This window comes from Zosterops lateralis, assembly GCF_965231275.1.
Source record: "Zosterops lateralis genome assembly, chromosome: 2".
In the NCBI taxonomy this organism is placed as follows: domain Eukaryota; kingdom Metazoa; phylum Chordata; class Aves; order Passeriformes; family Zosteropidae; genus Zosterops; species Zosterops lateralis.
This window is the reverse complement of record NC_139763.1, coordinates 71,635,145-71,757,040: the sequence shown is the minus strand read 5'-3', so window position 1 is coordinate 71,757,040 and position 121,896 is coordinate 71,635,145. Positions and strand designations below refer to the sequence as shown.

The 121,896-nt window shown below is 40.8% G+C and overlaps 1 protein-coding gene and 1 long non-coding RNA gene across 6 annotated transcripts in view; both read right to left on the bottom strand.

Moving 5' to 3' along the window:
* Window positions 1–2,360: 2,360 nt before the first annotated feature.
* SPATA13 (spermatogenesis associated 13) lies at window positions 2,361–74,393 on the bottom strand. Of its 5 annotated transcripts, none has more exons than XM_083854911.1 (13): window positions 74,159–74,393; window positions 45,165–46,961; window positions 32,049–32,411; window positions 28,743–28,887; window positions 19,947–20,083; window positions 19,187–19,366; window positions 17,968–18,153; window positions 15,735–15,914; window positions 14,868–15,100; window positions 12,335–12,464; window positions 11,414–11,786; window positions 7,552–7,626; window positions 2,361–6,329 (listed from the first exon to the last, which is right to left on the bottom strand). In XM_083854911.1, the coding sequence occupies exons 2-13, from the start codon at window positions 46,800–46,802 to the stop codon at window positions 6,148–6,150; spliced, it is 3,822 nt and encodes a 1,273-aa protein (XP_083711037.1). In that variant the 5' UTR covers window positions 46,803–46,961; window positions 74,159–74,393; the 3' UTR covers window positions 2,361–6,147. The 5 variants fall into 5 exon arrangements, with proteins under 5 accessions (XP_083711037.1, XP_083711038.1, XP_083711036.1 ...); XM_083854912.1 differs by lacking the exon at window positions 74,159–74,393 and adding an exon at window positions 60,316–60,565; XM_083854910.1 differs by lacking the exon at window positions 74,159–74,393 and adding an exon at window positions 59,692–59,818.
* Window positions 74,394–117,895: 43,502 nt separating this feature from the next.
* Window positions 117,896–121,896, bottom strand: part of LOC310906012 — a 4,319-nt gene continuing 318 nt past the window's right edge. Inside the window, exons 2-3 of the long non-coding RNA XR_014589326.1 lie at window positions 119,383–119,530; window positions 117,896–118,530 (exon numbers count right to left, since the gene is read on the bottom strand). This is a non-coding gene — a long non-coding RNA (uncharacterized lncRNA). The remainder of the gene's footprint in view (window positions 118,531–119,382; window positions 119,531–121,896) is intronic.

Sequence of the window (121,896 nt, the reverse complement as noted above, 5' to 3'; positions counted from 1 at the left end):
GTGTCTTGTCTCATCAGAGAATAATGATTTGAAAATAATTACACAGGAGCTAGAGTTCATCATTTGTTCTTAAAAAACATTGCATCTGAAAGGCAGGAGATGAAGTGGGTTTTAGATTGATTGCTGTGCTAATTACCTTTGTTAGGAGATGAATATGACAGCAATGACCATGATGGTTAATTAGATATACCTGACCTTATTAGCAGAGCAGTTTCTAGACTTTTTCAGTAAGTCAGTATCTCTGAAGTCTTATAAGGTGTGCTTATAGGAAGGGGCCATGGTGAACCTGGGGCTCCCCCTTTCTTCTTGAGCTGTTTTAGCTTTCCTGAAAAAAAATCCCCAGGAGCAACAGTTGATAAATCCTACATCACCTTGTGTTTTTAAAAAAAGTCAGCCCTTGAAGAGCAGTGGTACTCCTTCCTCTGCTGACCTCTGCCCTCTCAGACCTGCCCTTCTGAACTTCACTGACTTAATTCCAGTGATGTGGATGGACACCTTCTAACCTCTACTTGTCTGCAGAGTGGTTTGGCTGCCATTGCAGTGTCCCACTCTGAATGCTTAAAACATTAAAATGACTCAGATAAATGCTGTCCAGGTGTCAATCACACACCCCCACACACCCCAAGACGCACAATGGAAATGTAGGATGTAGTGGTGTAATGTAAACAGAGGGAAGGTGTGATGGATGCAGGTCACTTGCTGTAGATGTCAGCAGAGACATTTGGGGATGCCACATGGAGTGTTACAAAGGAGGTGTAGGTGTAAACACACGTACACACACACACACGTGTCTGTTTTTAAAAACCAGAGCCTAAATACCTAATAGTGGCAGTAGGTGAGTTCTCAGTCCCAGGCACTGAACAAGCTCTGATTGCAGTGAACTAAACAGACTTAACAAAAAAAGTGTTCTGCTGACAGTTAATAGAGTTCTGTCATATTCTCACAATTATATATCCTCTAGATAGAGTAAGTAGATTTTGTAAAGCATTTAGAAACACATTTATTTGTGTAAGGAGTATTTGTGTGCTTTCCTTACAAGCTACATGGTGTGCTGTTTTTCACTGCTGAGTTTTTCATTTCTCCTTTGATTCTGGAACATGAAAAGGCCTGAGTCTTTGTCTCTGTTACTAAGCACAGATCATCATGCAGCCTTTGGAAAAATCCTAAACAAACAACAACAACAAAAAAATAAATCTAAGACAAGCACTGCTATTTCTGTGCAAAGTAAAAGCTCCATCTGATGGATCAGCTCTCAAGGAACTTAAAAGCTGATGGCACAGAACAATCTATAGGATTTAGCCTGACTGCCCAAGCATGAAATGAAATGCACAAATGAGCTCAGCCTGGCCAGATGAACCACAGGGTCCTTAGAAAGCCTATTGATTGCTACACCCTACTCCAGTGTTTGCTTAGGGTATGTTTTTATGTCATCCAATCTATCTCATCAAGTGCTCAAACTGTGCCTTTCACTTTAATGTTGGAGCACTCAGCACACATCCCACCGCAACAGCAGCCACATTGGGAGGCAGAAACTATCATCTTTGAGACGAACCAAAAAACATAAGAGCCTAGATATTGAAAAGAGAGGTAAAGAAATAGCAAACCAACTACAATGCTAGGATTTGAACTCATCAAAACATTTCTGACGAAAAGATTTCAGCAAAGTATGTTATTTTGTTAAAGCTGGTGTGTTCTCAGCAAAACACAATTTTTGACACAGCCTGGAGCAGGAAGGACACAGGCACACCTTTCAGGCATGGCCCTCTGCCCTGTTAGAATAATGAGATACAAAAAACTTCCCTGAATCAGAGAAGTTGAATCCCCAGCTGCATTGTCCATTGCTCTGTCAAGCAGGCAGGTAAGCCTGTTCACATATATGTGCAGAACATACCTTTTGGGTGAACCCCTTTAAATGGTTTTGCTTTTGTTCCAACAAAAATAAAATCTAATCTTCCTTACCCACGGTGCAGTACTTAAGTCACCATCCTCTGTTAGCAGGAGCTTTACTAGACAGAAGCTGCACCTGTATGTATGCCAAGGGGTACTGTGTGAACCCTCTGCCAGGACAAGGTAAAGCACAGTAATCACAGGATGAGATAGCAACAAGTATGGCTTTGCCGGAACAAGAAAGACTTCAACACCAGAACCAGGCATTGTTAAAATGAACTTGTGCTGGGAAGTACTGAAGCTGTTACTGGGAAAGCAAGAGAGGATGGTGTGACTTTTTCTTTAAAATACTAGAAGAAATATGACAGCTGATACATTTTTACATCACAAAGGAAGTTTTGTAGACAATAAAATAAACCACAACAATTTTAAAACTGCACAAATAAAGTTTTGTAAGACACAGATGAGAACTTCAGCTTTGTGTATTATTTAATTCAAATGTACAATAAGAGAAAAATAATAGGAATGTAAGTTTACTTATTTCCAGAAAATAGATTCATTTGACAAACAACATTTGAAGAGTAAATAAACCTTGCAATGCAGTTACTCCAGAACAAATGCACATCAAGCTACTGCAGTTCTATACATTGGACTTAAGCTGTCAACAGCCAATTCCTCTGCTCTGCAGCCAGGACACTTCATTTACAACATGTGTAACAGCACACACACGGGGTGAGATGCACAAAGCAATGTACGGAAGGTACAATGTTACAAAACACTTACCAAAATAAAATATATATGCAAGTTATCCAAGTTATCCCTAGTATTTACAACAAAGAGTTTTAAATTAGAGATCGTTCAGAAGGCATCTCCTACATACAAATGCCACACATATAGAAAAAAAAGAGAAAGGCAGTCAGAAAAAGGTACTGGGTTAGTTATGGCTAAAGACCTTTGGCTCCAAAATTCTGATATAATTATTTCCAAAAGACAACTAAAATGTGGAACATTTGAGAAGTCTGTCTTTGAACTCAGTTTTTACACTGACCACTAAAATTCAATGTGAAATTTAGCATGGCAAGAGCCACTTGTAAAACAATCTTATTATTTTATAGATCAAATGCTCTGAGTTGGATGCAATTATGGTTTGGCATTTTCCTAACTCAGTGGGAACACATTTGAGGACAGTTATATTTTACTGCATCTCATGCAAAAAATCTGAGGTTATCTGCTCAGCAGGCCATCAGGAAGGCTCTGGCTGGGCTTTGTCAAAATGAGGCACAAATATTCTTAGTAGTGGCCCTAGAATTTTTTATAGTAACTTAAAGCATGCAAGTGAAAAAGAACAGATGTTGCCATCACAGCTTTCTGATGATACATATATAAGTTTTGTCACCAGAAGGAGAATCGGGGCAAGAATTGCTAGAATTCAAACTTCTACATTTTAGTTGCAAATCCTTCCCACAGATGCTAAAGTGAGGCTAACTCCCAAGTAAATACTTGTCTAAATTGTTGAATAATTGTGTGTTTCCACTTCACTAGAATTTAAAAGACTATGGCATAGTATAAATTTGGCCTGTCTTACTATATTCAATCTTAAATCTGTTGCAAGGTCATATTGCAAAGAAAGACAGCATTACTAAACAACCGTGTCTGCATGAAGGGTACAATATATAAAACAGTCCTGAGTTATCTGCACCATTAAATATTTTCTTTTTAGCTCTTTGAAATTCACTTCTTGAGAAAAAAACATACGCAAACATTTCTGTTCATTTTTAGGGCTAAGGCACCAGCACTAATACATGGGAAGAACCTTCATGGGCACTGACATGTCAGAAGAAAGATCCCCTAACCTTTTTTTTTTCCAGCACCCCACAGAACCAAGTGCTGGAAGGAAGCAGGTTTCAGCAAAGACACATATGTAAGTGTGGATCTCATAATGTCTTCAGGTCCAGCTGGCAAAGTTTCTGGGTGAGCACTGCAATTCATCTTCAGCCTTTTTTTGCACTTGGAATAAGTCTTTCAAAATGTGATTATGAAAAACATCATCTTCACTCGCACCATACATGCATCTTGTTGGTTTACAGGCCTGAATGTGGCAAGTACCCACAAAAATGGGTATGTAAGAAACATTAAAGGCTTACTCATTTGAGGGGAAGGGCATGCATCCATGCCTGCATTTGGAAGTCTGCTCTTTGTGTTTAAATTGAGCATTTAGAATTATCTATTTTAAAAATCTGAGCAGCAGTGGCTGGCTTAAACATCAAGAGAAATATACAAGCAGCTTTTTTCACTGACTTCCCTGTGCATTTTCTTTCAGCTGGATCATTACAAATGTCAGTGTACACTTCCAGTTCTTAACTAGTTTAGGTCACCTCCCACTGCTATGGGAAAGCACAAGCAATGAAGTTCACTATGCAGGGCACAATTTGGCTGAGCATACCAGGCTTTGCCTTATTGCTGAGCTATATACACAAGGCATTTGAAATGTACTGTTGTCAAAAGATGTAATTTAAAATCAAAACCACAAACCTGGGCTCTGCAGAAATGGCCACAAAGTTATGAAATCACAAAACCTAATTAACTAGTGGGCTTCACAACACTGATGATAAGTAAAAATATGGAGGTAACAATAGTAGTAGAAACAAATACATCTTTAAAATAAGGCTTTTTTACACTGTTGTTAAAATGCCTGGCATTTAGCCCCTTGTTTGTTTTTCATATATTACAGATCCATGACAAAGCTGATTGTGCCCACTGTCAAAGAATAGCCTTGGATCTATCCTAATCATCAGGTAATGCCCCTAATCAGCAGCATAGGATAAAGTATTATAAAGACATTCATAGCAAATCTTCTCTGAAACATACTGAGTCTTTGTTTCCTTCCATATTCCCAGCAGTCTTGTCATCCTTGATGAGAGCGAGCAAGCAGAAATTATCAGTGCTACAAATATCAGGATCCTCTTTCTTTCGGGTGGCTTTTAAAAAGGTATTCTCCCAGATCAACTTCATGCATGAATTGAAGCAATGCAAATCATGGATTGCACATGCTGGCCAGAGCTGACCTTAATCAAGTCAGGTTTTTCCCCTTCCAATGGGGACCGATGACACCAAGACAAAAATCCATCTCTGGTCCACACGATTTCTTTGTCCCTTCCAGTAAGGATTTCTCTTTCTTTTTGAAGAAGTTACTGGTCAAAACCCATTGTCAATTGACTATGTACAAGAAGCATGGATCCAGACCGTTTCAATATATTTACATTACTATTTATTCATTTTCAAAGTCCAACTATATGAATAAAAAGCATGAGACCTATGTAACATAGCCAGCAGTAACCATGTACTGTCTCAACTCTGATTTTGTACATTCACATTATCTCCGTGAGAAAATAAAAATGTATTTTTTACACAGAGAAACAAGAATATTGAAAATACAAAGAAGAGTCTCCCAGGTGAAGAAATGCATGAAAAAGTGATATAAAAGCTCTACACTGAAGAGCATACATGCATGCAATATACTGCCCTGACTGAAATGAATCAATCTGAGATGCCCTGGGCTGCTCTTGTTTCCACTTGTGTGCAATAAATGCACATATCTTTACAGTCCATTTCACACTCTGTTCATGTTTTTATAGGACAGAATAAAATTTCCCTGTTCCAATCTGGAATATGGTAAGGCCTTGCGGGATGTTCTCCTGCCATTTGGCAATATAATAGAAAAAAGACAGGAAGGATTAGGGTCAACTAAATTCTGCAATAGCTGGTTAATTACATGGGGCATCTCCACCTGATTTTAATCTGTGCTCAGTGCTCCAGAAGGAAGGAGAAAATTCTCCTAAGACTCCTCGCTGATACACCCCTAAGGAAAAATTCCTCCTTATCCAAAATTTGGCCATCAGCATAAGGTTACGAAAAATGAAATGTTACAATGACCTGCATGATTCCATCACTACTTCAACACAACTAAGAAAAAGACATCAAATACTGCTGTTTCTGAGTAACAGCAAATTGTCTTGTCAGAAGAGAGACTGCTCTTCATAAGCAATGCTGATGCTTGGCAACATAGACTTCAGAGCAGCCCTGACAAACTTCTTTCTTGTCCAAGACGACGGCTGCATTCCTGGCTCAAGGGAACCCAAGGTTCTGCCTCCGAAACGGGAGATGTGCTGAGCTCAAGTAAGCTTGACTGTGTCTCCAAGGTCCTCCTCTGGAGTGAGTCTCCCTCCCTCTGTGCTGATGTCCTTCCTGGTCCTTGGCCCCTCACTTTTTAAAGGGAGTGAGCTTGTTGAAGGTATGCCAGAAGAGGGATGGCTTCCTCTTGGGTTCTGCCAGGGCAAAGACCTGCTGCTGTGGGACACTGGTAGGCACCGTGATGTGTCGCTGGTGAAGGGGATGCAGAGTTTGGTGTGGAGGAGGCATAGGGCACCCATTATAGCTCACACCTGCAGAAAAACAGTTGGAGAAAGCACCTGAGTCAGCCAGGGAAATGTAAGCACAGAGCCAGGGGACATGATGAATTTTGCCGTGATGTTGAATGGCAGAACTGCTATGGGGCACCTTTCCTGATATTTTAATTGCTGCATTGATTTGGCTTAAGAAGACAACAGTACCAGTAAAGATAATATTACAGAATTACCAAAAACAAGCAGCAGTTTCACACGGCTGGACTATATTGTTTGCACAAGGAAATCTTGATATTTCAAAGGAATGACTTCAAACAGCAGATACTAGTACATCAATCCACTCTCAGAGTAAGGCTGGGTAAAATACTGCTACCAACAAGAACATTGCATTTTACATTTGAAATGTATTTTTCTGGGTTAATTTTCTTAAGACTTTGAGCTTTGTGCATTCTGTACAGAATCTCCTAATCACAAACTTTAGCCACTCCCCTGAAAGTCCAGACAGGTTCTAGTGGTATCTATTGATCGATAAAGAGAAAATGCTTTAAGAATATTAATCCCAGGGAACAGAAGACAACCTAACATCAACTCCTTCACTCCTAAACTCAGACTTAAATCTTGTTCCACTTTTCTCTCAGCACACTACAGATTTACCCAAATTTGACTTTAAGATGCAAAAGGGCAAAATCTGTTGTGATTTGCTTCTCTTGTGATTATTTTCTGAGAGAGGAAATGAATAAAAAAGCCATTTCCTGATAAACAAGCTTCTGGTCCATCCTTCCTTCTAAAGGGATGCCAGAAGAAGCCATTTTGACTATAACTGTAAATAATATAGCAATGTGGCTTGCAAAAAGAACTTTAGAGCATTTTAAAGAAGGCATAGAATTGGTAAAGAAGAACAAGCTCTTTGAGTAAAAGCAAAGGAAGGAATTGTAACACTCATTTCAAATTTAACCTGTGCATCCAATTCCTCACAAGCTTAAAAATAAACAGCTTGCTTTATCTCTTGAGTTTCTTCTCTAATATACAGAATACTGACTTGTCTGTTTGAAGAAGCTCAGGAAGCTGATTTAGTAGACAGTTTACAGAGAGATTGGAATTTAATATTAAAATACAGGTTAATTGCAATTATTTGGTTCCATATAAATGACAAAAAATGTTTTTCAAAGACTGAGGAATTCAGCCACAGCCAGACTGTGCTATTTCCAATGAAAAGATCAATGGAACACAGTAAGAAGGTAACATAATCCTGAACACTCACCTTTAATTTTTCCTTGCCTTGACTTACGGGCATTCTGCATGGCTTGTTTCTTCTGGTTTTCTGAGATTTCCATACCTACATTAAAGTGTAAATTAGGGCACTAGTACAAAATTACAATATCTAATACTTGATTACATTAAATTAAAACAAGTAAGTAAACAACTTAAACAATTTTTAATAAATCTCAGTAGCAATACACCTGCAATTTTTAGAAGTATGTTTTATATTGTCATATAAACTTTAAGAGGGTTTTTCACAGGGATAATGATAGATAAGTCCAGCTATTGAAATATGAAAAAAAAAAAAAGTGTTAATTAACATTTCTGAAACCTATAAGTCATCAAATAATAGATCACAAATGCAGAATCCTTTTATTTTTCACTCACTCTGAGCTAACCTGAGTAACAAATTTGAGTCACTGCTATTGCAGTAGTACAAATTTGGGTATTTTTCCCTTTACTCAGGGCAGAATAGCACAAAATCTGGCAGAAGTTGAAGCAGGCTGTGATGTGGTTTTGGCTGCATCATTCTGGGGCTGGATCCCTCACTCTGGTTCCTCATGCACCTGCTCATGTAACTGTGTAACTTACATTAAGCATGTGGGTAACCCCAGGCTATTTATTTATTATCATGGGACAGGTGTACAGCTGTGGGGAGTACAGAGGTGACGGACATCGGCTAGAAGGTGACACCAGGGACTGGCGTTGTCTGGAGCCCAGGTAGAAGCACTCCAGTTTCCTCTCCCTGTGCACAGCACAGCTGAGATACATGGAAATGTCACATTTGCACAAGGTGACAACAGGGTGCACATGCTGTTTCATTTCATGCTGTGCATAAGGCTGCACTCATCTCACACACAGGCATAGAAAGAGTACAGAAGCTGTGGTTCAAAGCTAGAATGAAGTGTCTGCTTTGGTTCCATTTTGCATCTTCCCTCACTTCTCTATACTTTTAAAACTCCTTTTGTTTTCTAACCTGAACTTATGAAGAAGTTATCACAAATCAGTCTATTAACTTAAAACATTCATACTTTTTGGGTAGAGAAGTTTATTTTATTCTGCAGGGTGGGTTCGTTTTTGTTTTTTTTTTTTTTACAGAAACAAGGAAACGGATTTTAAAAAATAGAAGAAATATCATCAAGAGAGATCAGACCACTTTCTTAGGGTTATTATTAGTGGTTTGGAAGAAGGATTTTCTGGCTATGGCCTTTTCTCTCATATATTCATAAAAGCTAAGAAAAGCTAGATATGGTTTGGGACACAATGACTCACACTGAAGTGTCTTTGAAAATAGAAGTAAAATGCCATTTGCAGTTCTGAATTGAAAGAGTATTATTTGTTTCTGAGTGGTCAGATTAGAGGCTTTGTGTGTAGTCCAGCAAGATAGCTTACAAAATCAACAAGACAAATTTAAACCTGAGGTTGAGAATAGTGGCATTTTTCCATTGGTTTTGGCTAAAGGAAATGTTCAATTATGCCAAAAAAAGAAGAAATTTTAGAAAAGAAACAGTCTTCTGGTTAATGGAGAAAACATCCAAGCCACTGTGACTCACAAAACCAGACAGGCATTAGCTATTACAACTCAACTATCTTTCCTCTGGTTTATCATACCTGTCCCAAACCAGGAAATCAGAATAGTGAGTTGCAACACTTGAAAAGCAACTGTACAGAAGGTTGGATGTTACATGGGCAGAAAAGACTGCATGTCTGCATAAAGACTATGTGCCATTATCAAGCATACAATTTCTCTTTTAACTGGGTTTGGTTTTTTGGGTTTTTTTCACTGTACTGCACTGTGCCTGAAGAGCATCAAGCACAATGGACCCTCCTTGTGCAGTTCTTGCATTCAGCAACCATGGGAATTTGTGATCCAGCCCCAAAATAAGGGTTAGTGCTATTATGACAAATCTCACTGCCAGTGCCACCACTGTTGAATGGTTACTCTTTTGAATCTCTTATGTTGATTTTCATGAGGTCCCAGCAGATAGTTTAGGGCTGTAGCTGCTACACCTTTGCAGTTTCCTCATGCTTGGGGATTTCTGCAGCAGTGTCCACTTATTCCTCATATCCACTTATGAGGAATGTAACACCAAGACAGACCTGTGGCTGCCCAGGGAGAGCCTCAGCGGCTTCCTGACAGACAGCACTTAACTTGCCCAACACATGCTCCCAGTGTTCCATAAAGTAATCACCCAGGAAGAGGTGCAGAGTTCAAGAATGCTTTTTCTTAAAAAGGATGGAGATGGAAGTGTTCACTTGTTCACTTTTTATCTTCTTTATCTCAATCCTGCTCACAAAAGTGCAGGACCTGTGTTTTACTCAGTAGCATCTTTTCATGTTGCTGTATTATGGTTCTTATTGTATACTGGAATGGAGTCATTCTGTAACTTTGTTGTAAGAGGGACTGTGTGGACAATTATGATCAGATCCTCAGCATTGCCCTATGATCATCTTCACCTTTTTGTAATATCCATTATTTTAGAGTTTTGTTAAGGTGAATTAGGGAAGGCAGCAGCCTCCCATCCCTGTGAGCACAAGGTTCCATATAGGCATGAAAGCTGTCAGCATTGTGCCCAACAACACCAACATGTCACACTGTGACATTCAGCACTGGAAAAAAGGTTTGGAAAGTCTGAAAGAAATTTAGCTGTGACTCCTTCATTGTTTATTCTAGACTCAGAATGACTGAGATTAATTGGAAGAGTTGGTGCAATGCAGAAGGGTTAAAACTGATTTTAAAAAGAGAATGAATTGGCAAACTTTTAAGTACTTTCTTCTGGTAATGGGCTATCTAAAACACATATGGAAAAGACCTTATTTTCATCATACTTACAACAGTATCAAAGAAGAGAAAGGCACCAAGATCAAAAGGATTACATTTGTAATGTAAGGGTTATTCCTGTCTTCCTATTATTCTGATCAGGTGTTTTACAGGATCATGGAATAAGATTTGGAATCTTGTTTATGTTTAGTAATTTCTGAATTGTATCATCCATCTCACTCACTTCCAGTGTTAACCTGATGTCAATCCAAAGCCTTAGCCTCAGGAGTGTTATTGAAAAGGAGAAGTTCTCATGCAGCCAACATACAGAGATGCACTAATATGACTTTTTAGAAATACCAGAAAGTGTTTTATTGTTTTTAATTAGTGTTGCTGCTTTCTTTGTGTAAGTTTTGCCAGTGAGATTTTGCTGGAGCATTTGTCACCGATCTTAAAGGAAGCATGAAATGATGCAAAACCAAAAAAGCAATCCTAACTATATATTGACAAAGACACACTATCCTTATAGTATCCCACAGGCTGCAGATCTAAAACTGTTCCTAGGATTTACTACCTTTTTTCCTGCTCACTTAAGGTTTGGCTTCATTTCTCTGTGCACTGCCCAGTGGTGCTATTGCTGGGTCTGTAGTTTACGACACCATACAACTGCAGGGACCTCCCAGACACAGGAGATGCCACTATATGACACAGACAGTAGAAACCTACAATTATTGCTGCTTGGCTCTGTAAAAAAAGTGTCCTTTATAAACAGATATTTTTGACCGAAGGTTCATACAAAAGTGCTAGGATTTTAGATGGAATTTTATTATTGATTAGTTCTTGTGAATTGCATCTTGTCATATCTCATCTCTCATTCTGCTCCATAATGTACCAGAATCATATGGGTGACGCTGCCTGCCCTGGACCTTTGGCCCATAGTGACAGGGCAAACACACCTCAATAGGCTCCACTTAGACAGCTAAACATCACGTCAGGTAAGAAAGGGACACCAGCTCAAGAAGACAGAGTGCACAGCTGTACAAAACAAAGAACTGCAAAACCAAGTTTGTTTTAACCACTGTTTAGAAATTGTTCCACTCACCCATTTCCTTGTCTTCTCGAACCCTTCTCCTTTCACTTTCACACGCTTCCATCCATCTCTTTTTATCCTCCTGTTTTTTTGCACAGAACAAATGAATCTCTTCTGTTGTTCTGTTTATTATCTTAAAAGCATTCTTGACATTGATGTTAAAATCTTTGTCTTTGCCATCTTCAGCGTCCACAATTTCCATCTCGTCCATGTCAATACGATCCTTGTAATACAAGATGTCCCTTCTCAGCAAGTCCTTCTTACAGAAGACAAGCTGATGGTCAAAAAGGAAGAAAGTCCTCTGTTGGCTTTTGCCTTGTTTTGATATTTTGGTCAGTTCTCCTGAGTGGATCAGTTCTGAGCTTCTGGCTAGCACATCTGGTCCCTAAGAAGGCAGATATATAGAGATATGTAGTAAGTAAATAATATTTTAAGAACTCACTGTGTGTCTAACCAATCTCACTATATAATTAAGTCTAAAGTTTACTCACTTTTCTTGTATTTTTATTATTAGATTTGAAAATGTCACACAACGTAAATAATATCATAGAGATTAATTCAATCAATGTGGTTCTGCTCTACTTTATTTCTGCATAAACAGCGGCAAACATCTAAGTCAGTGAAACAGGTTCCTGTTCTTACAGAACTACCAAAATTCCAAATGAGATTCAACAGGCTTAGCATTTTTAAAACCTCCATTTTGTCATCTCAACTCAAAGGCAAGTGTCCACATGCTGCTCTTCCTGAACTATAAACAAGGTTAATCAGTAACAGAAACATTGCAAATGAAATAACTGGACTTTTAACTGAGCAATGACCACTTGAAAAATAGGCACCATAAACAACCACCTACACAGAAAAACCTATTCTGCAGGGGACATCAAGTATTGTACACAGTACCTTTGCCCAGGAAAGGCACTGGCTGACACTCACCTCCCAGTCTACGATAGAGACTTGCCAACGTGCAATCTTGTCTATGCTTTCTAGTCTTCGTTTTCGCTCGTTGATCAGGCATGCCACATTTTTCATGGCCTCATATGCAGCTTTTATGTTGCTATAATCACTGGGAAATGAAAACACATTTCAAGGATCACTTATACCATGGACACAATGCAATCACAAACCACAGAAGTGATGCAACCACATTGCTTGCAGTACTAGCCCATGCTGTCCACTTCTCCCCATACTCAGGTACTTAAATAAGAGAAACCTGATTCTCACTATTCCATACCCCACACAGTAGCCTGTACAATTCAGTACTGCTGTACATCCAGGAGCTAATGATTAGATTGGTGGGAGGAGGCAGAGGAGATAGATTAATGAATTGTAACACTGTCTCTACTGAAAACAATGGCAGAACTCCCACTGACTTCAGTGATAGCTGTATTTCACCAGAGGACTGTGTTTTAAAGCAAGATTTTAGTGGCATTTTTTGGGGAAGGGCATTCTTTTAATCATGTTTAACCACTATATTTTCTCCTGCTTGTTCCCAATGACCACGTCAATGAACACAAATGGAGAACGCTAGGTGGACAGGAAAAAAAATCAAAAGCAACCCCACAAGGGGTGAGAGAGGAGCACAAGAACAGGGTCACTGGAGAGAGGAATTAAAGGAGACAATATGAAGAAAGCATCCCATTTCCACAGGACAAATGTGTAAGTGCCATGATGGCCACCTTCCTCTTCCTGCTTTGGAACTAATGCAATCAACTCAGGCCAATCTTCCTGTCCTTCTTCCAGTGGTCTGCTCCCCCTCTTCTTTCCTGAGGTCCCAACATGCCTATGAATCTCCCCAAGCTTACAGGCAGGCTTTTTTTTTCTCCTCTGAATAGCATCCATCACTCATTCACCTTCCTCAAATGGAGGGACTCAGAAGACAGAAGGGAAGAGACACACTTCTTGCCTAAGGAGTCCCAGCAAAGAAGCTGCTTCTCCTCTTTTATTAGAATACCTCTTGCAGCAAAGGAAGCCAGAGGCAGAAAACAGCACAGACCAGAAATAAATCCTGGATTAGCCTTGCTGTCCTTTTTATCTGTTTCTGTCTCAATTCCAATTATCATCGGCTACTGCTGATGGATGCGCTTCCCTTCCGAATGTGTACATTCTCTCCTCTCTTTATTTATATCTGTGGAAACTCTATTCTGCCACACTGAATACAGAAAGTGAGGTTAACAATAACAGGATCCTTCTAACATCACAGGGATATGTCCCACAGGGTGACCACATGATATCCATACTGCTACTCTTGCCCTTCCTTATCTCAGTTCCTTTTTTCTCTGTAGGTGAGTATTTATTCCACACTTGCTACACAACTTGTGGCCTTCACAGCATACTGCTCATATTGGAACTTCAATTCTTTTACAAAAACAAAATGCTACCAAAACCCCAGCTGGCTGGAGCTTTCCCAAGGCTCTGTGTGGGTGCAGGTCTGCCTGTTTGTGGCAATCTCTGGACAGTGGGGACTTCTCTGTGCTTGAAGGCATATCTGGATGCTGTGCCACACAAAAGGAAAACAGGTACTAGGGTGGAAGGTGGCAAGACCTCCCTGTCACTTTATCTGCAGGTTTAATAGCTCACAGAATAACCTTTCTGAAAGTAGTAGCAGTGAAAGAGAAACCCTTGTTAGTAATTGGTATTGCAGCACTTCCCAGGTAGTCACAGAACTGAACAGAAGCATTTCATATCTTAACGGCAGTATGCACCTCCTATTTTGCCCTTAGCAAAATATCCACTGGTCTCCAAGGGGAGTTTCCTCAAAGTTAAAGTACTGACTTTGGCAAAGAAAGTATTGCCTCAGGCTTCATTTGGACTTTGCACAGGGGTCACAATGGAATATTTTCTTGCAATTATGCAAAATAAAAAGACGGACCCTTATAGATAAAATCTTAATTTGGTCAAAAATTTAATCAGGACAGGGGCATACCAGAAAGGCTAATAATCTGCAACTTCAATTTTTATTTATGCCAGCTGAAAATCTAATATCTAGACTTTACTGCAAACTAAGGTAATGTTTATTACCAAGTTTCTAAAACAAATTACCTCCAAACTTGCTCAGGTTGTGTTTTTTTTCTAAGACACTCTTTACATTTCCTTACATCTACAACTTTTATGAGCCTTCCCCTCTTCTTCTTTGGATTTCCTTCTCCTTGATTTCTTTTGACACATTGGCCTTTTTTCCCCACTCTGAATTACACATCCCTCCCTGCATCCTATTTAAACACCATCTTCTTTTCCTTCTCTCTCTTTGACTTTTCCTCATTGTGTCTTGCATCCTCTCAGTCCCCTGTGCTGCACCTTCAATACTGTTTTTGTGACTGACTGTGATGGTTCCAAGATGCCCTGTTTATTGTGGTCCATGACAGTTTTGTTCCTGATCTCAAATGCTTCAGTGTTGTTGTGTCACCCAGAAAAGCTGAGCAATTAGGTGTTACTACTATTACAGAATTTGCTATTTTAGTTCTCTCACCTGTGCTCCTGGGTGGTGTATTTGAGCAATTCTGCAAGCTGCAGAGGATATTTGCAGATTTTCTGAACAGGTGTGAGAAGAAAACCATCAATGGCAATGTCAATCATCTGCTGAAGCAATCGACAGGCCTCAAAGAAGTGCCGGTATTTGCCCTGCTTCATCAGCTTGGAGAGTTCAATGCAGGCACTGGGATGATTGTTACAATACTCTGAATAAATAGCAAAGCCTTCTTGCTATTAAAAAAAAAAAAAGTTACAACTTTAGTGAAGCATTTGTCTGTAAAGGAGAAAAGCTATTTTTGTAGTATCTATTATATATAATTAGATTAAATAATCCATTTTCTTGCTTCCAGGCTGATCAGCCTTGAAAGTATGCAAAAATCTACTTTGTAGCTGTCAAAACTATGTACCCTTCTTTGTCAGAACACAGAAATAAAGGTCTCTTCCTGAGTCAGGATAATTAAACTCACTTTAAGAAGTATTTTTCTGTGGGGAAGACAGCTATAGGCTTAGCAAGTCTCTATCAAGAACTGACAGCTTATCTCCCCACTATCTACCTGCCTTAATGTCTTTAGGAAGTTTTTGCATGCTGAATATGAGATCACTGCAAATAATCCAGCTCATCTGTGATCATTACAATTTTGACAAGGAACCTTAAAACTGTTTGCAAAATTACGTGATTGCTAAAGATGAGGAGAAATCTAAAACAAATATTTAATTAATTGCAAGTTGCTTTACAGTCTAAAAATGCTGCCAGTTTAGTATTTAAGAAACACTTGTTAGTAGAATCGCCTCCTAATATAGTAACTTGGCTTTTTATTATCATATTTTCTTAATTTCATAAATAAAATCAACTTTTTCAACCTACATGTTGAAGAAAACATGACCCAATTTCACTTAGATGAGGTTCCTCTTTGTTGTACTGTTTCTCAAGATCCTTCAGAAACTTCCTTTGGAACTTGTAAATATCTTCGATATTTCCAAAAATGGTGCTTAACTGAGCTGTGGTGAACATTCCTGTATGTTTGCGACACTGCCGAATGTAACCCTGAAATGAAATAAAAAACACTCCTTAGTCTGAGGATGTCAGACAGGTCCTACCCTGAACAAAATCATCTGAGCTGGCAAGAATCCTGTGGTCTCTAGGCAAGGAAGTGGTTTCCCAGCCAAACACACACAGAAGCACAAATTCAGATTTGCACCTGAGATGTTCACATATGGATATTGGGGTCCAGCCCCTGTCTCGGGGTACCCCAAATGAAGCAGGGAACCTCTCGAGTGTAAAGCCCACTCTCATCTCCCTGTTATGAATTCACTGCAGGGACTGAAGCTCCAGGAACAGCTGCTGTGCTCACAGTCTCACAGCAGTTTTGGCACCAGGGTTCAGAGAGTGCAAAGGTTAACTGATGTGGCAGGGGCTATCTGCCAGGCTTCTCCACTTGGCTGCTGTCAGGCAGGGCTCCTGCAAACAGCTTTGGGAGCAGACAGCTGAAATAGCCTTGCAGTTGCTCTGGTGAGGTTTACCAGGAAGCAACACCGGCTATTGCTGGCACTGTTAGGAATATTCCTGTCTCCACAGCCATCTGCTCTGAGAGCTGTGCAGTGGCTACGCTGCAAGCCAGTTACCGCATTTCCTGCTGCACCAACAGGGAAAGCTAATTCCTGTGCGGCTCCTGTAATGTGGACTGCAGACACTTCTTGAATGTAAAACATGTTTTATGGGTATTCTCTAGCTTCATGATCCTGGCTACAACCAGCCTGAGTGAATCATTCTAGGGCTGAGCTTGCAAATTTGGGTTACTATCTGTGTAGCTTTTCTGGCTTAGTCCTACATGAATGTATTTTCGGCCTTATGTCCTACTTGCACCACCCTACAGATTCACTCTGAGGACAGAGTAGCGACAATCTCTACCTCACATGCTGAGCATTGCCCATTGCTTTTCTTCTTGGAAAATGTGTGCTTGCTCTCTTGTACTAAACTCAGAGGCTTGCCAGATATTAAAAACCAGGTATAGGATATACATATTAGAGAAAAATAATTAATTAATATATGCCTAAGCCTTAACAGGTCAGTAAAATATGAGAGTCATGTCCTAGAACTCAGCTAACCATGGGAGCAGCACAGTAGAGCATACAAATTCTTCCCTGTTCTTTCTAGCTTAAGTAAATAATGAATATGAATGACAAAACTTCCATTTAATGTTTTAAAATTAGCCAGTTAGTAGCCAATTTTTGTCCTTTCTCTCCTTTTTTTCTCTCTTCAAGATGCATCAAAAAGGCCTGATCCAAAAAAAATTTAAAAAAATCAAAACCTACTGCTGTCTTGTCTACTTTGCTGTGAATGAAATAATCTAATGGGAAGTGGTGGACTAAGGGATGACAGCATGACAAATACAAGGACAGACCTAGCACACTATGGCCACAAAGAGTATTTTTGTAGGTTGCTTAGAACCATTCCAGATGCAAACCACAAAGTCAAATACAGGTCAAATGCATCACAACTCACATCAGAAGAGGCAAACTTCAGTGAAAAGTATTAAGAAGCTTCTTGCCCATATGTGAGCCTCCAATAAATATTGAGAAAAATAACCAATAAAACCACCCCCATTTTATGGTTCAAACAAGCAAGGTAGATCTAAAACACACATAGATTTCTTCATAACTCCTAAGGATCCAGTAAAAACCTTCTCACTTGAGAAAACAGGGGAAAAAACCACTTAGTAAATACTCTTTCCAAGTTACTTCCAAGAAGTTTTGTCACTGAACTGTAAATTATTTTACTATAGTTACTCAAAGTTTTCTATACAGAGGCAAAAAGCTCTAAATAAACTAGACTTCCTTCTCTCATTTATTATGGAAATAGCAGTCAGAGAGGCATTTTTTCGCTATCAAAAATGCAATTTTTTTTTAAAAGAGAGGAAGCAATGGCTCATGGCAGTCATCATGAGGAAAAGCCGTAAGAGGAAACGAAGAACCTGACTGACAGCATCAGAATCACAATTGGGAGTATTTTGATATGAGAAACCGCTGGAGTTCTCAACTTATATGGAATAAATTGTTCTCATTAGGTCAGCAGAACGTCCTCAGTTTAAAGCATGTACCTCACAGATGTCCTTGAGATGCTTGATATAGACTCGTTCCGTTTTCATAATTTCCTGTATAACGTTGGTTCTCATCTGATCCCTGTTTTCAGCTATTTTCTGGCGATGCTTGCTAATATCTGAATCTTGTTCTTCATCCTGGATATTACTACAATTTTCTGGCACTTCTTCCTGATTAACTCGCAGCTGCAGCCAGAACAAACAAAGCAATTAAAGTGAAGTAGAAAGTTTTACAAAATGTGGTAAAACAGTTACAAACTTCTTATACCTAAGAGAAGAGTGGATCCAGATGTGTTCTCATTCTCATCTTACTGAGGGGGCTTCACAACAGGAGTTATCTCACTGTACACACTGCACACTCAAAGTGTTGAGATTTCTGTCTGGATAAATACATGACTTTCTATTTGAGAGAGTATTTGAGAGAGACCATGTTGTACTGTCCATGTACTCTTCAGAGTTCAGCTTTTTTCTGACCCTTACTGATAGTTAATGTGCTTGGCCACGATAGCATTGGGGTAAAAATTACAAAGCAGACACTCAACCACTTTTAAATAGTTTTCCTATCATCTGTATGATGTAGCAGCACCTCCTTTTTTGACTTCTGTCTGATTGCCCATGTTGTCTAGAGATGTAGGAAGGGGAAAGGGAGGAACCACCTCCTGCACTTTGTGTATGTAGTACTTCAAGCAGTATGTCCCATGTCTCACCGCAGGTTCTCAAAAGGTAGTTCAAAAACATACTTCAATTTTTACCATCTGAGAGTTGTACTGTCATAAATCTGGGTGAGTTCTGTCTGCGGAGTTCAGACTGTGAACCAGATTTCTACACAATGTCATTGATAATAAATTAAGCCCTATTTTACCAAGAAATCCCTGCAGCACAGCTCTCCCCAACCCTTATGAGAACTGTTGTATTCTCACTGTATACACTGATGACTTTCTGGTTGAGCTTTCTGCTTTTGTAATCTCTGTTTGAGAAATTCCTTTGGTTATAAAGGGACCAAATGAAGAAGACAAAGTAAAAGTTGTCAGAGAAGCTAAGGGATCTTAGGGTGTGATTCTCTACTACTTTTTCCCTTGTGAACTCCTTAGGGGTTACACCACTGATGTTCAGCTATAAACATGCTGAGGATCAGGTATGAAATGTAATGCCATGACAACTGTTGCACTCTGCCAGGAATCTTGCAATGGTGCAAAAGCAAGAAGCAAAAGTTACTCACCCTGACAAAGCTAGCTGGAAACCAGGCTTCCTTGTCCTCATTTCTTCCCCACCACCAGTCTTTGTTGGAAGCTTCTAGAACTCTAATGACATCTCCAGCTTTGAAGCCCAGCTCTTGATCATCCATAGTGACATGGTCCCAGAGAGCCTCTGCATAGACGACGGTGCCATCGCTTATCAGCTTAGATAGGAAGAAAATGAGATTGTGAAGAATAGAAGATAAACTATGAAGTGTTTATAAACTATAAAGAGATCAAAGATCAACATAGCTCACTAGGTTGCCTACTATTGCTCCTGTTACAAGATAAAACTAAAATTTCAGATTTTCAGAAATCTATGCATATATTCATTAGTGATAACAATTAGAATCCTGCTCCAGAGCAGTTACACAGGGTAACAGTTACAGTCTGTGATGGTTTAAAACCCAGAGGGAAAACTAAACCCACTCAAACTGTACCCTTTCACCTACTCCCTTCCTCTAGTGAAGGAAACAGTAGGAGAGGTTATAGAAGGAATCACAATTTACTGAAAAACTGCAATAACTACAACAATACTAGCAAAGAGTGTAAGTAAAAAGAAAGTTTTACCCATAAAAAGGTATTTACCACTGAGCAAACAAAAATGTCTCCCAAAGAAACTAGCTACTGCCATTGACTCTTTTATGACTATGAAATCTCAGAGCGTGGAAAACATCCCTCTGCATCCCCTGTCCCTGCCCTCCCTGGCCCATCATTCCAGCAAGGCAAAGCCCAGGACATTACCTCATTAATTGCTAGCTGCTCCCCTCCAGGCTGCAGGTACCTGGGAGCAGCTTGGCAGAGCTCCTCATAGCTGTAATCTTCCTCACTGCCATTGTCATCCACTAAGGCTGAAGATTCAGTCCCACCATCTGCAGCAACTAAAACAAAAGTGCAACAGCTGTTTGCTTCATCATTTTTATGATTCAAAGAAAGACAACAATGCAATAGGAATTGCTGAGAAATTGCCTTTGTTGTCATGAATAAAACAATAACAGCAGAAGTGGAGGGCAGCAGAGCTCTCAGGAAAACCACCTTTCCGTCATTAAATATGTTTTACTCTTCTTCAGAATTTTCTCATTTAGCAGCTGACAAAACCAAGAAACTTTTGTACACAAAAAAAAAAAAAAAAACGGAACTACAGCAATTCCTTATTTATTTTTTACGAGAGGAAACCTTAAATGACCTGTATCAGAAGGAAGGCCCTGATACCATTTCCCAGGCAGCAGATGAGAGAGCCCCAGCAGCCCCCAGCAGTGGGGACACTGTCATCCCCAGGCCAGATGCCCTCACACTGTCACATCCCCTCCAGGGACATAAGGACCCAATGGTTCTGTGCCCACCCAGCTGTGAGAGGGGTGGGCAGCCTGCCTGCAGCCCCAGCTCTGCACAGGCTCCTGCCACCTCTCCCATGCACTGGGGAGGTGCTGGCAGCAGCAAGGCTCAAGGGGACAGGGAATCCAGACTGGGCACAGTGGAATGGCCTTATAAAAACAACTGTTCTAATTGTGCCAAATCCCAACAATTTCTTGGTTTGACAATTGTACGTTTTCTGACCAAAGAGGCAGTTTTGTATAGAAAGAGAGGTCAGGACTAAAATGAGCTTCATCTTATTACACAGCCACATAACCCAGGAGAAACACCGTTACTGTATAAAACTGTAAAATCCATTTGGGGTACACCACTGGGTGATAGATCCTTTTGGCAATCACCTCCACAGTAGCAGAGGAAGGGAACTGGGGGCTGATCTCAGGAACAAGTCTGACTGTCTGACACCCACACTGCTCAGTGCTGGACGCTGTCCAAGTGGGTTTGCCTTTGAAAGCCACCTGCAATGGTCAAAATACCCAGGATCAAGAAGCATTCATGACCAGTGGCCCTGTGCTTGAGTGCATTCTCTGGTCCTTGTTAACTTATTCCTAAAGATTTATTCTTATGGCAAGCCCAAGCTGTGAACTAGAGAGTCTGAAGTTCATACAATGCTCGAAAACACATTAAAAAGTAAAAAGTCAAATTCAAAATAGGTTGCTAGCACTGAACTTCTTTGCTAAAGGTTAGTGTGTCCCAGGTAAGTTGTCACACAGTCAAGAGAGCAGCTCTTACTCCTGAGTGCCTGGGAAAGGACATTTAAGCAGAATCATTGAACGTGCCAATGCCAACAAGCAGCAGGATCCTGACACTGCCTTTTCTCTACTCTGCTTCAGACCTGGGCACTGCCTGTCTGCTGGGCTTTGGGCTCTGGATGGGTAAGAGTCACAAAGAGACAACTCCTGGCTTTACTCCATGCACCTACTACCACCAGGCACTCTGCTGCCATCTGCTATTTACCTTATAGGGAAAAATACTGCAACCCCCTCCTCTGGGCACACCTACCAACATCAGCATCGTTGCTCATCTGAGCATTAATTTGCCAGAGAGATCAAAGCAGATCACTACACAGATTCACTAAAAACTTGCAAGATTTTTCTTTCCATTAAAAATAGAAAAATATGGTATAGTCTTGATACAACAGAACATGGCTATTTAGCCATTCTGTTCTACTCCCTAGCATTTTAAATATACGTTCACATTAACAGTATAATCTGCCTAAGCAGGAAGGATGCAGAATCCTTATTTTAAAAAAAATCAAGATTTCTTTTTTCCTACAAACTCCTTAATCTGAGCATGATAAACGTTTAAAACACATCCTGAGAAATTTACTGAAAATGCTTTATTTAAAAAAATCTGCAAATAAATATTCTATTAAATCAATTTTTATCTTATAAAGCAACATCCAAAAAATGAATTCCAGTGATCCTTTATACATTTCCACTGTACTATCCATACTGCCTGTGGGGTTGTTCCAGTAACAATGGCACATCGAAATAATCTAATTCTCCAGACAAAAATAACTGCAATTTTGGGACAGAAAGCTCTTTGTTACTCTGTACCAAATCAACATGCTTACACTGACTTTGTAGGATAAAATCAAGTGAAATCTCATATTCTGCATCTTTCCCTTTATTGTATACAGACTGAAATACCAGAGGGAGGGATGTGCTTTCTCGGTTGCACCAACGGGATGCAAAAAACTTAAAAGACAGCCTGGGATTGATGCAGATCTCCTAGCAGCTTTTCACCAGCACTGCAGGTTCCATGGATGACACAGAGTTAAGTGTCATCAGAGTCAGGCCCCCTGACTGCCACTGTTTACCAATTCAATCAAAAAAACACTATGTAAAAAGCAAGAGCGAGCATGTTCTACTCACACGTACCCATCTGAAGGCTCTCCAGACTCCAAAAATGTGCCATTGCCCCCCTGGCTACCATGCTGCCGTCAGCCCTCTAACAGGTGATGATGCTCAGTCCTGCAGGGCTGCTGGAGGATCACAAGAGGCTCTAGGCTACCCACAGGTTGGAGGAAGAGGCTGTCGGCTGCCTCCAGCTCCCGGCGGTGCCTCCGAGGCTGAGCCTGGCTGGGAACTGCCAGCGGCGCACTCAGCTGCTCAGCCTGGCTGCTCCCTCAGCCTGGCTGCTCCCGGCTCTCTGACATCATGGGGTGCCCTTAGGGAGGAAGTTCCAGAAAAGAAACAAAAACCTGGCTGCCTGGCCCTGGCTGTGCTGCGCCTGCAGCCGCTCAGACTGCTCCCACAGAGCCTGAACATCGTGAACAGAGCAAGCCAGAGAGTGCATTTGTTTTTCATTAAAGCAGCTAAATGCGATTTCAATCTATATTCAAATGACTGCAATCCAGAGGGAGAGACTATTTGGATGAGAGTTGGGAGTTCCTTGTATTACAACACTGTTCAGAGTATCGGTCTATCTTTGTCATACTATACCAGTTAAAGTTCCAGGAGAAGTAAACAACTAAGGTATTTTTTGCACAATTTCTCCTGCTTCACAGGCAAAACACTCTATCTATCATTTTTAGGGCACAAGCAGCACAAGCGTTAAGGCTGCAGCAGACTGCTCCCAAGAAAACAGAGGAGGAGGGAGACATTTTCTCACTGAAACTACAAACTTAATTCAGCTGCTCTATGAAATAGCGAGTGAAGCAGGAAAGCACTCACACCATCCATATTTCTCTGGGTCGGACCCAGCCAGAACACCACCTCATTCATTCACCATGGGGCAGCATTCACTCTTGCATCTGTGTCCTCCCGCAGTGAAGCTGGATCAGTCCATGCACTGGAAGCAAAGGCACGAGCTGTTCCCATCAGGAGAGTGCAAAGCCTGCTGCAACCTATGTCTGTTCACAGCACTATGCCTAATTTGGAAAGCCCCAAAAGTTTATTGGCTGCTTCTTTACCTGAAAACTCTTGCTCAGCTGAGCTTGTCCTGTAACTGGGGACTGCCTCCTCCAGGGATGTGTTCACAAAACCCTGCAGGCATTTCTGCACACAGCAATATCTCAACACCCACTAAAATCACATGGTTTTCCCCAGCACTGCCTCAGACAGAGAAGGAAAGTCCAAACATCACCCTGCATTATTAATGCTGTCTTCCTGCAAAAATCCTATTTGTGCTGCACTGCACGGGAGACTGACAGAAATTATCTCCTGAATCTCTCATACTTCCCTATTATTTCTTGCTGCAAGGACTCTAGTTGGATAGCACAAAAAAACCAAGCTACCACATAAGATCCTCATACACAGAATTTTTCTTGGCATAAACCATTAAAAAAAAGCAAGCTGGCAAACAAGTGGCACTGATGACCCTGAAGTGCTGATGATCCTGGGACTTGCAAGTGAAAATTTCATGCTTTTAATCAGCCAGAACACAAGCTCTTTGCCACTTTAAAAACAACCTCTGAAAAACAAAGCAAAACTCTTTTGGTCTGATTTTTGCAGAAAAGAACAGACTGTGTGCTTTTGCCCAATGACTAACCTATTGCCACCGTGGGATGCTGCTCAGATGGAGGGGGTCTTCTCTCCCTCCTTTGCATGGGCACATCTGGCAAACTGAACCACCACAAAAGTACTCATTTGGGGGGAGGTGGTGGTGGCTTCGTTTCCTTGTAGATCAGCCAGGGACAGGAGGAGGCACAGGCTGTCCTTTGTAGTGGCAGTCCACAGTGACCTTGTCCAAATGCATGCTGAGCTGGCTTAGCCACTGCACAGGACACTCTGAAAAGGCTGTGGGTAGCACTTACTAAAATACAAAAAGCTGGTTTACCCACCTCAAGAAAATTCAGTTTTAGAAACGCTCTGGTATCATAGAACCCTCCATCCTGGGGCAGACCACAAGTCACCCCCAACCACTTCCCTGACAGCAGCCAGTAGCAGATGCCCAGTGAGGAACATAAAAATAGATGAGGCATATGATAGCATTTTTCTGAAGTACTTTTTAAAATTCCAGTTATCTACAGATCAGTCAGATCCCTCCTGGGGCAGAAATTATATCTTTGTGTTTAATGAACCAGATTTTTCAAACCACTTTCTGAATTTTTTTAACTGTTGGGATGTGAAATATAATGTGGAGCAATTAGTTTTACAGTTTAATTTTACAGACTGTGAAAACTATCATTTATTTTGAGCTTGCTCTCTGGTGATTTCATTTGGTGCCCTTTAGTTCTGAAATTATTAGAAACAAAAATTATTATCTGTTCATTTTTCCCATGCCCAACAGACTTTTATTCTCCTATTGTCCTTTTTTCCATGTTGCAGAGCCCAAGCCACATTAATCACTCCTCCCAGAGACACACACAGAGTCAATTTTCTTGTCCTTCTGCTTTTCCCTCTCTTGTCCACCGTAAAAAATGCCTTTTGGGATGGAAAGGAACAGGGAGATGGCCCCCACACAAACCAGTGGCACAATTGGGCCTTCTGTTTTGTTCTCTATTCATTTCCTACAAACTCCTGCCCTTTTATTTACTGTTTTGACTGTTACTATGCACTGCACTGACTCTGTAAATGGCTGTTAAGACTATAAGACCTCTTCCTGAATGGCAATATCCAGCTCAAAGTCCATCCTTCTGCAAGCACATCAGGCTCTTTTCCTCCTCCACGTGCATTACCTTGGGCTTTACCAACACCTGACGCCAGCGCACCGCCTCATGTCTCACTTTTACTACCGTGAATAATTCAGCACACCAGCAAAAATAACCATTTCATTTTATACCTCCCTTCCCACATCATTCATGCAGACACTGAACATCTGATTCCACTCTTTAAGAAAACCAACCACTCTCCTAAGTCATTCCCAAGCTGTGCTCCACACAGTTCAAATTTGGCTCCACAGGCCAAATTCTAGTCCCACGCAAAAATACGCAAAAAAAGATGGGTTAGTTCTTGAGATGCTTATAAACTTGCTCTGCAGTGACAAACAGGCAACCTGTTTAATATAATTTATAACTTGTAACCTTTCAAAGTGCAAGAGTAGCAATGTTAAGTCTCAAGAGCATTTTCCCTTGTGTTTTCTGATTCTTACTCAGTTTCCTACAGATGAAGACTCACTGTCTTGTAACATCTGTTTTCTAAAAACTTACATCTCCACTTCTACTGGCCATTGCTATAAGAAGAAAGTATGTAACATTAGGCTTAGCAAGTAACTAAAATAAGATATCATTGGTTTTCAGTGCTTGGGTTTAGAATTACTTTCTATAATAAAAGGCTTTTGTACTATCGAATTTCACTGTGAGAGAGCAAACAAAAAACTCTCACATGTTCAAATACAAGGAAGTGCCTTGTGATTTAAGAGAAGAAAGGAAAGAGATCAGAATGTGTGACACCAGTCACTTTAATATTTTCTTCTGGAGCTACTTAAAAGATCTTTGCAACTCCTTTCAAACTGTGAAGTCCATGATATTCCCCACTTGCCTTGAGAGTTTTGATTTTAGAAACTTCTCCTGCTCCACTTCTGTGTCTATTATAAGGTCTCATAAAAGTCACATCTAATATAATCAAGGTTGCTTTGGCTTCATTGTCCTGAAAAGTGGCAGATATCTTAGTTTGTATATTTGTCACCTCGATGCTTATGTTTAGGAGACTAGTTATTCAAATCCTAAATACTTGGAGAGATATTGCTCTCAGGCAGTTGTCTAGGTAACTAATACACGTGGTATTAAGATAACTAAGTCATGTGGTTTCCAAACATGAACTGGAAAGGATAACTAAAAATAGAAAAAATAATTCCTACTCTGTGATAATAAAAGAGCCTCTTTTTTTTATAAACTATGTTATGGCAGACCTGTTACTCTGAGTGGTCCTTCTGGAATCAGGGACTGAGACACCCCATAATCTCAGCAAGAGTCACAGCATTTGATGTCTAATTTACCTCAGTGCCTGACCTGGATCATTAAGTGTACTAAGAAGCATACAGCAAAACACACTCCAGACACAGTTTTTAAAGTAGTTCCTAATATTTTGCTACAATATAAATTAAAAGGAAAATACAAATGGAGTGTATATAATTGCCCTGGTTAGAGAAAAGAGGGGGTGGAGCTTGTAGCGCTGTTTATTCCATACCACCCACATCATCGCTGGGGGTGTGGTTCTGGCAGGAGCAGCTGGGCACTGGAAACCAAACTTTGCCATCTTGCTGGATCTCTCCAGGGAGAAGGTATTGGGATCAGCCAAGTGGACCCAGCCCCTTTCACCACTGTCAGTCCCTTTCCCATTCCTTCAGGTCGCAGCTTTAAGACACGGTGATGAAGGACAGCAACGATGAGCCTGAGATGCCACCCCAAGGGAACAAAAGGCAAGAGAGAGAGGCAGCAGCACAGAGCCAATCCCAGCTACAAAGCCCAAGCTCCAGAAGAGCCCAACTGGAGCAGCACCGGTGCCAGAGGCAGCTGTGTGGGACTGAGCCCAGCTGAGTGGAGAAGCATCAGTGCCAGGGGCAGCTGTGCAGAATCGAACCAGCAAAGCAGAGCGGTCTGAGGCAGCAGTGTGGCCCAATGTGATGATCGAGCTTCCAAGGGGTTTGCTTGTCCTACTCCTTCGTTGTTTTCCATATTGGGGTGGGGAGGGGAGAACATTAAGTGGTGTAAGCTCTCCTTGACATATTGCCTTTGCATCCCAAATACCACGTGGCCCAGACACAGGAACAGAACTATACCGCCTTTGTGTGGAGACCACAGCAGGTACTATCTTCAAGAAGTGCTGGGTTTTTTTTCACTGTGGTAAATGCCCTTTTTTCTGCTTTTTGCATACTTTTTGCTATTAACACTGCTGTTGTCATTGTGATTTTAGTAAATTGCTAGCTCATAATTTCTCCTTATTGTCCCTCCATTACTGGAAAGGTGAAAGGGAACGGCTTATTTGGAGTTTAGTTCTCTAAACCAACTGTCTAAACCAGCACAATAATGTATCTCAGAATCACAGATATTTTGAGTTGCAAGGGACCCACTAAGATCATCAGGCAGTGATCGACCCTTGATCATCAGATGATCAACCCTTAAGTGAATGGCCCATATGGAGATCAAACCCATAGCCTAGGCATTACCAACACCATCTCAGTGGATAACCAACTGAGCTCATCTCAGTGGATAAGTCCCTCTTATTGCCATAGTTAGAAATTCTCAGGTCTGCTTCTTGAAAAGCACCTCCTGAAAAAAACTGTATGTTCTACTCAAAACAGGTGAATTCAGTTTTAGCATGTTCTTACATAAACAAATTTGCAATTAAAGCATTTTTCGCATATTTGGACATCATTGCAGCTAAAACTTAGCTAAGAACCATAGAAGCCAAGTTACTGACTTGTAAACACACATGTAATTTTAATGAACATTGAAAATGCTATTTGTTAAGTTTCCTGCTTCAGTCAAGGGAAGCCTTGATCCAGAAGGTTCAGGGTGAAAGTTCCCAACAGTGCTTTGTTCACCATTAACAGTGAAAGACAACAAAGTGAGAATTTTGCTTTTATTTCCAACTCTTGCCAGTGTCTGAAGGAACACAAATGGTGTTAATTCCAGGTTCTTCTGGTCCCACCTGTGAAGAAATGTTCCACTACTATTAGACTAGTTAATAGACTACTTCTGTTAACTCCAGATAACACTGCATGCTAAGAGTAAACAATTACAGTAAAATTACACAGGACACACCAGCGAGCCTGTTAAAGTGCAGTGCTTCCAAAAAGGCAATTTTTACCAAGACCCTGTCCCCTCATGTACCAGAGTTCTGGTTGAGCTACACTCACCAGCAAGCCACTTAATTATTTAAGGCTTGCCTATCTAAGTAAAGTTGAATGAATGGTAAACAGAAAACTAAAAATACATGTGTGGTGTGGCTAGGGTGCAGGTATGAACTCAAGCATACTAGAACACACTTCCTTCATAACCTATTGACTTCAGGAAAGTATATGAATAAGAGAGTGGCTCATAAAGGCATGTAAGTGGTCAGAACAATAAACCTTAGCAATGTCAAAGAGTAGACGTGAAAAAAAAGTTTTACATGATAACAGTATCTACTATTAAGAAACTCACAAAACAAAGCAACTTAGCTGGGTATTACTTTGTCACTGAGTTGATTTGTACTCTTTTGTCCTCCATACTACATTCTAATTTTTGCTTAGCCTGGGGTGTGGCTTTCTGATCCACAAAGTTAAAAATACTCATCTTACCATTAGATGTTCTCATCTGCCGCCTCCGTCCCACGCGGTCCAGGCCGATGGGGGTACTTTGTGAGAAGGTGAGTGGCCGGAACCTGGCTGAAACAGCCTTGTACGGGGGCACCTTGTGTGCTGGAACGGGTGGCCGTGCCACAGGCTACCGAGGAAACAGGAAAATCCAGTATTAGTAAAGCTACTGGCAAGTCCAACTGAGCAAAACTCAGGTATGAAGTAAGGTTTCTCCAGATAGTCCAGGTAATTACACGGGCAGTAAAATCCCAGATGTTGAAGTGACATTGCTTAAACACTGCATACCATGTGCACCAGCATCACAGAACAAGTTTTATTACATTACAGTTCTTTGTTACATTAAAAACTCCTTAGCCTTCTGTTGTGGTCAGATGTGCTCTGTAATTTCATCTCATAATACACTTTTTTGATGACAATCAGAAGGCAGGAGCACCTCTCCTATGAAGACTGGGCTGAGAGAGCTGGGATTGTTCAGCCTGGAGAAGAGAAGGCTCCAGGGAGACCTCACTATGACCTTTCAGTACCCAAGGGGGCCTACAAGAAAGCTGGAGAGGGACTTTTTACAATGGCATGTAGTGATAGGACAAGAGGAAATAGCTTTCAACTGAAGGAAGGTCAATTTAGATTAATGAAAATGGTAAAACACTCGAACAGGTTTTCTGCAGAGGTGGTGGATTTCTGCTTTCATCAGTTAAATGTATTGCTTGTCAGTAAAATAAAGAAGACAATAGTAACTGTCTAAATGATGCTCTGTTTTGAGTTCCCAGGAGTCTGGTAAGAAAGAGGTAATACTAAGTTTATTGCAAGTTTATCTCAAAGACATTTTCTTAGGATAAATCATTCCTTTGTTAAATTATGATTGGAAAACCTACCCCTGTTTTATTTGCAAATTGAGTCTGATTTTAGGTTGTCCCTGAACAACTCCACATTAGCCAGGCTGAATGATCTTGCATAAGCATTCAATATTAAACAGCCAGGCATCAGCACATGAACTGCAGAGAAACTTGCCTTTAGATCTTCTCTTACTGTTCTTCTATCAAGTAATCTGAAACATCAGGGATGTTTTTTTAATGAACTATCTCTTGACGCTCTGTTACGAAACCAAATGACAGTATTGTTTGAAAATGTTTTCTCACACCTAAGCTGTCAGACCAAAACAAAATAGAGTGGATAAGGAATTAGCTTTGTACTTTTCAAATACTCCTATGGGTTTTCAAAGCTTTAAAGAAAAAAAAAAATCACCAGTGTGAAGAGCAGTCTTTGACAGCCCAACATAAAATACTTCTAGTGCCTGCTTGATGAGTTCTTTCTCACATTCTAGCTAAAAGTTTAGTTGTTATTATGACTGCCAAAAACCTCCATGTGTACGAAATATGTTTTATCTATAACCTCATCTTTCAACCTCATTTCCTAAGTGCCTTATCAGTATACCAAGATCCTTACCACAAAAAGTCTGATTTGTTGTATCAAATAGCTAATAGAAGTGAGGGCAATTACTGTGTGCAAATAACTGGCCAAGTAAGCAAAAAAAGGCTATTTCTGGGTAACTAGAATTTTCTTATAAGACTTCAATCTAAATCCTTTTCCCAGACAGACACGGATATGCTTTTATTCAGTGGCAGTATTATGGCAGTAGGAAGGCCATAATTTGGTTTAATAATGTGCCCTTGTTAGGAATGCTCCATAGTTTTGGTGTTGACCACAGTGATCCAGCAATGTGCTAATCCAACCCCAGCCAAGCTCTCATGGCAGCACTGGAGCATGGAAAGAATAAATTCAAATAGCTGCCTTGATGCATGTTCCTTCACTATTAAAGTGATGTGAACAAGGTTTGAAGAGATCAATTTGGTTTCAGCACTAAATGAAGGGCCTGGAGAGTGTTTAATCCCTTACATAGTACAGCAAGTTGCCAGTATTTACTATCCTTTGAAATCCATCTATTATTCTTGAGTAAGACAGCCTAGAATTAGTAGCAATAATTTTCCTCTTTTTTTTTCCCTTCCAAGTTAAGAGATAAAATTAATTCTAAACTATCTTAATTACATAAAATTTGAAACAAAGGCCTGGGTAAAAGGTTTATTGGCTTCAGCCAGGGTTTTGCAAGATGCATTTTTTCATCAGGGACTTAGAAAAGGTATGTAATACACAATAACAGTGTTCATATTACAAATTTTTTTCACATGAAACTGAAAATCCTGCCATTGTTTCAGCACTTCACCATCGCTAAACTTCCCAGTGGGAGATGAAGTGGCTTGAGAAAGACTAACAGGACTCAAATTTCATTAACAACCACCACAATTAAATTTTTTTAGGATGCAAATACTAATTATTTTTTCTGTTGCTTTATCAGGTTGACAATTGCTTTAGGCGAAGTCCTCCAGCTTTCCTGGAAAGTAGAAAATACCTGATGAATGCAGTCTTACAAAAGCCTGTGAGCCTGAAGCTCTGCAACCAAGTGCAAGATGGGTCCACGACCACCAACACAACAGTAAGTTGCTCTACATATTGTACTTGCTCAGCACTACCTCCAAGGAGAAAGGAACAATTTTTACCTTTCAGTTTTTAAATTTTTACCTTTCAGTTTTTAATTTCTCACTCTTTTACTTAAGCCAACAGAGATAGCAAATATAGGTACTACTCAAGTACACACTGCTTGCTTATACGTTTCCTACCTTTGTTTCATCTGATCAATTTAGTAGTACACAGACAGATGTATTCATATTGTCAGTTTTCTTAAGTTCCTTATTTCATTAATATCTCAATTTATTACCAATTTTCTCAAGCAATGTCTTCATTAGTTTTAAGTATATTTGCTATGCCAAAACCAGGATTTTGAACCCCACTTTAACGCCAGAGTTTTTGAGCAGGCCTGCTTTTGGGTAATTTGCAATGATCAATAAATAACGTGTGATCATTGTGTTTGATTGTATTATTCTGTTCCTCAGGCCCAACACCCTATAAGGAGACTAAACACACATCTGTCTTATACACAAATAAGCCCTTATAAAGCAACATGAGACATAATGACCATGACAAAAAAGAAATCAGATTAATTTACAATACGGAAAAGATTATCCCAAAGACAGTATCAGGTTTGTTCCATGCTGTATTTTTAGCAAGAAGACAAAGCAATTAGTGACCAGGAAAGCAGTATTCTAAGTACACGATGTCAGCTTGACAAAAGGGAAGGAAGAGAAGGAAGCATCCATTCTATTTTCTAGGCTGAAGATAGAGACAAGGAAGTGAAAGGGTCTTTTGCAGTTTGCAGAGCACATCTGTTTATCTTACTTGTGTCAGCAGATTTTCTCTCTCTTCTACTTGATCATCTCCATAGAAACTGACCCCACCTATTACGGAGATGGGTCTTCTTTTTCGCCCTCTGTGGTAGCCTACAGTATTGCTTTGGATCACAGACCCAACAGATGCCAGTCCTGGCTGATTTTCTCCATCTGTGCAGTCTATCTGGTGAGACTCCACTGCAACTGCATCTTCTGGTATAGAGAAACTTCGGACGCACATTTGGCCATAGTCTGAGAGAGGTCTGGGCCGGGATCTTTTTCCAGAGCCCCATTTTCGGGGTGTGACCTTTTGTGAGTCTGACTTTTCTTCATCCTGGGAGGTGGACCTCTTCCAGTGGTCATCAGAAACAACCTTTTTAAATGTGAACAAGTCAAATAAGCCACGGAATTTTCAGACAGTTAATCATTTATGAGTTTGTCATATGGCAGATCAACTTAACATGTCTAAAACAGAAGAAGTTACCACAAATAAAACAAATGCAATTGACAATTCAGGAAGAGACAACTTTGCAAAGCAGACATTATGCTTGTGATGAGTAAGGTAAACACCCAACAATCAGTACCTCTTTGGCAAACAAGACTAATAAAACTAAAAAAATCAGCTATTGCCTCAGCAGTACAGATAGATCCTATCTCAAATACTGAATTCATGGAATAGTATCTTGGAAAGATCACTCTGTGCTCGCAGGACCTGTTTCTATGCACAAGTTGGATAATGCAGGTAACACCAGTAAAAATAACTCAGCTGTGTTTCTGGACATTTTATCAAGGCTTGTAGAAACAGGATAAAGGGGCAACAATTTTAAATTGAAAGAAGGTAGGTTTAGGTTACATATTATGAAGACAATCTTGACCATGAGGGTGGTAAAGCAAAAGAACAGGTTGCCCAAGGTAGCTGTGGATGCTTCAACCCTGGTATTGTTCAAGGCCAGGTTGGATGGGGCTCTGGGTAACCTGGTCTAGTGAAAGGTGTTCCTGTCCATGGCTGGTGGATTGGAACTGGATGATCTTGATCCCTTCCAAGCCAACCCATTCTATGATATTTCTCTGTTTCACCTCTGTTCAGTGATGAAAGCTAACAGCAAGGCTGCAGTTTGACCGCCTGCAGATTCATGTAACTGTAAGCTGACACCAGAATGGGCAGTCACACTCCCTCCTACCACTCACTCCCACAATTCCACTTGGTCAGATCTAGAGATTCTGTAGCCAGGAGTGAATTAGGTGAGAGAGCTCATCCAGTTTGGAAGGGAGAAGCTCACTTCCCATGTGCTCTGAGAGATTAAAGTCATACAGATTATATTGGAGATATATTATTGCACAAACACAGGAAAAAAATGATGGGTTTAGATAGGAAGCTTGGAAAATGAGCATGTTGTTCCTATTTAACAGCACATTTGGCGCACAGAGGTTAATGCCTTCAAGTATCACAACTGCAGTGGTATTATAAGTTTGGAAATAAAATAACCTCAGCTGAAATACTTGGTAGAGGCAACATTTTTAAGCATTTCAATGCATTTGAAGTAATATTGTAATTTTTTCTAGCAAAGCCCTTGCAATTTTTCAGAAAGAAAAATCTGCACACAAAAATTTATGTTCACTTTTCCCTCAGATTTCTGATTTCTTGATGTTTCTTGGCTTTTCCCAAGAAAAATAGAAAAGAGAGAAAGCTGTAAGTATTCCAAAAGAGAAAAACATCATTTTGTCTCTCTCTAACTATACTTTGTTCACCTGTCCCAGACCAAATGAAGGCATTCCAGATATTGCATAACCAAAGCAAACATGAAGCAGCCTTTTGCAACAATGTCTGTGACAGAGGATTGATCTTCTGTCACCTTCTTGTTCACCTGCCATTTTCAGCTAGGCCACTACAAATCCAATGAGTCTTTTTTAAGCCACATGATATAGTGGGAAATGTTGCTTTTTGTTTGAAAGACAGCTTAAGATTAATTCCTTAGTATGAAAGCACTTCAGCCAGTAAGCAGAGTTACTAAACAGTCAATATTTTAACACTATTACTGCAATTAGGACAAAAAAAAATCAACATCACACATTGCTCTACATTCAATTATTTCACTTAGAGCATGAAATTTATTCTAAATAGAGTACTTAAAAAAATTTGGTTTCTATGGCATGCCTGTCACTCAAGCAAGAATTCTATTGATGCCTGTCACTCAAGCAAGAACTTCAGGTTCTCTACAGCTTTGTGTTCAGGACCAGTTTTAACAGTGCACTTAACTAAGCAAAAGAGTCACTGCCCGGCTGGTGCATTAACACAGCTTCAGCAAAGCTGTTCCTTAAGCACAGCCCCTCCAAGTCTGAGCAGCAAAGTCACAGGTTAAATAAAGTTCTTACCTCAGAATCAGACAAAGGTAAAGGGTCTCCACATATGCAGTGACTGAGAAAGGAGTTCATGAGAGTCATTTTATGTTTTTGTTTCCCAAAGTCTTGTCCATAAGAGCTACAAATGTGAGCACACTCTCTGCATAACCAGTCAGGCAAAGTTCATACCATGATCCTGTACTTTTAGACTGAGGGAAGGACACGTCACACGTCATCTCATAATCTGCTGCTTACACCCTTATCTTGAGCAATAACATTTGCAGAGGACTGCTTTCATTCTGCAGGACTCCACCTACAGTAGTGATCCAAATGACAGCCAGATTAATCTCTGCTGTACAACAAACAATGCTGAAGGATGTGTGTTTTTAGTCTTAGATCTATAAACTGCACTGAATAATACTAAAAGAGAAAACATAATCCTGTCACTGCAGAAACCAGGGGAAACTGGACTGATAATCTCACATCCCTCTAAGTGGTCTGCTCAAGCAGAACCTGATCAAGTGACCACTTACAAGCAGGAATAAAAATATCCAGTACACAACTCATAGGCTCCAGCCTGCTCCAGTGACTGCAGTCACTTAAGCTAAGTGTGATTCTTGACATTAAGGAAAAATTCTAAGGAAACAATTCCCCCCGTGACTGGCTTTATACTGGTGCACCACTGCTGACCTCAAATTACCTTCTCCTAATGAATCTTTTAAAAGTGAAAGCAGGTTGATGTTGTACAATTACTACTGGGAACATCTACAGATATGTAGAGATATATACGGCACCTCATAAAGGATGAAAATCAAAATCTCATGCACTGACACATGCATTGTAAGTGATGGTCAAAAATTTCAAGGCATTTTGAGATTTCTGAGAAGTTAAGGTCTAGGATTAATCTATACTGGGTTTTCTGAAATTCATACCTGCTAGTCTAGCAACAGCACAGGATCACCAATACTAGGAATCAAGTATATTAATCTTGTTTTTTAGGCTGTATCCTCAGTTAGGTTTCTTCTGAGACTGCAAACACAAACAGCTCTGCTTGTTTGTCCTGATGCAAATGAATTCATTTTATCTGGATAACTAAATTCCTGCAACAGCAAATTAGTCAAATAATTGCATTGCAACTGCCTTCATTATTCCTGACAGTAGTGTATCTACAAATATAACCATTTAAAATGAACCTTTACTTCAATCCAGGTTACACATACATTTGCTATTGTTCCCTTCCAATATGTCACTCTTAGCTGCAGATTCCCACATTTAAGTTTCAATTCTGCAGTGGAGCTGCCTGTACATTAACTAGGTGATAAAGCTGTCATCATAGCCAGGAGAAATCTAGGATGAAATTTTGTTGCCTAAACATAAGCAGCCAGGGCCATTTCAAATATCCAAAGGAATCTAAGATATCTTCACATGCCATGCATCATGTAAGTATGACACAGGACCTATGGGAGGCCTGGGCCATCCAGAATCAGCCCCTGGGGAGAAAGGGAAGCTTGTCAGGACATCTCCAGAAGTGCTGGGTCTTTTATGTTCCGGGAATCAAGTTGAGCCCCTAAACAAGGGCATCAGCCAAGCCTACTGAGTGACCATCCAGGCAGCAATACAGGCAGGAATCAAGTGTCAAGCTGGATTGCAGGTAGGTTTAGATGGAGCTACAACCACGTTCCCCCAGTGCTGTGGACAACCTTGCTTGGTCCTCACCTCATGCTCCAGAAATGTGCAGCTTCACCACGAGGTGTTTTCCAGCTGTGTGCAGCTGTCTGATAGCTGCCCCTCACTTCACTTAACAGACATTTTTAGTTGGGCTCAACTCCAGATGCCACATTCAGGCGTGCTGTTAATGCTGTGTTCCCCAAGACCCCCTGACCACACCCAACAGGCTACAGCTCTCCCAGGCTCCCAGATAAACAATTACACCACAGAGCCTGTGCCCAGCCAGACCAAACCCCTCCCGCACAGACTGATTTCCCAATCCAGGTACAGCAACTTCAAGGACTTGATCATGATCTCACTCAGCTCAACCTGGCACTGGTACAACCCTGCTCCATTTAATGGCACATGACTGCTATTGGCATTCTCTGTACTCATTAATAACCAAGGTAAGCAACATCAGCATCAGGTGTTTAATCACTGAAATCTAAGCTTAGTCTTTAGAGCCTGGTTCTCCAACTATTACTCAGTCCACTGTGTACCTTTGATAAATTCAGCACTCAGAACTGATTTCAGGGGAAGTGCTGCTCAAGGAGCACAACATGTGATTTGTACAGTACTGATAAAGTATTGCTTATGCAGATGGAACTTTTATCAGTGCTATGGCAAAGAAATTGCCAGTACCTGAAATTGCATGGCAGGACTTTTGCTGGTGGAGTTACACCAACCATAAATAACCCTGCATCCTCTATACCTGACCCCATTCTCTGCTGCAGAGAAAGCCCAAACTAGAAGTCTGAGCTAACAGAACCTGCTGTTGGTCAGTTTCCTGCTGTTGGGACACTTTTAGGGGCTGACACCATGATAGCAAAGGAAAAGCCCTGAGTGATTTTTTTTCTGTCTATGTGTTTAGCCAATAAACTCCCTAACTAAAATCCCCACTTTATGAAGGTCTTGATGACTGTGAACTGAGGCTGAGGCTCTCTGACCACTAATTTGCATTTCAACCCCTACTGTTACCTATATGGATGTTTAAAATTTTACCTTTATGTTCTGAATGCAATAATATTCTATAACATGCACATATAGACAAGTACAAATGTATAAGAGGACACACCTCTTCTGAAAGGTTTTCCCTATCTGGTAATCTGCTGGGAAGTCATATGAATCATATGTAGGTGCCTCTTGGATACAGACCCCCACAGCCTTCCTCTTCTCCAGGCAAAAGAGCATCCTGCTCTTCTTTTCTTCTGCTTTTTTTTTTTTTTTCTTTTTTTTTTTTTTTTTTTTTTTTTCTTTTTTGTGGTTTCTTTTTTTGTTGTTTATTTGTTTTCCTTAGCTACACTATAAGCTGCAATACTTCTTGTTCTGTTATCTCTGTACATTTGAGCTGCCTGGCTGAAATGTCATTTTGCTAACTACTGTTGTCTTTTTCTACCCCAGAGAAAACAGATAATCAAAATCTAATAATGTCTTTACAAAAATGTATATTAATATCCAAATGCAATTTATTAAAGGGTGTGATTAATTAAGCAGATGATGAGAATCTATCTTGAAACTATCACAATACTTGTGCTAGGCCATGTGGGTATCTTTGTATTTTGATCAAGAATATACATTTCTGCATATATTTAGGGATCTATATAAAAATGTACAAATTTCTTACACCAGCAATGACAGCTCTTTATAACATATAACACTAGTGACTACTAAACAGCTATTATTTCTGTATAGGACAGTAATTGCCAAATCTTAGGAACTCAGCAGTAATAGTAGAATTGGTTTTCAGTTTATACAAGCCACCAACATAAAAAGGGCGAAGTGATTGTGACCTAGTAGCTATAAATGATTTTACCACCTTGACCTAACGGAGTAAAAGTCTGGACATGTCTCCACCCAGGTACATGATAAAAGGTAACCACTGCATTTCTTCTTGTTAATAAATAGCAGCTGGGAGAGCATTAGTTGAAGTTCATTTATCATCAATACTAAATGAGGTCAAAAGCTTGCTTTATGTTTCATAGATATCATAGGTATCAATACTTTCTCTTTTTTTGCAAATTGTTGCAACAGACACAGAGGTTATGAAACTCTGGATAAATAAAGCCTCCCAGAGAAAATTTATTTATTGTTTTCTGTCTAGATTTTATAAAAACATTCTGAAGTGTTAAGAGAGCCCAGTGACCCCCTACTGATCCAACAGTGACAATTTCCAACAGTGATACCACAGCAATAGCTACCAAGGAAATGACTGCTTTTACTGTAGAAGAAAGCACACTTTCAGTAATTGCATCTTCAATCACAAACAAACCAGAATTATTAAACCAGTCCAATCCAAGAAAATTTCCATCTATTCCTTTCTAATTAAATACAAATTGCATTATATTCTTTTTCTTTACATCCCTCTGCTTCCTCTGCCACTAACACATTTTCTTTTTAATTAGCCTTTGAGAAGACCCCACATAAATGCATTGATTATCTATCCCTAGAATATCAAGGACAATTCAACCAGTGGTCTGCAAGAGAGCAAAATATAATCCACGGAACAACTGCAAAAAAACCCAAAAAACAACTGCTTAAATTACACCTATATACGCAAGCAAAGCAGAAGCAATCAAAGTAACACAACCATGGCCAACATTTAACATAAGTTTTGCTCAGAGGATAACCTGTCTTTTCTTTTCCCCTTCCCCCCACACACACAAAAAAATAAATTGTGTGGAGCCACAGTTTTAAAATTTGCAAAGCGCTGCTTCTGAGGGGAACTCCCTAAAGGAATATCACTGCACTATACCAGTATAAGTTCACAGAATAGATGCAGGAAATACTATGCATTTTAGTGAAGAAAAATGATATTACTGTGCCCTGTGACATAGCAAAAGCAACTCCCCTTAGCAACACAAACTGCTGTGGTAAAACACTCATTTTAGAAGTTTTAAAAATTGGGGAAAAAATTTATATAATTCTCCTCTTGGGATTTGTAGACATCAAAGCAATTGTGGTGTTCTAACTAACAAATACACCTATAAAACCACATTAAGAGATCAGGCTATATAGGTACAAAAAAAATAGCCATCTATTTTCTAAGGCCTTTTAATGCAGGTTTGCTTCATTTAACCTGATCCTTGAAAGCCTGCTTATCGCAATCAATGATAAAGCTTTCCCTCTCAGCAATATGCCTCACCAAGATTAGCAAGTTCACCTTGGCAATATCCACATTTCACAGATAAGGAACAGACACAAAGCAGTTAAGTCTTGTAGATGCATAGGGCAGGACTGGAAATGACAAGCAGATCTCATGATTCTCAAATCTGTTCCTCAGCCTCAAGGATTTCCTTCATCTTCTCCTCTAATTCATTTTCAAAACCAAGTCAGCTAACCTATTTCCGAATGACAGAGGTGGGGAGTTTTCAGGGAAATGTATTTCCTTTGCAGAAGTAATCTTATCATTCATATAAAAATGCAAATGTGCTAAAACCAGAAAACTGTTTCCTCCTGGTGACTTGATACTTGGGGATGGCTGGATGATGCTCTTATACTGTCCCTTCTTTACTTCAATATCTGAACTGGAATACCAAGCATGTAGTGTATAGTAAAGGGGTATTCATGTTCTCTGCTTCTTTTAGATATATAGATATTAATTAATCCTAAATAAATCCCTAAGTATTTTCTGAATTGACTCAGAACACCCCAGAACAAGTAACAGGTCTAAAAAAATAAATTTCCCTTTATTTGGCAAAATGAGAAACTTTTTTGTTTTCAGGCTTAGTAATACCCACTGGCAAATCTCAAAAGCCAGATGATAGCCACAGGTTGAAAGTAGAACTTTATGCTAACAAAGCAAAACATAAAAAGCCATAAGCCTCTCCCTCTCTTCAGAGTCTCTCCAAAATTAGGTCTTCTGGTTTCTCACTCTCTCAACCCTTCCAGAGTAAAGCCTCATCATCCGGCAGCAGTCACAAACCCCAGCCTGCAAGGGGTGGAGCTGCCTCGGGCAACTTCATCTCCGCCAACTATTACTTCCTAAAGCACAGGGGGCAAGGCTGCTATGCTCGACTCCCCCCAGCACTCGGCTGGTCTCCCAGCCTGCCACAGCATCCTGGCACCACAAGCAACACAGCAGCCTCCAGATGCCAGAAAGGGAAAATGCAGGTGGCTCAGGGGAAACTCTGCAGCTGCCTCTGCTCACTTTGGATATCTCAACCTACCTCACCTAACACTGAAATGGATTTTCAGTGCCCAGCACCGCACTTGATGTAAGAAACTAAATCACATGGCCAGAGGTGCTGTTTCACTTTCTGGGGTACTATTTATTACTCCTGACCCCAGAGTGAGCAACACCTGGGGATTACTGAGGTGCCACTGGACAGCTACAGGAAACTCAAATATGAGACACACTGGAAAGGCAGACGTGCACAAATACAATGAAGGGTGCAGCATGCCCCAGGCTAACTACAGTGAAGTCCATCTGAGGTCTCCCTGTCACCATCCAAAACATTTCTGCAGGGATGACAATAACTCCTGTATTATCATACGGTTTTCAGGAATGGCCAATTTTGTTAAGAACTGCAGAGTTATTTGGTCTAAAGTTCAAGTCAATCCAGAATTCAGATTACTGTCATGACTGCCTTGTTCTTCTTAGTAGTGGATACAGCAACAAATTATTATAGGCTGCCCCAAATGGATGACAGCTCTGCTGCTGAGAGTTGAAAGGGTTTTTGCTGCGATAAGAAGATACTCCTGCCATTTGAGGGCTCCCTGCTGCATTATTGCAGCAATGGAGTCTTCAGTTTAGGTTTGTAGCAATGCACAGTGCTTTCTAGCCTAGCTCTGAGCAAATGATCTGAGTGACTGTGGGGACATTGTGTGAATGCATCCTGACTTGTGAGAGAAGCTCAGAGTTTAGTGCAAATCCAGTGTTGCTTGGTCTAACTGAAACCTTAGTTTTTCTGTAGGATGCTGTTGAGAGCCTGTGATGGGGTTCTGCTGCTCTGTGAGTCCTCACTCCAAATTATTATCCCTTTAGAAATACACCCAGTTTAAGAAATTCCCCCCACTACTTCACCTAATTATCCTTCACAGTTTATCACACTTACTGTTATACAAGTTAGGTTGGTTAGGCTACATCCAAATTGCACATGGATGAGCCAGACGTGAATAAATCCAAAAGGAAGAGCTCAGAGAGCTGAATGCAGCTAGCTCCAGCAAGTGTACTCGTGCCCAGCCCCACAGCACTCAGGAACTTGAGGCAGGTATTACAGATGATCAGACTCAGATCCTAGCTGCTGCTTGCTCCTTGCAGGCATTGAACATGACCACATCCAGCTACCACTCTTCGGTCCTTTGCTATAAGGACACTTTTTGAAACTAGAAATAGTGAAGACAAACAGTGAGGACATATCTGAGTCCTCCATATCCCACCCATAAAGCTCTTCCTCCTCTTCATCTTTATAAGCTGTCCTCCAAGGTAAGCTCTGTGTGCTCAATATTCAGAGCCCAGAGACCTGTCTGGGACAAACCAGCTCAACTCTGCCAGCAGCTGAGCACTGGGAACTTTATGATGTAGACTAGCTGGGACCAGCGACATTTGTATGGTATGAACATAAATGAGTTGACAGACAGGTCTTAGAACATTTAAAATATTGTCTGCAAATAAACTGTGACTCAACCATAATTACAGCAGAGTTACCTCTTCACTGTAATTTATCATTCACTTATGGTCATGCAGATAAGGTACTCAAGTAATAAAAAGTCTGGTGTACTGTGAAGGCAGATGCCAGCAAGGCAACCTAAATACCAGATACTCTAAGAGTTTGTGAAAGACTAGGTGAAATGTCAAATAACTTGATTTTTACTTTTTTTGTAACAAATTCAGAACAGTATTTTGTTTAGGCAGCCTCAGTGGCTGACACATGCCAGTCTGAAGCAGATTAAGTTTTCATTATTCCAGTGACATGGGGCTCTCTCTTCATCAAAGTAAAGACTATGTGAAACACTCCGCTAAAGTACAAGCTTGTACTTAATCAACTCTTCATGCTATTTAAAAGCAACATACTGAACATAAATCACAGTAGCATGAAGCAGACAGTGGCAAAGCATGGGATGTCACAGGTGAGCTTTGGTGACTCACACCTCTGTAGCTCCAGAAGTGCTGAGGCATGGATACAGGCTGCACTTAATTAGCTCTTCCCTGGGAAGCAACCTCTGTCAGGACCAAAAAACAAGAAATCTCCCCTGCTCCAGTCCAAAGCATGCATTTTGGTGAAGTCAACAAAGCAACAGAAGTGACAGGATCTCAAGGCTCAATTACATAAGGAAAAAAACCCCAAAACATCAATTTTGATGAACGAATAGATATCCTTGCAAGAATACTGCAAAATCAGCTTTACAGGGGTGGGCAAACACAAGGTAGAAAATTTTACTTTCCATATTTGGGGAAATATAGAGATGGTCCAAATTCCACAGATTTCATTTGCTGACTAATCTACTAGATGAGTGAGTAAGGGAATAAACTACACTTGCTCCCAGCTATGGCAGCCAGTCCTGAAAAGAGAACATATTTGAGCCTGACTGGTCAGGACCTTTTGAGCTTTGTACTGAAATATGTCTTCAAGCTTTAGTGTCTGTACTGGAATACATACTGGCTTAGGCATGAACTCTGGACAGAAATGCAGATCCACGAAACACGGAAACAGTGCAGATCTGTCCATCAACACAGTATATTAGAGGTTCAGAAAAATATTTGAAAAGGTGTGATGTCCATGGCTCCGCACTACATCTCAAGTGACTGTTGAGAGCGAACTAAGCACTCAGCCATCACAGAACAACTTGCTCAACAGGTAAATTTCGGTAACGCGGAGGTGTAAGGTAAAAATGAAATGTAGTCAAAAGTTCATACCCCAGTGACCTCATTGTGTGATCATGTGGCATTCATAAAAGTGCCTACAGGCTGCATAAACTCCAATTAAAATATAACTTGGCATAAGTGTCTTTGGTGCCAAGCTAGCTCCATGCTAAGGGAAGCATGCTGAAAAGCAGGAAATTAAATCCTCCAAAGAAACAGCAGGAAGAAACCATACCACTCTACCTGTTTTGCAGTCACTCTGAGTGCCACAGCTTTAGGGCTGTGTATGAGAGGAAAAGCAGGCACGGAAAAAAGAATCCCTTTATATCCCTTGCACAGTAAAATAAAAGCAGGCCCTGTCCTGCACAGCTCCTGCTTCCAACTCACAAGTACTACCTCCAAAATCTTTGGATTTTTCCATCAGAAGAGAAGTCTGTCTGGATGCAGCTACACCATGTGAGTGGCCACAGCTGTTTTTACGAAGCACAGGGGCTCCAGGCAGTGCTCACAGCAGAGTGAGAGCTTACAGCCAAGGGGCCTGTTCCCTGGCCACCACTTCCTTCATCTTTTGCTGGGATCCATCCCATATTGTCTGCCTGCCCACTACACAAACCCAGAGCTGCCACCAGTGCACACTCTGTATTTTAGACAACTGAAGCAAGCACTAAAAGACACTCACAATTACCCTAAAATATGTTATAATATAAAGAGAAAGCTTAAATTGCATGTTACATAATAACAGAACGTGGTGTTAAAACTAAAAACTGCAGTAACTTTTATCCACCCAATGTACACACATTCATGTAAAAACTGTACCGGTTTGTTGGGAGCCAAGGGGAAGGGGCCAGATTAATTTCTTCTGGGTCATGATGGCAGCTCACCACTAGATGGTAGATGAGTAGCATTAATTCCACCTCCCATTTTATTCCTAAGAAATACAACTGGCATCCATCCACACTAGGGATCTCGCCTCTTCTGGCAGTGTGAAAGCTCCTCCTTGCATGTAAGTGAGAGTTTTGGAAAATATGGATGATTGGAGCAGTTGTAGGGCTCCAGAAGAGGAATAACCTCCGAGTCCAGACATTTATACACACCGAGTTCATTCTTTCAATCTTACCATTGCTGCAAACTCAACAGTAAACAAAATTGCTTTTCTCCAGCAGAAGGACAATACTGATAAGCTCTGTAACCATTTACAGTTAGTTTGCAAAAACTGTGCCAAGCTTTTAAAAGTAGGACAGCTTTACAGACATTTTAGAACTTCACAGCATGAAAGGTTGAAGCTTGTGCAGCTGCAGCATTGCCTTGCCTATCTCATACCTGAGGTCTAAGATACTTTAGTCAAACCAAGGTGGCTTAAAAGATATGCAAGTTTTATTTTGTGAATGACTTGCATATTCATACAGCTCCAGATGGATTTTTGACCCAGTGAGCTGGGACTGAGCTAAGCCTCACTGCCTCAGACAGGTGCAGGGTATGTCTGAGAGCTCTTCACCAAGGCTGCCAAAACATTGCAATTTCTCTGGTGCCAACTCACACGGTATTTTAGATTGGGGCACAGTGTTATCACATGAATTTACCTCAGAGGTGCTGCAATATATCCATCTACAATTCACTGAGAATATGAACTCACTCATTAGGTGCAGTGAAAACAACAGTGTCTTCACCAAAACAACAGTAGCAACACACTCGGCCCAGCATCTAAAGTACTGCTGTCTGCACTTGGCAAGCGAAATAAGCAGTTAACCCTCAGTATAGTCATCACTGCACAGGGAAAACATTGGATACAAATGAATGCTTAAACCTCTGTACTGTGTCTTTCACGCCACACTGCTCCACAAATATTACCATGTTCTGCAAGGTTTCCACAGCAAAGTGTTTTACAGTAAGTCAACACTACTTCAGAATACACAGACTCTTTTAAAAAGACCTTTCAGTTGTGAAGGAAACACAGACAGATCTTGCTCAGGCTGGTAAAATCTGACAAGGCCACATGACAAGGTGGTGTATCTGCAGGGTGCAATGAGCTGCCCTTGAAAACACACATGAATAGCTTTGCTGCCAAAACTTCCTTTGATATTAATGTGCAAAGAAAAAATAATGGTACATTAGCATCCAAAGAGAATATTTAAAGGAAATAATTGCTGTCAGCATATTTTAGCAATAACAAGCTGCAGCAGCCATTACTTTGCATTGTTTGCATTGTTTTGCATTAATAAAGACAAAACTCAATAGGAAACATACACCCCTTCTGAAGGATTTTGCTTGCTTTCTTACCTCTTCCTTTTTCTCTTCAGTACCAGAGGCTAAATTGAGGCTCAGCTGAGAGTGGCTGCTAATGCCACTGTCTTCATTTCCATCATCATAGTACACAGTTTGCACTGAGTCCTGGAAGCAAACAGGATTCCTGCCCAGCTTCAGCCCCGGTACCTCAGCTCTCTCCTCGCTCTCCGATGAGCTCAGTGACAACGTGCTGTGATGGTTTGGACACTGGAAATTCATACTGCATTTGACCTTCCCTGCAGTTGGACTTTGAGGCTTCGGAGTAGTTGGCCTGACCGGAATGTACAGGTTTTCAGCTTCATCTGTGCACTGCTGCGTAGCTTTTGGTTCATCTGAGTCCGAATAAAAGACTTCATTGGGAAATGGACTAATGTCATTCAGAGTAGGTGAAAAGCTATCAGAGTCTGGGATACCTGATGACGTCCTGAGGCTTTTATCTTCAGTAACAGCTACATTCATTTCAGCCTCTTTATCCTGAGCAATCACAGGGCTTTGCAGGCAAGGTGTTCCCGGCAAGGAGGAGTCTGGACTGGACACTGAGGAGGTGCATCTCTTCCTGTCATGATCTGTGCTGCTGGAAACCCTGCGGGAGTAGTCATCATGCAGCCTGCTGTTTGACCTCGTTCTCTGGGACAGCTCACTGGGAGAAGGAGCCATGTTCTTGGAGCCATCCTTCTTCCTTGCAACATCTGTAACATTACCGACAAATTTCAAAACTCTGTCAAAATCCTTTGCTCTGATAGGGCTCTTCCACCGCTTGGATCTCCTCTCAGGGTTTCCACCACTTTTGTCAGAGTCAGCAGAAGCAACACTCACAGTCCTTGCTGGCATCTGCTTTTCATTTGCAACCTTCAGATCAGCAAGGTTTGAGGCAGACTTCCGTTTGAACGAGCTTTTCTTCAGGAAGTTCAAATTATCTGAACTTTTGCTTCTCCAGTAGATGATCCTGTTGTTTTCCGAGTCTTTCACCAAAATTTCACAGATCTTTGGCTCTGCGATGACAGGTGATGTTGGCCTAGCACAGTTGTGGCGACTCTGAACTTTATCTGTGTCCAGCAAGTTTATGCGGCCAGCGCCGTAAGCCCGCCTGATGCTGCGCGAGCGATGAGTGTTTCTCAGGAAAGACTCATCACTCTCCTCTGCATCAGAGCAGTCAGAAGCTAAACCATCCACTGCATTCTGGAAGTCATGGAGAGGCCCCGAATAGGAATACCTGTTAGTCTGAACTCGCACCACTGCTCCATTTGAACCATGTTTGCCTATACTGTTCTCATTTAAGATGTCTGAGCATTCCCTTGTTTGAATTCCTTGTTGAACTGAAGATTTCAACTTCTTGAAAGATCCCATCTTTTTGATAGAAGAAAAGGCATTCCACGTGGATGAGTTGCCCATCACAACCAGAGAACGAGGCCTGTCGGAGCTGGAATTAGCCCGTTTCCTAGGGGTGGTGAAAAAGCGCATGAATTTGGAAGGGCTGAGCTTATCCTCTTGAAATTCTTCCTCAAGACTGTTGCTGGTGCTGTGTCCCCCATTATGAGTGGCACAGGTAGTCTGGTTTTGGGGTTCTTTATTATCCATAACTATACAAGTAACGGTGGTGCCATTTCCACAGCCATTCGGAAATGTTGTCATGTTCTCGATGCTGTAGGCATGGAGGCAGAGGCTGGGGTAGCTCAAAGCAACACTGCTGTCTCCACCAGCTGACCTCGCTGCCTCCCCTTCATCGGTTGCACCTTGATTTGCCTTGCCTTCACATCGACTGGGCGAGCTGAGCTCCTCAGGCCGTGCTGCCTGCATCAGCAAAACAAAAGCCACCATTAAGACATTTTTTTACCAAATCCCCAACTACAAGAAGTTTCAGCTACATTGTAGGAAACAAAGACACACACAAAATGAAGTTCTTCTATGGTGAACAAAGGTGTGTTGCAGTGGTACAGAGAAGGCATTTGTAACTCCCTCAAAGTTTAATTGTATTTGTTAGCAATTTAAGAGACCAGAGTAATTTCAGTATGTACTTGTTTCTCTAATGCTAATCAGCTAATAAACTTAGTATGACTAGCACACCTACCTTACAAAGGTAAATACAATCCTCACACACAGTTAAGAGAAAGAACTTCCCAGTAACAGCAATCCAGCCTTCATCCTCAGGTGCTCAGCACTGACCCCAAAGCACATGGGAGGTTTTCATCTAAAACACGTTCATTAAGTGACACCTAATTCTCAAACAAGAGGGAAGGAAGAGGAAAACACGCATAATTTTTCCTAGACTTGTTTCTGTTGGAAGGCTGCATGACACCTGACTGACTTGTCTGTCTCCTGGCACATAAAATCTTGGAAAATTACATCAAGTGCACAGCAAGGTCTTTCTTCCTACAAAAGAAAACAAGAATTAAAAGCACCCAGAAGCCACCCTATGCTGTGGTAACAGCAAGATGAAAACTTGAATCTGAAAGTGACTGCAGTGTTTGGGACGTGCTGTAAAGGATCTCCTCCTCAGCTGAGCCGGAGAGATCCAGCAGACCAGACCACACTGCAGTGCCTGGGAAGGCTGGGAGGGGACCACTGACCATGTGTCTCCTGGCTCAGCCAGGGGTCTTTGCCAGGCGGGCAGGCGTTTTCCCCACCATGATAAACAATGCCCCGAAAACCACTGGGATGCCCAGTCTAAAGCTGGCTCCACCTTAAAAACTCAGCTCACGGTACGGTTCTTTGAGCAAGGGGCAGAGGGATCTTCTAAAACTTGCCACAGCCGGCCGGGGTGATGGGGTTGGCAGGGGGGATTTCCCTCTGTCCCGAAACAAGGAGAGAACTTTTACAGCTGTGCTTTGGGGAAGGCAGGTTTGGCAGCCCCGAACCCTTCTTTGTCTCCTTCCAATAGCAAGGGCCGGGGGGCAGCGGGGCCGGGGGCTTTGGGCGAGGCGGAGGCGCAGGATGCCGAGGGGTTCCATGGCGGGGACACCGGGGGACCCGCACTCCAGTCCAGTCCCACCTCCACGGGAAAGGCGGCGGCTGCGGAGCCCTGCCCGCTGGCTCTCACCCTGCTCACTCCTGAGCGCACTTGGGAAGTTCTGCGAGCCTCTGCTCCTCCGCGGAGAGAAGGATTTGCTCGCGCTTCAGCGAGACGCCCGGAACAGTTTTTAATGCCGCTATGGAGGGGGTCGCGGCGGAGGCTGCGGGACAGCAGGGCAGGGCAGAGCCGGGCCGGACAAAAGCCCGCCGGGCACTCGGCCGGTCCCTGAGCCCCGGCACCGCTTGCAGGGAAGAAAACATGGAACGCTAAAGGAGCACAAGACACTGCTCTCGGCAGGGCAGTTCTCACAGAAGGAGGCTCCGGCAGAAAGCGCACCTGAGCGGGCAGAGGGGCAGGCGGGAGAACAAACAGCGAGTTGAGATTAAAGCCCAGCCCGCAGCGTGGAGCCCGGAGCAGCGCCCTTACCTGGGGAGAGCCGGGGCTCCCCGCCGCCAGCAGCACCACCCGTCCCGGCCGCTGCCCGCCCCGGCATCGCTACGGCAGCATCGCTATGGCAGCGCCGGGCGGGCGGGGCGGGGCGGGGAGCGCTCCCCCGGCTGCTCCGGCCGCGCCCCACGGCTCCGCTCCCCCCCCAGGATCTGCCGGGGATGCGGGGAGCCTGACTGCCTTCCCTCCGGCCGAGGAAGGAGCAGCAACGCAGGGATGGTCACGTTTAGGATCTTAGAGATTTCCTCGATGGGGCCCCGCCTCTCCCTCCGCATGCCCCGCTCACGAGGGCAGCTTGAACCTCCCAGTGACCAAACTCACGCTTGGGTGCCCAGGCTGCCTTTCTGTCCAAAACCTGCACAACTTTCTGCCTTGCTGCTATTCCCCAGACTTAACAGCAAGAACAACATTCTGTGCACAATCTGAACAGAGTTCATACACTACAAGGAAAATTCTGTGAGACAGTGTCCCAAAGCCCTATGTCACGACTCCTGGCAAAGACCTGCACAAACTATCCTTGCTCAGATAGTTTACTGTCCAAAAAATAATTCTACACTTGGGCTGGAACTGTAGATATAATTTCAAGATTTTTATTGCAGCTCAGGTAAGGTCAAAAAAGAAATGGGGGAAGACAGACTGCCCCAGTGCCTCTCCTCCAAGACTGGTGTGACTGCACCTGCAGTGTAATTACTTCTCTGGAGAGCAGAACAGACACTCTCAAAGGCAAGGTGTAGTTAGGGGGTGAGGCAAACAAATGGGCTTAAGGGACGCAGGTCAAATGAGGTAGCAAATCACTGGGAGTGACCACAGAACTCTCCATCAGTCAGCAGCAGCAGCAGGCACAGCCTGTTACCAGCCACAGCTTTCTGGTACACCCCATGGAAGGAGTGAGTTTGGAATAATGGCTTAAATGAGGGGGCAAAGCATGGTTGCTTTACAGTGCTGGGCATGGGAAGCAAAGGAGAAATAAATGCAGATTAAGACTGGAAATGCTGACATGATGTGGAGAGGGTCCATATGGACCACAGCTGGTGATCTGTGTTAGTTGGGTCTGCCTGGGGAAGTTCTCATGTCAGTGGTATCTGCTTCAGACCTTGGGAAAGGGATGTTTCTGAAGGAGAACTCAGTGAAGTTGATTAAACAGGCAAGAGAAGGACCTTAGTGGCAACATTATGAGGAAAATTTCATTTATGTGAGACAAGAAGTGTGTCAGAAGTTAAGTTAAAAGCCACTTTCAACAGATCTTACAAACTTATCACACAGCCTCCCTGGTATCTATAAGGGTTTGTGCTGGTCACTTAAAAACTTCTAACAGCATTATTCAACCTGAGTTTCAATGGGTTTGTGTTCCTATGTTCTTTTAAGTTCCTGTCCAGAGATACCCCAGGTATATGCATCACAGTCCTTTTCAGTATACTTTTTAATCCACAACCTCTGCCTGCTCAGACAAGGGAACTTTCAGTTCCTCAGGTCTCCTCTATTGACCAGCTGGACAAAAAGACTAAGCAGAGAAAACTGTTGAGCTGAATTGAGCCAATTTTTTTTTCTTTATCCAGCCAACAGTGTTTCTGAAACTTGAGAAATCCTGATAACTGAGATCTGAAACCATCTTTTAAATGTATTTGAAGTTCATCAACAGATTAAACAGGCTTGAAGAGCTAGAAATTATCAAAGAAGGTATTGACAGATTAATAATGTGCTCACAAAAACTTAATTTCCTTAGAAAGCCACACTAAAACTCACTTTAGAAAATAAGGTAAGAATTTATATTACATGTTGTATTTTTTAAATGTCACTACATTTAAGGAAGAGAATACCTAGAAAATTGCAGTTACAGATATAACAGTATCTAGTCAATTAGACGTTTGTCAAGTTTCTAAAAGTAAATAGTTTTAATTTTCCAGACTTGTTCATCACGGCTTTTCTGCTGATAGTGCATTAAAACCCTCTTCTAAATGTTGCAGGTTCACTGATTCAGTCAGCCCTTCCACATGTGCATACTATTCAGAGAAGCTTGAATGCAGTGCACTGAGGAGTGTGTCTGAGAACAGGATTGGCTTCCTGTACTGGAAACCAATAATTAACAAAATCTTTTCTTAATATGGATACTTTTTTTTTTTTTTTTTTTTTTTTTTTAAACCAAATGTATATGGTATTCAGGTGCCATCACACCAAGGTCTAGTAAAATGATACAAAACAGAATTTATCAACAAAACTGCCGTGAGAAAAAAGGCAAACCCCTTCTCCAACTATAAACTTAAACCTCTTTTAGTTTCATACAAGCTGTAGTGTTTCCTCAAAGTTACAAACCAAAGTTTCAGGAGATTAGTCCTTCCTATATTAAGGTTTTTCTATAATCCTAAAAAAGCAAAATGAGAGTACTATTACCATTTGCCATTGAGAACCCTTGCTAATGCAAACAAATTCATAGCACTTGCATGGGTATTTCCAAAAGACTGAGCTATGTAGTCTGTTATTTACAGGCTAATGTTTTGGCTCCAGATGAACAACAAAAGCTGCAGTGAACAGAGGGGCACTGCCAGCAGTACATGTTATGGTTGACCAAGTACAGCAATTTATGGAGGAAGGAACTTCCAGAATAAATTCCAGATCTGTATATGCGTGAGATTTCTAATGGTGATTTGACATCGCACTTAGCGCAACAAAAATGAAATGCTTGTTTTAGAAACTCTAAGTCTGTTCTTTAAAAGAGGTTTAATGCACATGTGACAAGGAGTGAGAAGGATTATTCCAAGTGTAATACAGGTGGGAAAGGATTACAAAAAATGTGACGTGGGAGAATGAATGTAGAGTTTTAAAGATGAAGGAACAACCTTCCCCTGGTTTTTAATTGGTAGTGATACATCGCTTAGATTTTTCAGAATAGCAAAGGGCACATTTATATAATGAAGTCACACACATAAATCTGAAAAGTCTAAGTAAGAATGATTCCATCTACTTAGTTTGGAAATCCGGTCTTCCACTCCTGCAACAGTTATTTCTTTCATGTTTCTTTTATAAATACTTTCTAAAAGTTTACTTCAAAGTAGTGATTTTTTTTTTAAAAAAAGGACTCTTGAGGGAGAGTACAAACAAAAAAAGCCAAAAGGAATAATTTCAGTAAAACATAAAAGTACTTCTCCTACTTCCACAGCTACTGGGCAAGATGGCAAAGGGAGAGACTCTCTAAGATATACTCTCAATGAATAAATGACCAAGTTTAATTATTAAGATGCGGGATTACTGAAAAAAATAGATCCCTTTGCTTTAAATCAAAGTGCCTTTTCCAGGCTGCAGTACATAGCTAAGACTCCAGTTGTGCAATTTGCACTTTCCTTTCAGATCCCAGGCAAAGTCTCTTCTGCAAGCAATTAACCTCCAAGGAATCTTTACATACTGACAGATCCCACAGGGGGAATTAAACTGAGTCATATATCTACTGAAGTTAAAGGCAACTCCTCCACCAACTTCACTGGGAGTAGGATCAAGATCTCAAATTTTTTTAGTTTAAAAATGAGAGAGGAGTTGTATGTTTGTGTATGCAAGCCCAAACTAACATAGACAGCTAATTATTTTCATCTGGGATGTTTTTAATATAAGCTAAGTGAAATTAGTGTAGGATTTTTCCATTTTTGTATATCTGCGAGCATTTTCTATTAATAATAAATTGAAACGGATTTTTCAAGACCTTTGTTGCCTGATAAAGTCCAAGATGACAAAATGAATAGCATTTCTAAGAAAAACACTGAAAGGAGAGCCTGAGTTAAATTGCTGCACTAACTTCCTGATTTGACCAGTGAAAGTCCCCATTGCCCACATGCAGGAGGCTGGTGTGCAGCTTCCTAAAGGCCCTTCCACTTGCATTTACTTAGCTGCTGATAAAAGCAATTGCTGACCCAAGTGAGAGAAGTTTATCACAGTTTGGTATAAATCACAATACACAACAAACTGTTTTCCCCTCTAATCTTCTTTTAAATGTGCTTTGCCAAGGCTGAGCTTGCTCAGCTCTTTTAAACACAGGGACTTAATTTAGGGAGAACACAATAGCCCCAGTGGAGTGACGCCATCAATGAAAAATGACCCTTGTGTACCAGGTTACCATTATCCCATCTCCAAGTTGCTCTTACTCACCCACCTACACCACTACAGCTGCATGCAACTTAATGGTGGCTTCAGCCTTTCAGGCTGCTAGAATGCTATTTATAACCCCACAGGGTCTGGCTGCTATGCTATTCTTCTTCCCCATCCTCAAGAGGCATTATTCAGACAGCATGACATGGAGAGATGGCTGGTACTACAGAAGAGCAGTTTCCAATAAACGGATCATTGTATTTTAACATAAAGAAGACTTCCTGTTACCAATTAGGAAGGCTGAATTGCACCTTTATTTTGTGTCTCACAAAGTATAAGAAGTAGGAAGAGAAAGGACTCTGGAGATGAAAAGTTGACAGAAATAGGAAGGAAAAGAGATTTGTCAAGAATTTCTTTCTATTTTTTTTCCCCCTACACTATATATTTTTTCATTTTCTTCTTATCTTGAAAAATGTTAGATTTTCTGTTAGATGGCTGTACATTAAAGTGCTATGGACTAGTTGGGAAGGAAGAGCAAGATTTCAGAGTTGGGGTTGTCCCACTGCAGCCTTTTGCTTTCTCTTCCTGCTCTGCTCTAGCTGCCGTCCTTTCCTATGTCACACTCACTGCAGAGTCTCTCTACAGCCATTCTGTATTTATTTTCCTTGCTCGAAATAACAGCATTTAAAAGTGACTATTAGGAGCTCTTTATCAACCTTCATCCCCACCCACTTAATTACCCTGCCATCCCCTCTTCTCTATTCAAAACTGTTGGTCCAAAATTACCTGAGGATATGAAGGCACCTTGTTATGCAACAAGGAGGGGAAAAAATAATAATAATTAAAAAATTTAAAAAAAAAAAATAGAGAAAGGGTCTTGAGCAGTTGACTCTGCCCAGGGGCTGGAGTGAGAGAGGAGCATTTTTTTCTGTGAGCCATAGCAAGGGGCTGTGTGTGGGTTTATTTGATTTTGGAGCAATGATGCTTCTCCTTGGGCTCAGGGAGGAATCACAAGCAGCACTCAGTGCTCACTTAAATAATTGAGCTTTGCTAAAGGGGGTACAGATAACAGCAATGCTACAGAGGCACAGTGTCCATCAGATACTAGAAAAGTGAAGCAGGTAGTGGACTGTGTTAGGAATGATGCCTCACCAGTAGAAATTATGCAAAGATACATAAGATCATCTTGCTTCTGATGCTTATTATAACAAAATAACAGGTCAGCAGAATTACTGGCTAGCACAACACTACAGAAATACCCACCTGGTTACAGTGTGGCTGCAGACTTTGGGTACCTTTTTGCTGGCCAGAGCAAAAAACTCTGAACAATTACAGCTTCTGATAAGTTCATGAGAGCAGAACATTGAATATTTTGGTAAGATTAAGTAAAAGATAAACAGGTTGCACTTGGTGGGAAAGATTGGGTCATCCTGTTGCTAGGAGGTTCCTAGGTGGTATTGATTCATGGCCTTCAAGAAACACACACTTTCTCGGGGTTTATTTCTCAATTAGTAACAATACTTTTCTTTAGTCTCTCTCTACAATAGCAAACTTGCTATCTTTGTTACAGTCTGAAGTAAATTAACATTCATGGCCATATTTTTTTTGCCAGATGATTGAATTACCATCTCCACCATGTTTCTCTTTCGGACAAAAAAAAAAAAAAAATCTTGCTTATTCTACCTTTAATTTGTCAATTTCGACTTTTTGTTTGAATGTACTCTACCAAGAATGCCTTGGATCAGAAAAGCTAAGAAAGAATAATCTGGGCAAAGCAGGTAACAATGCTACAACATTTATGTGCTAGGTCTTTTCAATAACATTTGTTCTCTGAATTTAGCCTGCTAGAAAACTTCAAAGGAATTATAAACTTCCATCTAATAATCATCATTCTGTTTTTCTGCTGTTGTAGTAACTAATAATTTTCTTCATTATTAATACTAAACTCAAAAATATTTTTTAAAGCATGGATGATCACAATAAGCAAACTGTCTATTTATTTTGTCCAGAAGAGAAGTTACCTAATTTTAAAGATGCAGAAAACACACAATGCCACTCACTTGAAAATTTGTCTGGACAGGGAATCAGGCACAAATTTGTGAATTTTGGACTAGCTTACTTGTCCTGTTTTAAAGAAACCTGTACATATCAAATTTTTATCTGAACTTTGATCTGCAGTATACCCAAGGAAATGTCTTGCAGTCTTATGCTTTTTGTTGTATTTCAATTGTTTCTAGGAATCAATACAAATAATACATTTTGACTACCTCTGTAAGATACGGCAGCTGCACAAGTTAGTCACATTTTGATGGGAAATTAGATTATTTTTAACATCAGAACACTGTAAATGCCACTTTCTTCCTGTTAGAACAGCAAGGAAGAAATTCTAGCTTTAGTAGCTTGAGATGGAGTTAGTTATGTCTATCTATGGTACCAAATTTTATAACTGCCTGAAGTGGAGGAACAGGAAACAGTTCTCCAAGAGACTTTCATGGCCATTGGCTCAGATACCCATATTCCTATAACTAGTGGTAAAACAACTCCGTATTTTTCTACCACCAAAAGTAATGGTAAATTATCTGAAAAAAAAGGAAACACCCACTTCAGGCAGGAGAGATGTCTTTATGACATCTTCCTTGGGGCTGGAGAAGACAGATTCTAGATTTTGTTTCTCTCTGACCCTGGCAGTTCAGCATACTTTTCTCAGCTTAAGTGCCATATGTGTAAAATATGTGATGATAGGAGTAGTGCCTTATAACCTATGGGTCTGCAAGGACCAATCCATCAATGCTCCTCTGGCACTTTGATGCCTACAGTGATGATAGCTATAAAAAGTGTACACATAGGGAAAATAATCCATTATCTACCCATGCAGAGGGCAAACCCTAAATTCCATTTTTTGAAAGGAGTTCAGATTCAAGTGCCTGTTTCAGGATTCAATTGACTATTTTGATGATGGTCCATTAATCTTCTAAGCTGGAGTTTGCAGATTTGGCTAATAATTTATGTCTTTTAAGAGCACAGGATAGCTCTGAACCTGAAAGATTACACATAGCCTTACTAAAAAGTTTATTTATGTTGGTGAGCTGTCTTTGCTTTTGTTCCTGTCAGTGACATTGTCCTTTGTAAAAAGACCTTACACTTCAGCTTCAGAAAATCAATTGAGGAAAACCTTACTAGCCATTCTCTCAACATGCTGTGATACATAATTAAATTGCTAAGCTGGAGATATGAGCCATGTTTCCAGTTCCAGTATGAAAGAGAGGCAGTTTGCACAAATTCTGTCCTAGGGTCTGTCTTTTATCTAAGCAATACTGAATACCTGAGGCAGATCTCTTCCCACCTCTTGCCTTTCATTACATAATTCAGCAAACTCTGTTTCTATGCCAGGACAGGAAAGGCTGCCTCTTTTCTTGTTATTACCACACACTGACCTGGAGAGGCTGTTGCTCCCCACAGATCACTTGATTCTGTTCACATCATCTCCTTTGATCTACTTGGTCTCTAAGGATGAAGGTAGAATTGGTGGCTCCTACCAATCTAAGAGCATGCTACCACCTAAAGGGAGAAATGCTGGACATGCCCTCTGCTTTTTCTGACCAGGCTGTGAGCTGAAGCAGCTCCCCTGGCTGCACCCAAGCTGTTGCTTGGCAGGAGGTGGAAGTAAGCATCTAAGGGCAGGGGGGGAAGCACAGGAATGAGAGTAGAAATGCTTTCCACAAGCAATAGGACTCCTGAAATGGGTCCAAACTTGAAATTTCTCTCAGGAGCTGCTCAAGAGTGCTGTGAATTGGAAAGGGCTGAGGAAACATGCAGTTGCCCTCAGCAATTGCCCATGTGCTTTGTTTCTGCCACAGGGTGCCAGAGTGTGTGGGTGAGAGGTGGGTGTGTGAGTGGTGGTGCTGGATGGGTGCCTGCAGCAGATTCACACAAGAGACACAAATAATCACCGAACTCTGTGGCAACATCACAAACAGGAAACATTTTTGGCTGTGTCCTCTGGAAAAGCAGGGAAATATTTTCTCCAGAAAACAGTTAATTTAATTTTTTATGATGCATTGTTGTGTCAGAGTCAGAGATTACGATCTATCATTAAGGCAAATAGAGATTTTAATCTGCTTTGCATTCAATCTCTGATTCAGTTTCAATTCCAGCTTCACCACAAAATAGTACAAATATAATCACAGTGTACCTCAAAACAACCATTTTAAAATAATTCAGTAAAGATGCTGCCTAACTTTTTTCATGCAGCAAAAATCTTGGCAGGCCAATCTATACTTGAGTAGTTTATTCAGTCTTATTGGTAGGATGAACACTGCATAGAGGCTGACATTTAGTATTGTGCTGGAATCAGTTGGTTTAAAGCCTGTTTTCACCAGTCTCTGCAGCAGCAGGGAACAGGGCCTCCCTGTCTGTGCCTGCAGCCAAACCATATGCAGCATATGTTCAGCTGAGACACTGCTGACACCCCCTGTCAGCATCTGGTAATTTTCCTAGCAGCGACAAGACTTACATGAAAGTTTTAACTCTGAAACTCCTGAAGAGCCACAGACAGTACATTCCACAATAATAATTTTAACCAAAGAGCCAGAGGTGCACCTTTGTAACCAGCGAATTTCAGCAGGCTGCAGTATCATCTTTATACTTCACTGTACCAGGCCAAGAGAAGATGCTTCATTTGTGAGAAATCCTGCTATTGTTCAGCTCATAAGCAGCTCCTGTTCAGTGTTCAGCCCTCAGTCATAGATACTGCTGCCTGAGAAATACTGAAATAACAGCCATCCTGCTCCATGCACAATATTCTATGTCTTGATTTTCTGACACTTAATCAAAATACGGTATACAAATAAACACTTGGAAATTATTCAAAATTGACTATTACATCTTTCACTGTTCTGAAGGCTAAGAAACCATTCCTAAAGTTTAAATAAGACATCATGACTTGTACTAAATCATTCAGCATCCCAATGAATTCTCTTTTCTCTCTTCTGAGTCTTGCTTCTCTCATTGCCTAGAGCACCAAAGCTGTTACTAGTAGAAACCAACAAGCAATTTTTAGCCAAATCTCATTTTACTGGAACCTCTAAGCTTTTTAGAGCTTATTAGTTCAGATTTAACCTGGTATTAAATGAGAGAGAGAGTGAAATCCAGGCTTTATAGCAAGTATTAAACAGCTTTGCTAACACATAGTAATGAAAAGCAATTAGCATACAACCAAGTCTAGGCTCATTTCACTTAAACCAGGAACTGTTTTCCCAGGGAGGATATCCAGTACTTGTGACTACTTTCTGCTGCAGTATTCTTACATGGAATCATGTGGTGCTTTCATCCTATGCTGAGAGTTTTGGAAAATACTTCACTGGCATCAGCAACCCACTTCTGTTCTCATAAACTTCTACCTATTTCCTGACTTCCCTTAATGGGTAAACAACTTTTGAGTTGTTAGCTTAGCTAATTATGCTTAAAGTTACAGAGAAACCTCTCTCATTTACCAAAGACTCCTAAAAGCTCAGTTTTCTTTGGGTTTTTGCTTATTCCCCAGAAAAGCACAGCAGCCAACTTGACAGCCATTACTCCAAGAAAACTGGCAGTCAGCAAGTTGCTTAATCCTCAGTTTACTTGCATACTGATTTCATACCACAAGGTCAGTTAGAGTGCATTGCTCGAGCTGTGATCTTGCAAACCCTTTAAGTAGGTGATTCTCTGCTGTTGCATGCTTAAAATCACACTGATCCCAAGAGATAATCTACAATAAATGTGTGTGCACCTGATAGTTAAAGTGGGGGAGTAAGGGCAAAGGCCAACAGTGTAATTGTTTATTTTTAAAAGATACGTTTATTAACATGCAGGTGTATTTGAATTAAAGTGAGACTGCTCCAAGAGTTCCTAGAGCAGAACTGTGCCCTGGGCTTTGGCCAGTCTTAAGTATAAGTCCGAAAGCAAAATTCAGGTTTAGTTTTTAATTCTGAATTACCACTGTTTGCAGGTGATGCCAGGACCAAAATCAATGAGTATCTCCTTCCCTGCCTAGCAGGAAAGGCAGGAGCTGCCATTTTGGAAGTAATTTTTCTTGTTTGTAGATGAAATTAAACCACATTACTTTAAGTTTTTAGGTCCTGCCTTTTTCCTAGCAAACAATGGAAAGTTATGGTTTTCATCTGCATACAAAACAATGAGAGCAGCTTTTCAGAAACAGTATGTTACAACACTTTTTCAATGCCAAATACATTACAACGCAGACCAATGGTACTGTTTTCTCCTGAAAAAAGTTTCATAGAAAGATTAATAATTAATACTGTAGTTTGCACAGGCTACACCGAAGTATGATCACATTAATATACATTTGGTCACTCTTTACTTTGCCTGGCTTCCCAAAATGTAAGCAACAGATCAGCTTAGTACCCTTCAGCAAAATCTGCCTTTCAAAATTTCTGAGTGACAGTGGAGGACAGCGCTCCAGCCCAATGCCATCAGTAATGTCACAGTGGTGCACACAGCCATCAGGAGCTCAGCTCTATGGCTGGATGTGCTTCTGCCCAAGGAAGGTGGGTCCAGGAAGCTGGGCTAATGCCAGGGAATTTGCCCCCCAATGCCCACTGCCAGTGGGATCCCCTTGAAGTCACAGAGTACAAGCAGCCGATTGCACGGTGTGTGAGCTCTGCCGTGAATAATGCCCAAATGACTTTGCTAGATGAACTGCACAGATTATCTGCAGCTCTGAAAACTATATACACATTAACAGAGGGACAAGCCATACTGCAGCCAACACACAAAACTTTAGATATTTTGATATTAGTCTCGGTCATGGTTTTGCACTTAACTGGAAAAACTAATAAAGCCATGATTATAAAATGCAATTAATTACCACCATATATACCTAAATGGTTATGTCTTCCAGCAGCCACTAACTACAAGGTCCGCTCTTCTGGGTAATATTTAATCTGAATGTACAAAAATCCATTGCACAAAATATTGTCCAGTTAGAGTACAAACCTTGTTCCAGAAAACCTTCTTGGTATTTGAAAGAGCCTGTTGTTGCCTGGATTCTAGGTTCAGTTCTGCTGAGCCCCCTGTAAGCCCTTAAGCGCCTCTGGGAGGAAAAGGGATTCAGCATGATCCAGACACAGTCAGTACCTTGTGGGATTGAGCCTCAAGTTAATGTATAACAAACGGCTGCACAGCAGTGTGTGAAATCAGCAAGTTAAACATACACTTGGAATAACTGTAACACAGAAGAAAGAATATTTACAGGACCATTTCATTAAAATCTTTGTCTTGAAGAGTGTCGAATGAAACATTCCTATATATTTACCAATCTAAAGGAAAGGTTTGGTAGTGTACTGGTGAAAGTAAAATTAAGTAGTCAAGGCAGAAATAATCTAAAGTTGCAACCAAAGCCTCCTAGTAAAATACCGTGCAGACTGTGATCTGATTATTATCAGCTGGAATCTACCCCGAGCAAGCTAAACCTGACAGCGAGGACAAAATGGATGACCCAGAATGGTACACGCTGAATACACATCTGTGAAAGTGAAAATAACAAGGAACCTCAAAACTTTATCACTCAGCTCTAGTACTTGCAGGTGTCAGCAGCAGAACCAAATGCCAAAAGCATACCTGGTGATACTGAAGCAGATGAAAGACGCAGGACTCAAAGGTACAATTATGTCTTTGACAGCTGCGAAGTGGCACAGGAAGGCAGGCGGGCGTGCAGCAGACACTGCTGGCAGGGAGCAGAGTTATCCCAGTGGCAGAACAGTGTGGAACACGAGATAGACGCCTGCCAGAAATGTGCCAGGGACATGCGCCTCCCTGCTTTTCCTGCCTGCTGCTCCGTGGGGGTGCAGCTACACTTTCCCAGAGAGTCACATGTATCCCGAGAGCCTGGCATCACATACAGAAATATGGAGTGCCCCTGGCTTTATGCTCTCCAGTCAGAAGGACCTGGACAGCTCTCTCCTCTATATCCCTGTATAGAAGACACAGTTCTATGTTACAGAAGATCTGCTGGAATGTGATTCAATCTTCCCTTTTCCTCCACAGAAGATGTAACTGACTTTCAATTGCATTTTTTTTCTGAGTTAGAAAGATGTGAAGAATAACTTCAATTGTGAATGCAAGAGAACTCTAATTCAAAGAGAAATTAATTTCTGTCTCACAGTTCTCATAGTTATTCCATGAATAATCAAAATGAGAGTCTTTAATGGCAATATCATATTAATTTCTTAAAAGTGGAAATGCCAGCAGATTTCTTTAATAATAGGTTTACATATCCAAGATAATTTTCAAAACCTGATTAATAATTTATAACGAAGTACGAGGCTTCATATTATATCTCATACAATAATCTGAAACTCATACATTATGGAATTCCCTATTATTAGTTACATTCATTTTAGCTGAATGCTCTGCTGGAATCCCAGTGCCAAGAAAGTTAACTGTAGGAGAGGATAAAGACAGAACAACAGCTCGCTCTGACTTATGCTCAAGGCCTTCACTAAAAAAGAGGAAGCAAACTTCTCAGAGCTGTGCTCTTTGCATGCAAGACTGGGCTTTTACAATTTTAAGCCTTCTGAGTCAGACACAAGGTCCACAAAAGTAAGGGGACTTTCCTCTGCTTCTATAAATCTTTAAGTAAAGATTATAAAAAAGGCTAAGTCCAAGCAATTTTCTTGGTCTCAGGCCACTCCACCAGGGTGCTCATCTAGAGTGTTGCCATGTAAATATTGATTTTGATTATTGTGCTGGGAAGGAAGAAAATGCAGAAAATACTAAATATATATTAGTGGTTTGAAATTTTAGGAGAAACTGAAATGCAAATAATACTACATTGCACAAATTGATCTCCAGTCAATCTGCAAATTGCAGAATAGCAGGCTGAGTTGAGGTTGAAAGACACCTCTGGATACCATCCAGTCTGGGCCCCCTCACAGAATGGTGGAGGCTGGAAGACACCTGTGGAGGTCACCTAGTCTAACTCCCCTGCTCAAAGCAGGGTCAGCTAGAGCAGGAAAGCAGAGCTATGTCCTGTCAAATTTTAAATAATATTTTGAAGTCTACAAGGATGGAAATTCCAGAACATCTGTGGGCAGCCTGCTCCACTATTTCAGCAATTTCAGAAATTTCCTGTATTTCAGTTTGTGCAGATTGTGTCTTGCCCTTTTGCTGGACACCAGTGAGAAAAGACTGGCTCTGTTCTTATTATCCTTTTTACTGCTTTGTCCCAATCAGGTATTTATGCACATTAATAAGATCCCCTCAGCATCCTCTTCTCCAGGATGAATGATCCCAGCTGTCTCAGCCTCCCATCATATGTCAGATGCTCTAGTTGGTACTACTCCTAGTTTTATATTCCCTGCAACCATGCTAAGGGTGCACTGTCCCATCAAGGGTGCAGTGTCCCATCAAGAATGGAGATGTTAACTACTTCTGGCCACAGCACTGGTGTGAGGTACAGCACTAGTGCCTGGCTTTCAGATGGATTTCATGCCATTGATCACATGTCTCAGAACTCAGTGGTTTGCCCAGTTTTACATCCCCTGACTATCCACTTGCCTAGTCCAGGCTTTATCAGTTTGCCTGGAAGCATGTTATCAGAAACAGTGTCAAAAAATTTGCTAAAATCCACTGTTCTCCCCTTGTCCTTGGAGCTGGTTATTTTGTTGTTGAAGACTATCAGCTTGACCAGGCATGATTTCCCCTTTGCAAATCCATGTTGACTACTCCCAATCACTTTCTTGTCCTTCATATGTTTGGAAATAGCTTCCAGGAAGATTTGATCCACCTCCTTCCTGGGGACCGAGCTGAGGCTGATTAGCTTGTAATTTCCCCAGCTCCCCATTCCTATTCACAGAGGCCACCATGTAGCTGCCACAGACCAAACCCTGCCACATAAACCCACTACACTCTTGTATTCTACCACTTGATGTTTAAGTTATCAGAAGCTCCTTGTTCACCCATGCAGGTCTTCTGCCATCCTTGCTTGATTTCCTGCTTGTTGGACTGGAGCATTCAAGAGGTGATTTTTGGAAGTCAACTACTTATCTTCACTCCAGTATGTTACACCACAGAAATCTTCCAAGGATATTCCCGAAGAGGCCAAAGCCTCCTGTCTTGAAGCCAAATGCTGTGATTCTGCTATTTGTCCTGTTTCCTCCTCTAAGAATCTTGCACTCCATCACTATGAGTCACTGCAGCCAAAGCTATTCCCAGCCTTCTCATGCTCAGCCAGATACTTCTTGTTTGTAAGCTCAGGGAGGTCCAGCAGAGTGTTGTTTCCCATTGGCCCCTCAGTCACCAGGGTTAGGAACTTATCCTCAATGCACTCCAGAAACCTCCCAGGTTGCCTGCTCCCTGCAGTGTTGTCTCTCTGGCAGATATGGGAATGGTTTGAGTTGCCCGTGACAACCAGGATTTCCATCATGAGATGGCTTAGCATCTGGTAATATTCATGTGACTGCAGAATTTCTGCTTTTAATTGCTCCTGGTTGGAAATCTGTTACATTTTCATAGGACCATTTCCTTTCTGGAAACTACTATAGCATTTTACAACCACTGCCAGCAGTCTCACCCAAAGCAAAGAAGTCTTAAGAAGGCTTGGACACTAAACACACGGTAGTATTTTCATGCTGGTGACCTGAGTTTGGACATCTTAACAAAACAACATATCTTTCTCAGGCTCTATACGTGCCACAAATACAAGAGTTGACTTTCAGGACCTTTCTTCCACTACTTTTTGTTACCTCAAAGTTCAATTGAAAAATGTGGAAACATGGAATACACAGTTCATCTATCAACAGTTCATGCCAAATCTTCTACTGTAGTCAGGACAAAGAAGAACAGCAACAAAATAAATTGAAAAAGGAAAGAAAATAAGACAAAAGTAGGCATGTCTGCATGTTTCTGTATCAATTACATTAAGGCTTCTCAGTCTTAACAGCCCCACACAATACAAAGCAGGCCCTGAAAGAAGGGCAATTCCCCTGCAAATATTTAGGTTAGCAACTGCAAAGTAATCCAGGCACAGCACTATTCATAAGACCAATTCATCACCAGGTCATACAAGGCAATTAGGCCTGGACACTAGATTCAGAGGGGAGCAGATTAACAACCACCAAGATGTTTTAAGTGATCCTGGTTTATTTTTAACAATATTTTAAAGCCTCTGAAAAGATTAATTCTTCAGCCCAAGCCTCAGCATTCCCTTGCTGCTGCCAAGGTAAAATGATGTACTAATTAGGTTCTCAGCACACGAATATTCTTTGTGGGATTTGGGGGTGACACTGTTTTGATGCTGCTAATGTCAGTGCACAAAAAAACACCACTGTCCCCCACCATAAAAGTTTGATTTCTTTGAACCAGGATGAAAATGTTCCTGCAATTTTCTCTCTTCCTCATTCTCTTTTTCATGCCCTCACGCAGAAAAGACACAATAGATTAAATCCAAAAAAGCAAAACCTGCTACTGTAATTTCTTCAATCATGAGATCCTGTTTCATAGGGAAGATTATAAAATCTTCAACAAGTACATTATCTCTTTGGTATTAACAGGATAAATAAGACAGTTTCTTACACTGAAAATAAAATGCAGCTGATAGAATGAAATACAATAAATTTATCTATTGTGAAACCTAGCAGATAAGATGTCAATATTTAAAACTAAAAGAAAAGGGTACACTGGAAATAAATAGTGAAATATCCAGGAAAAATCTTTAGCCAAATTTCTGAATCTTGTTCTCAAGGGAAAATTGTTAGGAAGGACCTGCTGCATTAAATTGGACAAAAGGCCATCTAACTAACTCTCTCGTCTCCAAGCGGCTTAAGGAGGAACAAGAAACAAAATGAACATAGAAAAAATTTCCCTTTATTTTACTTTCCCGTCTTCTGGGACTCTACAGTTTAGAGTCTTCCTAAATCACAGGCTGCATTCAGAATGCACTGTTTTCTAGTCCTCTTGGGGCAGTTTTCCACAAATTTGTCTGCTCCCTCTCTGTTAGCATTAATTCTTTGGAGTCTGTATCCTCATATTTCACTAAATTTCCCATAATTTAGTTAACTGGTACCCCAAGTGAAATATATTTATTTTGGTTTGATTTTAATCTCGTGCCTAGATGATACCATGTCTATTTGAATACCTGGTTGCACTGGAGAGTGCTGAGAGCTGGGTGCCTCCAGCCTCCTAAATATGGGTGTTGAAAGGGGCGAAGTAACAAACAGGAAGAATGGGCTTCCAGGAGAAAATGAGAAAAGGCAGCACAGCTGGCAAGATAACATATAGGCAGATATGTAAGTTAGGTTTCTGGACTATTGCCTAAATATTTAAATGGTGGTCACACTTGCTTCTTGTACCATTAGGAGGGGATTCCTGGTTTTTAGAATCTCAGTGACTGTAATGCACAAATGATAACTAAATAATTAATTCCTTGAAGTGTGATGTTCTCAATCTTTTGTTTTCTAGCTTCTCTACATGCTCCTCATTGTTTTATGCTGTCATTCGGGTTTTAAAGTAACATATTTAACTCAGTTTTCTTACAAGCTGAAAAGCCAACGCCCTACTGATGAATGCCACCAGTTCCCAAAAATTCGCTTGTTCTCTTTCAGCAGCCAGTGCACCAGGAAGTATAAATTCCATGTTAACCTTTTCTCCAGTGTGTTCCACAAGTGTGTGACAGTGAGGTATTTAGCAAACTTGGCTATTTTCTTCCTGGATAGCTAAGCTGTTCCATCAGCAACATAAAAATATTTTAACAACACAGCAACAAACCATGCAGTGTGCCAAGAGCCACAGAGCCCTTGGTTCATTGTTGGGAGGTTACTTTAATTACAAGGTCCTGATTAACACCCTGGAACAAGGCAATAGCTTACTTCAAACAGTTCCAAATCATTGTACTTAAAAATGCTGACCCTTGTCATAAGGACGAGTGACGAAAACAAAAGGAAAACTGTTTTGGCTCTGAGTGGATTCCAAGTTCCACAACAGAACTTTACAGAAACCCACCCAGTAATCTATAAAAGGCAGCTTTCAAACATTAATTTTGTAGTATCATAAACAGCCAAGCTCTTCCCATTGGTAGCCCAAATCTCAAAATGATGGTATCACTCAGTAACTTATTTTTAAACAAGATTTCTCTACAGGATTTTCCTTTTTAAATCTTGCATTGATTATTTCTAGTTGGTGCAACCTAGCATAACTTCCTCCTCTTTCTCCTCCTCCTTATCATTATTATCATTATTTAAATCCAGTTTATTTAATCTGTTAACTGACTGAAGCATTTTACTCATACATTTTGCCCAGAGGCAGCATTATCTGTTTCTTAGAAAAAGCATTCTGACTGTAATTCAGTCTCTGCAATAGCATTAATGCAGGGACAGATCCTGGCTTCATTTGAAGCTCTTAGCTGCAGTTCTTCCATAGGGAAGTAAAACATAAGAAATTACCATAATTGGAACCTAGTTTCAAATACAAAAGAGTAAGGAAGTATACTCCTCATCACAGCAATGTTAAGCATGTTAAAAATGAATCCAGAAGCTTTTGTAGAGAAGATTCCTTCCTTGAAAAGAAGAAAACTACTGACAAAATGTGGGCTGAGCTAAACAGCTTCTGCACTGCTGCCTCACTAGCAGTACCTGGGTGAGTTGCTGAATATCTGAACTTTGAACATTACAACAGACTCTTATTTTCTGCTGCCACACGTGCATGAAAGCCTCCTTTATTTTTTCATCCCAGGAAACGGAAGCCATATGAAAGACAACACCTTCAGAATACGTAAGCAATGCTGGCAAATTTAATCCAGAGCCATAGAATGCAAATAAAATAGAAACCACTGGGATGATTATTAGTGAAAATCTCTACTCCTTAATTTAATCAGAAAACAAATTATAAATCTTACCAAGATAAATGATCAATTACTTATTAAAGCTAACAGGGTGCAGCTGATAGGGTCTAGTAGATAAATCAAAGTCACTTTTAGTTAGAGTTCAGGTGAGTCCAATGGGATGGTTGGGTGAGGTGGCTTTAAATGAGACAGCTGGTTCTTCCACATCAAATTAACTCTTACTTGATACTACCTGTGCAGTGGGAAGTTGGCCTCCCAATAGCAGTGCTGGTAGCCAGGAGCGTATGTAAGGTAAGCCCTGTGTTGGAAAGCCAGGTTACAGCATAATTAAAACTGCTCTCAAATTTGATTAATGTAATTAATCAAATCCAGTGTGCTTTCAGAGACCATCCATAACCATCCAAAATAAAAATATGAAAAAAACCCAAACAGAAATGCCAAATATGCCATTCTGACTGTTTAACAAAATGCCAGATGAGATCAATGAGCCTTGCTTTGAAGCCAAACAATGGTCCCACAGACTGCTTTGCAACTGCAGGTCAGGCTCTTTCCAGTTGACTCAGGTACAGAGGACAGATGAGACACAGAGACAACATTCTCAGACATAAGTGATACTGTCCAAGTGTTAATCTGTCTCACCTCCCCCTGCTCCAAGCCAACACACAGCTTGGAGGAAGTACTGTGTATTAGCAGGGATTGAATTTGCTCGTGGTTGGACCCAGGATAAATGAGTGCTGACAGAGTAGAAACCAGCCTTTCTCTGGAGTTCTTTTGGGCTGAGTACCCCTCAATTCTCCTGCTGAACCTCAGGCTCTGTGGGACTGTTAGACCAAGTGACTAATCAAACCAAGCTCTTCATTACAGTTGTCTCCATTTATGGTCAACCTACTTAAAACTCAAAATATTCTCATAAAACTTGCAAAAAATTTACTCAATTTCAAAACTAAAGGTTGTCATGGGACATGTGGTGAGAGCAATACTGAGAAAATTGTCTGCTTCAAGGGTTAAATGTCCTGAACAGAGATCTTAGAACAAAGATGGATTTTGAAAAAAATTTGGGTGCTTTTCATTAGCAGGAGGCATAGCATTCTTCTTCTCTTCCATTTCCCCTCCAGGAAGACAAAGAAGGGAAAGAGACAGAGGAATGTTAAATTATGTAATACCTCAGACATGTAATTCTTTGTAATGATATAGGTGCTTTCTTTGTTAACTGGGCACTCTGTGCCAACAGGATAAGTACATACAGATTTAGGAGGCTCTGCCTATTCAACAGACTGGCTGCTGCACTTTGAGCTAGATTAAAATTGTGTGACATATAACTCTTCTTAACACAATAATATGTATTACTATCTGTTGTCATAGCTTCAAGTAATGACACTTCTAGTAGCAAAAGTAAGCCATGTTTTGTGTTCCTACTGAATCACCATTGCATTTGGCTAATATGAATTGGGGTGTTCAGACCCATAAACAATTTTCCTTCTGTTTAAAATAATCTAGCTAATATAAGTGAAACAACTTTTCCAGAACTGCATACCTACATACAATGTTAATACTTTGAGAACAACAGCAAAATCAAATTCTCAAAAGACCAAATAATACAAAGGACTGTCTCTCTCCCAGAACGGAACACTAACCAAAAGGAGACATTTCACATGCATTAGCAAGAATGGTTAAATACAGACTGATAACCGTATGACTACAGAACAGAAAATGTGATGCTTGTATTTGTAAAGGAGGAGGTTTGTCTGGGAATTTCAGGGAATCAGGAGGAGGAAAAAGTTAGCCTTGATCAACAATGAACCCTTCTCCCTGTCTTGAAGTTTAACAGCTCCGTTCTGTATGGAGCTACAGACCAGGGATCAATGACAGAAAACACAGTTATTGTAGAATAACGTGTTTTTATTGAGAAATAAACTTTGTAGAGATAATTAATTCTGTGTCAGAGATAGTTTACCTCCCTGCTTCTTCCTGATACAGACTGTTCCCTGTTGGGGGAAGCAAAGTAGCTTTCATTGATTTTTTCCTCCATGGGCTTTTCCCTTCAGTAATACCTAGTCATTCATCACCACCAGCTACCTCTTCTCTAGAGAAAGACTTGTTATTTTCCTCTGAGAAGCTTCTCAGCCTGGCATTTTCATCTGAGATGAGATCCTGAAAACTTACTTATTTCTTCTTTTTTTTTTTTTTTTTTTTTTTTTTTTTTTTTTTTTTTTTTTTTTTTTTTTGGTTGGTTGGTTGGTTTGGTTTGGTTTTGGTTTGGTTTTTTCCTCATGGATTCTTCTACAGAAGGTCAGTATGGCTCAGCTGATCACCCACAGGATCAATTTGGCTTGCCTTTTTCCCCAAAGTGCATAGGCAGAGGATACAATACACCTGCAAAGCTCTTCCAGTCTCTGCCTTGCCCAGCACAGAGAACTGCTCAAATGGACACTCTTGGAGATCTAAAGTCAGGTCTCTCCTCATGCACATAGGGTTTAATGTAGGAGCTATTTAAACTAGTCCAGGAAGGTCAAAGGGAAGACTTAACAACCAACATAACGTAATACCCTTCACATTCTCATTACCTACCTACCACATCTGGTACCAGTGTTTTGTCATGAAGATCATATGTGTGTGTTTGTCCTTGTGTGTACATAGTAAACCACCAGAGCATTCTTAGATTAATACAGTGTAAGACCATGACATACATGAGCCAGGTTAACTCCCTGACTACATGCTTGTCTCAGCATTTCGCAATTCTATAATATGCTAGAGAAGAACAATTTCGTGCAGGAAAAAACAAAATCTCTTTTCTTTTAATAAGTAGTGCCAGCCACTAAATCTCTGCATAGAGTGGTAAACCTGTCACAACTAGAAATAAAATACCTTAATCAGCAGATTCAAACTTGTGTGATTTTTCTTTTTGCTTCAGTTTACTAATTGGTCAGTTGTGCCAGATAATTTATTTAAATCTAAAACAGACCAGGAAGCCTTAGAATAACATTTCAATGGTCAGGCTATGCAATTTGAGTTACTAGTTTTACACGGTGGAGATTTACCTTGTCTTGGCTAGTCTTTGAATATATTGGCTTATAAAACTAGAGGTCTCTCCATGAGCAAACGATCTGTCTGCTGCCCCAGAAGTGCAAAGTACACACTGATTTCCTTGAAGATGGGGTTGCTTTTGACAGTTACAGAAAAGGGTCTTGAGCCTGCCCCTACCAAATCAATTCATTACACAACTGCCATTCAGAACCTGTCCACGCTTCACAAAGCATATGAGGATTGCTGCTGCTGCTCTGAGCTGCCGCAGGAGCTCAGCCGCAGCTGTAATTCTCATCTAGTTGGGAAGCTTGTTAAAATCCTCTAATTAAAACCCTCTATGGCCTTATTCAAGTCCTTCTTGCAGTGACCTTTTCCCCTCAACTGGGACCCATATAGGTATGGCAGTCTGCTGTATCACAGCAGGCAGGAAAAGCATTATGGTGTCCAGCTCCTAGATTTTCCCATAAATACTTACGTCTTTCACACTTACTATTGTGTTGAATGGACTACTATGACACTATGTCATGAAATGTAAAACTTCTGGATCACCTATCTACTGATGAGCTTTTACATTGCTATTATTTTCTTAAAAAAAAAAAAAAAAAGTTTCAATATTTGGAATTATTAATGGGGCAGGATATGACAAAAATACTGCATCTTCATTTCCTCATAATAACAAATTTTCAAGCACCGCAAACGTTTCTGATACAGTCACAAATTTTTCTGATAGAGTAGCATCAAATTATTCTAATAATTATAAAGTATTTCCCTTTATCATCTTCCCTTTAAATATTGCCTGCAAAAAACATTCATGCAACTCATTAAGGGACACCGACTTTTTTATGAGTAACAGCCTCGGTTTATCAGAACTGCTCCATAAATTCTTGGAAATGAGTTCTGCTTACGTTCCTCTAGGACACAGAAAACAGAATACACAGAGAGAGTGGCATCAAGGACTGGCAAACCATTCTGTTCCTTGTGTGTTGGAATTTAAAGGACAGTTAAATTTAGAAGAAAAACTGCAGGAGAAACAGAGACTGAAACAGATACAGTAAATAGACAATGTTCTTTTCAAACCTCCTGGGACAACATGTTGGTATTCTATGAGAGGAGAAACAAAACCGTGTAATTAAATATGTGATTCTCTGGGAAGATTTATAGCTCCTCTGAGAACAGATGGCATGTAATGCCACTATCAGGAATGACATAGCAAATTGGAAGAAAAGGCAACAAGTGCCAATTAGCCACAACTTTGGCATATTTGATTGTTATTCATTCGAGATTCGCTTGCTGATTGTACTAATCGACAAAAAGAAAAACCTTTGGAAAGGATTTATAATGTCTACAAGGAAATCTTCATTTCCCTGAGAAGTGCATCTGATTGCTGTGCCATGTCTTCAGGAATTATGCCCATCAATTTGTTTTCACCTAAGGGCATGAAAGAAGAGGGCAAGGAAAAACTAACTTAGTTTTACGTTCCCTTATGAGCTTTACCTGCTCAAATAGTACATTCTTCCATCCAGAAATGTAGTCTAATTAGAAAAGGAGGAATTAGATGATTTGCCAAGGATTTCTAGATAACCCACCAGAGGCTGCAGTGAGCCAATGAGACCCTCAGGCATGCTGCTGCTATGTATGTGCACATCCTGCACATGGGATGTGGGACATAGCCCATCATGACCATGAGACAAAACCCCCGTCCATAGGCAGAAACACATGGCTCTCCTAGAGCTTCCCAGGATTCATGAAACTCCAATAAGAATTCAGTTCAGACCATGACAAGTGTCCACACCACACAGTGCACAGTTTTACCACATCATTCCCTGGAGAAACTGGCTGTTCATGGCATGGACAGGTGCACTGTTTATTGGGTAAAACCTAGATGGCTGAGCCCAGAGTGTGGTGGTGAATGTACATCCATCTGACAGATGGTCAACAGTGGTGTTTCCAAGGGCTCATTACTGGGGCCAGCCCTGTTTAATACCTTTATTGGCTATCTGGATGGAGGGATACTCAGAGTTTATCTTAGAAGAACTTTATACTAATTTCAGAGTTTATCTTAGAAGAACTTTATACTAATTTCAGGCAGAATCAAAGAACTCAGTCCTGGAGCTCTTATCTTTGATATTGGCTGCAGTGAGGCAGAGTGGAAGCCTACCAAAGGTGAATGGGAATTCAGAGAGCTTTGGATGAGATCCCATAAGAGCAAAAGGTTGCAGAAGTGAGACTCAAAGCAGACCACTGGCCATTACAGTAAAGTCAACCAGGCTCATGCTGCTACTAATATTGTTGTAGTGACATAACACATGAAGTATACATCTTTGCTGGACTGCAGACTTCCATGTGATGATTTAGGGGCCTGAACACTTGGGGAAGGAAATGGCAGAAGGGACCAACTGCCCTGGCACACGTAGGGTCTCACCCATTCCTTCCAATCCCCTTGCAAATCCCTGCAAGGTGAGCTGAAGAGCTTTAAGTTACTGCCATAATTCTACTGTTAAGTTTTCACATGTATTCAAACCCCTATACAGCACAAATTATTCTAATTTTAGGATTTAGTGTTATAACCATTTAGAAAACTTAATTTGTCTCTCAATCACACCTCAAGGCCCAAGCTCAGGGGCCCACAGCTGTCAAACATCTTCAAGAGGAAATGTGAAGGGAAAGGGAAGAAAAGCAAACCTTCTCATGTTAAACTCTGTACAGGCAGGGGTATCACTGGGCACTTCTACAGCCACTTGCAGGGAGTAAATGTACTCAGAGCTCTGCATGAATCCTGCACACTGTGCCTGGCAGCAAATCTAGAACCCCAGGCAGCTCTTTCTCCTTTACAGCACATCATTGTGGAACCTGTGGCAATCCTTTGGAAAACTAGTTGTGACAGGGTGCTCTCAAGTAAAGCTTGGGGAAAAAAACAGTCCTCAAAGTGGTGACAGAGCTGGAAGGAGATGGCACAAGGTGGCCAATGAGAGCATGAAAGCAGCAGCAGGATCCAGGTAGGAGAGCAGGAGTGGACTGGGCTGGAGGAGATTATGAGGGTGATGAGGAAGGACCATCACATCCTGAGTGGCTGAGGAGAGCAAGGGGTGGGGAGGAGGGATCTGCAAAGATGACAGAGGAGCCTTCAAGTGATGATCTGGAGAGGCAGGGGAGAGCCATCAAGGAAAAGCTGGGCCTTCCCAAATGATTCCTCTCTTGGCAGTGAAGGAAAACTTAGGAAAACATGCAGATTAAACAAAGAAGTGAAGAGCTACAGTAACGAAGATCTACAGTAATGTGAAAGTAATGTGAAAAGAAAAAAAAGAAAACTTCACTGAAACAGGTTATCTGATTTTTTTTAAACTTCTTTTTTTTAAGAGTGAAAAACACCAAAGCAGCCCCAGACACTTTCAGCTCATAAGACCAGCCAGCACATACACAGCTCACCTGAGGTTTGTGCCTTGGCAGTATTGTGAGTGTTTTATTTTCACTGACATAAACCATTCACGAACCATTTCTCCAATGTATTAAGCATAAACAAGCTTTCCTTTTGCATGGATATTTCTTCCTGCCACTGTGATTTCATCTCCTAAACCAAATATTTTTATGCACGGAACCACTGAAAGAAAACAAGTCTGAGACTTCCCACTAATTACTGCATTTCCCAGGAGTTCTCCTGCAGCGTCTGGAGCCAGGATCCCCTGCCACACGTTTTATTTTGTGGAGTCTTTCCATTTTACGACTTTTGAAGCAACTGCTGGTGTTTATTGATCTTTCCACACAGCTGTTCTTTTCCTACAGGAGCACTGAGGTGATTATTCTTCAGTCTGATACATGAGGCCCCATTTTCTGTTTCAGGGAGTTGAGGAGGCAGAAGCTTTTTAAGACTCTGAGTTTGTGGGTGTAAAAGGAAGCAGAAAATGCTACACGCTGGCTTCACTTTCACAGTAAAAAATGTGCTTGTGTGATGAATTTCAGAATCTCGTGAGCTAACTATCCCAAATGAGACTGTAAATCTCAATTGTATCCCAAATAGATCAGGATGGGGGTGGGGGAATTGCCGGAGAGCCATGGGCAGCTCTGCAGAAGGACGGTACAAAACAACTCCAGATACACATGGGTGGCTTCCAGCACATCCCCTCATGTCCCAAACAACACTTCAGCAACTTATACCATTCCTCAGCCATCCTAACTAATTCCTAACACCGAGAGACCAGACACGACCAGGAAAGCCCGCATGTGCACACAAGACCTGCCTCACGCCATAACAAAAACAACAAGCGCTCCCGACCCCCGGATAACCCCAAACCGGGAATAGCATCACTCGAGTGAATTTACGGTGGAGGCTTTTGCTCGGGCCGCAGTCCTAAGGGCCAGCAGAGCCGCCCAGCCCCGGGATGCTGCAGAGGATTCTCTGTAAAAGGCTTTTCCTGCCGGGGGAGCGCCTGGAGCCCGCAGAGCCCCCGGTGTCGCCCGGGTGCCCCCAGAGCCACCCCCGGGACATGCAGCTCGGAGTACCGGGATGCTCCTAACTGGGCGAGGGAGCGGGAAAAGAGCACCAAAGGAAACTCGTGAGGGGAAAGAGCACGGAAGGAAACCCGTGAGGGAAAACCCCCGCCTTACCGCTCTGCCGGCTCCTCGGAAAGCGCAGCGGACTCTTGCGCGCACAAAGCTTTTCCCCAAAATCACATCAGGATCTCCGCTCAGCAGAAAAGCAGGGGCGCTCTGGTCCTCCCCGAGCAGCCGGGTTTCCCTGGGTGAGGATTCCCAGCCCTCTCCAAGCCCCCGGAGCCTTTCCCTGCCCGCTCCGCTGGGGGAGGATCAGCCGGGAGGGTGTCAGCACAACACGCTCCATAAATTCTCCCCCCCAGCCTTCTGCAGACGTAAGGCCTTGAGGAAAATGCCTAAATCCCGCCGTTTGTTGACATAGTAACCACGTTTAAGTTTTTGCCCCCCCCCCCCAGAAGCCCTCTGCATAAAACAATTCATTGTGTGAAAGGTTTATCCAGCGTGCAGAGGGCTGGTTTGTGGGGTTTTAAAGAGACTGCATGTTTATACATTAGATTTCCTACCTAAACCAAGGCGTTGCTTCATTACACCAGATAATATTAAGGACTTCCACAAGTCTTTGAAGGAAATGTAATACCAAGTAAAAGGAGAGGAAAAAAATCATTATTCAGATAAACAGCCCATTTCTAATACCTAAGTGAAGTAAAATTTTAGGAACTTTTCAGGAGGTCACAAAATGTTTTGTATTTTCCTTCTAACTTATTCACATATATTTATCCTGTTTCTCCAAAGATGCTTAAAACGTTTTAAAAGTTCCCAACGAAATTTGTAAATCTACAGCAGATTCTGTGAGAAAGAGCAGAGGGTCAGGGACAAGTAAAGCCTCTGGAGGAGTTTGCTTTCGCAATTCTATGGAGATGAGCCCTATGGAGATGAACTCTTTAGTCTCCGAGCAGTGGAGAGAAGAAAGATAAAAGAGAATTGTGCTGCAGGGATCACATGGGGTTTAATGGGTTTTAATGCATCCCCTCATCCAAAGTGCTGCCACCCTACACAGACCTGCATGCAGATTTCTAGCCCTTTTACTGATAATTCAGGCTATGGGAGCAGCCTGGCAGGCTTGTGCAAACCATGCTACCCTGCAGGGCTTTATTGACCCCAGTTGCAAAAGGATGGGGGTGGGGGTAAAATAACAAAACCCGAACCTTGGTATTTCGAGTTGAAAAGAGTCTTACGAGCAACGTTTCAGTGTTTTAACTCAATGTTGCCTTAAAAGCTACCTGATTTACAAATATCTTTCAGGGCCTAATTGTGTATTATTTACTACAGACAACTTTCTCTCTGATCAGGGTTAAATGTGTGCTTAAGCTCGGAAGCAGCAGAGCACATAAAGACTGAGCAATTTAGCATTTTCCTCCAGCCTTGAAATTCATTACAAGTGACCATAACCTTCCCCTCAACACCCAGGCAGTTTCATTTTCTTCACATCATGCTCATTCGCTTCTTCTCCCCTCCCCTCCAAAAACAAAACAAACAAAACATAAACAAAACGAAACAAACAAACAAACATCAGATAAATTCGTAATCCACAATTTTTACTGGGCTGTAGCTGCGAATCATTTCCTGAGCTGTCATTTAAATAAGAAAAGAAAAGAGAGAAAGGAAAGAGAAGCTTAAATGTGCATTCACAGCTTTGGAAATCGCACCCTTTGATGACGTTTCATTACACTTTTTAATGATAGATTCTGAAATATAGTCCCAGCATCAGTACGTATTTCTCAAATTATCACCAGCTCATATTCCATACCAACTATATAGGTGCTATTTTTAATGTTTTATATGTTTAAGAAACTAGTAGGTATTAACGAAGCATATAAATCTCTGGCACAAGTACCATGCTGCTGTGTATTCCACTGTGCATGTGAAGACAAAATATTTTCAGTAGACAAAGTTTGGTAAAGTTTTAAATATATTTCAAAGCAGGTCTAAAAGGGTGGACCATTAGCTCTGTACTCAGGCTCTGTGGATGGTTCAGTGAAGCCCATGGAACTACTGGAAGTGTTTGTAGCTCTGGTGGCTCCAAGGTAGGGAGCTACACTTCTGGCCAGATCTCCTTTGGACTTGCTGTCGGGTTCAGCTTGAGGCTGCACCTGAGCAACTGGTGACTGTGAGCTCCAAGGCTCAAGGTGAGTGTCACCCTAATCTTGTCCTTGCATCCTTTGCCCCAGTCTGTGTTTGCCTTGCACTGCTACTCTGCTGGGGCAACTGAGGCAGCCCTTTCAGCAGGCTGATCCAGCTGAAAACCAATGAACCCAAAAGCCATAATTTTCCATTTCATCAGCTTGTCAAGCTGACCTGGATACAGTTGTGCAGCTGCTGGATGCATTCCAGGGAGATGGGTGGGCAGCACAACAGCAGCCCCCAGTTGCTGTAGGTTTTTTGTATTATTAAATGGCCAGTCAAATGGGATAACACTCTTTCCTTGTCCTACAGATTGTAAACCACACTGAGTATAGAAAATCGGTGTTTTCACAAACTCAAAAACTCAACTTCGAATAATGCATCATCATTTAGTAAAACCCAATAAAATATACAAGAAGTTAAGCTGATTTATTTCTGTACGTTGTGCATACCAAACAAATATTCCAATGTTAGCAAAATTATAAGTACTGTAGTCGCTCTTCTTTTTGTAAATTGAGCCGAGATCCATGAAATAAGCTATTCATTGGGGGTAAGGGTGGGGTGTGAAGTCGTGTACATTTTATAATATTTTTCAATATCGTTTGTGCTAAGTCTATTTAGATCTGTTTTTCTGAAAACTTTTTAACCAAAATGTAAAAATAACCTGCTTGCACTGTTTACTTAAAAATTATATAATAATTAGATTGTCTTATCATACATAGACAACTAAGAATTGTAGCAATTTGACAACATCATCCACAGGATTTCATAAGATACAGAAAGTTGCCCAAGCACATTTACTAGACCTGCTACTGAAGAAGAACCTCTACACGGAGGACATGGCAGAAAAGTTCTACGGCCTATAGTAGAGGTGTTTTAGAAACCAAAGGAGTGAATGAACTCACGAAATGGGCTCTGGCCCAGAGCTGCAAACACAAAGCATTAGCAGCTGCTTAGTGCTGTGTTTGCAAATGCTCTGGTTCCTGTAGAAACACCTAATCCTTCCTGAATTCTGGCCAGCATTTATGGTTAAGTGCAGCCAGTAAAAGGCTGTTCTCATTACCTCCTTCTTATCTGTATGGTCCGTTTTGTGTGACAATGGATTTTCGGCTAGAATTTTAAAGCTTAATTATTCTGCCCACGTATTCGGCATCTATTTACATTGTAATGTGTGCCTAGGGCCTATTTGCTGGGGGATGCATGGTGGGGTGGGAAGTTTGGGTTCTGCCGTAGCCATAGGGAACAAAACAGGCACAGGAACCCACAAAGCCCTTAATGCAAATCATAAACTTTCTATAGGCATTCTTGAACTATCCTATAGAATGTGATACTGATTTATGTCCAGCAATGGAAGTCTCAAATATCCTTTCAACAGTGTCTGGAGGGATTAGCAGATTGTCAGAGCTGGGGATGAGAACTCTTTCTCATTTTAGGATTGACCTCCTAGGTGCTCCAGCCATAAATAGAATTTCACAGAATCATTTCCTTGGGGTCCTACTCAGTCCAGCAAGACACAGCCCACAAAAGGCCACAAAATACTGGGGCAAACTGAAAAGGCAAAACCCAGAATAAACTCACAAAGGACACAGGAAACAAACAAGGTTTGTGGTCCACTCTAAAAAACTAAAGCTGAAATTCCTGGATTTTTAAGGGATGCCCCTTACCCAAAGCAGATCAATGAACTGAGCTCATTTTGTGGCTGTTTCACTTGCTCGAGCTTTCTAAATTTTGTGCTGGTACCCCTGTTCAGTATGGTGTTCTGGTAAGTATCTCAACATTGCCTTATTTTTGATCTTTATTGAATGTGGGCCCTAAATACCACAGTTGTGGATATTATCAGCTACAGCAAATAGACCATGACTGATGAGCTAGGTATCCTATATTCAAACGGAGATGCAAGTACTATGTGTTTGCTGCCTCTTGATCATGAAGCTGTGCCACTCACAGCAGCAGCTGGTAATGAAACAGTTATCCTCTTTATGCTGGAGCTGGAGTTGGTCTGACTTCAACATTACCTGATCTATCCCACTCGATGAGCAGAAAAATCTTCATTTTTTTTTCCTGTGAGATTGTTTTGCCCTGTATTAACTCCTTTACCAGCTCACCACAGATTCAAGATGAGCATCAGTGATGCTCCAAGGGAAACAGCAGGAGTGCACCCAAGTGGAAAGGGAATAGGGGCTGCCTGGCACTTTTTGGCAACAGTTATCTTTTAGCCTGGTTCAAATATACTGCCTGACTGTACCCTTAGGACACAGCTAGAGATGTCCAGGCCACAGATTAACAGGGTTAAGAGGTTATTTCTTTATCCCTCTCACACTTCCATGAAGATTACTGCCTCCTCAGACCTGCCAACAGGGTGGCACCTTTTGTATCCCCTCAGTCTTAAAATGATCTGGAAAACAAAAATCTCCCGTGAAAATCCCTGAGGCTAGTACAGCTCATTTTCACAGAAATGTGCCAGGGAGTGACGAAATGAGCAATTATATCACTGCATCAGAGGGTAAGGTTTCACCAGGTGCATGCCCTAGTTAATGCCTTATTACCACTGAAACAGGGCAGTCTCCTCTCTCCCTTCTGGGCAGTTGTCTTTGCCTCCACCTCATGCCAACTCCACTCTTCCTCTGACGATTAACCAGTTCAGCTCATTTAACTGACAGAAAATGCTTCTTTTATTTTCCCTGGGTTTTATAACCTGTGAGATGAACCAGCTCACACAGGAGTGGTGGAGGATTCAGAGCATGCAGTCAGGAACCAGGACCGTGCTTGGGCTGGAGTGCTTTATGATAGGTAAGAAGGGAAAGTAGGGCTCAGTGTACAATAACATCTTAACGTGGGTCAGCTGCAGCCTCCCCTTAACAATAGCTGTTACTGCTATTTCCTAGCTGAGCCTGATATCTGTCCCAGCACACACTTTACAAGCTGTGCTGAGGATAGATGGATGTTTTGCATAATGCTGGAGACCTTCCATCCCCTCTCAGTGAAAAGCTCTTTCTCCACATAGACAGGAACAAGTTCCAAGAAAGTGTGAATTTGTTTAAAGCTGCTGTGCAGCTCCTTTGCCTTGCAGGGCCCTGGGAGCTTTGAATCACCAGGACATCCATTCAGATGATGCGATACTTGTACCTGGACACACTGCCAGAGGACAGTAGGAGAAAAATCAGGAAAACCAGTGGAAGATTAAATGCTCCCTTTCCATCGGACCTTGTTATATTAATTTGAATTCTTGCCTTCAACTTACCAAGTTACCTTGGTGATTCTTGACTGCTTTGCTTGCAAGCCTACACCAGCTCTACTCCAGCCCAGGTACAGATGCTGACATCACCTTCCCCCTCCCGCTGGCATTTGCCTGCTAATGAAATACAACTGCACAGAGGAGGAAGGAAATTCAGGGAGTGTCAAATGCCAGCCTGAGTGCCAGCATACCATAGCAGGCTGGTGCAGTCACCCCTGGCTTTGCTTCAGAAGGATTTGGGGAACGTCACTTCTTTTTGTATTATATTTTGTAGCAAATACTTGTAAGGTGACATCCTGCCTTTTCCCCTGCCGGCTTTTGTGCTGTGCAGGTTGCTGTAGCTGGTCACGTTTCAAACAGTGCTGAACACCTGTGGGAGTGACTTCAAATTACTTTATAAATGTCCTGCTTACAGGAAGACATGCCATTTTTGAAGAGGTAGCTTGCCTTCTAAAAAGGAAAATCCTTTCAAAGGTCTCCCACCATTAGTGTTCGAATCTCTTGCTCAGCTGATAGAGCAAATTGAGAGATCTGCATCCTGCCTTGAGTGACAGTTTTGGATTTCCTCTTCTAGCCATGAATCTTCCAGATGGAAAGTGCTCAGGAAGGCAGGACTCAGAAGCTGTATGCTTTCTCAAGCACAGCCTTCTTGTGACACAGCATCAATCAATCGATCAATCAATCAGTCAATATTGGAACATTGTTTTTTAAGTGGGTGATGTATCTGCATGTAGCCCAAGCTGTGATACCAACTCCACTAGTAACCTCTGACCACTGAATGAAGTTAAAATCTGGCTGACACAGGAAGAATGCCTATCCTCCTCACAAATTTCCCTTTCCCGCCATCCCTGTTTCCATATTCCTCCCTCTCCCTATTTATTTGTCCTGACATCATTCTCTGCCATTCTTGTGAGTTGAGTTGGTTTATTCTTACTCTGTTATTGGAGCAGTGCCAGAGCTGGCAACAAGGCAATCAGCAAAGATACCTGATGAAAAGAAGTGAGAGGAAGAATGGGTGAAGAAGCTGGATTTCACTCTTGCCCAAAATGCCACCTAATCAAGAGCCAGAAGGCAGGGCAGGGCACGAAGGGTCTAAAAACCAGAGTTACAGTGAATGTAGCAAATTGTGCTGTGCCTGTGTCTGCAGAGGATGCTGTAGTCTGAGGTGTTCCCACAGAGTCACTATTTTCCCAGCCTGGTTATATACAAGTTCAAGCCAACCTGAGAGCAAAGAGCTGCCCATTGTCCACTTCCATGTTCTAGGCACTTCTGGCATGAGCCCCAGCATTTTCCAGTCATTGCTGCACTGAGTGTTCAAACAACCACAGGAGGAAAGGGTGGTGTGTGACTGTGGGAAGAATATCTGATTTGTCCATTTAAATCCCTAGTCCTCTCCTCTACAAAGCCGGTCTCACTTTTTGGCAAAGCACATGGATAGGCCTGGCCTCTCAGGCCCCTGGGAATACCAGTCAGGAGAGCAAACCTGCACAGAACCTGCAGCTCCTGTGGACCTCAGCTGGTGGCTGCTGTCATGCTTCCCAGGACTTGCCATATGACCTGCCTTACTTGGGATTTTCTGTTAGCTGGACTATCTCGTACTGGAGGGCTGAATAACTCACCTTCTTGCTACAGTGGTCCCATCCCAAAAGAATGACTGAGGAAAGTGACTCCCAAGCACAGGGAGTTGGCCCTTTCCCAGCTGCCATGTGGGAATATACACAGAAGCCTTTGAGGAGCCAGCTCAAAAGACCTTGTGGTATCAGTGCTGAGGTCTTGACAAGATGACTTCATATTTCATGCCCCAAGGCTTTTTGAGCAATATGTATGTAAAAGCTGAAGCTGAGCATATTTTAAAACTCATCAGTCCTATATGTAATCAGTGCCTAATTAGATTTCCAGCAATGCAAAGGGACTAATTTGGAAGCTACCTGAAGCAGCTTTTTCTTTTATGTTTGCCAGTGTTTTTCCATGTTGCTCCATGTAACTAAATTAAGTGTTCTGATAACAGCGCTAAGAGCAGTGGAAAAGCCAACATATTAAATAAACTTGGCCACCTGTCATATTTTACATGCCATCTCTTGCTCACAGCCTATGGGTCTAAATGCCTGGCAGCTGAAGCTATGGCACAGAGTGGAGAGTTCTTGGAATTCACTCTTCCTTGCTTCATCTGAATCTGAATTTGTTGACCTTTACTCTTATCTTTTCACCAGGGCAAGAAACATAGAGCTTTTTGCACAGCTGATCTGCAGCCCAGATGGTTGGAAGCCTATTGGGACAAAAGGAAATGAGTTGTTTAGAACTAGAAATCTTTGAACCTCAGGACTGCAGGAAGACTTCAGTACAACAGCAGGGCACTGCCACCATACAATCCAGCCACTACACTGTCAGGATGACAAGAAAATCAGGATAATTTTTCAGCTTTTGGGTGGGTTTTTCATTTGTTTGTTTGTTTTATTTGTTTATTTGGTTTTTGTTTGGTTGTTTTGTTTTGTTTTGTTTTTTGGTTGGTTGGTTTTGGGGTTTTTTGATTGCCAGGACAATGTTATTCTGAACATACCTTGTTCACTGATGGATATTTAACTGTGGGTTAAAGCTATGTTTTCTTTTCTGGCCCCAGCTGTCAGTTGGAGGTGAGAAGCTGGCTCCCCAATTGTCTGCTTCTGGAGCCTGGCAAGGCAAGGCAACATCTGTGCCCAGATAGCCCATAATAGGGCCACAACTCATCTGCTGGCACTTGAGGGCAGGAACAAGTATGGGCAACAAAGTGGTTCCTTGTTCAGAGCAGAAATGTTTACTCTGACATGGGTGACACACTGTTGGTTTTGTATTTACCAATTGTACCTGTACTGACATCCCACAGTGTGAGTGTCCTCAGCAAGCCCAAAATCAAATTAAATCAACTGTGTTATTTAGAAGGCATTTACTCCTGCATGGAGGAGTAAATTTGATTACTTGATTACTTCGTTGACAAGTGCTGTGGAAATGTTAATCTATTAAGGAAGGTGAAGCAGAACCACTTACAGATGTTAAAAGTTTAGTAGAGGGGTTGACCCCTGCAGAGTTTGGTAACATCATCAATGTGAAGACACTGGTGCTGGTCCTCTGGAAATTCACCCTCTGCAGCTCCTTAAGGTCAGCAAAGCCACTGTGATCTGTGGAGCACATCCCATCGGGGTTTTATCTTCTGCCCCTCTGTGAATGGCTGACACTGCCTGCTTATTCCTGCTCACAAAAACACAGCTCAGCCTAGCCTTCACAAAGCTCACTCCAGACTTTTGCTGGAATAGTTCTCTGAGCTGCAGGGGCCCCAGTGACATTTGCACCCTGCTTTGCTAAGTAACAGTCATGGCTCCTACAGTTGGTAGATTGGGCCACAAGTTTAGTTGTCAGTGAGTCAATTACAGTGGCTGTTGGTTCATAATCACACTGGTGCTATAACCAGCAGCCAGTTGTCACTTGATTCAAGACTTCAGCCTCCTACAAGCATGATTATCTCTATTTGTAGAAGAGTGAAGAGCTCAGCATGTACTTTTTGTAAAGTCACAGGAAGCTACACAGTAAACAGTGGTTTTATGGAGAAGCATATTACTTACCGTCAGAGAGAGAAACAGCATCTTTTTTTTGAAAGAAATTTTTTTAAAACCCTAAACTTAGTGCCATTTACTTTGGCTTTCCTGGCACACCCTGGGGTGTTTACCAGTGGGGATGGGAATTTACACTGTTCAGATACCTCAGAGAAGTGACTGCACTAATCAAACCATCCAAAGTGTGATTATGGCAATGGCTTCCCCAGAGACATGTTTTGGTTTTAAGTAAACAAGTAGCCATCCAAGTAGGAGGAGGGTGACTCAGATAAAATCACACAGATCTGTTATATATAGCAAACACTAAATATGCTTAAGATTCCTCTGATATTTTGAAACAGGATAGTTTAAATTATCATCCTCTGAAACTCCATAGGTTTTAATTTAACAACTACAATAAAGTTAATATATTCATTTTTAAAACAAAAATACTTCTGCTTCTCTTGAACTAGGCCAAATGGCCCATTTCAAAATAAAATTTTATTACTTTGGACACAAATAGCCTGAATTTCTTGCTAATATTTGCTGATTTCAGAAAACATAGCATTTTCTTATATGTAATATAAGTACCTAGAAAATAAATGGATATATTTTACCCTTAAAAGAGTATATAACATTTATACCTAGAAAATAAAAGGGTACAGAGTTTGCCAGCTAACATCCTTCCTGTTTGTACAAACTCCAGTCCTCTGAGCTGTAGTAGACCTCTAGGCTTTTCTGTAGGATGAAGGATTTCTGGCAATGCCTACCTTTTAGACCTATGCAAACTATTCTTCAGGCACAGAGTAACCTATTCTTGAAATGTGCTTTTTCCTCACCTACCCTTAATCACAGGGAAGTGTAGTTGGTCAAAGCATATAACAGGCAAAGAAAGGAGCTGTCATGGAGCTCATGTCATGGAGCAATTTCATTTTGTAAATGGTTTCATATTAGACTCTTTCCCACTATTTTACATCAGTGCATAGACGTGTGTTTCAGTTCTGGTTATGTACACCAACAAATGACAGAAACACAATGACGTACATTAGAACACACTTTTGCAATCAGAGCTACATTTCTGGAAACTGAACTTCAGCAGCAGTTCCCTAGGAAATAACAGGAAAAGCACACTGAAACTTTGTTCCTTCTACCTATCCTAACCTGCTTCATGTTTTCCTTAGTGTGTTCCCTCTGCAATGTTACAGGCAGATGGAAGGACACTTGCAAGGAGCAGAAGTCACACTTCTTCCCCCTGTCTCCATCAGTGCTGCAGGCACCATTTGCACAATGAGCCAGGGAGTGTTTAGGGCTCAGAGGACAGCTGTGTTTGCCCTCTTTCCCTTCCTTATGCATGCACATAGTCACCTCTATGCAAAGAGCATCCTCAAAGTCTTCAGGAACACACAGTCAACTAAGCTGGAGAGAAAGTAATAGGGGAGAAAAACAAGGCTTGCCTTAGACAAATACAAACACCAGTGCCACCCTCAGTCACAGGGAGACATCTATTCCCAAACACAGATTTCCTTCCCCAAATGCTGGGAGAGGGCCCCTGGACAAATGAGGTCAAGCCTGGGTTAGTGAAAGGAGGATATAGGTCTTTTAATGTGTAATGAAGCAGAACCTAAAAATCTACTGAAGATAAAGAAAAAGCAGCCAGGTCAATAGGAAGTGTCAGATGCAGCCCTGAATCTGTAGATACTATGAAAGGGACAAAGCACACTCAAGACCCGGACATAACAGGGACTCCATTAGCTGAATCCCAGTTTTCCTTTGCAATTTAGCAGAATTCCAAACCACAGCACACTGAGCCGCTCTGGACATAGGGTCAGGAGAAACCTCACTTGTCTTTGGGTCTCTGGTTTTGTACTAGGGTCCTGGAGGTAGAAGAGCTGTTCAAAACTGCCTTGGACACGAGGGAAGCTTTGGGCTTTCTCACGAACTCTCAGATCACACCCATTCCTGCCTGGGTGTCACTCGTGCCTCAGTGCTGACCGAGACAGCATTCACAAGAGAGCAGGGGCAAGTGAGTGAGGATTAGGAACTCTTTGGCATTTCTGATAAATCCAGACCTGCCTAATTATGCTATAAAAGATTAAAGGTGAAAAACATGCATCGAGATGGCAACATGCTTAAGGACCGTCACTGACTCAATGAAGTTCACTGGCCTTGAGCTGGAAACCATCTGGAAGATCAGAATCAAAATTCACAGTTGCTTTGCAGCCTTCTCCAGAGTCTGGAGCTAGGTAGAAACTAACTTTAACATTAGTAAAATAAGTATAGATAGTTATTTACTGCTTCATTGGCAATTTACATATTATTTTCTGATCCAAAAGAAAATAATAGATCTGAAGCAAGTGTGCCACTACAGCATTTTCCTGTATAATAGTTACTAATGGCATGATTCTTTGGTATCCCATTATAAATCCAAACAGTTCATGTTATAAATGGAAATGGTAAGTGACAACAGTCCTTTCATCTTTGCTTCACAGCATCTTTTAATCCTCACTAACAAAAAACTTACTTTCCATTTTGTCTTATTTCTTATAGAATCAATAAAGACAGGAGTCAGAATTCATCAAAATGCTGGGCACAAAGCCAGCTTTTCACAAATAATAAGCAACACCAATAACTAAGGATTGTATTTAGCACTTGTGAGAAGTATCAGACTTAATTGTGCCACAAAATCAAATTCTTTATCTTAGAAAGCAAAGATAATACCAGTATACCAGTAATACCCTGCTGCCTCAGAGGCAGCCAGCCTTGGAAAGGCTCCATCTAAGCCAGTGACACTGAGAGGACATGCTGATATTGTCACTGGCCTGTCCATGATGAGTGGACATCTTTCTGCAGTGACCCACACTGCTCACATTTCCACCTCATCTGCTGAAGTGCAGCTGGCCATTGCACACTGCAAGCCTACACCCCAGGGACGTGACGCTCATCTTGTGTCACCTCAAGCAAACATGCCAAGAAACCCATGCAAAATCCAGCAACAACTGGAAAAAGATTAAAGGGAAGGACTGAAAGGCATTCCCTTGTCTTTTCCTTTGCCCTGAAGCCAGGTGAAGGTAAAAAAAGGGTTGTTGCTCAGACTGTTTTGGCTTAAGCCAGCCAGTTCCACAGCACTGAGTTCTTTGTTGGTTGTTTTAGATTTTGCATTCTTATTACTCCCATTGATGTAGGAAATTCTGAGGAAAGGGTGAAGGCGCTCTCTGTAATACAGTCTGTCTGATTCTCAGCCCCTGGAACCACAAATTTTGGGGAACACCTGCAACATTTCAGGCAGAACAGGCTGCCCCAGAAGTGAACTGAGAGCTGCCAGAGGGGACTGAGAACCCCAGCTGAGTAAACCAGGCAGAAAACACTTGTATGAGGAACAGACCTTCCAGGACCAGGATAGACACAAACCACACATCTCCTCTTTCTAATAGCCAAGAGCCAAAAATACTTCTATTCCATACATTTACTGGAAAGTCATGATCCAACAATATTGACACCTAATGATAATGTACCACAGCAATTTGTGATACTCCAAAACCACATTGGCACTCAGACACTGCTTCAGTCTGGAACTGCTGCATCTGTTAGACATGAAGATATATGAGGAAACATAAATATACCTTCTTCTTAAAATAGTTTTTATTACATCTCACATTTGCAGAGGGAGTGTGGCTACAGAGGAACACAATATCAATGTCCTGCAGGGATTGTAGAAAGCTAACATATGGAGAGCTGGCTTTCTTAATCTGAATTGAAGATTACTTAAATTAAGTAATCAATTAAAGGTATTTTGGTTAGACATAGTAGCTCAGATATCAAAAGTAACAAAGATCTTCTTGCCTCTGCTTAGGGAGGATGATATTCTAAATGTCTAATTCCAAGTTGAGTGAAGTTACCTGATTATACACAGTACAGCAGCAGACTTCTGGGCAATTCATTACAACTGCCTGCAAGGTATGTTGTGGAATGAGGACAAACTGTTATTTCAGACATCCACAGGTCAGACAGCTTTTCATCTGGTCTTGATTACAGAGGAGCAGATTCCCCCCTTGCATGCTTAGCATTAGGTAATAGACAATAATGAGAGCTTTGCACCCCTGTGCCCTAGCCCTCCTCAGAACAAGCTGTGCAGGATCAGCATCCTGCACAAAGCTTGCCTTTTTGTAGCAGGCATGGGTAGCAATATGGTTGGAATTTTGTTTCAGGAGATGGTCTATTACACATGCAGGAATATGTCAAATGCAGACAGCTCTGCAGTTCGGGTCTTCTGAACTGCCTCTGAGACTGCACTGTGACATAGACTACATAATTACTATAATTACAAGAGAAAATAAAATGTAAAACTTGTGTCTTACTATTGCTGAGCCTCACCAATGTAGTTCGTCTTTTCATATTTCTCAAGTGAGTGGAAAAAAATAATTATGGCTTAAGAAAGTCAGAACACACCAGTATCAGCTCCCTGCTAAAGCTGTGAAGGTGGGAGCATGGGAGGCTGGTCACAGAGCAGCCTGGAGCCTGTGGATTGTGTCTTCAAGCTGCAGCCCATTAACCATGGCAGCTGCCTCAAGGGCAGATCCCAAAGTGTGGCAGAGCTCAGCAGCTTCTCTGCTGCTTGCTGCCTCTTACCCAAGAGGAAGCAGGTTGCTGGACCACAGATCATCTGCATCTGGCATACAGGACCAGAGGATAGGAGAGGCTGCAGTGAAGCTACAAATGCATGGATTTAGCAATGGGAAACCAGAGGCAATTATGTGAGCTTCATGGATAGCACATTATATTCAGCAAATCCTCTGAGGAGGTTTATAGTCCTATAAGTCCACAATAAGAGGCACAGTAGAAAAAAATGTAATAGTAAAATCACATCTTTTTGTGTGATTTCATAGTTTATTATGCAAACTGTTTGATGAAAAACATACCAAGAAATTGGGACTACAAGTCAAAAAAATGCCCACTTGACCAGAAGTGAGATAATATAGGTGTGGAAGGGAAACGTATCTCCCTGTACACCAGTGCAAAGAGCACGTGAAGTCTGGCCCTCTGTGAAAAACACAAACCCATGGCACAGGAGTCAAGGAGAAAGAGTTAAATGTCCTGATGTGAGGGTCTCTGATGGACTGCTATCTTTGCTGCTGAACTCTGGCTCTTGAGACCCTTCAGTGAATCTTTAATTCTGAAGTTACCTGACTTTTATTGAGATATCTCATGGTTGTAGGATGAAGACTTCAAAGCTTACAGTGGACTGTCAAAGGATTGGAGAAGAAAAAAATATGAAATCCAGCATTGTCAAATCAGCTATTCTAAAAACAACCAACATATTAAGTACACATTTATCCGTAGGAAAAGTTTAAGGAAAAGTTTATTTTTTTCAAGGCAATATATATATATATATTTAGTGCTTGCAGTTTGATTCCTTCAGGCTGACTTTATGAACTTACAATGTTTTTGAGACCCTGGAGAGTTCCCCTAGGTACTAGACAGTACAGAATAGGCAGCTGAGGTCTTTCTTTGGTGTTCTAGGAATCTAAATGATATGGACTCTGTGGGACACATAGCTATGTGAGATTTACCTCCAGGATATTTGAAGAACTCAGAGGACCAGCTCTAAAGAAACCATGATTCTCTCCAGGGCTAACTAGGGGCTACTGCAGCCCTGGTGAAGCTCAGTTCTTCATCTTCCACAGGGATGGAAGATTGGACAGTGCTGCCTCTTTACACCTGTGGCAGAGCCTTTACTACCCTAAATCTTGCCTGTCAACTACATTTATTTAGGATCAACCACCACCTTCTTTCCTTGTGCCTCCAGAACAGTTTTCTGGTTTATTGAGTCATTGTGAGTCTGTATCAGGGGTTAAGTACTGAGCTCCATGTTCCAAGTGGGTTTTTTTCCACAGGGATTAATTTAAAATACAGTGCACCAACAGGTGTTTTTAAATTTCCTCCTTGGGTAAGATTTAAGTGGTAGTTTGGGAAAGGTGTGTGCCTGCAGGCAGCTCAAAGCAATTGTTATTTTGTCTTGGAGCAAAACATCTTACCATCTTAAGTCATATGTGCATTAAACAAAGAGTCATTTAATGATATCTCTGGGTTAACCAGATATCCCTGTCTGAACTCTACCTGGCTGGAGATACAATTGTCGTAAGGGGAGAAATTCCCTGTGCTGCCAGCACTACAGCACCTAGATGTGGGGAGCAACATCTAAAACTAGAGACGCCTCCTTGTCCTTTTCACACAGAAGGCAGGCTGTTATCAAAACACAGTGGATGGAAAAAACCTGATACCAGATATCTGATGGAGTCACAGGTGTTAAACAGGTGCATAATGTAGCAGCTTGTGGAGAGAACAAGGAAAAGAAATGGACACAGCCAAAGGTGCCACCACACAGCCAAGATGTGTACAGGGAGAGGAGCCCACTGGGGGACACTGGAAGCTGGGGTTATACCCTCCAGACATGCCCACAGCCTGCTGGGAAGATTTGTCTTCAGACAGGAGGGACAGCTGCCAAAGATCCCAAAGCATGAAAGTCTGAACAGCCAGGGAGCTCTGTACGTCTTTCATTGACCAGTGAGTCCCTTTCTGCTTCTCTCTCTTCACACCAGCGCAGTCTCCTTCTCATTACATCTCCTACAGCTGCTCTCTCCTCTGTACTGGCCCCCTCAATGCTATTCCTTCTTCACTTACCTCTCTACTTGTTTCATTTCCCCTAAGTAAGGCAACATGGGTGTTTTTTTCTGCAAATTCATTGTGATCTGCACACTTTAGTACTGCCTCTCTTGCTCATGGCATGACATTCATTTCAGGTAGCATCTGATATTCCCTGTCACTAGGGAGAAAAAGACATTTCTAGGAGGAAGTTATTTTTTTTTAATGTCCAGCAGACATCTGGCTGCCTTTGCTTTTCTAAACCCATGAGGCTGAGTAGGGCTGTCTGCCATTCTCAGTTTGTATACCTAGAACAGATGAATCCTTCAAGTTTGCTGTTTTATCAGCCTCATGACAAACATGCTTAATAACACACTTCTGTTACAGAGCAGTGTGTGAAACATTAACTGGACTTCCTTTTTTCCAAAGCACTTTTGCAAACACTTCAAGCCACTAGTCCTTATGGTGGTTAGCTACTTCTCTCCCTAGCAGGGCCATTGCAGAGAGATGCAGTGATGGAAAGATTCATAGAGTCACGGAGAGAGGGTAAAAGGAAGAAGTCTGACTGCACATCTTAATGACTCTACAGCTTCCGAGTCTCTGCTCCCAGAACCACTGATACATTTTTACTTAATGATTTTTCCATGCCAAATTTGTAATGGAAAAGAATACCAGAGCCAGTTTCCCACTTTTTCTTCCTTTTCTCAGGGTTTCTGAAGTCTTCAGTCTTTTCTACACATGCCAGAACTGGAAGAAGTTCTGAAGAGGTTCCCTTTCTATTTTGTGTAGTACAGCTACAAAGGATAATTAGTATTGTCTTCAACTACCTATGGAAGACTGCAGAGAAGACAAAGCCAGATTATTCTTGAATATGCACAGTAGAAGCAAAAGAAATGGATACAATGAAATAAGAAATACTGACTCAAGAAATACATAAGAAATTCTGACTCAATATAGAGAAAAAGGTTGATGATTTGGGTCACATGGAGGTGGCAGAACCTCCATGTTTGATGACTTTCAAAAGCTGACAGGACAAGGCACTGAATAACCTGCTTTCATGGGAGATGCTTCAAACAGGAGGTTGGGTTATGGACCTCCAGATGTCCCAGAGGTCACTTTCAGCTTTCCTGATTCCTTAGAAATACTCCCATTCACTTGGTCCCTACAGGAGGAAAGCTTCCCAGAGGACTCAATGAGAAGTTCCAGAGGTTGTGGGAGTATCCATGTCATGCAAACAGTGTAGGACAGATGCTTTCACATTAAGTGCTCAGAAGCCACACCAGAAACCAGGAACTATTTAATTGTAGGACTGTAACACAGGCTAATTTCTATTGCTTCTTTTTCAAAGCTGTAGTTCTGCTGGGGCCTCTTTTTTTCACTTCTGGCAGCAAGTACAAACTATACCAGTACAAGGTGGTTTACAGCATGAAGTCAACTACTTTAAAATTACTTTAAAATGACCATGCACAACTGATAAAAGGCTTAGAGGTAAATGTAGAACTTGTAGGCCAATCAATCTAGGCTCTCCTGCTTTTTGAAAAGGTGCTGTATTTATGACAGGACTGAAACTAGTTGTTTCTTGCCTCAGAGACAATATCAGTTCTTTGTAGATTTTGAATTAGCTGAAAAATGTCTATCATCATTGCTAGAAGCCCATTTCATTCCACCTCCCCTGCTGAGCTTGCCACCCCTGGCCTCAAGCAAGGCTACCTGAGAATCACAGGAACTCACTGCTTTGAAGATGCTCTTAGAGAGGTTTCTCTATGAGTATATCACTGTCGGGTGTCAAACAATCAGTTAGGACTATTTTACAGCTCTAACAGTACTTGGCTAGGCAGATATGTCAAGAAATGTATTTATACTAGTTAGATTTACTCAATTATATTTTTGTATTTAGGCAGGCTTTTATGTCAGAAAATTACATATGTAGCTTAATTTGGATATTATTTCTTTCTTTTAGGTATGACTTTCACATTGTCTGGGTATTAGGTATCAGAAAGAAGTCTTAATGTCATTTGTGTGATATTTACTGTGAGATTTTCCTCAGTTGAGAAAAGTTTGTTGCATCCTGGAGCAGTACAGGGAAGTACAGCAGTAAACAATGCAATGTTTATAAATATTCTAGATGGACTAATTTGATGATTGTACTAATTTGATGAGGATTGGACAACTGCAGGCAGACAAGAAAAGCTAGGTTGATATTCTGTGAACATTGCAATTTTTCTTAAACTTGTAGACTGTGACAGGGGGTTTGAATCAACTACTGATTACCAGATTAATAATTTTTTATTAGCTTCATTAATTAGTACTGAATTCATCCAATATACTACTGAAGCATCCTATACTTCCTATACAAGTCTGGAAGCAATACAGTTTGGTATTTTTTAACTAGCAACTGAGAGATAAATTTCATTGTATATAGTACTGGTACTAATTCCATGAACAAATTTGCAGAATTGAATCATCTCCACAGGGAAGCTATCACCAGTGCATCAGATATAGTTCAGAATTACCTTCTTTTGTGAAGAAACTTGCTGGAAAAGTCCCTCCTGCAAGGCCTTTGTGAAAAGTTATGTAAAAAATGCAATTATGTAGGCCCTCTCCCTTCACCATGAGCTTCACCCTCTTCATTTTAGAATACACATCCTGATAAGGGTTTCAGCAAGGCTCGCAATTGTCTCTCTGCTCTGTGTATTTGTGTGCTCCCAATTGGATCTGTATCTGAATTTCATTTCAAGTACTTTTAAGTGTATTTAATTTTTTTTCTCCTTCAAATTAATATAACAAACCACCAAAAATGTCTTCAGAAAGGTTGAGATACAAGATTTAATCTCGCTTGAACTATTTTATCCTTTCCAAGGATAAAATATGTAAAGGAAAAATTTCATTGTTTCTTACCCTCCAAATTGCACTCTTCAAAGAATTTCTAAGGATTTATCTATGGATTAGTAAAGTAGGATCAATCCTCCAGAGAAAACTGAATTACAAACTTATCTCTCAATTTCTATTCTTATCCTTGCAAAATGTGAAAGCTCTCCACATGTCAATTTAGCTCAAGAAGTATTAAAAGAACCAGTTTCTACCTTTATAGATTCCCTAAGAACTGTCAGTATTTGTTGTGAAAATAATGCACGTCCATGTGTCAGAATGGCACTGACATCCTTTCACACATTTACTGAATCTACAAACAGGATCAGTAAATACATCAGTGCTGTGAATACGTCAGTGCAGTTTTGATAAGAAGTCAGTCAACACATACAGTGTTTGCTTTCTATGCACACAACACTGATATGCACAGCCCCTCATTGATTCAGCCCAGAACATAAATTTTATGTTGCACAACAAGAAGTTATAATAAAGACAATTAAGAATGAAAAAAACCTTTTCATGTGAGCTCACTCAGAGTCAATCAGATATGTAAGACAATAAATGGGACAATATTGAAGCTTTATGAGGAAATATCACATTTACAAAATTGCAGGCTGTTTTGGGTCTCATCTGGGTGGCATTTGGCTGCGAACAGATCAGTCAGTACTTTGCCAATATATTGCCAAAACCTATTTACAGAGTAAAATGGTTATCACAAGCAATTATCGGCTTCTTAAACCCTTGAAATGAGGGTTCCAGCCACCAATTTGAAGATCTTTCCATGTAATTAAAGACTTATGTATATTCTTTCAGTGCAGGCTGTAATTAATATCCCAAATTAAGCAGTGTTTAGATATGTATTACATGCAAGTGAGCTAGCTGATAATCCGATTAGTTAAGCAGTGGTTTCCCTCTGTGGTTTACAGATCCCTGAGAATCAAGGATCTGCTTCTAAAGCTTTTGGACAAGACAGCTGTGGGAGCATCTCATATTACACCAAACCAATACAATTCCGAAACAATTACTGCAATGAGCTTCCTGGCTGTCCCCTCTGCGAGCTCTGCTGCCTTTCAAGTGCCAGAAGCAGACAAGCAGCTGGGGAGCTGTAGGGGAGGTCAGTTCAGCTCCCTTTCCCACCTGGAAAGAAAATTAACTTTCCAGTGGAAACAACTTCTATATGTGACTACAAAAAAACCAACCAAAAAAACCAAACAACACTCCCCCTCCCCCTCCAAATAAACAAAAGAAAAGCCCACCCAAATCCAAACAGTAGGAAATAGAGCTAGAGAAAAAGAAAAGTGGGCTTTGGTTAGACCCTTAAGAAAAAGTCTGTACTTACTGCAGGTTGTGTAATTAAGGTGAAATTATACCCATACTATTCTCAACAGCCATATATGTTCCCTGAAGAAGACTTTGCTCTACTCTGTGGAAAATATTGAGGTTCCCCAAGTCAAAATAGCTATAAAGTGCTTTATACCAAGCCTTCTCCTGTCTCAGGAGGTCTGCAGTAATAAAAAATCAGAAAATTAAGAGAACTAGAACAACAAGTATGTTATTACTGTGATTTGTAGTTTACTATTTACTATTACTATAATTACTGGATTACTAGTAATTTTACTACAAAAATACTTTGCAAAAATGCCAAATGTGCCTTTGACTACCACAAAAATACTTTTTGTCTCATCATGTCCTTGGAGGTATACCTCTGCTTTGTAAGATCAGATGCTCAGTTCTGAGCAACCATATCTTCCGAAGTAACCTAGCACTGCAGAAACTGAAAACACATCAGAGATTCATCAGACTGCAAAAGCAATCATTCTGCCAAATCTTATCCCAGGTCAGCAAACAGCACATATCACAGTGTATCCAGCAAAGAACACACAATGAAATCATAGGCCTGAATACAACCTTTCACAAAATTTATTGTAAGCAGTCAAAGAGGAAATATAGAGCAAAAGACAAATACACCGGTTCTAAGGCTTTGCAAGGCCTTAGTTTAAGTGTTAGAAATCTGCATCCTGTGACACACTGGATAAAATGTTAAATTGTTATTTCATCATGACACTTGTGAAAGCCCACTTCTCCTAACACTGAGCAAATTATGAATACTTGAAAGGGGAGCCTTAAACATCAATGGAGTCTCAAACATCAATGGAGTCTCAAACAACAATGAGAGTTTGAAACATCTGTTTGAGATGAAAACTCTTAAAGCTCAGACATTTGTTCAAATGCTTTGGAGAGATGAGTGGAAATGTTCACCCACATACATACAGAATTTTTGGTGATCATGCCTTTGGATAGGGTGTAGTTTCTTATTCAATAAGAGCTTTTCATTTCCAGAAAATTTCAGATTCTTGGGCATCCTTTTGTAAGCATAGGAAAACAACAGTGGTTTGGGTGGAAACTAAAAATCTTGTTTGCCACTCAAGTGACCTCCAGGCTAGAATGACTTGTGGGGGTTTGAGCTGTATCCTGTTCTTCATATGGTCAAAGACGTTTGTAGTGGAATTGGTCATCATTTGCTTTGATTCCTCCTTTTAATGCCAAATTTGGGTCACTGTAATGCTATATGACAGAAAAGTTCTGAATGACTGAATAAGAGATGTGTTTGTTAATAACCTTGCCACTGATTCAAATTTGCACAGGGAGAAAGGATCAAACATGGGAAAGTCAGGGTTACAGTACAAATGAACAGATGAGAAGGCCAGTGTCCCTCTCTTTTCCTCCCACACATGACAAATCTCTCACTTTGTTCTCCATACACTGAACTGACCCCTCCACTTCTTGCTCTTTAACATGTTCCCATTAGGGGTATCCCCTCATCTCTGAAGTTTTCATTTGTTCTTTCATTTCAAACTATATTCTTCTTACACAATGTGGTAGTGTCACATCTCTTAGAAGTCCTGGAATTTAGGCACTTGAAAACGCACGGGGCTTTGGCTGTCATTCACAGGAAGAATTTTTTGCACTATAACTTATTCCAGCTTCCAGACTGCCTTTCAATGACATTAGAGCTGCTTAAAAACCCTTATATCACCAAAGTAATGTAAAAAGACTTTTCTATAAATAATTATTACCTCTTCTGTTTCCTTGCTGTCTCTCCATTCAATTCTAAATGACATCTCTTGCAAACTCAGTTCCTGGAGAAGTCTGTATCATCACTAAGCATAAGTAATATAAAATTACTTATATTAAAACAAAAGCTTACATTCTGAAAAACACCACAGACATGCTGGTAAACACATGCTAAAACCACTTGTGTGGACAAGACCTTATATATTCCTGGAACTGATACCTTGATGCTACCATTCCTTGAGGGTCATAGGTTTAATACAACACAATAGAAACAGTTTTACCTGTTTGCTATGAAATGGCACTTGAAGTGTGTTCAGACTAAGTGCTTCTACTTTATCATTACTATATCCATAAGAACTCATTTACTCATAAACAGAAGGTTTATATAGAGAACAACTATTGAATCCAGTCCTTCTGAGATGATAAATCTAACTATTTTTTGTCTTTGGTTACTCTGTGAACTGTTGTTATAATTCAGTTTGCAGCTTCTTTTTTCTCTTAGATGTTTTCCCTCCCCCTTCCCCCTTTCCCCATTTGTATTTCAAGCTGAAGTTGGTGAGCACTTCAGTGACATTGTGATGTCATAATGATGTCAACCCTTATTATCCTTGTTCTCTCCCATCCTTGTTGGGACATTTATGATAGATTTATGATAGATTTATGATAGCCATGTCTTGGCCTGCAAAACCAAGTCAGCTGGGAATCATTCAAACAGACTATGGCAGTACTCTTGTTGCTGCATTGCTGTGCAGAGATGGTTTTTTAAGGCAGGAAAGTCAATATGAAAAATTGATTATTGCTGTAATGCTGGGCCTTGGCAGAAGTGAAAGTCCTAACCAAAATGGCATTCCCCATCACCTGGGAATTTTCTTAGTAGCAAAAACAAAACACCTCAGTAATACACAGCTTATACACCAAACAGTCCAGTATATCTTTATCTTCTATAAACATATTTTTATAGACACCATCAGTCCCTATGCACCATGAATATTCAAGGCTACTGTTTTACTGAATTAATGTCTTGAAATGCAGAGTCACGAAGTTTGATACCAAAGTATGATATTGTTTACTTCCAGAATTTATTTGCTGATGATGTTTTATTGCATACATTTAAAATAAATCACTTTAAAAAAATAAAATTTCCGCAAAAAACACCAAATGCTGATTAGTTTGAGTTAATGGAGGAGAAAATAGCACAGTTTTTTCCATGGACTCCAGCTTCACATCACCTCTGTTATCTAAATTTTCTATATTAGTCTACATAGGCTTCCAGCAGGCAAATTCATGCTGTCCCTAAGTACTGGAGCAAGATGAACACTTCCTGGCTCCACAGTGAGAAGAGGGAAGAAAGATAGTGGAGAATAGGATGAGAGAAATACTTTGCTGTTCCTATACATCTTAAAAACAGCAGCAGCTGTCTCAGTAAAATGGCAAATGGGATCTAGCCATAGAAAATCAAATTAAAAGAAAACCTCTAAAATTCAAACACACTGAGTATGAATTGTCAGCTACAAAAATTGGCCAAGTAATTTGGAGGAAAAAAATGGTTGCTTCATTGTCACAAGCACAACACGAAAGAACGACATTTACCCGTCATGTTGAGAGCAAGCAAAGAAAAACTTTATTTTGGGACTCTCAACTTATATGTATTTTGGGATTTGGTCAAGGATTGGGAGATGAGAGGAACACCCCTCTGACCCTAGTGGTTAAACCAGCAGTCCTTCACCGAGATTTTGTCTGACCCCCTTGGAAAGAAGCCTGCAAAATTCTCCAAAAAGAATGTTCTTGATAATAATCCATATTTAATGAAGCTGTACAGTGGTTATATAACAAATGCTGATTTCATGAAGAACCTAATTTAGATTTCATAAAGTACATAGTGCTTATGTTGGAAAAGCTTGAACATGTTTTACTAGGTCTGAACCAATAGTTTTACTGGCAAGAGATAAATGCTTCAGACAATTTGGTGCTAATATTTCAAGTCTCTACAGAAAAAAAAAGAAAAGCAAATGTACCAAGAGAAATACTGAACAAAATTAATCTTGGATGTAATTCTACTCCTTCAGATAGTTCTGAACAGTAGATTAATTCAATATTTTAATCATTCAACTCTGTACATTTGTTTCAGACAGTAAATCAGTCAATATAGATCACTAGTGGACTCATTTTTTAAAAAGACAAACGGTCTAGATAAGCAACCAAAACAAGACTTTTACTACATATAATTCATGTTCTACAAAGATGGGCTAAATCCTCATCAACCAAGGAGATAGCTAACCAGGAGAAAAGTAGTAGAAGGAAACACCACTACAGAACCACAAATATTTCACAAAAAAATACATTACATATGAAAGTTATTTTTGGCAGTGAGCCAGCACTCCAGAGAAGATGTGCGGAGGTTGCTTTGTCACTACATCTTGGAAATGAATTTTTCTTGTTCCAGATGGCTGGCTGTCTTGCAGAGCTGGTTTTTAGATGCTTTACTGCTCAGATGAATATCTGAGACAGAGCCAGAATTTATCATTTGTGGGGCTAGCTGTAAATAATGTAAATAAAGGTCACACCGTATGTAGTCAGATTTGGGGCCAAACGAGATATATCTAAGTCTAGGGAAGACCTATATGAACACAGTATCAGGTGCTGATCAGCCTAGCATAATTTATGCCAATCAGTAAGTCTTCCATCTAAAAGTGTCTGGTTTGCATTTTCAGCACATAAACACTGCCAGTGTAAAGTGCCTTGATTTAGTGGGCCACTAAGAGGTACAAACCTGAATCAGGTCTCACAGCATACCAAACCAAATTGAGTTAGAGATTCCAGTATGTGTCCCCCTGACCTGGCAAAAACACAGCTGTGATTTAGGATGGAGACAGCAAAGCAGAGCCTGACATGGATATGGACATGTGTGGCTTTTATCTGAGTTCAGGACAATACACAGAAAACAATCTGTCATGAACAAGCCCATGTTGTGGTGGCATCAGGGAAGTGCCATAGCGCATCAGGGAAGTGCCATAGCACATCATGTGCAGGCTGCAGATAAGGCATTTTGTTATCTCTGGCATTTATCAGCAAGGAAGTTATATGGGTTATATGTACACAATGTAAGTCACACTCACAGCGAGTTAAAGCTCAGCAGAACAAGAACAGAAGTGCTGCTGGCAGGTGGGGAAGCAGACCCAGTGAAGTTCCCTTTCATTGAGGAGATGCAGCCACAATCAGTAAGTCAGCCTGCAAGTCAGATCTCCTGGAGGGAGATTTTTGCAGAAGCTATGCTCTCCCAAAGCCTCTCCCACCACCCCACCTCAAGGGTAGAGAAATTTCTGTTGCAGCTATGTAGCCACCTTCAGCTTTCCTAATAGCAATGTATCTCAAGACTTTTGTAAGCCCATCTTATCATCGTGAAACACAGAAGACCAAGGGGGGATGATAAAAATATCAGCATTGTTTAGATAGTGAGAAAGACTGAGAGACTGAAAGATTTGACCACTTTGTGTAATAGTTTTAGTGGAAGAAAATACCAAGAAGTAGTGAAGAAGAGAGTAAAAGCAGCCTGTGCACCTCCTAAGTGCATAGGAGTGAGAACCAACAATTTTGCTTTATGGGTTTTGCGCCTGGAATGCCAGGAGACTGTCAGCATCTTTCAGAAATGAGATTTTGTCTGTGTTGTAAGGCTTTGTGCTATGTTTCAGTTTTTATCCAAATGCAAACATTTGCATGTAAATTCACGGGTCACTAGATTGAACAGATATCTATATGATGTCATGATGATGTCATTTTTCATTTAAAATTAAAAAGACTGTGAAAAATACTTTGGTTTTACCAAGAACAAGCAACAAAATATAAAATGCTAATTTACAGACAGCTTTAATTCTACAGGCATATGTATCATTTTGACTAACTGTGCGATTTGCCAGACTCAAAAGTGTCTCCCAAAAATACATTTAAAAACAGCTTCCAGAAAATGCCTGAAAAATCACTACACATTTGAACTGCATATGCAGTTATGTCTTCCCGCATCAGATCCTCTTGTGAAGCAAAGATGTTTTTCAGACTGTTATTTTGCTTCTGGGTTGCTCATATGTACTGAAGTATGGGGACAGAAAGTCTTTGCACATGTTTAATAGGAAAATATTCTGGATTCAGACAAGTGCCTTATCAGTCACAGAGTAACAAGTAGCCCCAGGGATGCACCGAGGTTTTGTTGCATTTTTAATGAACAACAAAATAATTTACAAATGTCCTAAGAAGACTTAGGATGAAAATTATACTGAATTGGAAAAGCCACAGAAAAGAAGCCTCAAAAGCATTGGAAAAAATGCCTTGCAGTAAGCAATTTAAAGGGATGAAATTATTTCGTTTATCAGAAAGGAGTTATACAAGAACTAGGGGAGCTTTTAATTTAGCAGCAGAGGCATAAGAATCAATGCCTCAAAGCTGAGACTAGGCAAATGCAAAATAAGGCTTATTTTGATGTCTAAAATAGGATGCAAACAAAATTTAAGTAAGGCAAAAAGAAATAAATTAAGTTTCTGCATCTTCTTCAGCATTTCCACACTAAGCTTCCTGCTCAACCTAAAAGTTTTCCAGATGCCAATGGTGGCCCATCTGTGGCTGCTGGATTTGCCAGAAAAGGAAATGTGGGATTTAGCTGTAAGCCTAATACACTGCCCCACTGTTGCTGAAAGGGAAGGTCTCACCTACTTTCCAGATTAAAGTGGTCCTTTCTACCCCTTCAATTTCTCAGACTTGTCTGCCAGACAATTTAATTAATTTATACAGCAAGAAGTTATTTGGGATGTCTCATCTCATCTCATCTCATCTCATCTCATCTCAATCTCGTCTCATTTCATGGATTAGTAAGTTTATGGGTCTACAATCTGCCCAATAACTGGTGGGTTTGGTGTAAAGTCAGTAATGGAAGCAAGTGATCTGCCTCTCAGTGATATTCATCTATTAGATCAGGTAACCTGTCTCCTGAAATCATTCTCACCTTAATTGTTTAAGACAGCTAATTGCATCCCTTGGCCAAGTAGATTTCACATTCATATCTTTTATCTTTTGTACAATCCTCATTACCACAAGGCTGCAGAAGAGAGAGGTAGGAGGATCCTCCTAATGCAGCTGGGCTGAGGTTCCAGGATGGGGATGTGAGGGGAGCAGGCCTGAGGGTGTCTAATTGCCTGATGCCACAAACTTGGTTTCCTCACTTGAGATGGGCTATGAGTTACTTTGGATGCTCAAAGTATAAAACCACAAATAATCTTGAGGTTAGAGAAGGGAAGCCCAAACCCCTTCCTGAGGTAAGCGCTGTAGCTGCTGGGCTGCCAAGACATGCTCCTTCATGCTCCCTTTCTTTCTGCCCCAGATCTCAGGTACTATAGAGGCTATGGTGTTAGGATTTCCTACAAGAAGGAAATTTCAGGCCTGTAAAACTAAGGCACTGCATGCCTCAGCTTAGCACTGCTAACAGGGCAGTTGCACTGCCTATAAAGCTGCTCAGACACGTCTAAGCCAGCTTAAAATGTGCTCACGCAGGTGCTGGTAAAGCTCTACTGCCAGCATGGTGCTCAGGGCACGCTCGTTTGCCTTGCTGAGACACACTGCTGTGCTCCTGAGGCACACTCCTTGAACACAGTAGATGTTCCCTACATTCCTCCAAGACCCTTCTGTGCCAACCTTGCATTCTGCCAAGTAGCATTCTCTGATGGGAGAATAGGCAGAGACACAGTGGGCAGGAGGTGGGCTTGTTACATTAGTACATGGTGCTTCTTATTTCTCTGATTTCTGTACACCCACAAACATGGACGAAGTTGTGACTGTTAAAGAAATTGAAATTGTGCTTCCAGTTTTTAGCAGTCCTTCTTTTTTCTACTTTCTTGAAAAGCAATATTTTTTTCTACTTTCTTGAAAAGCAATAGTACTGTGTACTTCACTGCCTAGAGCTTACCCTCAAATGCTAGATCAACCAGGTATTGCATGTGAGAGTTACATGTGTTACAGACAGGGCAGGTAGATGAAATATGCCACCCAACAGGGCTCCGCAGCTTCACTGGGTTTGGCTGGAGAGTTTTTCTCTGCTACATTGAGCAGGAAAAGTAGAGGCTTTGCTTGTCAGGCTGAATCTGGAAAGATTCTTTGGGCTCTGGGAAGAATCTCACCACAGTCCTTGCTCCTGCTCTGCTACAGTGCTATGATGCTAACAGGATCAGAGGGCTCAAATTTGCAGTCTTGGAATCTGGATTCTTGCTGTGTTATCCTGTTCCTTCTCTCCTGTCACCAGAGATTATTGTCCTGCTCTTACTTCTATAGAGCTGATCTCAGCTGTGACACATGGTTCTTCCTGTCACTTTGTTTGAATCTAATAAGCATCAAACTCTATTCAAATATATTTAATAGAATAGTTTATTTTACATTGAAATACTTTTTAAACTGAAGGGTGCAACACTTTGGCAGATATACTTTTATTGTGAGGAAAACAAAAACTTGGACCTGAGAATATTGGCAGGATTGATTTAGCTTTTTATTTTCATATTTCTAATTAATCTTGTTCTTGTCTTTAATCTTCTGTTAAATCTGCTAACATGCACTGAAGGTTGTTTGTACAGAAGCCTTCTCCTTGAAAATCATGCCTATCCTAGGGTTTTTACTGGAGGCAAAGATAATAAAAACAGCACACAAAAATGCTGAGGGAGAATATTCTCAAAGTGGGAGGGAAGCATATTTCCTTGGCATTTTCTAAAATGTTCCAACATATGAGACTATTTATGACAAAGTAAACAAAAAAGCCCATCTTCCTTGTGAAGAATGCAGAATCATCCTTAATTAATTAAACTCCTACAGTGAGCTCATAAAAGTCAGGATGTTGAATTGCTGTATGTTAATGGAGACTGATTGTTTTTATTATATTTTCCAGGGGAGTAAAGTAAGGTTTCTGAAATTCACAGCAGCACCATGTTTCAAATATGGAGAAAAGAAATCATACTGAGTATGAAGCAAAGACACTACTCCCTACCTCTGAATTCAATGGATGTGAGAAATTTGCCTGAGCCCTGCTTTGCCAGGACATACAGCTATGAAGGAAGAGAGGGACTCTGAGGGATCAGAGCTGGGCCCTCATGCTTCCTCATGTGTCTTTGATGGGAAGGGCTATCATCCCATTTCACACCACAAAGCCATGGTTGTCCATAGGATGATGCTCTGCAAGAGCTGTCTGGGGCATGGGTCCAGCCCATGACCAAACAGGAGAACACTTCATCCAAGGCCAGAGCAAGCTTTCGTCAAAACAGTGAGGGAGCAGGCAGGTTTACAGGACAAACACATGCACACCCAAACAGAACTCTGAGGAATTCAGTTTATGCCTATGCATGTGCTGTGATACCATAAGGCTTAGCCTTAGTGGTCTGGAGCCCTGAAAAGTTCTCAGGTTCCTAAGGAGCAGAAAGACAATGCTGGAACACAATGATTTCTTCTACCTTTTCAGCTGCAAGGAAGATATTTGCAATTTCAGCTGGCACATCTTCTAGCAGGGATCACAGCTGGAAGCTAGAGAAGCTCAGTTCTCAGGAAATAAGTAGAAGCAGTTTTAATTATACTTATTGCCTATTCCCTGAACCACAGGTCTATAGGAAGAAACTAGTCTTGGCAAAACCCCTGGAGGGATAGATTGGGCCACCATAAGAGATGTGTCTGAGGGAGCCTGTGTGGAACAAGTCCCGTCCCTGCCCTGGCAGAACCAGCCCCGTTGGCACATCTCCATCTGTGCCCCTGCAGGATGGAAGGCAGCAGGCTCACCACACCTCTGAGGATTGCTGCAGGACTCCCAGTGATTATGCTGTAAGGGAGGAATGCCAAAGCCTGGTTCCTTCTTCCTCCTGTGCAGCTTAACAGCACTTGAATAAATGTGAGGGAAGTTACCCTTGTTTAACCAGTGTGGCAAGCCCTTATTCACTGAACACACATCCTGCAGGTATCAGCATTGTGGGTGTCTCTGTGTCCATGAACAGTGTTTCCAAGGGCATGTAGTCAGGAGATGGTTCCCCGTGTCCCTTCCCCCCTCATTATGACCCTGCTGCACAGAGCTGTAAGAGGGGCCAGTGGCTGTGCTTTTGTATTAGACCTTCTGTAATGTCAAGATTCAATTATCAGAGCTGCAAGAGCTCCTCTGGAAATGATTTTATCTGCTGCACTTAATAGGCTGAGTCAAATAAGATTATACAATTTAATTCACCCAGTTCACCAAAGCTGTTCCCAAACAGCTTTTTGGACAGTATAACTTTACCTGGGGTGTTTTATTGGTCCACTCCAGTGTAAGGCCAAAGAAACTTGTGCTAGCTCAGTGGTTAGACAGCTCTGGAGCAGAAGTGAGCAGCCAGGAAGGGACAATTTCTTTCATCTGGCAGCAACAAGTTTTGGTAGCTCAAAGCTCTCTTGACAACTGTGCAAAGCCCAAAGAGACAGCACTGTATAGAATCTGTACATTTAAATTCCTTTATGGTAGTGGTGCTGTGAGAACAGTGTGGCACATGAATGCTACACATCTGAGAACTGCTTCATTCAATATGACAATAAACTAAAGCTCAGCTGACACTAAGTTAATCTTCATGGCATCATTTTTGATGCTGATTCCTGATGGAATCTTATGTTGACTTATTTTGCAAACAGACCTGACTGACACCATGTAGTTTTCAAACACATCATTAGAGTACTTTTTTGTAACACTACTATATCATTATAACTACAAAGCAGAACTGGCAGATAGCCTGCAAAATTCCCACAAAAGTAAAACCAAAGCTCCTAAAAATATCAAAAAGTTGCGTAACTGCAAAATTCCCCAAAAACCCCAATCAAACCTCCTGAAAAGTAACACAAAGCTTACATAACTAGATCTCAATTATCTCCTTAGAAATTGTCTGTCCATCTAAAGAAGTGAGAACTTAAACAAAGAAGTGTAAACTTAGAAATGCTGTAGGTGAGCAGTATCATTTCTCTTTCAAGGGAAGATGATTAAGGCTGTATGAAAGATGAAGTATGAAAAATGCATTGGAATGCTTGTTAAAAGAGGCTGTCAGAAAGTGTGGTGTGTCTTGGATTATGTTCTGTCAAGGGTAAGAACTTTAACGGCATAAAAGCATTTAGAAAAAAAGCAGAAGTTCTGGGCTTTGAGAGCAAAATACTCCACCAGGTTGTCTATTAGCAACAGGCAGGGCTCAAAGGTTTATCTCATCCCTCCAAATATGACTGCATAAAGAAGCACAGCCTAATCACTGAATATTCTTCCACAACACATTTTAAAGCACCATTTACACTCTCAATGTTTTTCTATTGTTGATTACTATCTATATATGCAAATTTAAAAAATTTAAATTATTAAAATGCACATGATTAATGATTGAACTCTAGCTTGCTTCTGGATGAAGCCTTCATCATACATGAGTGAAAAGTGAGGCTCCTAGAGTTCAGATAGTCTGTCACTCTTTGAGTGGAAGTGAGATACTTGTATTTTCCTGCACTGTTGCTATAAAAGGCAAAAAGATACTCTCACCTGTACCATAATCATGTTTTAGTGGCCCAGCTGTAACTATGAGGAAGTTGCTTACAAGTATAATAGCACTTGAGAAAAGTATCATCACCTGCAAGTCCTTGAATGGCCTTTCATCCCTGTTTCTAAATTGAAGAAACCCGTCTGATTTTATGAGTCATTAAAACTGATTTAATTAGCTAACTACATTAAAACTAATTTTCTTTCATGTAGTTTGCTTTCCAAAATCTTCTTTTCTCATATTTTTTAATATTTTCAATATATTTTTTCCATGGAAATTTACTTGGCAAAAAAAGATTAAATATATCCTAAGATTATAATTGAGTTCACTTCCTGGTGAAAGTTACTGTCTCACATTTGTGGAATATTAACTTGAAAGAGGCAGGAACCCAAAATGTGCAGTTTGTTTCCCTACAACATACAGCAAATTTATGTTAATGGCCATTATTTTACTCTTCCACTTAAGTGAGCTATAATAACAATATTCAATACAAGTCTATCATCTTCGGCACATGTTTTCAGTTATCTGCAGAAAGAGCAGATAGACATTCACCTCTTGATCTTGCAGCTATGCTAGCCCTTTTCCATTAAAACTTTCCAGAGTTCCTGCCAAAAGCAATTGTGCAGTTGAAGGCGAACAGAGTTTATCGATTTTACTTGGGCAATAGAAATTTCATCCATTTTTCACAGCCTGGGAAACAAAACCTGTGAGTTTATCTACCTTTTTTATGCACTGGTAAGATCCCAGTTTCCCAGTATATCCTCACCAGCCCTAGCAATAGGACTGAAAAGCTGAAGTGGACCATGTACCTTTTTAGCAATTGTCTTTATGAACACTGTGTTTCCTGACCTGCCTTAGTACACATCAGTAATTAAACAATTGGAACAATTGTAATATCTGCAACGTTTAATAAGGAAACAGTCCAAGGTGGATAGAAGATATCTTACCAAATTTTGAGTTCTTTTTGTAGTGATGGAGGACATATTTTTCCAACTCTTGAGTCAAAATTAAACATGTTCTTTTTTCTGCAGCATTGCTTAGCATTCCTTTACAATCCAAGTATCCCTGTGGGAAACTTATATGCAGATTCTCTCCTGCTCCTCAAACTCATGAAGATTGCAATTCTAATGTACCAATTGTATGAAAAGACAAACTTGGTCATGGAAAACAGAAGAAATTTTGTTTTTCTGTTACAGATGATCCTTGACTTTCTAGTTTTAGTTTTGAGACAGACTGAGGAACTGCTTCACAGTGAGGTCCTCTTGTGCCAGCTTTCCTCCAGGAAAGGCCCTGCTGTCCTTGCCCCTCCTCTTGTGTCACTGGCAGCAAGACCCACAAGGCCTACAGCAAATACTCTTCAGTAGTGCTCTGAAAAGTAATGAGGGTGAGACCTTCAGGATACAAGTTTCCTTTGCTTTAGGGGGAGCATAACAGAAAATGTAATTGGTTTCTTCACTGACTTGCACTGTGTCAGCCAGGAATTGGTAATACTGGGTCATCTTGTAATATTGACACTCCAAACTATTTTCCACAGTATTTCAAAGATTCAGTAGGTTCAAATGGGATTTATATGTGTCCGTTAGCAATTAAGTGAGGAAAAAAAGTGCCTTGATGAGGACTAATGAGTGTTTCTTCTGAAAACTTGTGGACCTCCTCAGGCAAGGCTGCCTTTGGGAGAGTGATTGATATCCTTTGATGGACTAAGATGTTGAAAATCAGGTGTCATTCAAATTAGGTAATCTGGAATTGTGTTTTCCTGGGGTAGGCGCTAACATGTTGTTCTTGAAAATGTTCTTCTCATTTCACTATCTTGTTTTCAGTACATTATAAAAGAACTTTTACATTCTAGATTAAATATAGAGTAATTTAATGCTGTTCTTCAGTCTGAAATTTATGTGTTTGGTTCTTTCGGACTGTCTGAACTATGAAAGGAAACTTGCACAGCATGTGTATGATATGTATTGGTAAATTCATGCTTTGTGAACTGGGTGTGGGTTAACAGTCTGGGTATTATAGAGCTTGTCCTCTGTAAATGAAAAAAAGTTGAGCTTTCAAACAATATAGAGTTTCCTGAAACAAATTAAAGTTCCTCTACTGTATTGTGTGACAATTCCACTAAAAGAATAACAATGACAGTGTTTTTGCCACCACTGACTATCGGGGAAAAGAATGAAAGGAAAAGAAAACATATATGAAATATGTCAGTCATGTTAAAGACTGACAAAGAAATATGCAAATTCTGTCTTTTCTGTAGTAAGCACTGAAAATTATATAAAACAGAACAAAACTGTAGTTAAGACATTCTTCTTAGTACCAAATAATTTATTTAAAACCATTATTTTTATCCTATGACACACTATGCAAAATTGCCATCTCTTCCTCTGTATTACCAGTTCCTAGAATTATCTTGTCAATTGTAGTATCCATTTCTTCCTTATTTTAATTCCTTTTGTAATATTCATGCAGCCATAGTCCCATAACCTTTTTACTAAGAAGACTCCTGTGTGCCTGCCTGTTGCTATCAAAAGGGAACAACATTGAGATACAAAGTTTTTCTACCCCCTTCACAAGTTCTCTCTATCATTTTAATTTATTATAGCCTTTTGGTGTTTATTTTTACATGCATGGCTGAAATATACTATGGTCAAGCTGACAGGCTACTATCAACACTGTGTTACAAGCAAATGTTTTTCATCACTTTATCCAAGTGATCTGATATTACTCTGAGAAAAGGAATAAATAAAAGAAAATAGTGATTTATAGTATGGAAGTACTAAATAATAAAAGCAAACAACATCATTAAAAACTGCCTTAGACCCTAGGATTGGGTTGGGATTCCAAATCTCTTCAGAACAGTGTCTTAGTGTCAGAGTTTATTTCCCAACTCTTCACATCAGCTGGGAGAGAATATATGACCCTTCACAATATTTCTCCCTGTATTGACCATTTAACAGAGTAATAAAATCATTCACCAAGGAAGAGGATTAAAACAAGCTGGTCCATTCTCTGTAAACAGACATTAGTTCATAAGTAGTTCCAGCAAGGAGAACAGTTTTTCCATTCTTGTCCTGAGAAGTGGGTCAGGACCATCACTGGTAACCTAAACCCCACAGCCCAGCTGCCTTGCATCACAAAATGTATCTGAAATGTTTACACTGTCCAAGTTGTCTGACTTCTCTCTATGTTTGAGCTGGAAAATCAACAGAGGAAGCCACACTCAGGAAATTACCTGGGGCTTCTGGACATCATAAAGCCCATGTGTGGGAAGGGATGAGGCCAAAGGGCAGGACAGGTTCAAAAAGCTCCAAAAAACTCAGGAAAAAAAAATCACATTTGAAAAATATACCTAAATAGAGCATAATTTCAACTACTCAATACAGGCAGAGTTATGAAAACTGACACAGACACCTAACCTAGTTCTGTGGACATAGAACATGGATCTTGTGTGTTTTTCAGCTTCCTTTTATATGGCAGTAGCCTCAGAAGATATATTTTTTGAACACAGCAAAGTGGCAGAGTTTGGTCTCTTGCCATGAGTCAGGTGGCATGGTTTGACTAAATCCACACCTTTATGCTTTCCTACCATCCCACAAGGAGCTCCATCCACACTGCCTGGGGGCTGAGCAAGTGCTGGCTGGTCTGCCCCTGACCCACACAGGGGAACATCCTAACAGGTTGTCACAACTGGGACTCTGTGTAAGCCCATGACTTTTCCCTGCTTGACACAGCCTATGTGTAAGTTTACTCTGAGGTACTTCACTGCTGTATATATTTCCATCTACTTCACTGGAATTACCCAGGAAAATAAACTCATATCATGCCATAAAAGTTTTTAGAATTATGACCTATTTGCATCTTATAAACAGATGGTAGATTATTAGCAGTTATTTTCCAGTGCCTCACAATGTGGGAAAGACATTGTGCACTTTGGTTTTGTCAGTCCTCTTGCATCTTATCAGAGTTTTCAAATATAGCATTTTTTATTTGTCATTTAAACTTTAGAATGAATTAAAAGAGGTTGGGAAGAGGAAAGAAAGAGGAAGAATATATAAGTGGAAAAAATCATATAAAAATAAATAGATAAAGGATACCTAAAATGTAAAAGGAGAGAAAAACCATCTGGGAGGCTGACTAATCAGGGACTTCACATTAAACAGTCAGGCAATCAATCACACTGGATAAAATTCATGAGGTTGATAATCCTTTTCTATATAACCACCAAACAACATAATTCATTAATACAGCTTAAGTACCATCCCCAAATATTAAATTATTTACTCCATAGTTGAAATAAAATACCTGAGTTCAGCTTGGACAAACCCTGCCAAAAAACTATGCAGCAGTTTTTACTTACACATAAACAGGTTAGAACTGTGTTTTCTTGTTTTATTCTGTTTCTACAGCTCTTGTAGCAATTGCTGCGGCCACTGCTCTAATACTTGTGTTGTGGTTGTCCTTAGAAATTCCTATTCAGATTTGGCTCAGTGGTATTAGTAGCAGACAGAAGGCAAGAGACAATCCCTAAACCAGAAAAACTTTATAAGCCAAGGAGATGTGCCAGGCAAGAAGCAAGGATTTTTAAAATGAGTACCTAACTTTCAGGAAGAAGAAATGACATCCCTACCAGTCACAAACAAGATAAATTGGAATGTCTAGGTCCCAAAAAATAGCTACACATGCAGCCATTCAATCAGCGCCAACAATTATATCCAGTAAATATTCTGGATTTATGCAGAGAGCACATTTCATACTGTGCTTTATAGGAAACCAGATTTTAAGAGTTATCATCAGAAACTCAGGAAGAGAATAAAATAAACCTGAGAGGCAAAAATCTTTAATGTACTGTGTTCTCCCCACAGTTCAGCTCTGGCATGTTAACAGTGGTTTTACAGCACCAGCAGGAGAGGTAGGTACTTTCCACCACTCTAAAGCAGAATGTAGCCCTTATTCCCCCAGTCCCCCCATTCACAGGCACACCGGATCAAGGGCAAAGAAGGGAGCCTGAGCCAGGCACTGCCTCCCCCTGCACCCGGGGATGGGGAGCACAGAGGCCCCAGCGCTGCTGTCAGACTCCCTTCAGGTAATAGCAAAGCGGCAGAGAGTGACATAAGACAGCAAAAAGAACTGCTGCCAGATGGTTTATGGTACCAAACCTCCCCCTTCTTTCATCTCCCAGACTTACAGAGCTGCTGGGAATGGAGGGGGCAGGGAAGAAGATGAGACTGTGAGTGGGAAGCTCACTCAGAAGAGTCTGGAAGCCACTGATGCAATGAATTCTTCTGAGTAGCAAAGCATAAAAAGAAAGGTTATCTTCGGAAATCACTAAGTAAATAAATTTAAAATTGAGAACAAATATAATAAGTCCACAGACAATTCACGGTAAGGGGAAAACATTTGTCAATTATTTTCTCATCAAGATTTTGTCTGGATTTGTTCAATACAGGTACTTCTCAAATAGCATTATCTTTAGACAGCAAGACAAATTACACAACCTTTGTCTTTTTCTAAGATTGGCTCTGCAAATTTCTCTAATTTGCAAGTATTTGAAGAAATCTTAATTTTTATTATTAAAGCAAGCCAAAGGTCCTGTACTATACTTTTTAGACTATGAGGGCTAATCCTTTCTATCAGAGGAATAATTTAAGTAAAATATTTACACATCCTGCTGTTGTTTTTACATTTCATTTGACAACAGAAATGAGAAATGTGAGTCTGCCCCTTTGAAATCTCTCCTTAAAAATTCAGGTTACGGAGAAAGTGAGGCTCTCTGCACTAAATTGTACTTTCTCGTCATTTTAAAGTAGGACTTTGAACCCTCTCAAGTAAGAAATGGACTGGTTTCCTGCCTAGATAGGGATGGATGTGTAGTTATGTGTGCAGGAACACACACTGTCTCAATTTTGTTCATTTTCCAGCAAGAGGATCTACAGCAGCACAGGTTCCCTCTCCCTGTGCTCTCTACCAGCAGGTTCTGCCCCAGTGTAAGGGAGCCCCTGCTGCTCCTGCCTTCAGCCACATTCAGGTTGAAGCCTGAAATCCTTCCTGCAATAACAGAGTAATATTAGTAAGATTTTTCTCATGAAAAACGCATTTTGCAAAAAAAACCTGAAAAGCTTAATATTTGCTTCAGTTAAAGCCCCAGACAGGAAGATGGTCAAATCCTTGATGGGTGCTCTGGTGCAAAGATACCAGGTTGCTTAGTGGCAGTTCAGGCTGGAGGAGACATCACAACCCACTCACCAGGCAAGTGAATGCTGCATTTCCTCACAGTTTTTCATCCAAGCAGCTATGGAGTGGTTTGTCTGTGGGTTAAAATTAGGACCCATACACTCAAGTGTCAGGGCTTTTTTAAACACTCTTTCTGTTTCCAGGGAAGTAAGCAAGAAATGCCCTATGAGTACCTCAGCTTGTTGGAAATGGCATAAGTAACATGCAACAAAAGCCTGGGCTAGCACATGGCAAATACAGAAATATCTTTTTGGATTTGAAGAGTCCAGAGTGTTTACTGCTCTTTTATGAGGATAAATATCAAAATCAAGAAGCTGATAAATCACTTCTGAAGGAGGCATGCAGTGTTTCTGAAAGTGCTGTGGTTACGTGTGTTTCAGTGTCATTTTTCTTCTGCTCAAGTGGTTTATTTATTAAAAGGCACCACAGCTACATCAATCATTTATTTACCAGTTCATGCATTGATCAAGGTCCTTTGTTGAGTTGCACTTCATCCTTTCAGCACTGGCAATAGACCTGAGTGTGTTTTTGCTGTACCTGTCCATAGAAAACATCCCAGTCCTCACTTTTCATAAACACTACTTGGAACATGCATGTTCAATCAGCTTCCTAGGCACAGGTTGGCTGGCTGCTGCAAGGCTGTTTTGTGTATTTCTAAAAATGCTGAAAAATCTGTAACATAATATCTGCAAAATCTGTAACATTGTGGGCTGTCTTCTGAAATAATAAGGTTTGTATATTTTTATATACATATATATGTAGTATATATATATTTATTTACATATAAGCATTAAAGGCTCCTGCAAACTTTAGGCTGTAGAGGGATGGCTGACATTTCAACAAGCACTAAACTTTCTGACAGGCTCTCAATGGTGAAACTTTTGGACATCTGGGAGACTGCTCTGGGAAGTATCCATGCCACCTTTCTGTTCATTCCTTCTCTCCTCCCTGGGATCCCTCTGGGCTAGAAGAAGAGTGGTAATCCACATGAATCTTCACAAATCCATGGTGAACCTACAACACACAAATGTGGGTGAGACAGAAGCCAGCAGAGCTTTCCTGTGTCCTCTTACAGTCTCTTTTCCCTATTCTCACCAGCACAGCTGCCTGTGCCATTTCTTTCTACCAGCCTTCAAGCCTGCGTGGATGGTAGTCTTAAATCTGTGTTCTTAGGCAGCCAAGTGCTTTCACAAATTCCAGTCCAAATTATTTTCACAGCACAAGCACAAACATTGCAGCAGAGTAGAGAAATAAACCACTTTTTCCTTGAACTAGAGATCTCCTGGGGCTCTTGCACATCCTTCTGTGCTCAGAACTGTGCTTCAAGCTTTGGTGAATGGTCCCTTCTAAAATTTCATGCACACCTGCTATACTTTAAATTATCTTGGAGTGAGAGAATTTTCCTATTTAATGGACAATCACCCAGGTTTCTCTCGGACCAAAAAATGGATTATCTTTCAAAAAATGTAACATAGAGAAGGAATGCAGTTCCCTACCAGCATGCAACAGCATCAGAAAACCATTAACTCCAAAGGGCATTTGTCTGCTCAGCACTCCATGCCTCCTGGCCCAGCAATGTTGGAGCAAAGGCCTTTCAGACAGGCTCAGTACAGAACTCTACCCTGCTTCACCAGGGCTGGCAGGAACGCACCTAATGCAGATTTCTTTGGATCCTGGCACCCATAGCATGGTGCTGTTTCAGAGTTCAGAGCTGGCTATAAAGCCCACCCTAAGCAGGGGGAAGCTTCCTACTGAGTACTTTGCTGGCACAGCAACCCAAGCAGCAGCAATGGAGGTCACTCTTCTTTTTTGGAGTCAGAGCCACTTACACAAGTTACAGTCACAGCAGCCACTGCAATGTAAATGTGCATTTTGGGGTTTGCACTGCCCAAAGTCAGTGTGTGCTATTCCTCTCTTCCGTACACCTCTGTGGGGAGGGTTACAAGTAATCCCTTTCAAGAGGCAGTCTTCTCTTCAAAACCATTTTGGCTCACTGACTCATCCCTTGCTTGGATGATTTGAACTCAGAGCAGGGGAAATAAAATATATCCATTAAAATGCACCTTTTCCTTTTTTTTTTTTTAGGATAAAATGGATACTCGAGTCCACGAAAACAGACTGATTTTTTATTTTTTTTTTTTAACTATTCATGAATGCTCAAAGGAAGGATCAGACTGAATGTCCTGGAAACTGAAGAAATTCTTTTTCTGTATAAAATGAGCTGCTGCATCACAGTAAAAGGGGTTTCAGTAATCAAGTGATAGCTTGCAACTAAATAGGACCTGATTAGATATAAAATCTGGTCCAGATGAAGCTGGGAGAGCCTCTACTGCTTTGTTCCTGCCATTCCTACAAGCAGACATTGGAACACTGATTCTGTATTCTGATGCAAAGATGTAGAAAAAAGATACAGTTTGTAAAGTGTCAGTTACAGAGGGCAATTTTTCATCTTGATATTACAGGCTGATTTTCAGCAATGATTTGAAAAAGATAACATATGCACATGAGATGCCTCAGACAAGGGAATCTCTAAATACTGAACAATTTTCCAGAGAAAAAATTCTAGAAATTATCTGACTCACTCACCGTGTTTGTCACTATGGAAATATTTTTTAGGTCGAGTGATGCAGCACGGCCCAGTTGATAAGAAATTGTTCATTGCTTCACATGAAGATGTGAATCTTCTAGCACTGAAGTTAGGTCAGTTTGATTAAAAATCTCAGGGTCAGTTTCTGCCAGCCACCTTGCTCACACTCCCCACTCACAGGGAAGAGCACAGGTTTGGGTGAGTTAATGGGACAAAATCATGCCATTCTGATGTACTAAAATGTTCCAATGTGAATGAAAGTCTTCCAGGGACTCTGGCAAGGGCTACATAGAGACTATTCCTAAATGCAAATAACCAGTAGTAGAGATTTGGCATACTTGAAAGCTAGTGCTCAAATTTGTCTCCAAAGATTGTGTAGCTGGAAATTCAGGCCTGCTTCAAAGGAAAACAACATTTTAATCACCCTATGGAGGGTTGTTTACAATCCTTTTCCTTGCCTCCCACATGATATATTCCTTCACACTATGTGCAGATCCTACTTGGATGGAGGCAATAAAATCAAACAAACCATGAAATCTTGTTGAGTTCACAAACATCTTTTCAGTATTGTTCTGAATCTTGTGAGACATCATCACAGAGCTGCTGCTCTGACACTGCAGGTATATACCTCTGGAATAAAAGACTGAAAACACATCTCCTGTGTTTCTTGAGTGCCACATGGATTTCACACCTCCTCCCAAATCAGAATATGCGAGTCAAATTGTGTTTTTGTATGCAATGCTGCAACTGAAGGAGTCTTGGCAAAATGAGTAAGCAGCTTTTCCAATGAAGTTTAAAGTGGACATTGCCTGCAACAGCACTTCAAGTCTCATGCCATGCCCACCTAGCTGTGCTGTCCCATTCACTATGCGTGCTCCACACTGAGGCTTCAGTGGTTTTGGACTGCAGGTTAATTCAGGTTATGGAAGAATGCCTGTACTAGGACAAGAAGAAGTTTTATTTAGTTCAACAACTAGCTGTAGCCAAAAGTGAATGTTTAGCAAAATTGCAAACACTCCAGCAAACACATGGTGGTAATTCATCAGAACATTTTCCAGCCCTCAGGGGCTTCATCAGACAGAAGTTGTGTCCTCGTATGTAATAGCTCTTCATTCACTTCTCTTGAATTTTTTGAATTATTTTTTTGGAAACTTGAAATATGTGGAACATCTTGTGACAGAACTACTACCCAGGTTAAACTCATGTTGGGTGACAAATCGCCCCTTTATTTTAAAGTATCATATTAAATGCTAGTAAACCTAGCATTTATTAGTTTACAGATTTCTGTTGTATTTTCCTATCGTTTACTTGGGGGCTTTTGTGGACTGAAGAATCCTAATTTATTTGCTCCTTGCATGGAAGCCACTGCATCATTTTGATCATTCTTGTGACTTGCCTCAGGATCATTTCCAATGGCATTGTATATTTTTGAGCTGGGAAGAACAGACTTCTGCACAGCATAAGCATGGAAATTTTTTATACAATGGCATCACAATCTTTTGTTCTTTTCTCCTTTCTTAGCAATTCTTAACATTTTATTTGGGGGGTTTTATTTGGTTGGTTGGTTGGTTGATTGGTTTTTTGATTAGTACTGAGCATCAAATCTACTTTTTCACACAACTATATACTACAGCCCCAAGAACTTCTACAAGAGACTATTTTAATGACAATATGGTAATGACCACAGTGAGATGTAGGGGATCTAGGGTTTCAGTGGGTCTCTCAAGTACAAATTAGTGGTTTCCACTCAGCAATGACATATACATGATGTTACATAAAGCAGAAAAAAAATCTGAAAAGACACATGTTTGTCTCACTTTGCATCTGAAAATCATGTCACATATATCTACTGTATTTGCAGCTTGCACATACATTCCTCTTCTTCAAGCAAAAAAACAGCCCGAGACATTTTGTATTTTTTTCCAAGTTCCACAGACAATGCAGATTTCTGGATTTGGAAGAAAACTTTTACTCTTGTCAAATATGTTGCTATGTAGCAAATTCTAATAAGTTATCTGAAACAGACTTTTAAAGCAAGAAAATTATTAGATTATAAAATGCCACAATTCTACACACAATCTGCTTCTGCTTTCCTTAGAAGAAGAAAAATACTTTTCAAAGTAGCCAGGGAAACATTCTTGTTTAAAATGACTGCTTGCAGCTATAATATATGTAGCAATGCGTTTATTCCTAATGGATTGAATAGCCTCTATGTAGTCCATTACCTGTCATTACTGAACACTTAAAATCAAGAAGCAGTCTAAGATTTTAAATGGCTCATTAAAGTCCTCCAACAGAAGCACCAGAACACACCAAATAATTACTTATCTGACTATTATACTACAACAGAGGAGACAGGACACAAGGTATCAAACACTGAAGTGCTTTTATACACAATGCAGTTAGCATGTCATTCCAATAAATGTTTGGCTCACTACAATATTTCAAAGCAGAGGACACAGTCTTCTGGTATTATGGCTCACAGACCCTCTTTGATGTCCCACAGCTATTCTTGCAGGGCAGCTCAGAAACTGCTCCTTTTTAATCCATTCTGATTAATGCCACCAAATGAGTTTTCCTGACACCGGTAATTTTGCTCTGCTAGGGAATGATTGAAGAGGGTGGGCTTTTGTCCCAGCACAGCAAATCACTCACAGCCCAGTGCAACAAAGAGTCAACCACCTTCTTCAGCAAATAAGATGAAACTGTAACTTGTTTTCTTTTAATTAACTCCTCACTAGATTGCTCCAGGCCCTCCTGGCACCCCTCAGCTCCCAGACAATAGCAGCGCTCCCAGATAGGGTAAAATTTTGGAGAGCTCAAGTTTCCTGGGAGTAGCCATGCTCTGTGTGAGCCAGATCATGCTTTTCTCACGCTGTCTGAGAACACTTTGGGAGGGACTGATGGTGGGCACAAGGCAAGTTGAACGTATGGGCAGCCTTTTAGACAGACTCAGCATGCTGGTGAGTCAGGTTGGCTGGCAAAGATAACATATCAGCAACCCACTGACTCCGCTGTTCTTAATGAATTCTTTCCTCTGGGTTTTGCTTTCTGCTGATTGATTACTTTCTTGGTTTCTGAGTTTAGTGTTCTGGGCCTTAGGGCTCTGGATTCTGTTCATTCGTGTCCCTGTGTGGCCTTGGTTGCTCTTTCCCACACTCCTTGACTGTGGTGCAAACTACAGGGCTCATGAATGAGCCTTTAATGCACAAGGCTGCCATGCTCATATCTCCATGCACAACCATGGCAGCATTGCAGTGGTGCCAGGAGTTGGGTCCAGATAGTCCTGTGGTCAGGTCTTCAGCACAGGCTGCTCCTGGGGGGGTGGTGTACACATGGGATCAATGCCCCTAAAAAATTTACAAAAAGCATGGAAAATATGCTTATATGGTTTTAAACTTATAGAAGAACTTTTAAAGAACCTTTCATCAGTAGGTAAAGTATGCTGATACTTAATGTTGGGCTGTATCTGCCATTCAGTGCAGAGAAGGGATTGAACAGGCAATCTGTCGGGACATGCACCACCACAGGTGAATAAAATCAGATTTTAGGCAAAGTTATAATCATTAATTTATAGCGGTGCAAACTCATCTCTCTCTCTCTCTGAGGTGACACTGTTAAAGATTAAAACAAAAACGGATGCCTAAATGAAAGGATAATGCAGATCTTGTTCAGATAAGAAAATGTAGTTTGTTTTACACAAGGAGAATATGTTCAGCTAGTGTGATGAATTCTTCCCACAGATATAGATTCAAGTGTCTGAATCTGCTTCTGGAGGTGCATTTCTCCTCATATTGACAAGAAGGAGAACCCAGAAAATCAGGTTATGCTAATTCATTTCAGTGTCTAATTCATTTCACCTCTATATTTAGGTGAGATCCCTTCCACAGAATACAATACAAAGTCCAGTTAAGTTAATATTTATTTTTCCTGGGCTTTAGAACATCAAAACATTGTAACAGCTAAAATCTTATTGTCATATGTAAAGCAGCATGGACTTCCAGGGAATCAGTGTGCAATTATCAGAACAGCACAACAATCTCAGAGCAACACATTCTTGGTAACTGGTGCAAAATACATAATCTATAGGACTGTGTTATTCTTGTATTCAGGTGACAGAGTGGTTCATTCTCAAAACACCCACTAAAATCACACCTGCAAATTAGGCTAAGTATTATAAATAGAATACAGGATGATGTGACAAGCAATAAAGACTATAAGCTTAATTTCAGTGGCAATATCAAGATCATATTAAATGTAATAGTTCTTATATTCAAGTTGCTCACACACAATAGGAAAAAATAATGTCATAATTATGCTCTCTTTGGAATGCCAACACCTGAATATTGATTTCTTCATTTTAACAACAGCTGAGGCAGCAATTAGAAAAGGATCAGAGAAGAACATCAGTCTCTTCTAAAGGGAGTGAAAAACCAGGCAGGAATGTGGTGCTTATGCACATCCAGTAACCCTCCACACGAGTTACTATCTTTCCTGGAATCCTAGTGCTTTTGCCTCACTCCAGATTGAGACATGTCCTGTCAGTCAAATGGTCTTGTCAAGTCAAATGTCTAAACAGACACAAAATGTCTGTTTAGTAGACTGAAAAAAAAAAAAAATAACCTGCATGGGTATAGCAAAACTCATCAGTGAACATGTGCATGGAGAACATTTTTTCAAATCATCTACAAAGAATCTTCTGAGACATGCCCAGCTTTACAAAGGAAGTGGTAGAGTTGGGGTGGTAAAGTGATGGTTGAGGAAGACATTTTGAAATTCAAAGCTTTGAATCAAAGTTAAGACAAAAAGGGGTGTTTTTTTCAGTCATTTAGCATCTGTCTTTCTGTAGCACAGATGGATTTAAAAAATAAGGCAATTTATCAGAATGAAATGAAACTTTAATTAGATAATCAAGTTCTACATTCCCAGTATTAATTTTTAAGGACTTGAATATGAACAGATATGTGAGTTGCTTGAATAAGTCTGTAGGATTCAAAAGCTGGAATCAGTCCACCACTTTGAAATCTGACCGTCTGAAGGACTAGTTTTATTTTGGATTATTTGCTCTTCCCAGTTTGGTGAAGAATTATGAATTATGTACTATCTTTTAAGTTCCTGCTCAACAGCTCATAAAGAACAAAAAAAAAAAGGAAAAGACCCTGAGGTAAGGTATGTAATGTATCAGCACAGAATCATAGGAAAAATTTAACTTGGAAAGGAGCTATGGAGAGCTCTCTTCCAACTTTTTACTCAAAGGTGAGCTAACTCAGGTACTCAATTGGTTTCCTTGGGGAAGACCCAAGGCCACAGTCACATTCTGAAAAGCACTGAGAAGGAAAATTCCGAAGTCTCTCTTTGTAACCTACTAAAATACTTTAATTCTCTCTCTCTTTAAATAGTGCACACATTTTTTTTCTGCATACCTAGGTAAAATTTGCTCTGATACAGCTTTCTGCCATGGCATCTTGTCTCTTCATTGTGTACCTCTAAGAGAAGGATATCTCTTCTCCATATCTTCCCTCAAGTTGGGTCCTGTCCTGGTTAAAGCCAGCTCTAACTTGGGATGACTTTCTGAAGATGAGAGAACAGGAAGTTTATCTTCAGCAGAACAAACAATGCTCTTCTTTCTTTATGGCATTTTTTAATATGGTTCATTGTAAAGCTATAGAACATCTTCATTCTAGAAGTATGTAACTACTGCCGAGCATACCAGACTCAAAGGATAACTCTGTGCTACAGATCTAACCAGATCAAAAAATAGAGAGGTTCCGATAGGCATCTTGTTCAGGAAAAGCATGAAATCACATAGAGAAGACTATAGAACTAATCATCTGTGCAGGCAGCTCTGCAAAACCCACAAAGAGCTTGCTGCAGCTGAAACCTGTGGCCCCAGGGTTCAGCCATGTATTATTCCAAGTATGGCTTGATGGAGCCTGGCTGTATGACCTCAGTTTAATTTTATTGGTGGAACAGATGTTAAGGTTTTAAAAAGTACATGAGCTAAAGCTTAAAAACAAACCCCAGCAAACCCAAGGTGAAAGCACAGAGATAGATGTAAATGTTGAATAACAATTGGTAAGAGTTAACAACCCAAGCATGTGAGAGAAAAATTGTGAACCAACATAAAACTCTAAGGAAAGAAAGCAGAGCACTGGCAGATGGCAACTGAGCAAGGACCAGACAGTTCCAAAGTGCAACACAGGCTAACTTCTTCACTTCATTGATGACTGATTGGCCAATAAATAATGAATTAACTCTCTTTAGCAATGTATATCCTGCTTGTAAAATGTCTTTTTGCATGGTAAAAATACCTGTACAGACTCACAATCACAGTAAAAGGGGTTGCATGGATAGTTTGACTAATACTAAGAAGCTCCAGAAGCATTTTCATTCACCAAAAAATATTTTTTAAAATCACCACAAACTCAGGTATTTACTTTCCATCCGGGCCAACAGCAAAAACAAATGTGTGCAAATAATGCCAGTGTCCACATAATCTTGGCAGATAATTTCAAAGGATTTTGGGTTTTTTGGTTTAAGGCTTAATGGAGGGTAGGAGTTTTGGGATTATTTCTCACTGTCTTCTTCTACAGTTCACCTGTGTGCCAGAAAAACTCTCCTAAATCTGGTTGGTCACCAAGGAAGTGTGTTGGATACTACAAGACATGAGCACTCCAGGCTGTGGAAGGACAATGCCTTGCCATGACACACGTAGGACTACTCTGCAGTAAGAAGGTGGCCTAAGCCAGGCTTCCTACCCAGCCAGCACTGAGAGATCTGGGGACAGGGTTGCCACCTTCTGGAGCCCTAATACCTCCTTTCTGCCCAGAGCTGAGACACTTATCTCTATTTATGGAACAGAGTTCATTCCTAAGCAACAACAAAATGTTTTTACAGCTCAATTCAACATGCTGTTCTGACCTTGCCTTATAGAAATGCGATGCCATGGGAAGTTATGAGCACCTAAGCATTTCCACAGTGAGTTTGGTTTTGATGCTGATAGGTGTTTCTGCTTTATACATTTTTCATCATTAGAGGAATCAATTGGAAAGAAAAGGATTTTCTTTTAGTCATGTGAATACTAATTAGCAAGTTGTCCCCATTTGGTGATGAGTTTTGGCATTTTTTATGATAGCTTAATGTCATCAATTTTCCTGTCTTAAAATGTTGCAAATTTCTAAGTTGTTTTGGGGTTTAACCTCAAAAACATCTGTGTCTCTTGTGGGAATGGATCAACCTCCCATTTTCCATATCAGTTTAGCTTTATAATGGGCTATGTGCATTATTTAGATGAAAACTATGAATAAAGACATGCATTAGAGTGCTACTGACCCAGTGAAGTGCAGCATTTTCTTGAGTGAAACAAGGCATAATTGCAGTAGCAGTTGAGAACAATTTTAGCAATATTTTTAATAACTTCCCAAAGAAAAAAAAGCAGGAATGCAAGCTAGCATTTTGCCAAGTCAATACTAATAATCGTTACTCTTATTCCAAGTACTGCAAGTGTATTAATGAGCACAAGTTGCCATTCACTTGATTTTCATGCAGTTCTCTCATCATAAAATTATTTTTCAATTGACAGAGAGTTTGCTGCCTCATATATAACTCTTCTACATGTGAAACAGAAGATTTCCCCATCAAATACGTTTGTTAGATCACTTTCAGTACCTCCAGCACAGCGTTTGTTGTTTTATTGATTCCTGTCCAAAGCTGCAGCATTTTTCTAGACACACTGGACAGACATTCCCACTTCCCAAAGTGTGTTCCCACTTCCCAAAAAAGAGGCAGCAAGACCAGAGCTGATACATCCTTAGCTACAGTCAGTCTGTGTGATGCAGAAACCTCTGGTTTTGGTGCTCCCTGCCCACACTGCCTTCTGGAGGGCTTTAAGGACAATTTCACAAGGCAGAGTTTATGCCTCCCGTAAACATGCACTG

What these genes read in the sequence shown, in the direction of transcription:
- SPATA13 (XM_083854911.1), bottom strand. Translation starts at nt 46,802, where the DNA reads ATGACAACATTTCCGAATGGCTGTGGAAATGGCACCACCGTTACTTGT. An exon ending in GGTCATGTTTTCTTCAACAT is followed by an intron (nt 15,101 to 15,734) that starts GTAGGTTGAAAA and finishes TTTTTTTAATAG; the next exon opens with CAAGAAGGCTTTGCTATTTA. An exon ending in TACACCACCCAGGAGCACAG is followed by an intron (nt 12,465 to 14,867) that starts GTGAGAGAACTA and finishes TTCATTTCCCAG; the next exon opens with TGATTATAGCAACATAAAAG.